We start from the raw sequence: 118197 nt of genomic DNA on the forward strand, positions 1-118197 counted from the left end.
CCCCAAACCTATAAAAGTAGGACACTAAAGGATTTCTCCCCTCCCCGAGCCTCCCAGGATAGGGATTCCTAGCAGTACCCCCCACCCCCAGCAGCCAGGCCAGCCCTACCTCCCCCCCCCCACCTCCCAAACTGCCCCTTCTCCCTGTTGGGGTCTGCTTCATGTGCTGATGTCCCCCACCCCTCATCGGAGCCTGGTGGTGGAAGGTAACAGCAGCAGTGGCCGCTGGAGCTGAGCCATGCCATTCTGGCAGCCTGAAGCCAAAGCAGAAGAGGGGACAGGGCTTCTGTCAGCAGCCCAGCCTGTGCTGACCTTGGCTTCGTGCCCACTAATGGGCAGGGATGGAGGCCAAAAGGGTCAGAAGAGAAACGTAGCTACTCACAGGGAAGGAGACCCAAGTGGCAGGAAGCCCATGCTCGGCCTAGGAAGTGGTTGTAGGGTGAGGCTGGAGGAGTGGATGCCTCCCCCCTACCCCACCCCCAGTTTCTAGGAGTAAAGATCTATTGGCTCTGGGATGGGGGGTGGGGGGAGAATTGTCTTTATTTGGGGTCTTGATGGGAGGGAGAAAAGGGAACACTGATTAGAAAGGAGGATGAGTGGTCTTGAGAGCCCATTCCTGCCTGCCCAGCAGCTGGAGGAACTCTACTCTCAGAGCCTCCCCCCGTGTGGGTGGCTGTCTCCTTTGCCCCAGGAGGCTCTGACTGAGTGGGCTACAGACTGGAGACACAGGCTGGCTAAAGGCACTTGGTGTTCCTCCTGTGCCAGCCCACTGATCTCCCCCGGTTCCCTGCCCCCTTTGTTAAAGCGCCTCAGTGAGCCAGCAAAGAGGCCAGGGACTGCACACCCTGCCTGTCCCCCATGGAAGCTTTTGGCCTCTCCTCTCCTCCTTTACCCCACTTGCTAGGACCGCTTTGCCTGGGCCTCTTTCCTTCCCAGTCCAGAGTCCTTCCACACCTGGAAAGGCCTCCACCTCTTCCTCTTCTAACCCTTCAGCTCCTCTAACCTTTGCTGAGTGAGTGCTCCCACCCCACTCCACCAAGGCAGTGGTGCCAGTGCCTGGGCCCCATCACCTTTCTTCACCCCAGCACACCCAGGTATCCCCCAATTGAAAAGGACTTGCCACTTGGCCTGGGGACAGGAATGGATCCATCAGGTCTCCTGGACCACCCCTCCATGCCTCCACGCAGGGGACTCTCTCTACCCAGACGCCTCCAAGACCCATCTGGAAGGGTTAACTGCCTCAGAGCAGGAGAGCAGAGAGAGGGAGATGCAGAGAGGAAAACATCCAGGGCTGAGAGAAAACACGCTGCATACCCCTCCCCCACTGTGCACGACCAGACTGACAGCCGGGACAGACTGGCTGCTCCGTCATCTCCAGTCCAGCCGCCGGGCACCTCCCCCACTGCCCGCCGCAGTCCCTGCAGACTGCCTGTCCTCGGCTCCAGCTACCTGGCATCGGGCAGGGCACCCCAGCAGGGCAGTGCAGTCCTTGCAGTGATGGCAGTACCCACATTCCCCTTCTTCTGTTCCACGCTCTAGTCCCATCTCTCCTGGGAGTGGGGCAGCTGCTCCCCTCCTCCATAAAGTGCCTAAACTCTAGGTCCCAGGAACACTTACTGAGCCACCTGGCCCCTCATCCCCAACGGACTAGGTGGAGGGCACGGCTTCTGGGGGCAGGGACACCGGGGCACCAATTAAATTTGGCTGCAGCACTTGCCCCCTCCCCCATCATAGGAACCCCCCGGGGGTCAGGGAATAAAGAAAGCTGGACTTTTATAGTCCTTTTATCTGACCCACTCCCTCTTAAAGGGATCGGAACCCTCTCCTTAAAGGGATCTCCTGAAATTATTTGCCCCCAAGCAAATCCAAGTGCAGGCGTCTGTTTGGTCTTTACCTGCTGGGGCCCCTTTCCCTAGAGATGGGGAGGCAGAAGTGCTCTCCCTGTGACTCTGAACTGGAGGGTCAAGGCCCCCTCCTGCCGACGAGGAGCCAGCTGTTGAGTGCCCAGCAGAGAACAGGACCTCTCTCTCCTCTAATGGCACTCACTGCCACAGCCTGGGGTGGGGTTGGGGGTGGGGGGTTCAAGGTGAGGTGGGGGCCTGCCTGTGTGCGCACAGTCTCTGGTAAGATGGAACAAGGGGGGCTACATGCACTCAAACTTTGGGGAACACATGTCCATGGTGCTGTGTCCAAAACCCCCATCTGTCCAGTGCAAGCCTCCAAATTGCTGGCAGGGGAAGTCTTTGCAGGCTTCCTGTCCCCGAAAAGGCTGCATTCTCCTTTCCTCTCTCCCAATTCCTGACTCCTGCCCTCTTTGGGGCCCCTGGTCTCACCCTTGGGGTGCCCTCTCTGCCCCTTATCCAAGTTGCCTCTACCACAGCCCCAACAACTGCAGACTACACACCATTTCAGGTTGTTTCCTGCCCTAACGCTTGCCCCTGGGGTCCGTCTCACCCCCTTGAGCCCTCCCCCCACCAACCAAGGGGTGGGGGATGGGCACACCTCGGCTGCGGGGAGCCCAGCCGAGCTGCAGCCTCTCCCTCCTGCTTACTCGGCACCTTGTCTCACCCAGCCCTTGGGACTGCAGGGTTCGAGGAAGGGTGGGTGTGAATGGGGGAAGGAGGGTCCGAGGGCACTCCCGACCGACCGAGGGACAGAGTCGGAAGCAGGCACTCATTGAGGCCACCTCTTCTGCCCCTCCTCCCTTCGCCCGTGGAGGGTCGAGGCTGCCAAGGGAGGGCTTCCCCGGGCGCTTGGGAACTCGCCAAGGACCCCGCGCCTGCCACTCCCTTGAGGAGAGGCTCCCCCGCTCCGGGGCTGGGGCTCGGAGGCCTCCCCCCACTCCACCCCCCCCCCTCCGGCAGCTGCTGCAGCCTCCGGCTGAGGTCAGGCTCCACCTCCTTTCTCCGGAGGGAGAGCGCGAGGGTTGTTTGTTGTTGGGGTGTGAGAGGGAGAAGGTTCGAGATCACCTGGCTGGGTGGGCACGGGCTCCGAGGGCGGGATCGGGCCGGGTGGGCTGGCTTCGGCAGGAGCCTACTGAGGTGGGTGAAATGCTAACCTCACCCTACCCCCACCCCTACCCCTGCGGGTTCTAAAAAAGCAGCCCCGGTCCACTGCTTTAGTTCTATCCAGCCGCCCACTGGCCCGAGCCCCCCCGCCCGACTATCCACCCTTACGGAGGGGCCAGAATGCCCCTGACAAAAAGACAAGCCCTTGGGTTACCGAGGGGAATAAGACTGTTCCTGCTCTCAAGAAGCTTCCCGTCGGAGGCTGGAATGTGTCGTGGGTCGAAAGACAAGCAGACAGAACAGCGTGATTAACACAACTTCATGACAGCAACACGTAATGGCTGCTGAGGAAGCAAAGGGAAGGGTGCCATGGTCTGCACCTGGTGTGGGGCTGGGGTGAAGTGCGAGAACGTTCGAGAAAGAGCTAAACTGTGCGCTGTCTTTTTGAAGGAGCAGGCATACTTCACCCCCACCTGCCATTGGTAGGGTGAAAGTTGAGGAAGCCCCAGGGGGGGTACCGGCTTTAGCAAAGGCACAGAGCTGTGAAATAGGGGCTGGGGCTTGTGAAATAGGGGGCCACCCGGGCTTGGTAAACCTTGTCAGGGAGCTTCATTCCAAAGGCACTGGGGGGCACTGGGGAATTTTAAGGGAAGGAAGGTCCTGGTCAGATTTGTGTGTGACCAGGATCTGGGGAGGCCGGTTGGGGGAGCAGCGGAATGTGGCTCTTGAGGGGAGAATGTTGAGCCTCGGTTTCCACTCAGTACCTGCTTCCCAGAAGGACGTCTGTGCCCTCCCTCTCAGGCGCGGGTTGGGCGGTAAAGGGTCCATCTTCGGAGAAGTGTCCTCTCCAAGCACTGCTCCTCTGACCATGTAGGGGCTGTACTTGCTCCCCGCTGGGAAGGGATGTGGGGGATACCTCCTTCTCCTCCCTCACTCCTTCTAGGGAGTTCTGCCCTCCCAAAATCAATGCTGTTTCCTGGAGCAGCGACAGGAAAGAAGACGACAAACATGGGGACCAACTTTCCCCTCCAGGTGCTCTTTCTGCACCTCACTTGGGACTAGAATTCTCAGGTAGTGGACATTGGTGATAAAAACCACACAGAGGGGCACCTGGGTGACTCAGTCGGTTAGGCATCCAACTTCAGCTCAGGTCATGATCTCACAGTCCGTGAGTTTGAGCCCCGCGTCAGGCTCTGTGCTGTCAGTTCAGAGCCTGGAACCTGCTTCAGATTCTGTGTCTCCCTCTCTCTCTGCCCCTCCACCACTCGTGCTCTGTCTCTATCAAAAAATGAATAAACGTTAAAAAAAATTTTTTTTAAGTTATTAAAACCACATAGAGACCCTGGCAGACGTCCTCAGTGGTGCCCTGAGGCTGGCATAAGGCTGAGCATTTGACTTTCAAGAGCTGGTCCTGTCCTCACCCGGATCCCAAAACGCAGGCATGATTACTGTTGCCATTTCACAGATTTGGAAACCGAGGCTTAGAGCAGTTAGTGTCTCTGTCCCAGGTCACACAGGCAGACTCAAACCCCAGCCTGCCTGACTCAGGTCAGGGTCAGACTCCCTGGCCCCACTGCATAGCACTGCCTTCTGTGAGCCTGGAGACCATTGCCCTGCTTGCTTTCCTGTTTCCCTTCAACCACAGTTGGGGATTGCCAGTGAATAGGACGGGGTGTGGGCGTGTCAGCAAAATCTCATACTATAGCCCTGCCCTTTCCAGAGAGCCTTTTTCTACGACATCTGGAAACAAACTCTCTGGGGCTTTTCTTTGGAGTTTCTAGCATAGGTCAGACCCATTCATATTTGTTCCTGGAGCTGTCTGGACTCTGCCTCTGACTCTCAAGCCTGACTTTCTGTAAAGGTCTCCTGAAGCTCTGGTCCACCTTGCTCCCCGAATTTCCAGGGGGTCCACGCTGAATTCCTGGGGTGGGGGGAGCGTTCTATACTGTCTTCCAAACGATCTGCTGCTTTGCCTGGGTCTCTGTGATGAGACTGTAGACCCCTGGAGGGTACGACTATCACTTCATCTTTCTCTTTATGGCTTCCTATGTGTCTAGCACATCTCTGGGCCCAAGGAAGGATAGCATTTTAGGTCCCTTAGAACCTACCTAGCCTCAGGATACACAACCCTCTACTTCTCTCCTTCCACAGACCCACTCAGGAATCCCACACTGGCAATCTTTGAACAGAACTCAGCAGGAAGACATATTCTGCTTGACAGTTCTTTTTAAAAATTTATTCATTTATTTAAGTAATCTCTACACTCAACGTGTGGCTCGAACTCACGACCCCAAGATCAAGAGTTGCATGCTCTCCCGGCTAATCCAGCCAGGTGCCCCAGTTTGACAAATTCTTATCCCACAGGGCTTTCAAAGAGATTAAAATGAGGAGCCAATGCTGAAGTTTTTAGAGATTTACAGTAAAAAAATTTAATTTAAAAAATTTAAAAATTTAAATAAAAAATTCCAGTTTCTCTCGAAAAATCAGAAAATCTGGCTACCTTTGGCCCACATTTCCACTTGCAACAATAGGCTGGTGCCAAATAGCAAATGCCATCTTTCTGGGACAAGCATGCTTAAGTTTGCCACGGCCCCGCATGGTCCTATTCAGGCACTTGTAAGACTTGCCTGACCCCTGAAGGTTTTCATTGTGCCCACAGCAACACAGATGGGTGTTATGGTCTCGGCCTTTAGGGGTGTCTACTTCTCTTAGACCTACTTGGAGAGCCTTGCTACATTCTCACAGGCCATCTCTAATAGCACCTTTATTATTTTCCCAGGCGCAGAAGCCATAGACTCAGGCTGGAGATGAAAAGGTTAAATTCAACATGGCTCAGAATTTTGGGGCTTCTCTAAATGACTACTCACAAGAGTGTGGTACAATGTCTTGCAAGTAGTAGGTGCTTAATGTTTGACGAACTGAATAGGAAACGATTAGTAAATAGTAACTGACTAAATACATTAAGGGAGAAGGGAAAGCCGTGCCAAGAAGCATGAATGTCTGAGACGGTCTGGGTGTAGGTTGCTTGGGACCTCATCTTCCCCAGGGTCACTGCTGTCACGGCACTTGTCTGCTCAGATATCAAATGGGAATATTTTAAGGGAGACCCCTCCCTTGAGGAACCCCACGGGCTGTGGACTAGGAGTGGAGGGGTACACCCACTGGTTCCTTGAACCCAGACCTGCAGACTCCTGGGATGAGGAGGAAACCCAGATCTGGAACGGGCAGTGACTTGAGAGCCTGCAAAGCCAGGGGTCTTACAGAAGGCATGGGCAGGCACTTAACACCCGTTTCTCTCTTTAATCCTCAACAACCCTATCGGGTAAATATTATTCTCACATTTACAGTGAACGAGAAAACTGAGACCTGGAGAATCTAAGCAACTCCTCAAGATCACAACGGTTTGGAGTGGCTCCGAACCTTTGCTTCTTTAAGTACAGCAGTTAGCATAAAGGTTAAACAAAGGTCTAACCCTTTGTGGGTCTAAAACCTTTACTCTTTCTACATTTCACATAGTGTAGTGGTTAAGAATAAAAACTCTTTAGCCAGACTTCCTGAGTGGAAGTCCTGGCTCTGCAGCCTCCTAAAACATGCAAAGCTCTCAGAACAGTGCCCGACCCATAGCAAATGCCCCCAAAGCACTAGCAGTTATGAACCTACTTCATCACGCCTCTATCGGGCCATTCCTGCAGTCTGCCCTGTTACTCTATTGGAATCTGGTCCTGCACCTCCTGTTTGCACCCTGTGTCCCATGTGGAGTCCCTACTATGTCGCTCCCATGGCTGTGCTCTGTCCACCCAGCCGCAGTATGTCAGACTGTGGCTTCAGCCAGGCTGGATGCCTCCCTTTGCTGGGTCTGAAGGAGGGACCAGCCTCCCTTCCTAGGACTTTTCCATGACACCCTCCCAACACCAGGGCTGTCTCTGTGACCCCAGCCATCTTCCTCAGCATTTGGAAAGATTTCCCTTGGTATCCCTAATCACAGTCCCCAAGGTGAAGTGGCCCCATCTCCTCTAGGCTTTCAGCCAGAGCCACCAACCTCTCTAGTCTTCCGAGGCCAAGAGCAGAGGGTGAATCACCTATGGCTGTTTTGCTATCTTCTCTCAACCTCAGTGAGCCCATAAGAGCCAGGACCAGCCTGCCCAGCAGAGACACTCCCTGGAGAGGTCTCTGAACTACAGTCTGAGCCACAAGTACTGTGCTAACCAACTATGGCCCTTGAGTACAAGCTCAGCAGGGTTCAGGCACCAGTGGGACCTGGGAGGTGATGCCAGTAACATTGCTTCTGACCTGGGAAATCTTCTCCTCCACCCAGCAGTGGACCCTCTGGAACTAAAGAACTTGACAAAGAGTCTATGACTCAAGCAAGACTGAGTCAGACGACAAATAGCTGGGCAGGTGACACCAAGACTCAGGCATGAGATCTGACAAATATTTCTCCCTGATTCGTGAATATGGCTCTATTTTTAAAAATCTTACAAGGGGGTTTGTGAAATTCACAGTTATATGGGCAACTCTTCCTTCTTAAGAAGTATACGGGGGAAGTCAGCAATTACCCTTTTTGCTTGTGTCTCTCTGCTGGAGCGTGTTCTGTGATGATATGTAACACTCCTAGAGAGATTTCATGAGCCAGGCATTGTGTTAAGTTCTTTCTTTGCGCTCATTTAAACCCCAACCAGTCTTAGGAAATAGGTTCTGTTATTATTCCATTTTACTGATGAGGAAACTGAGGCTTAGAAAAAGTTCCACAACTTGTCCAGAATCACAGTTAATAAGTAATGGAGACAGGGTTCAGATCCCAGCCTTGTCACTTTTAATTGTCCCTCTATCACTTGTTCCTAAATGAGCTTCCCCCAAACAATTCTCTATTCATCTGTTTTCCAAACGTCTGTCAGCAACTCATTTGGATTTTATACATGAAGTTGCTGTGAGTAATATTCATCTGTTAGACTGGGGGCAAAATGTTGTGAGCGTATTGTCATATTTCTTTATAAGAAGAATATTCCTTTTGCACAGCCTCATCAAAAGTACCCTTTCTCTGCCCTCTGCACTCATTTTGACACTGAAATAACAATGTGGTCTTTCGGGAACGTCAGAGACACTTCAACCAACTTCCAGTTACAGGCAAACCCAGTGCTCTCTTAGTGAGTTGATTTGGGGGTAAAGGCACCACCTCCCACCAAATTTCCAAAGCCTGGAATATTCTAGTCTTCTTTGGCGCCTCCCTTTCCCTTGCCAGCCACCACCCATAGCTAATCCATCACCACAGCCTGACTGTCATTTACCACCACTTCCACTACCTCCTTGTCCACACTCCAGGAACTGCCACCCTGTCATGGACGTCACCTCCCCACCCCCCCCCCCACCCCCCCGCCCCGGAACCATGTCTGTTCTCCATGCAGCAGCCAGAAGATCTTTCCAAAACAGGCCGTCTCATATCATTCTGCCGCTTCAGCCCTTCTGAGGCTCCTGCTGGCTGTCCGGCTAAAGATCTGAATCTGGGACTCACACCTGAGGCTGCCCCAGTGGGGAGGCTCCATGATCCCAGCCCCAAATCACACTCCTGCACCTGAGATGCTCCCTCTCTCTCAAGCCAGGCTGAGCAAGTGAGTAGTTCCCGGGTGAGATCTGTCTCTTCGGCGAGGCTGGGGGGGGGGGGGGACCACGTCTGCATTGGGTCCCGCTGCTTCCCCACCGCCTGCTAGGGTGCCTGTACATGGTGGTTTCTCAGGAACAGTTACGGAATGGCGAATGATTGACTGTCAGAGAAATGAAGCCTTTGCCTGTGCCACAGTGGCTCTGACATTGGACTGCTTTGCCAGGTGGCCACAGGGGTAGAATTTTGTATCAGCTTAGAAATTAGTATTTTAGGGGCACCTGGGTGGCTCAGTTGGTTGGGCGGCCGACTTTGGCTCAGGTCATGATCTTGCGGTCCGTGAGTTCGAGCCCCACGTCGGGCTCTGTGCTGACAGCTCAGAGCCTGGAGCCTGTTTCAGATTCTGTGTCTCCCTCTCTCTGACCCTCCCCCGTTCATGCTCTGTCTCTCTCTGTCTCAAAAATAAATAAACGTTAAAAAAAAAATTAGTATTTTAGAATTTTGTATCAGCTTAGGAAATTACCTCCTGTAAGCACACTGTGTACCAGGCCCTGCCTGCTGCTCTTAAACTCACTCCTCCCAGCCCACTCCTCCCAGGCTGTTTTCAGGACTAATTATGATGTTACCTTGGCCTCTGAGTCTTCGCCGTTTGTGAGTTTTGTGATTTGTGTATATTTTTACTATAAAATTTGCTGACTTGATTAATTCAGTGACCGGATTACAATAGTTACATTTCCCACAGAGCAGACTCTGAAACCTAAACACATAAAAGTCACAGTTCTGGCTTTGGCAGTCCAGATGGCTTCTCCAAGAAGCTAGAGTCTGTGGCCCCAAAACCCTGCTCTTTCAGCTGCTACTAAAAAGATTGGAGAATTCAGTTCAAGGCAAAGCCTCGGGATTTCCTCTGCCCACTTCTGTCCCTCCGCACTGCAAATCGGCCCTTTATGTTTTAGTGAAATCTGATTTCATTCAGGGCACCTGGCTGGTTCAGTCGGTTAAGTGTCCGACTTTTGATTTGAGCTCAGGTCATGATCTCACGGTTTGTGAGTCTGTGCTCTGCGCTGACAGCGTGGAACCTGCTTGGGATTCTCTCTCCTTCTCTCTCTGCCCCTCCCCTGCTTACTCTCGCTCAAAAATAAAAAAGTCTGATTTTAAAAAGTCTGATTCATTTAGATAAGCTCAGTGGAGGTCTATAGGAAAGAGGTGCTCCCTTCCAGCAGCCCCCAGGGCTGGCATTCATTATGTAAGTATTTATTGGGTGGGCACCTCTATTTAGCCAGGCTTAATGCTGGGAATACAGCACCAAGCCAGAGACAGGTAATGTTTGGGTGAGCAATGCTCAGCGCTGGGTCTTAAAGTATGGAAAACATTGAAATTGATTGGGGCGATAGAAATGATCTGTTTTATGTCTACCTCCTCAACTAGATTGTAAGCTCCTCTGGCCCCACAATTGTTACTCTGCTGGCACACGGTGGCCCCTCAGTAAATGACAGTTATTCTTAACTGAGCTGGGCATTGGTGTGGTTGGAGAGGGCAGGAGGCTGCATGGGGGCAGGAGGTCCATCCATTGATTGAGGGCTGGGTGGTGGGCCCAGGTAACCCTCAGACTCTGAACTTCAGAGAGATGAAGTTTCTAGGAGGCAGCATGGAAATGAGTTGCATGATTGTTTCTGGTGAGAGGAGCAGGCTGGGGGTGGGGCGGGTGGAGGAAAGGGGCTTATCAGAGGACCTTGTGGGGAAGCATAAGATGGTTGAGTCCATAGGAGTGGCCACTTGGGGCTTCCAGCCTTGGAGCAGAAGGGACATAGAAGTTTATGGAATGCAGAATATGGGAAAGGGTAGGGTAGCCATTAGTAAGGGAGATGCCCCAGAGCTAACACTGAGAAGCCAGTGTTTCTCTGTCTGCCCCTTCTTGAGGAGGGCTAACAGCCTCACTTACAGATCGTCTTGTTAACTACTGGCAACAAGCTCCACACTCCAGGGGCTCTTGCCCCCCTGTTCCACGGCTTACTCCAGGGCTCAGGAGTCCAGGACAAGAGGCTCCAGCCCCCTGGGAGGTATGGGTGATCAGGTAGAGAGAGCAGAAAAACCGTAGCACGAAGCTCTCCGATAGGCCCCTAAGGGTCGGGGAATGGGGCATGGGGCAGGGTGAGGTGGGGGTGTGTGCCAGGGTTCCAAGCCCCTGGGAAGCCAGCACAGAAGACTGAGGAAGGCCCCACTTGCTTTCCAGTGAGACTTCACCTTACTTCACTCTGGAGCCAGGCAGCGTCCCAGGGAGGGGTTGGCACCCTGAGAGATGGAGATACCAAAGGCCAACCTGCTTCCCATCCCCTCCTTCTCAGCCTTGCAGAGCCATGGGGTATAGTCTGCCCAGGGGTGCCTGGGAGGTGGGAGCAGGGAGAGAGGTGGTGAAAGTGGCTGGCCCTTGCTGGGTCTGAACTGTTGCCAGCTCTGGGTGTTGGAAGTGGTGTCAGCCCAGGAGCAGATCCCTGCTCTCTGAAGCAACTGCAGTCACACGAAATTCACAGGCCTTCAGCCTTAATTAGCAATCCTGCGGTGGCCCCGACCCCACCCTTCCACTTTGGGCCAACAGCAGGAGTCTGGAAAGCAAGAAGGACCGGGCAGGCTGTAGGCCAATGATGAAAGACAGCAAGTTTCACCTCCATACAGCCTGTTCTTTCAGATTCCTCCTTCCCGTTTTATTTATTTTTCTTTAAGATTTTATTTTTAAGTAATCCCTACACCCAACGTGGTGCTCAAACTCACAACCCCAAGATCAAGAGTCACATGCTCTACTGACTAAGCCAGCCAGGTGCCCCCCTTCTCCTATTAAAAAAAATTTTTTTAATGTCTTATTTATTTTTGAGAGAGAGAGCGCATGAGCAGGGAAGGGACAGAGAGAGAGGGAGGGAGGGAGACACAGAATCTGAAGCAGGATCCAGGCTCTGGGCTGTCATCACAGAGCCTGATGTGGGGCTCGAACCCACGAACTGTGAGATCGTGAACTGAGCCGAAGTTGGACGCTTAACCAACTGAGCCACTCAGGCGCCCCTCCCCTTCCCCTATTTTAAATCTTAATTCACCTCACAATAAGTTTAATTAAACAATTTTACTTCAACAAATAAAGGGACCTACCACCAACCCTACCCAGCCTGGCAGCGTCAGACAGGACTCCAATATGGACTAAGAGACTTTGCTACCCCATTCCCATCAATAGGACAAGTATTTGGGGTGGGGCCCCCCGGGGTGTCCTGAAAACACTCAGCTTTGCAGAACCTGCGTGTCGGGAGCCCCGGCGGATGCATCATCGGATGCACCGTGGGGACTCTCAAGGCAGGCCCGGCAGGCGGCCCCCATGCTCTGCTTATCTCCCGAGGGCAGCTGCAAGCTCATGCTCCTTGCCTCTGCTCCTATGGTGTGTCTAACAGCCTGTCTCTTGGTGTGTATGGCCGCATGCATGTGTGTGTGTGTGTGTGTGTGTGTGTGTGTGCACATCCATGTTTGGCCCTGGATGGGCACAAGGGCACAGATGTGTCTGGATGGAGAGGCGTCCATCTCTGTGGCTCCAGGCACAGCCCTGATCTTTCCTTCTTCGAACCTCCTTCTGCTGCGGGCAAGGGCAGCCCCCTGTACTTCCTCCACTGATCCACTGCCCTCCCCTGGCAGGAGGGGAGGAGGGAAGATACTGCCTGTGCTATAAGGGCCCGAGACATACCCAGGCCCGCAATATAGTTCCTCTCTTCAAGAAAACTCCCACCTGCCTGTCTGGCCCTTACTCTGCCATGTCTTCCAGGGAAAAGCCGTGTCAGATGGCTTGGTAGAGTAAGCAGAAACATAAGTGTCTCTGAGGCTGGCCTGCGCTACCTCAGTGGTCCCTCCCAGGCCCTAGCTGCTGCATGGCTCTTAGTTTGTTTATAAAGGTTTGTGGACCATGTGGTTTATGGGCCTGGGCGGGGAAGCAGGGATCTACACACTCTTTTGCCGACTTCTTTCCCTTGCGGAAAATAAGCTCATGGAGGGTTGGCCCTGGCTGGCATGCCACCTCTGCCCTGGGTCACCTCTGGCGGCATCCATCTAAAAAACATAGGCATACAACAACGTTGGAAGACGGTGTGGAATTACCTCACGAAGCTGATCACACGTATACCCTACAACAGAGAAATTCCATTCCTGGGAATGTACCCAGAGAGACTCGCGCACATGAACCAGAAGACACATACAGAATGTTTTAGACTAGCCTCAAACTGGAAACAACCCAAATGTCCCTCACCACTAGAATGGATAATTAACTTGTAGTATTTTCACACAATGGAACGCTATACAAGAAAAAACCTTGACCAAATTACATCTCCACTCATTAACATGAATGAATCTTTAAAAACTATGCAGTGAGGGGCACCTGGGTGGCTCAGTCAGTTAAGCCTCCGACTTCGGCTCAGGTCACGATCTCGTGGTTTGTGAGTTCGAGCCCCGCGTCGGGCTCTGTGCTGACAGCTCAGAGCCTGGAGCCTGCTTTGGATTCTACGTCTCTCCATCTCTCGGCCCCTCCCCTGCTCATGCTCTGTGTCATTCTGTCTCTCAATAATAAATAAACGTTAAAAAAAATTAAAAAAAAAATAAAAATAAAAACTATACAGTGATAAGCCAAGGAAGCACGACACAGAATATGTTTAGGATGAGTCCGGTTATAGAAAGTTAAGAACAAAAACAAAAACAGGCAATCTAAACAATAGGATTTAGGGATATGCAGAGAGGTAGGAAACCATAAAACAAAACGAAACAGAACAAAATGGGAGGAGAGGATTGTCACTAAGCTTAGGATGGGGGCTCCTTTGGGGAGAATGTGTCAGGGAGGGGCACACGGGCTTCTAAGCTACTTGGAATATTTGTTGACCTGGCTGCTGGGTGCACAGGAATTTATTTTTCTTCTTTACACTGCAGTTATGCATGTTGCATACTCTTCTGTATATATCATACATTGTACACAAAAAGAAAAAAAAGGATCGCATGTGTTCAACTCTGCCCCTTTTCCCCATCCATCCCCATTCTTGTCCTCAGCTGCCAGAGGAGGGGCCAGGGTCCCTCATCACAGTTCTTTTCTGTTTCCCAGGGGGTCAGAGGAATATGGGGGGTGAGGGCCTCCCCTCTCCAGCTGGGCCCTGGCTACTCCGGGGTGAGAAGGCCTGGGGAAAGCAGGGCCAGGCGAGGCCGGCTGGCTCTGCTCTTTCTGCCAACTCTGGGGATTAGGCCAGGGCTCTGGCCCACCTGTTACTTCACTCATTCGGCATGAACATAGCCACTGAGCGCTTACTGTGAGCACTGGGTGCTGTTGGGAAGGTTCAGATAAGTGAGAAATGGTCTTTGACCTCAAAGACCTTACAGTATATACTCAGAGGTCATCATGGATACAAATAACATGGTACCAGAAAAATGTGAGCTAAGTGTCACATGACTACTTATCTACTCTTTCAATAAACATTGGTTGAGCACCTATTATGTACCAGGAACAGTGCTGGACAGTGGACATATAAAAGGCAGTTAAATCATAATCCTGGCCCTTAAGTTCTTAGTCTAATGCACAGGAAACACACATACGAGGTAAATGCAACAGTGGGGCAAGGCCGCTGTTGCAGCTCTGCCCAGGGAGAAGCAGGAAGGACCCCCCTGCTTAGCATAGGTGAGACAGAGATGGAGGAGTGGGGAAGGTTGGAGTAGAGAGGTCTTCCTAAACATTCAGTCCCTGAACTGAGACTTTAGGGATGAGGAAAACAAGAGCAAGGCGAAGGGCTGCAAGGACATCTTTTGCAGAGGGACCAGCTAGGGCAAAGGCACAGGGGGAAGGAACAGCGCCTGAGGACTATTTGCAACCGAAACACAAGCACTCAGCAAGGATGGGGGAGAAGCAGCTGGTGGGGACAGCCGAGGGGGATCAGAGTCATGTTTGCTTTGCGAAACCTTAAATTTTATAGGTGCTGAGAGCCATCGAAGGATTACAGGGGAGCTGGAGAATTCACTCCAGCTCAATATAGAGGAAGGGTGGAGGGGCATGGATTGGAAGAAGACAGGCAAGTTGTCAGGTTGTTTTGGATCCAAGAAATATCTAGGTAGGCTAGCTCTGTCTGAGAATAGGTGGGTGGTGGATGTAGGAGACACCAGCTCCCTGCCAAGCAACCAGGTGGAGCAGAGGGAAAAGAAGGCTCCAACCCAGAACTAGCTCTGGGCCTGGGGTACTAAGGAGCACTAAGTGTGGGCAGAGGATGGCGAGGAATGTGAATGGGACTGTGCACCATTTGATCCCAGGGTTCCCAAATGCTGCCTTGTGGACAGGATTGGCCCAAGGAAGTGAGGAAAACAGGGCAGGTAATGAGCTTCTTAGAACTTTCCTTTTTTTTTTTTTTTTAAGTAAGCTTCAAACCCAGCATGGTGCCCAACATGGGACTTGAACTCTGAGATCAGAGACTCTCTCTCCTTTCCTTTCTAAGTCTCCAAGACATTCTATCTGTATCTAGTCTCTCTATATCTTCAATAAACTCTGCTCTCACTAAAACCAACCAAACACAAAACACCCAAGATCAAGACCTGAGCTGAAATCAAGAGTCAGACACTCAACCAACTGAGCCACCCAAGCACCCCTGTAATGAGCTTCTGATAAATTAAATGTATGCACTTTGAATAACTATCCTTAGAAGTGTTTGCAATTAAATCAGTAAAGAAGCATATCACTTAGAGGCATAAAGTGAATTACCAAGAGAAATCTCCTAAAAAATTCAAGAGTGATTTCATCCTGAGAAGAGGGGTAGGGAACAGAGGAGGATTTTTTTTTTAAGTTTATTTATTTATTTTGGGAGAGAGAGAGAGAAAGTGCAAATTGGGGAGGGGGAGGAAGAGAGAGAGAGAGAGAGAGAGAGAGAGAGAGAGAGAGAGAAAGAGAGAGAGAGAGAGAATCTCAAAGCAGGCTCTGTGCTGTCAGCACAGAGCCCAGGGAGGGGCTTGACTCACAAACTGGGAGATGGTGACCTGAGCAGAAATCAAGAGTCAGAGACTTAACCAGCTGAACTCCGACTGAGCCACTTAGGTGCTGCGAGATTAAAAAATATAATAAACCTGTTAAACTATCATGTTTTAAAACTCATTAACATAAAATATATACACAAATTTAAAAGGTAAAATAAAGCACTGGCTTTTGTTCTGAGTTTACATCCCTCTACTTTAGTTGCTAAAAGTGGGTTTTTTTGGCATGCAACTATACAAGGTAGATATCCAGCTTCTCCTCCGCTCCCCATCATGTCCTCATCTGCCAAAACAACAACAAAAAACACCCAAAAAACAAAAAACGTCGCTGAGTCCTTTGCATCCTGAAATCAGACTGGGAGCCGCTAGTCCGAAGCACCCGGCCCAAGGCCCGAGAACAGCGCGCCTGTAATCCCGCGGCTGTCCAGCAGAGGTCAGGCGAGTTCCACGCGGGCCCTGCAGAGCCGCGCCCCAGCCCGAGTCTGCGAGTCCCGGCAGCGCGCTCTCGCTCTCCGAAACGTTGTCCCTCCGCGAAGTGGGTACAGGGAGGACCCGAGACCTGCCCTAGCCTAGGGGTCGCGATCAACGGCCACCTGGGGTCTAGTTCCTGGCTCTGCCTGGCGGGGCGCAGACTGGGCGTCTGCTGCCAAATCAAAGAGGGTTCCCCTCCCCAAGTCTCACAAGGGGTTGACACCCGCTCTGGCGCCACTTCGCTCCTGGGCCTGGGCGTGGCTAGCTCACCGCCGTGTTGGGTGCCCATGGGCCACTCACCTTATCCGTCTTCCGGCAGGTGGCCCTGTGCGACATTGTCTTCTGCCCTGGGTTGTGGCGAAGACCAAGGAGCTGATATGTCAAAAGGGGACATAAGAGTGCTACATAGGCAAGCAAATGTTATTACTAGAGGATATTAGAATGAGGATTCAGGCCTCTGGGGAAGTGTCCTCTACGCCCCAGGTCAGTTATTCTAAAAGGTTGCCCAAGCCTCAGAATTGCTCCTGGAGATGTGCTTGAGTCTGGAGTTGATCAAGGAATCTGCATTTTACAGGTTGCCAAATTCTGATGAACAGTGTCTCCAGACAACACTTGGAAAACCATTCTCAGTTTCTGTTGCCATCCCACAGGACAAACAGTAGGAAAACAAAGAATGGGAGGGTAGGCAATAGGGGAGCTGGGCTGATAGTGTGACCTGCCTAAAACCGGAGTGGAATTAGCAGCAGCCCTAGGAAGGAATAGTGCTGGCAGCTGGCTTTATGGTTACAGAACGCACGTGAACCTCAAACTCCAACCAGAACCAAAGTGGAAATGCCCCCTGCTCTTCCATTCACGACTCAGGCTGCACCCTTTTGTTTATTTTTGCCTTTATTTTAAAACACTTCTTTTCTAATTCACATAGAGCATCAGAACAATCACATTCTCGCCACGCTGGTGGCAGGGCTCCTTAACCCACACAGACTGGAGGGAACATTCCATTTTGTCACATTCTGAAGGTCTCTAGACTGTTTGAGCTACACTTTAAACCCAGCAAGACCAGTGTTCTGGCCACATTCATCTCCAACACAAGGGGCAGGGTGGGGACGTAAGAGGACAGTGCCCCAAGTCCTGGGTGTCCTCCTGCTTAGGATGGAACTGGGCTGGGGTTGGTAAGGCGCTAACTCCACCTGTCTCAAGCATCAGGCTGGAACAGCACTTGGCTACAGGCCAGGACCAAAAGTCAGAAAGGCACCCCTGGGCTGAAAGCCAAGAAAACGAGTTCTTTTAAGGAATTTAGATAGCGTGGAACAACCCAAGCCCATTCCACTCTTGACTGCAGGGGCGGGGGCGGGGGGGGGAGGTAGGCTGGCATTCTCATTTCTGCTTATCTGGATTCTAGCTTCAGTTCTGACCTTGAGAAAATCAAATTGTCTTGATCTTCTTAAATACCATGGAGATGGTGTCCAGAAACTTATAAGCTTCCTTCTAGCTCCAAGACTCTTAACTTCTCTGGGCGATCTGGGAAAGGGAGGTTAAAACCTCTTCTGTCCTAAAGGCGGATGCCACCTCTTTGTCCCACATCACCAGTGAGCAGGCTGAAGGGCAGGAGGGTAGCACCCGGACTAGCCCTTCGCCAAGGGCATAGGGCTAGAGGCAGACAGGAGGCAGTAGCAAGTAGATTGCTTTTCCCCCCAGTTTAGAAGCAGATGGGTTTGCTTCTCAGTATGTTTAATACAAAATGGCAGCAGCCGCTGTTCTGTTGTAACAGAACTAGCCATAGGGTGTCCAGAGAAATGTACACGGGCAGCCTTGGCTGGAGTTGAGCCGCCAACCATGCCTGCTGTGGGCTGTCATCCGGCCAGGACTGGACAGAGCAGTGCTCAAGGGCTCAGAGGTGCTGCCACAGAGACCCGTGCTGAGCCGATCCCTCCCAAGCATACTGACCTCTGACCCATGGTGGAGTCCAGGTAGCACAGGTGTTCTGAGATGCCTATTCCCCAAGCTCCACCCCAACATGGCGTGATCTCAGCCCTAACAAATGGAGCCCCGGGGGAACAGAGGAGCTGCTGGGAGTGGATGCCTCTAAAAATCAGCAGAAACAGAGGCTAGGTTTTTTTCCCCCCAGAAAGAAGAGTCTACCAGATTCAAATACATGGAGAAGAGCAATGCTTCTTGTGTCCTGGGCTCCCTGCTAGAAGTGTAGCTGAAAAAAGGGGTGGCTGCCTGCCTGCCCCCAAGTGCCCACCCAGGGGAGTGTAGGGCCCGGAAGTTAGAGAGTCACCAAAGCCTTCCCGACAAGCCCTGGAAGAGCCAGAAGGCTTCCTGCTGAGTCCATTTTAAACCACTGAACACTTTTCAGTTAGGCCCTCCACTGGCCATGGCCTTCATTAATGTCCCACAGAATCTTCAGACCAGAAAGTGTGGCTACAAATGCCCCTTCCACCCCATGCCTGCCCACATCTTGCCATGTCTGGCCTGGCTGGCTGGCCCAGCTCTGAGGCCTGAGCAGTTGGCAGCTGAGCGGCAGGAGAGCCGCTGTATCTCTGCTTCCAAAGAAAGGCCTCGAGGTGCGGGGAAAAGGGGTGAAGGGTCGGGATTAGTGGAAGTCTGCGTTGAAGGCTCTGCCGATGATCAGTCGCCTCACCTCACTCGTCCCACCCCCAATCTCGTACAGTTTGGCATCTCGCAGAAAGCGGCCCATGGGAAAGTCATTGATGTAGCCATTGGCACCTGCAGCCAGGGTTTGGGCAGAGAAGAAAGGACAATAAAGGGTGATGGGCAGTGAGGAAAGCTAATAGAAAGCCAAGTTTATAGAAACACGCCAGAGGAGGACAGACCGATTGAAGAGAAGCAGCTAACATTGGTGAGAATGTGGGGAGTACCTGGCTGCGGGGTGGGGTGGGGGGGGAAGGGGGGGGTGGGTATGGATGCACAGGGCTGGAAGGGCATCCAGAGTGCTGAGGATACCAGGCAAAGGTTGGGAGAGCCACTGGCAGACCTGGGAAGGGGGGCAAAAAGTTACTGCGAGTACTTACTGGGTGCCAGGTCCAGCCAGGGAAGTTAAGTAATTTGCATGAGTCACAAAACCGGGCAGGGGTAGAGCAAGGGTTCAAACCTAAGTCTTCTGGCTCAGGTGTGTACTCTTAACTACTGTGCAGCAGTGAAACAAGGCCATCTAGCCCCGGAGGCTCATCTCCCTCCCCATTTCCCACGGTTCACAGGACCAGGCCAGAAGGAGGAGAAGGGGCAATGCTGAAGGTAGGAACAGCTTGTGACCTCTAGCACTTTTCCCCATTTGTTTTAAGATGTCCTCTTAGTACCTGGGGCGGGAGCCTAAGGGTACCAGCTTCACTGGAGTCAGCCAAAGCACAGAGTGAGTGAAGAGGAAGCCTCTTTCTGTGGTTGGGAGTAGGGAGTGGGGGCCACTCACCAAAACACTGAATGCCATCCAGAGCTACCTGTGTGGCGCACTCAGCCGAGTAAAGAATCACCCCTGCGCAGTCCTGTGGGAGGAGGCTCTGGGTCAGCGGGGCCCTGCCAGGGCCCCGCAGGAGGGAGTCCCAACGGCCGGCCCTTACCTTGGGCGTGCAGTGGCCCTGATCACAGGCCTTGGCAACATTGTAGACGTACTGCCGACACGCCATGAGGCGGGTGTACATGTCGGCCATCTTCCCCTGCATCAGCTGGGGACAAGGGAAGGTCACAAGTCAACATGCTGGAGCCACATTCCTCTCAGGCGCTCCCCCTAGTTGCCACAAGCAGGTCAGCAGTAGTGACCTGATAGCCAGGCACGGGGATACCAGGGCACAGAGAGAGACAGCACTTGCCTGGGACAACAGGGATGGCCAGAGAGCTGCCGTCGCTATGGACTCTGCACACTGAAATGGCCCTCCACCTACGGCAACCCACATTAACATCCCATGGTGGCTTCAGACCAGGAGGTGTGACTAGAAATGCTGCTCCCTCTCCCCCTGCCTGCCTACAATCTGCACGCTTCACCTTGCAGCCTTACAACGTCTAGCTCATTGATCTCAAATAGGAAGTGAGGTGACCTGTGATCACCTTCCTGGCAAGTTCCAAAGCCAGGGAGCATGCCGAGGTCTGCATTCTAAGCATTCAGACTCATGTTGGTGGCAAGAGACAGTAATAAATGAGACTCTTGCTCATTTATTAAAGAAAATTTGAGCCCAATGAAAAAAGTACATTTCAGCACAAGCATTTCCATTCACCTGGAAGTGGCCAATCTTCTGGCCAAAGGCTTCCCTCGTGTGCAGGTAGGGAATGGTGTGGTCGAGGACAGCCTGCATGAGCCTGCCAGAAAAGAGAAAGACACTGGGGAGATGCCTTGCTGTATCCCCATTGCCACCTGGTGTGGCAAAATGCCAACGTGGGAAGGCTTGGGGGGATATAGCTTGGTAAGACAAGGAACTGGAGTCCCAGGGAGGGGAAAAGGAGCATGAGGACTCTTATCATCCCTGCTCAGTCACTGCACTGACTGCCCAGGCCTTGGGCCCCTTTCCCTGACACCAGATAGAGTGGCAGGACCCCTGTGCAGGCAGGACCCCTGGGCAGGCAGGCCGTAGAGCCTGGCATCCTGTTCCAGCCTGATTAATTAAGCAGGATAGTCCCTTAGGCCCTTTGTCTCTCATATAATAATATTTACCTTCATTGTGAAGAAATTAAATATGGGAGGAGGACGTTTGTTCATTTCATCTCCAGGAAAGAAGGTGCATCTTCCAGGAGGCGGCTCCCATTGGCCCCCAAAGGGAAGTTAACGATGGTACCGCCTGCCAAGGGGGCCAAAAGCCCAGCTCTGCCAAGCCTCATACTCACCCAAGGGGCCCACCAGCCAGCACCAGCCGTTCCAGGTCCAGACCACTCATCAGCACGTAGACGCCCTTACCTAGATGGCCCAGGATGTTGGCAGCTGCCAGGAAAAATGCTGGTCAGAGGGAAGAAGGCTATTCACAGCCTCCTCATTTAAAAAAAATTTTTTTTTTAATGTTTATTTATTCTTGAGAGAGAGACAGAGCATGAGTGGGGTAGGGGCAGAGAGAGAGGGAGACACAGAATCTGAAGCAGGCTCCAGGCTCTGAGCTGTCAGCACAGAGCCCAATGTGGGGCTTGAACCCACGAACCGTGAGATCATGACCTGAGCCAAAGTCGGACGCTTAATGGAGTGAAGCCACCCAGGTGCTCCCAGACTCCTCGCTTTTATAAAAGCTGCTAGGTTTGGTACCTAGCTTTCACACAGGCACTAAAATGTCACCTGACCTCAAGTAGGGTTCTGAGTGAGAGAAAAGAATGAAGTTTACCACTTCCAGTCAGAAGTAGAGCTTGCTAGAGGGACTCTCCCCCCACACCGCCAACCCATCAGGCACATGCGCGTGCGCACGCACACACACACACACACACACACACACACACACACACACACCATCCACAAGACCAAATACAAAGTCCCCATCCTTAGATCTTCCCCTTCTCTTCCTCAATTGCCATGGAACCTCTCCCTAGTTCTTTTTATCCATGCCCATAAAGGCGAGAATTAGTGTCCCCCAGGTTGAGTCTGCTCTGCTCCAGTATCATCCCCTCTCACCCTGACAAAAGTGATCTATGGAAGAGTCTTTGTCCAAGAGATGGGTCATTCAGTGCTAGTTACAGAAAATGCTAGGGGCGCCTGGCTGGCTCAGTCAGTAGAGTGTGTGGCTCTTGATCTCAGGGTCATGAGTTCAAGCCCCATGTTGGGTGTGGAGTCTACTTATAATACAGTACAATACAATATAATACAATACAGAAATTGCTGAACGCCTCTCCACCCTGGAAGCCAGGACACTGGATGGCCTTGGGAGGTGTGAACAGGAAACAGAGAACAGCATGGACACCACTGACCTGCCTGATGATGGTGGTTGTTTCCTACTGACACAGAAGGATCTGTACTGATTACCCCCGCTCCCTAGAGCTCCTTGTAACCAAAGCATCCTTTTCTGGGGTCCTGGGTCACCGGGGAAAGGGATGGTCTATGGCTGAGGCACAGAGCACACCTAGCTGGCCATCGAATCTATGCCCTTGGGTCTCATTAGCACATGATGGGTATGCTGGCTCTCCCATGATGTGTCATGTTTTCAGTTACACTTCAGGGGTGAAAATACTCGAATTGCCAGGTTTTCACTGAGTCTGGCTTCCATCAGTTTATTTGAATGGTTGTTAGCATCGTTCATGCCTACCTCACAGGAACTGTTCAGGGACACACACAAACGAGGATGTCTGAAGGACATTAGAGAGTGAGGGCACACCTTACCTGTCTGTTCCAGACACTGGAATCCCACCCTGCACAGTGTGTTATCCATAGAGGAAGAAGCACCCTTCATTGCAGCCATGGTCAGGCACACAGCTCTGGCCAGAAGGATGGTTGCCCGGCAGCCCGAGTCCCACACGGACAGGCCAATGGGCAAGTGGGGCAGTGGGAGGCCCATTGCCTAGACGCATGTCATCGGTAAGCTGACAATGGTGAGCTTCTCTTACCCAGAGATGGGCTTTCTCGGTTTATGAAAGGGTCAGGACAGGGGTTTGTCCATTCGAGACTCACCGGGAACCTTGCAGTCTTCAAAGATTAGCTCGCAGGTGTTAGAGCCCCTCATCCCCAGCTTGTCCAGCTTCTTGGAGGTGCTGAAGCCAGGCATACCCTTTATAGGAACAAAAGGTGGCCTGATTACAGACCAGTCCCCAAGGAAGGCTAGTAAAAGGCAGACTCCTGGGAAACGCCTGCCTTCCCATCTAGTCCCTGAATCTGTACAACACACTGCATCCTACTCTCAGGGCCCCCACTCTGTATGACTGCTCTACTCCTTGACGCTCTGGCCCTAACACCCCCCCCACCCCTGCTGCTAGGTGCATTCTCCCCACTTCTCATGGGAGCAGTTCTTTCTCAGTGAAACACTCACTCCCTGGGTGCTCCCTGACCTTTGCTGCCTTTGTTTCCTTTCCTCAGGGGAAAGCACTTCCAAGACCCTCTCTGCAGCCCACTCAATTCCTTTGCCTCTGTACCCGAGTCCCACCCAGGATCAATTCAGCCATCTATGTGCTTTGGCCTGGCTAATCAGATTCCGAGGGCATTGCCCAAGTGACTAGCAGAGAGTGTCGGATGGGCAGGCTGACAGGAGTGGTGCCACAGGACCTTGAGATTTCCAACCTCAGCCAGCCCTTTGGACCCTCACTTTTCCTATTCTTCAAACTTGGTCAGCCCCTTCTCTGTGGAGGGTATTGCAAACCTTTATGATACTCATTCATGGGATTCTCTCCCCAATCCCCCACTCCTGTGGTTCCCAGCCCTCACACCTTGAGGTCATGAGGCAGATGGCTCCTCCACCATCACCTGTAACCCGGCCTTACCTCTTTCTCCTGGCTCACAGTTGGGCCTTGCTCACCTGCTCCCACACACTTCAATGTCTCCCTCTCCTCTTTTCCTTTCTCTCTACCAAATAATTTGCTCAGTTCTCTCCCAATCTTCAAAACAAACTCAAATGCCCACCTTTTCATTCCAACTCGAGCTCTAGCTCCCCCCTGCTTTGCTGCAGTCTTCGGTCACCCCCCCCCCACCTGCATTCTCATTCATGCTGTGGTCTCCAGAGCTGCTCTCCCCAAGGCCACCAATGACATCCTCGTTGTCAAAGCCAGTTGCCTTTCAGTCTTCATCTTCCTGGACTGCTTTGTGTGGCCTAGCGCTACGGAAGGCTCCACCATTCTTTGACTTGACCCATCCTGGGCTCCACTTTGGCCACCCTCCTTTCTGTCAGCTCTTCTGCCTCACCCCCGCCTCAGGGAGCCTTGGCAGAGCACACGCTGATTGTGTCTGCCACCAGCTGAAGGGAGCCATCTCTGGTGCTGCCGTCAGGAGACAAAAGCCTCCCGTCATGCACTGTCCTCCACTCACCTTCTCCACGATAAAGGCCGTGATACCTCGAGAGGCTGGCACAGCAGCCAGATCAGTCTTAGCATAGACAAGAAGGATGTCAGCGTCGGGGCCATTGGTGATCCAGAACTTGTTGCCATTCAGGACGTAGTGATCGCCTAAGGACAGGAAGTTGGCTACTTGCTCAAGCCATGGTGGCCTGTCTCACCACTCGGTGCACGGACCTGCTGCTGGGAAACAGTTCTGGAAACCCAGCAGGGGCCACCCCTGGTTACTGCTCCCTCACCCTGAGGAGGTCTGTCTCTCTGTCCATTTCAGCTCCCACTCCAGAAGCTCCCAAGAGGTGCCTCACCTTTCTTTTCTGCTTTTAGCTTCATGGAGACAACATCAGAGCCAGCGTTGGGCTCACTCATGGCCAGGGCTCCTATGTACTCGCCGCTGATCAGCTGCAAGGGAAACCGCAAGGGCTGGTTATGACTCAGAAGTGCCCTACAGGAGCTCACTTGTCCTGCTTTCACCTGTGCACATGACACCCCTTCAAACGCATCTCAGACCAGGTATTGGTAAAGTCCTAGAAGAGAAGCCCACCGTCTACAAAATTGAAAATATCTCTGCTTTCCCGTTCCCTTCACAAGGGAAGCAAGTCCTGGTCTTGCATTTCTTAGAATGCTCTGCAAATGTTGTCCAGGGACTGACTCAGGACTTCTGGTCCTAGTTTTAATTCTTCTTACCGAATTATTTTAAAGCGGATCCCTGACCCTTTCCTCACTGTACCCGGTTGAGGGCAGCACACTGTAGGGAGCAAGTCTGACCGGCCCTTGCCGACAGGGGAGGGTGCCTCAGTGTTGGCGGCGGCGCTGTGACACTGGCGTGTTTCTCCATTCCCATTTCCTCACCTTGGGGAGGTACTTTTCCTTCTGGGCCTCATTTCCATTGCGCACAATTTGGTTGACGCAGAGGTTGGAGTGAGCGCCGTAGCTGAGCCCCACTGCTCCAGAAGCTCGAGATATCTCCTCCATCACCAGAACTTGTTCCAGGTAGCCCAGGCCAGAGCCGCCATACTGAGCTGGGAGTGGAGGTGATGCAGTAGAGTGGAAAAGGTAGCCCAGATTAAATTGGGATGTTCACGGGAATGATTATTGGCAGCAAAGAACATACTCTGCAGCACCCATTCCCAGTTACCCCTAGCAAGGTTGACAGGCTGATGCCGTGGGCTCTGATTTACAAGCTCTCGGAACTGGTTTTGTCTGCTGCCTCTGGTCAGCTGAGGCGTGGTTCAGGAAATAGTCATTACAATGCCTGCATTATCCCAGACAGACCACTTGGTGAAGACAAGAGAGCCTGAGCACCCGCTACTTGGAAGGGCAGATGAATAAATGGAAGAGGACCTGGAGTTAACCAAGAAACACAGAGAGGGAGGGTCAGAGCACTAAGAATAGGTCCCAAGCAAAGAATACCATGTGCAAAAGGCCCGAGGAAGGTGAGATTTCATAGCACAGGTGTTTAGACTTAACAAAGCACGATTATCAAATCGATATATTGAACGCCTTAAGCTCACACAATGTTACAGGTCAATTATATCTCAAAAAAGTTAAAACAAAACAAAAAAGCAAAACTAGTATCCGGGAGCACGAGAGCCACAGCTAGTGAATTTCAGAACTCCTCACCAAAAAACGTGGCTTTTCCTTGGCAACTGATCCCAAACCGACAGGTTTGGACCATCTGGTGCTACCACCCTCCCACCCCCAGCCTTGCTCTTTGGGTAAATCTTGGTAAGACTCTTTGCACACAGGAGTGCCCGGCCGGCTCAGTCAGTGGAGCATACGGCTCTTGATCTTGGGGTTATGAGTTCGAGCCCCGCGACAGGTGTAGAGATGACTTTAAATAATAAAATAAGATCTTAAGAAAAAAATAAAAGACTCTTTGCACACGTTTACTCTGACCAAGGAGTCAGGCTCATCCTAGGCTCTCGGGAAAGATTAGCCCAACTCTCTTCAGTCTGGGAAGGAAAGACCACAGGTGGGTGACACTGGAAAGAGCCAGCAGGACAACCACGTGCAAACCAGAGCTCACCAGAACTGGCTTTCTTTGGGGGGGTGGGGGGCTCTTAAACCCCCAAGACACAGTGGAAGGAAGTCTTGTTTGGGAGTTTCCAGTGGCCTTCCCCTCTACCATTTTACTTTTTAAGTAGGCTTCACACCCAGCACAAAGTCTAATGCGGGGCTTGAACTCAACGGCCCTGAGATCAAGAGTCCTGCTCTTAACTGACAGAGCCACCCAGGTGCCCTACTCCTACCATTTTCCATTAGGATGGGTCTAAATTTTTAAGTCTTCCATTTTGTCATTACTCTTAAATCAGCTCAAATCCCAGGAATTGTCTCCAAGCAGCAAGAGGGGGATGTAAGAACTGTGTTCTGCCTCTGTTCCAATATGAGTACAAGCTGAAGCAGCGTGGGCTGCCCAGGCCTCGGCAGGTAAGACCACAGGCTTATTTCTTCACTGGGTACTGCAAGCCCCACTGGGCCTCTCCTTCAGAGGCCAACATCCAAACCGAAGCCTGCCAGCTCTGTGCCCTCTCCTCCTGGAAACAAGTAGTCAGACCCATAGGGGACAATGGGCAGGCCAGGGAGAGCCTATTAAAGACATCATCTGGCCACCTCACGGGGAGGCTCTCAAAATAAGCTCCAGGGTCAGCTGTGGGCACAAGACATAGGCAGTCCCCACAGGGACACCCCTGTCCTGGGTGGTCCTGCCTAGATGCTCCTGGTAGAGTAGAACTTAGGGAGTAGAAGAGACAGTAAGACATGCAAGACAGTTGCGTGATAATGGAGTTTTCTAAACTCCCCAAATCACCTGGGGGAGCTTAGTAAGCATGCAGAGTTCAAGAGTCTGATCCTCATCCATCACCGCACTGGCCTCATCTCTTTGCCTTCCAGATGTCACTGCCTAAAGGAATAGAGTGGACTCTTCTCTGGGCTGATAGTCTTCTGTGGGTGCTTTCTCAGGTCCAAGAGGAAGTTTCTGAGTTTCTTTCAGCATGATCTTTCCCCTCCTCTCCTGTTTCTTTTGGGAACAGTGCGAAAGGGCATGTGAGTTCTCATTAGGGAAGGAAACTATACTCACCAGGGGCAGTGATGCCCAAGACCCCCAGGTTTCCCAGCTGCTTCCAAAACTCCTGCCAACAGAAAGGAGTGCAGTGAGCTGTGAGAAGGCAGCCAGTCTCAGGTGTCTGGCACATCTGGAATGAGACCCAGACGCTTCACAGGAAGGGGCTGCATTCTCTGGGAGCACATTTACCACAAGGCTGTGTGAGCTCTTCCAGGTAGCAGTTCGATTCCCAGCCCAGACTAGCCCAGCCCCCAAGCTGCCCCCTTGTCGCTCTGCACACCGCCCCCTCCCCCCCCACCCTCTGGCGTGGGCATCATGACTCACTCGAAGGTGTTTGAACTCATTGCTCTGATCAATCTCCTGGGCCTGGGGGGCTAGGTGCTCCTGAAGAAACTTAGCCATGGTCTGACGAAGCTAGAGGGAAAAAGGTGGACAGATGCCACTGAAACACTACACTATTGCCACTAAGAACAGCATCTTCACTACCGAGGACACATTTAGGAAAACAGGCTACAAACAACCCACCAAACAGCATCAGATTGAAACTTAGAGGGCATACTAGTTTATACTTTCCCAGAGATGATCTTTATGTCTTTTAAGGTCCTCAGCTTAGACAGCTTGAATATTTTTTTAAACAGTTAAAAAATAATTTTTTTAATGTTTATGTATTTTTGAGAGAGAGAGAGAGAGAGAGAGAGCAAGCGGGGGAGAGGCAGAGAGAGAGGGAGACACAGAATCCAAGGCAGGCTGTGGGCTCTGAGCTGTCAACACACAGCCCGACATGGGCCTTGAACTCACCAACTGTGAGATCACAACCTGAGCAGAAGTCGGATGCTTAACCAACTGAGCCACCCAGGTGACCCCGACAGCTTGAGTATTTTTAAAATTGAGTATTTTTAAAATGTCACTCCCCTAAATAAGATCATTCCATGCCTTTTCATTATACCTAGAAGGCTCTTGACTCAGGCCTATTAAGGCCCTGCATGAGCTGACCCCTCCTGACTCTTCCAGCCTTCTCCAGTACCTTCCTCACCCCCACTCACTGTGCCCCAGCCCACCCTCTTTAGTTTCTGGCACATGCCGGGCTTTCTGCCCCTGAGCCTTTGACAAAAGGATACCCAAACAGATTAGAAACTATTGGCAGAAACGTTTGAGAGCCAGGATTGAACCCCTTCCTGCCTGAGGTGATTCAAAGCTCTGTCTACTGACTGCAAACCCAAACGGATGCTGGCGTTTCTGGAAGCTCAGGCACTTGCTTAACAGGAGAATCAGGTTCCTGGGGAATTCTGTGCCAGCATCCAAATAAAGTCACCTTCCTCCAGGAAGGCTCTAGTTCAGCTCCCTCTGTAAGGACCTTTCAAGTTACAGTTCGGCGTTGTGCTCTGACCCGGTAGGCTGAAGAATTACAGCAGATGACACTCTGCATTTCAAAGCCCCTAAGGTGTGTACTGGACAAAGATTCCCTGGTGATGACAATTAACGAGGCTTGAGAACCACAGTCTTAAGGCAGTGTTCAGATGTAAGTGGACTTTAGATTAAGGATCTTTCCGTCACACTCGAGCGGCTCTGCCAATCCTCCGCCAAAACACCATCAGTCTCCAAGCAGCCTTCCTGTCTCTGACTCCTTATCTAACTCGAAAGCTAGGCTTTGCTGCCTCCACAGAAGTGAGGTTGAGACCAGCGCCCGCTCTCGCACTCCCACTGCCGCAGCGGGGTGGGCGCCGGGCTGAGGAACGTCGAGGCGACCACGGAGCAGGGCGATGCGGCCGGGCCAGCAGGCCTTGGGGCCCGGAAGCGGATCGGGCTCCCTACCTGCTTCTGCTCCTCGCTTAGCCCGTTGATCGCATCGTCCACGGGCAAGAGGGAGTGGGCCCGCTGTGACACGACGCTGGCGAGCGGCGCCAGCGGAGTCCGCAGCCTCCAATTCGCGACGCGCCGACCCAGAAGCCAAGCTGCGGTCGCCATCTCGCCCTTGCACTGGAAGCTGAGGCAGAGCGCCAGAGGAAGGGGCGCGGAGCCCGCCCCGCAGGCTCCACCAATCCCGGGCTTCGCTGCCCCCGCCCAATCGGCGAGGGGTGGGTCTCCAGCAGCCTATCACCCTCTGCTGCCGGCTGGAACGCCAAGCTGGCCTTGGCCACCCCACGAGCCAATCAGCGGTGACCGCCCGCCTAACTACACCGTGGTGGGGTTGGTAGCGGGGGCGCCGGACCCGCTATGATGAAGTCATTCCTAGGTTGGGACTTTTAGAAGAGCAAGAAAGGCGTTTTCTGAGTGGAGTAGTACCTCACTACTCCGCGTTGCAGTAGCAGTCTGTAGTTCCTCTGCAGGAAAGGAAGTGTTAAAACAGCCTGGGATGCCCAATGCTTGGAAATAAATCGTTAAAGCCATGGGATGGCTAAGAAGTGTTGGCTCCAGTGTGCACACTGTTAGAAGTCAGTAAATGTTGTTTTATTACGTCACAGGGTTTTTCGATTTTGGAGTTTCGTGGGAAAGAGTTGCTGTCTTCTAAATTATTTAAGAACAGCAATTGGGGGCACCTGTGTGGCTTAGTCGGTTAAGCGTGGGACTCGATTTTGGCTCAGGTCATGATCTCATATGGTTTGTGAGTTGAGACCTGCTTTGAGCTTTGTGCTGGAAGTGCGGAGCCTGCTTGAGATTCTTTCTCTCTTTCCCTCTCTCTGTGCCCCTCCCGGGCTCACACACACACTCTCTTTCTCTCAAAAGAAAGGAAACAACAACAACAACAACAACAAAACCAAAAAACAAAAAACCCAGGAATCAGGACTTTTTAAAACCAGGGTTGGGGGTGAGGATACAGAAAAGGAAGAGTAGTGTATTACAAGTATTAAAAAGAAAAACCAAAGCCATAGTGGAGCCACTTAAGACTCTAAGTCACTAAACCATGACTGCCTAAACTAGGCAGTTTCACCTCCCCAAGAACGTAACCTTTAACCACCCAGTCATGGGAACTTCCTAGTGTTGAAAATCCTAGTGTTGAAATTTTCTAGATAATTTATTGATAGGCCCCTTGTTTTCCCCTTAGGATAGACCTTCCTGAAACAATCGTTCTTTGCTAATAATTTCCTTTTCCTATCCATTGCTACTTTAAAAAACCTTTCATTTTCTTTAATTATTTGATGTTTGTTTATTTTTGAAAGAGACAGAATGCAAGCAGGGGAGAAGCAGAGAGAGGGAGACACAGAATCCCACCAGGCTCTGAGCGGTCAGCACGGATCCCGATGTGGAGCTCAAACTTGTGAACTGTGAGATATGACCTGAGCAAAAGTCGGAGGCTTTAACTGAGCCACACAGGTACCCCAAATCTTTTCCTTTTCTACAACTCTATGGAGCTCCTTTCTATTTGCTAGATGGGATACTGCCCTTGCCATGAAACATTTAATAAAGCCAATTAGATCTTTAAAATGTACTCAGTTGAATTTTTGTTATTTAACAGGGGAAGAGGAGAGCTGATGGAATTAAGCCTCTATCCCCCACCCCTCCTTTGCTGCTTTCCTCCACCAACGTGGTGGACCAATGCCCTGAACAGTTCATCTTCAAGTAGTTTAGCACCCTGAGTTCTGGGATGAAGATGAAATGAAATGAAAACAATACCACCTTTCATGAAAATGAAAATACCACCAATACCACCACTGCAAGGCTGTTGGGAGTGTTGACAAGGAAGCCATAGGCCCTAGGTGGAGTCACTTGCCCCAGGACAGCAGATCAAGACTTAATCGCAGTTTCAATTTCTCCAGGAGTAGAATTCTTTCTTTTTTTCCTTTTTCTTTTTTTTTGAGAGAGAGAAATGGTGTGTACGCGCATGCACAAGATTCAGAGGGGCAGAAAGAGAATCCCTAGCAGGCTCCAGGCCGATGTTAAAAATTTTTAATCTTTAAAACAACAACAACAACAAAAATGGGGTGCTGGGTGACCCAGTCAGTTAAGCATCCAACTTTGGCTCAGGTCATGATCTTGTGGTTGGTGGGTTTGAGCCCCGCGTTGGGCTCTATACTGTGACAGGTGGAGTCTGGAGCCTGCTTTGGGTTCTGCATCTCCCTCTCTCTCTGCTCCTCCCCTGCTCACACTGTCTTTCTCATTCAAAAATAAACATTAAAAACCATTATTTTCTAGTAATCTCCACACCCAACATGGGGCTTGACCTCATAACCCAGAGACCAAGAGTCATGTGCTTTACCAACTGAGCCAGCCAGGTGTCCCAAATATAAAATCTTAAAAAAGAAAAGAAAAGAAATTTGCCTGTGAACAGAAGATGGACAGTAGCCAGAAGGGATGAAAGTTGGGAGTGTCTATTGGAGAGGAAGTTGAATATCTGAGGGTTACAAAGTGTGCACCAAGGATAGAGACTGAGAGCCAGCACTATAGTGGAAGTTGAGAGCAAGATTATTTAAAAAAAATTTTTGTTTTTCAACTTTTATTTATTGTTGGGACAGAGAGAGAGAGAGAGCATGAACGGGGGAGGGGCAGAGAGAGAGGGAGACACAGAATCGGAAATAGGCTCCAGGCTCTGAGCCATCAGCCCAGAGCCTGACGCAGGGCTTGAACTCACAGACCGCGAGATCGTGACCTGGCTGAAGTCGGACGCTTAACCGACTGCGCCACCCAGGCGCCCCAAGAGCAAGATTATTAAGGGAATCATTTGAAGATAAATTTTGAACTTTGATATAATCTTTGTTAGGTTAGGTGTGGGAAATACAATCCAGCAAGACACGTATTATCACTACTGATAAGAGATGAGACTAAGACAGTCAGAGAAAGACAGATACCATGTATTTTCACTCATATGTGGCTCTTGAAAAACTTAACAGACTATGGGGGAGGGGTAGGGGAAAAAAAAGTTACAGAGAAGGGAGGCAAATCATAAGAGACTCTTGGATACTGAAAACAAACTGAGGGTTGATGGGGGGTGGGGAAGAGGGGAAAGTGGGTGATGGGCACTGAGAAGGGCACTTGTTGAGATGAGCACTGGGTGTCGTATGGAAACTAAATGTGACAATAAATTATATTGAAAAAAAAAAAAGAAACCTGAAAAAAAATTAAAAAAAAATTAAACTTAAAAAAAAAAAAAAAAAAAGAAATGAGACTAAGAGAAGTAATTTGCAAAGACCACTTTTTAGTGCCTGGGCTGGGATTCCAACACATACCCATCTGGCTAGGGATGGGCTGTAAACTGAAGTTTTCACATCCTTATTTTAGAAAGAATTCTTACTGTCACCCCTGCTGAAAACCTCTTAAGTATGTAGATTTCTTCCCCCCCCCCCCAATTTGTGCCATACATTACAGTTGGCCCCTGAAGAACATGGGTTCAAAATTGCATGGGTCCCCTTATATATTGATTTTCAACACAGTATGGTGCTGTAAATGTATTCTCCCCTATGACTTTCTTAATAACATTTTCTTTTCTCAAGCTTACCTTAAATATACAGTATTGATACATAAAACATACAAAATGGGTGTTGACCAACTATGTTATCGGTTTGGCCAAGAGGTTATTAATAAAGTTTTTGGGGAGTCAAAAGCTCTATGCAGATTTTCAAGGTGCCTGGCTAGCTCAGGTGGTAGGGCATGTGACTCTTGATCTCAAGCTTGTCAATTTGAGCCCCATGTTGGGCGTAGAGATTACTTAAAATAAATACAGCTCACCTAATAAAAATTCTAGCATTTTTTTTTAAGTGATACAGATTTTCAACTGCACCCATGGGAGAGGGGTCAGTGTCCTTTACCTCTGCCTTGTTCAAGGGTCATCTGTAATTCGTGTAGCTTTCTTGTGTTTCAAATCTTCCCTTACACCTTTGCTGTCATGGCCCTAACACATTCATTTCTGTTTTCCTGATGTCCTTGACACTCCTGTCTCGATCCCGCCATCCATCTTTAACACCAATGCTGGATTCATTTTTCTAAAATAGTACGACTGCCTGCTGAAAATTTCTCAGGGATTCATTATTGCGTAGATTTGTGGTTTCCAGAATGTGAGCCAAGGTACCCATGGGCAGCAGACTCAGAGGGATACCATGGATATTTTAAGCTTTGGGGTGAATCACAGTGATACTTGACATCTATTAGAAAATATAGTTACTACTAGCTTGAAGTAGTTCAGTTTCAACATTAGGTCATTTAGGTTCCTTTCAACGTCAAACAGGGAATGAAGGTGGTAGTGTCCAACTTGATTCCACGGTTTGAGAAGTTAAACAGTGCCTAACGTTCTGGTGAGAGAAAAAGCTTTTCTAAAAGCCTGAAACATAAGGAAACACATTTTAGATTTATAAATCAGCATGTACATAAAGTTCGTATAAACCTTCATATAAGCCTGATTTATGGCCAACCAAGCATATATTGTACATCTGAAGCCCTAAAGGAAAAATATCTTGTTCTTAAGATATCAATCAATACTCCTACTCTCTGTGCTCCTTGACAGTAAGCTCATTAAACTCATAAAATTCATGATTCATACCTGTATGTTAAGCTATTATCTTTTGAGCTTTTACAAAATGTAAAAAAAAATTAACAACGCAGAAACTGTTCAATGTAAAAACTGTTCATTCTCTGGAGCACCTTCCCTGTGAAAAGCATGATGTCTGGGCAGCTGTTCTTACTTGGGCTCTAATAAAACTCCTTGCTTTTAGAGATTCTTAAAAGTTTGTTTATTTTGCACGGATGATTGCATTAGTGAGTAATTATAGTTAGTTAAAAATGAGACATAGGGCGCCTAGCTGGCTCAGTGGGAAGAGCAGGTGACTCTTGCTCCTGGGGTCACGAATTCAAGCCCCACATTGGGTGTAGAGATTGCTTAAGTAAATAAATAAACTAAAAAAAGCAATGAAATTTTTCTCTTACATTTATGTACATTATTTTTTCAAATACCTACTAAGTTGATGGATCTCACTACTTAAAATAGAACCATTAGGTATTTCTTCAGGTGTCGTAAATATTACTAAGACACTAGGGAAAGTTTGGAAACTTCTAGCCTAGATGACAAAAATCCGCCTCTTAGCCTGGCATTTAAGGATCTTCATGACTTCTACTAACACCATGTACGTCCCTGCCCCCACTATTCCCTGGCTCAAATCTTTCTCCAGTATTTGCTTGTTGTTTGACCTTGGGCAAACCAACCTAACTTCTCGGTGCCTATTTCCCTGGCTGTAAAAGGAGGTAATAGTGTTTACCTTGTGATGGTAATGAAGACTACCTAAGAAGTACGATAAGGAGGAACATGTAAAAACACCATGGATGGCATATTACAAGTGCTCACTTAAGTGTCAGACATAATCCCTTCTCATCTTGAACCCTCTGAACAAGCCTAGTTTCCCATACTCATTTCTCCAAGATTCATCTGGACATTTCATGACTCTTTCCCCCTGAAGTTCCAATGATACCCCCTCCCCAGGTTTAATTTGCTAGAGTAGCTCACAGACTCAGAGAAACATTTTATTTACTAGATGATTGGGTTACCACACAAGGCTGGAACTCGGGAACAGCCAGGCAGAAGAGATGCATAGGGCATAGGGCAAAGAGTGGGGAAAGGAAGTGAGGCTCCCATGGCCTAAGCTTGCTACTCTCCCCAGACCTCCACGTGTTCACCAACCTGGAAGGTCCTTAACTTTCTAGCTAGCCTCTCCAAATGTTACTCTTCCTTCAATCTTTGTTCTACCTCCTCCATCAAGCCTTCTTCCACCAAATTAGCCCAGGGTTAACTATTAGAGTACACAACTCTATCACACAACCCTGTTAGTAAAGTATTGCTGCTTGTTATTTAACTTACATGTCACCAGCACGTTGTCTTACCAAATAGATTACAAGCATCTTTGAGGTCAAGAATGCCATGCTGTGTTAAAGTTTCCTATAGCATCCAGTAAAGTGGAGGGTACAGATCACTATTTGCTGAGTTAATATAATATATATGAATTCATCCGGGCTCCAGATCAGATTAAACACCCAGAACACCTCCACATGTACAAGAGGCAGATGGAGCAGAAGTTGGAGGGAACGGGCAAAGGCAAGAGTGCAGAAACGCCATTTGGGAGTGCAAAGAACAGTGAGGTGAAGGCCCCTTGGGAGCCCAAGCTACGAGTAAATGGGGTTTCTGTGCTGGGAAAGATGAGTAACAGCCACTGAGTTACATTCCTAGGTGTTAACTAGGGAGGCCCGACAAGGAGGTAAGGATCCCACAGCTGAGTTTCCCCTCCTCTCCTTCCAAGAAGTAGAACTTTTTTACTTTTGGCCAGAAATGCCAAATTCAAATTATTTGGATAAACAATCTTTTAAACTGTCAACATTTTGAAAATGGGTAGAATATTCAGTCCTTATCACTGGTGAGAATTATGTAACTGGGTTTCCCCTTCATAATTTTTGGGACATAACCAACTGTGTGAATGTTTTTGTATGAAGGCAAAGAAATTTAGCCATCCCTGAAAGTTAGGGTGGAGGTGTTACTTGCTCTGATTGGGTGGCAGACTCAATGCTCAAGAGTAGATGGGAGTTTGGTGAAGAAATTGGGAGATGCAGGAAACAAAATGGAAGACAGCCGGGAGGCGTGGGCGGCTCAGTTGGTTAAGTGTTCGGCTTCACTCAGGTCACGATCTCATGGTTCATGGGTTCGAGCCCCGCGTAGGACTCTGTGCTAACAGCTCAGAGCCTGGAGCCTGCTTCAATTCTTGCTCTCCCTCTCTCTGTCTGTCCCTCCCCTACTCACGCTCTATCTCAAAAATGAAATTAACATTAAAAAAAAGTAAATACACATTAAAAAAAAAAAAAAAAAAAGGAAGACAGCCAAAGCCAAAGTCTGCCTCAATCAACTAAGAAATGAAAATAGCTGTGCCTTTAGTGAGCCAGCAGGGAAGCCTGCCACGGACGTCAGCTGACTAAGGATCCACGGGGCCAGGTCCAGGACTGGCTGTGCAAACAGCAGTCCGTGACCGTGCTTAAGAATATAGGGAAGACACAGGCAGCTAGTGACACATGCCTGGTGAATGGAGTCTGGCACCCACTGCTCTAAAAGGGCACACCCTCAGAAGGCTACTGCTCCTGGAAGACGGCAGGGCTAGCCACAGGGCACTTAAGTAGAAGAAAAATATTCTGGGTTAAATCAGTGTCTTGACTGTGTTAACTAGATTAGCTCAAGAGTGTTCAGTGGACACACTTAAGTTAAAAGGCTATTTCCATTTCTCAGTGTGTAGTCCGGACAGTTATAGAATTATTTATTTTAAAAGTAGCACTTCGTAAAAATCACCAAAACCAAACCCAAAAAACGGAAGTGATTTAGATTAAAAGCTCCAAGGTGTACGGTTTCAGGTAGGTGTTATTGCTATCTATACCTTCACCCCCATTTATTAAGCCATCTTAAGTAACTTCAAGTTCATTGATTTACAATGAGGTATAGAGCCCAACCGGGATGAGACAGAATGTGTTCCAAGTTAGAAAGTCTAGCATGGCTTCTCAGTGATGTCTCCTGTGGAGCATCTGTGCTCCGCTGTACAATTAAGGCTTTCTTCCTACACATCTGAATGTTACCTTTGGGATCCTCTATGACTGATTTGGTCTGATTCTAATGGCTTGCCGCTTTGTTGCGTAGAAGGTTGATCCAAGCTTCCAGGCACCCCCTCTTCGTAGGCCTCAGTTATATACATGTGAGGTTCAGGAGAGCCGACCAATCTGAAAGGCTGGGAACACTTGTTTAAGGAGGAACCGCCATTCCGGCATCAACTGTCCTTAATCCTACTGCAGAAACTGTTTTCATTCTGGGGATGGTGAGTCCTAGAAGGTCATGGCCAAGAAGCAGATGTCCTAAGTGGCTTCCTCTGAGAGTTTAACCCCAAGAGGGAGCCGGCTGGTCACTTGCTTTTTATCACATTTCCAATAGCTGCTCCATTTCCTCAAGGGCTGTTGTAAAATCATGCACTTGACTGTTACATAATGTCTGCTGCTCTAGGAACCGGGCCCGCTCTTCTTCTTTCATCTTCAACTTTACTTTTAAGGCCTGCGTGGAAAGACATTCAAAAAGAAACAAACAAAACAAACACCCACAAAACTGTGATTCACATGGGAGACAATACCATCTCAGGACATGATAGTTCTCTTCCATTGAGGAAGACCATTAGAATACTGACAGACATTGTATTTTCTACCTTAAATTTGTACATCTGTGCTCATTTTAGGGATGGTCTCTCTCCTATATCTAAAGTGGAGCCACGAAATCCTCTAGGTTCCAGTGTACTATCCCATGATTCTTCCAACCAATCCAAAGAAGTCCAGACCCAAGAATCTGGGTTTCCTATTCCAGGTTTCCTTGAGATAACCAAGTTCCCAGAGCACAGTTTGCACAGGCCCACCTCTTACTTTGAGCCATCTAGTGTTTGCACATCGCCTCAAGCCCTGTAGCTGTGAACATTTCTGCGTCTTTAGAAGAGAAAATTGGTTGAAAAAAAGTGGTGAAAACAAATGAAGTCTCAGAATTTAGTTAAGAGTAACACATCAGTGTTGGTTTTTTAATGTTGATAAATCTACTATGATAATATATGGTGTTAACATTAAGGGAATGGAATTCTCTGTATTATCTTTGCAACTCTTCGGTAAATCCATTATCATTAAAAAGCGGTTTGTTAAAGATAAATAGATAGGTAAATAAGAAAGAGTCCTCCACAGATCCACCTACTGTGGTAGGAAATGGTAATCCTGACTCAGGGTGACATCTGTCTCTCACCTGTAACTCCTCCATCTGTTTTTTGGCTGTTTCATTAAAAAGCTTCAGCTCATCTTGCAAAGTTTCCAGTAGCAACTAAAAGGAAAGTACAGTGTGATCACAAATCTTTATTGATAGGTGAAAACTCGCTTTATATAAACTATTCTCTTTATATAAAATGAAAGTTGGCTAGATGATTGCTAACAAGCCTTCCCTTAGCTCAGTCATCTATTGAGTGCCCCACTTGTGGCAGGCTCTCTAGTGGGCACCCCGGAGGAACTCAATCCACAGGATGGACAGATCACCCCCCTTCCGGGTGCTCTATGTTACACAGCCAAGGTGGTCAAAACACAGTAGCCACCGGAGAGGTGACTACTAGCCTGTGGGACTGGAGGAAGGCTTCCATCTCGAGTATTCTATTATTCTAATATGACCATTGATCTTCCTGGTGAAGAAGTCAGAGAAGCTCAAAAGACTTAACCCCGAACAACTACCTTCCTACTTTGGGAGAGAACCAAAGAGAAGCCGAATTTAATTCAGGCTGCACCTTTCCATCATACAGTTCTCAGTAAATGGGTAAGGGGAGAAATTTGGCAAAGTGGAGAACAGAGAAACCAGAAAGTTCTCTCTACAGGTTCATCCTATTATGTGTCTCCAAGTAGCATGTTTTCAACTCAGACTCACTCATATCCGTAAGCACAAGATTGCCTTCCAAGTAAAATATGCTTTTCGAGTACATATCCACGGCTCTCTTCCACTATCGTGGAAAACAAAGGCTGCTTCCTGGGGTTTGCTGGGCACATGGCAGAGACTTTCTTAGCTGTGCAGAGACCCGTGGTCCCTTGGCCCCCACACACTCACACCCATGCCCTCACCATAGAGTCCGTGTGATCTGTGGTGGCTTCTTGCCGTGACGCCAGGGTCTCACTGCCTAAAACTGATACAAACAACAGAGTCAGCTTGCTTAGGGAACTGCACCTGAAACAGAAATTAAAACCCCTCCACGGACAAGTATAGGAATACTCATGAGGGAAACTTCTCTGAGTGTCTGGTCGCTGACTGTCTACTGAGTTTTCACCTTGGCAGGGTCACCTACACCCACCCTCTGAGCTTTATTTTACCTCCCTCTGTTCTAGTTTTGGATATGGTCAAAAGTTCAATCTGCTTTCTCTTCAGCTCAGCAGAAAATCTGTCTAGAGAAAATGCAAAGGTTGGATTTTTCTGTTTCATTGACAATACAAAAAACTATTTTTAAAAGCTTTTCAGGCTTTCTGCCTGTAGATGCTGCCTTTAAGCATCCTTAAAGTCTCCCCTCCCACCGCTGTCATGTCTAAGTCAGAGTATCCCAAAGAGCCTAAAAAGCCACAGGAGGTTTTCATCAGAGGTTTGAGCTTTGAGACAATGGATGAGTCTGAGGAGCCATTCTGAGCAATGGAGAATGCTCACGGACTGTGTGGCAACGACAGACCCAAACACCAAGCGCTCCAGAGGCTTTGGGTTTGTCACGTAGGCCACTGTGGAAGAGACAGAGGCAGCCATGACTGCAAGGCCACACAAGGTGGATGGAAGAGTAGTAGAACCAAAGAGGGCTATCTCGAGAGAAGCTTCTCAAACACCTGGTCCCCACTTAACTGTGAAAAAGATTTTTGTCGGTGGCATTAAAGAAGACACTGAAGAACATCATCTAAGATTATTTTGAACAGTACGGGAAAACTGAAGTGATTGAAATCATGACTGGCTGAGGCAGTGGCAAAAAGAGAGGCTTTGCTTTTGTAACGTTTGATGACCATGACCCTGTAGACAAGATCGTCATTCAAAAAATACCATACTGTGAATGGCCACAGCCGTAAAGTAAGGAAAGTTTCATCTAAGTAAGAGATGGCTAGTGCTTCCTCCAGCCAAAGAGGTCGAAGTGGTTCTGGAAACTTCGGTGGTGGTCGTGGAGGTGTTTTTGGTGGGAATGACAACTTTGGCCGTGGAGGAAACTTCAGTGGGTGAGGTGGCTTTGGTGGCAGTCGAGGTGATGGTGGATGGTGGCAGTGGGGATGGCTATAACGGATTTGGTATCGATGGAAGCAACTTTGGAGGTGGCGGAAGCTATAATGATTTTGGCAATTACAACAGTCAGTCTTCAAATTCTGGAGGCAGAAGCTCTGGCCCCTATGGTGGTGGAGGCCAATACTTTGCCAAACCACAAAACCAAAGTGGCTATGATGGTTCCAGCAACAGCAGTAGCTATGGCAGTGGCAGAAGGTTTTAATTACTGCCAGGAAGCAAAGCTTAGCAGGAGGGGAGAGCCACAGAAGTGACAGGGAAGCTACAGGTTACAACAGATTTGTGAACTCAGCCAAGCACAGTGGTGGCAGGGCCTAGCCGCTACAAAGAAGACATTTATTAGACAATACTCGTGTGTATGGACAAAAACTCGAGGATTGTATTTGTGACTAATTGTTTAACATAGGTGATTTTAGTTTTTGTTCCTGTGGAAAGTGTAAAGCATTCCAACAAAGGGTTTTAATGTAGTTTTTTTTTTTTTTGCACCCATGCTGTTGATTGCTAAATGTAATAGTCTGATCACGACGCTGAATAAATGTGTCTTTTTTAAAAAAAAAAATCTTTTCAGGCTTAATAAATTATTATTTTCGGTAAAAGTAGTGCATATATATCGCAAATTAAAATTATACAAAAACATATACGGTGACTATAAAGAATATATACTAAAATGCACAGGTTAATCAGCAGCATTCAAAGCCAGTGTCCCTGAATTCAAAGAAGCCTGGGCCCCTTTACCTGGTATTCTCAGGCTCCTCAACTCAGTCTGAGTACAGTCTTTCGGCAATTCCTTTTTCTATGCCCCTCTTTGCTACAGACTCTGCTTTCTAGGGAGAGGGTCAGAATAGAAATCACATTTAAGGGGCACCTGGGTGGTTCAGTGGGTTAAGTGTCCAACTTCAGCTCGGGTCATGATCTCACAGTTCTTGAGTTCGAGCCCCACGTCAGGCTCTGTGCTGACTGCTCAGAGCCTGGCTCTTGCTTGGGGTTCTGTGTCTCCCTCTCTCTCTGCCCCTCCCCCACTCATGTGCTGTCTGCCTGTCTTTCTCTCTCTTTCGAAAATAAACAAATATTAAAAAAAAAAAAAGTCACATTTAACTATTGTGATTCTGCTGATCAGCCAGGTTTAGGAACTCTTGAAATAGTGTCACCTCTATCTTTTCCCATCTGGGAAATTTACCCTGTTTGCTATCTGCCTTGAAAGAAATGTGGGGCACCTGGGTGGCTCAGCTGGTTAGCATCCGACTTCAGCTCAGGTCATGATCTCTCATGTTCGTGAGTTCAAGCCCAAGTCGGGCTCTGTGCTGGCAGCTCAGAACCTAGAGCCTAATTTGGATTCTGGGTCTCCCCCTCTTTCTGCCCCTCACCTGCTTGCGCTGTGTGTGTGTTTCTCTCTCAAAAATAAAGGTAAAAAAAAAGTTTTTAAATTAAAAAAAAGAAAGAAATGAAATATTTCTGATCTATTTGCAAGGTCATACTTGTTAGCATCAAATGAATGGCACAAAGTGTTCAGATAAGAGATAATCCTCTCTCTACAACTATCTGAAATTCTGTTGGTTTAAGTCAACATCACAAGGGAACAAAGGAAAACTCCTCCAGGGGTGCCTGGCTGGCTCAGTCGGTAGAGGATATGACTCTTGATGTCTGGGTTATAAGCTCAAGCCACACATTGGGTGTAGAGATGACTTAAAAACAAAAGGAAAAAAATCTTTAAAAAAAGAAAGAAAAACGCCTCCAAATCTTCAGGGTTTTGCTAAGCAACCCCTGCACTAAATGGACCAGCTGATGCCATGCCGAACTCCTGACAGCCAGTCCACAATCAGCCCAGGAGGCGGCAGGTGCACTGACTCCTCTGAAGGCAACTGTGTACCGTCTCTTACCTGGGTTGAGGCCCTTGCTCTCCAAAATTGCCAAACAGTTATCCTGAAACTTCTCCAGCAGCTCCACCTTTTGGGTCAGGTCCTTCAGTTCTCCCTATCAGGGTGCCATGCAGACAGATGAGGCCTGTTCCACTCTGCGGGGGTGGTTTTGCCGCCCTTACTCTTGGACAGCCACAGCCCAAGCCCGGTGTCTTCCCCTTCTGCCCTTGGGCACCGGGGCATTGCAAGCTTGCTCCCACCCAAGGGGCCGTCCCTCGGGATTCCATGCATTCCCCAGGGCAGTGATGACAGAGGTCTGGTGGGTCTCTCACCTGAGTTTCAGTCAACTTCTGGTGCAGCTGCTTGTTGACGGCCTCTAAGAGCTGGTTCTTATCCTTGAGCTCTTCCTCTGATTTCTGCTTGCTCAGTGGCTTGTAGCTGTAATGATAATTGTGCTTGTATGAAGCAGTGGAGGGGTTAAAATGGGTTACAGGGTCACACAAACAGGAGTTCGAATCTTGGCTGCATTATCTAATAGTTTATGACCTTCAGTAAGCTACATAACCTCTCTGAGGCTTGGTTTCCTCACTTCTAGAATTAGGGTAATACCCACATCTCATAACATTATTGTGAAAAATGAGAGAGAATACATGTAATAATTCTTAGCACAGCTATAGATACACAGTAAATACCTAATAAATATTAGCCATTATGATCAATATTAACCTCTCTTTCCGATGCCCTCAGAGTCCTTCTTGAATAGTATTTTATCTTCATAATTTTCTTAAGGTTTTATTATTTACTTTTTTTTTTTGGTTATTTATTTTGAGAGAGACAGAGAGAGAGCATGGGGGAGGGGCAGAGAGAAGGAGACAGAGAATCCCAAGCAGGCTCCATGCCATCAGCACGGAGCCCAACATTGGGCTTGATCTCAGAACCATGAGATCATGACCTAAGCCAAAATCAAGAGTCACGCCCAACCGATTGAGCCACCCAGGCTTCCCTGTACTTTTTAGAGAGAGAGAGCACAAGTGGGGGAGAAGGGCAGAGGATGAGACAGAGAGAATCCTGAGCAGGCTCCACAGTCAGCACAGAGCCCAACGTGGGGCTTGATCCCATGACCCTGGGATCATGACTTCAGCCAAAATCAAGAGTCGGATGCTCAGCCGAATGAGCCACCCAGGTGCCCTAAAGATTTTATTTTTAAGTAATCTCTACACCCAACGTGGGGCTCGAACTCAAAACCCTGAGATCAAGAGTCGCATTGTTCTACTGACTAAGCTGGCCATGTGCTCCTATCTTCAGAACTTTTAAGACATGCCCAAATCTATTATAGATTTGGAATTAGAACCTATTTGGAATTAGATTTGGAATCAGAACCTATTTCTACAAACTTTCCAGCTTGCACTATTTCCGTCTTCAGGACTGCAAAACATCCAAGCTAGCCTCAAACAGAGAGATGGATCCTTCCCCAGGATTCTACCACCACCACCATCACCTCCATCTCAAAGTCACTAACCACATGCAGTGCCTCCTATCCTGAAGGCTCACGCTCCTATTGATGGGCTATCTAGCTGGGTTGGATTTCCAATTAGCAGTGGTCCTGGCATGGAGCCCAGAAAGCTCGTCTGGTTCTCAAGATGGTAGCATCACGGATCCTTGCTCTGACAGTGGTTCTCAAACTTGGCTGTGCTTCATCCCTGAAAATTCCACTCGACTTTCTGGGATGGCACCCAGACTATAACACATTACAAGAACCCATGAGCGATTCTGAGGTACGCGACTGAGATCCACCACCCCAAAATAGTGGCCAGCTTTCATTTACCCCGATGCTCACCTTTTTCTGATGTTCCTCCTAAAGGCAGTGTCTGCAGCTTTCACCTGCCTAGAGGAGCAAAAACAAAGAAACCGGGATGTTAACTACTCTCATTGTGGTGATCATTTTGCAACATACACAAATACCTAATCATTATATTCTACACCTGAAACTAATATAATGTGTGTTAATAACATACCTCAATTAAAAAAGGAAACAACAGAGAAATCAGAGACTTGTGGCATTGTTACGTGTGTGGTGAACAAGGCAGAACAAAGAGCTTGCTTTTCTGAGGAAAGAACCAGAGATTCCATAGAATGCAAACAGCTGCCGCTTGAGAAGCTCTGAGGGTCCTTGCACTTTTGTCTCAGCCCAGACTATTAATAGGGAATGGGCTCCTCTCCTGACCACCTCGACCGCCCGACAGAGCTGCTGCTGCTCAAAATGGTGTAATTATCTCATGTCAACCTTGCTTCTATGGGAACTGAGAAGAGGGAGGGGCACACACTTCCCTGGGCTGGACTGTGCTCAGACCAGCAACCTAGGCTAGCAAGCAGCCCCACCCACTCCGACCACCACTTAGGGCTGTTGTTTGGCCACAGTACTGCTGTCTGCACACTCAGAGCAAGTGGTGAGAGAGGAAAGAGTACCTCTTATCTTAACCCTTGCTGGGCCTCTTCAGAACTGATCGACTGCTTTGGGTCACTGACTCCCGCTGCCCTGTGCTCTCAAAGACCCTACTTTCTAAATCTTGATGCTGAGTAATTTCTAGCAAGAGATTCTCACTGGATACCAATGCTCTGACTCTCACCCGTTCTCTCGTCTTGGTTTGATGATTTTTGTAACATCGTTCTCTGCACCTCCTGAATGAAGCCTGGAAACATCCACTTCTTTGGACTTCACTGGTAAGAGGCTCTTAGAAGGGGCTCGAGTTTGTGTGTCTGCAAAGGAAAGCAAGCGGGTGAAGACTCAAGCACCATGACCCAATAGCTGCGACTCTATAACAAACAGTTCTGTTCCAGGTCGTCGGACACTTGGATTTTCATTCTGGCCAACCACAACTCGTGGAGATCAATTCAGAAGAGCAAGAGTTCGAGAATAATCGGGGATGGAAACTAAAACTCTTCGAATGTGACAGTGCAATGTGTTTGAGGACAGCCAAAAGCTTGATGGTGCAGCAAATTGAATGGCCAGAGGGCACAGATGTGAAAGTGGAAGCTGATACAAGCAAAGAGCCAAATGGGAGCCAGTGTGGCCGTCAGCAGGGCAAAACACAGCTGAATCCTTCATCCATCTCCAGTGGAATCGAACCACCTTGTTAAGCTCCTAAGCATTCAGTTTGCTCTCCCAAGGCTCTCCCTCAAGCTGCTATGAGGTTCTCTTTGAACTGCCACACACTGGTTTTGACCAGTCTCCCTAAATACTCTGGGATGTCTTTGTGTCCCTAGCGCCTAGAGAGTATCCAGCATATTAACAGGGGTTTGGTACCCGCTTGCGGAACATATAGAACACTTCAGAACTTCACACTGGACGATATTTCACACACCATTTCTGAATGATTTCCTCTCGTCTTCTCCCCCCCCCTTTTTTTTTTAACTTCTTAATGTTTATTTATTGTTGAGAGAGAGAGAGAGAGAGGGAGGGAGGGAGGGAGTGAGCATGTGCAAGAGGGGGGCAGGGGGCAGAGAGAGAGGGAGACACAAACCATCCTAAGCAGACTCCAGGCTCGGAGCTGTCAGCACACAGCACAGAGCCTGACATGGGGCTCGAACTCATGAATCGTGAGATCATGTCTCGAGCTGAAAGTTGGGCGCTTAACCCACTGAGCCACCCAGGTGCCCCTTCTTTCCCCTTTTCATGATGATTGCCTTTACTTCAGCCCTTTTGTTCATTCATTAAGTGAATTCATTAGTTGACATTCTGTTCTTATCTTGCTAGGGTACTGCCAGATAACCTGAGAAGTGGCCCTGCCATGACATGCTTCTGCCCTAGAGAGGAGCATTTCCCCCTAGTCCCTATGCCAGCCCTCCACCACACAGTCTTTTTACCATTTATAGACCACAGCAAGTTCAAGTAACATGTTCTGGAGTTACACGCTGCCTCACCACCTCTCCCCCACGGATTTTCTAATTTAAACCAACTTTCACTTTGCTCAGTATAATATGGCTCCTTCAGCTTGACCTAAATTAAGGGCTGTAACAAATCAAGTTGAAGAAACGAGGTACAAAGCACTGGATCACAGGCATTAGGAAACTGGTATCTGTATTTGACACAGATTTTGTTGTGATGACTTCAGCTGCACAATAGTTTGGAATAAATATGATTTCTCAGGCTGACAAATGATTTCATTTATAGGTACACTCACTGGGCACTTATACCCTATATTCCATTCTCGTGCCCACAAAGCAAAGATTAAAATGGTTCTTTTTGAGACTCTTAAAAACTGAGAACAAACTGAGGGCTGATGGGGGGTGGGAGGGAGGGGAGGGTGGATGATGGGTATTGAGGAGGGCACCTTTTGGGATGAGCACTGGGTGTTGTATGGAAACCAATTTGACGATAAACTTCATATGTTGAAAAAAAATGGTTCTTTTTGAAGTCTCTTAAGTACGCATGTTTTTATTTATTTATATTTATTTTTTAAAGTAGGCTCCATGCCCAATGTGGGGCTTGAACTCAGAACTGAGCTCAAGAGTCACATGCTTTACCAAGTAAGCCAGCCAGGTGTCCCAGGTCTTTGTCTGAAGTAAAAGGTAATCCTGGGGGAACATCCTATTTCAGGTATGAAGTTCTACACGGTAACAAATATATCCCATGAGAAAGGGTCTTAATAGTAAACTGATCAAAATTAACACTCTTCGTTGACTGGAAGCAGATCCAAATAATCCGTACTTGCTAGAACCTAAGGGCTGCATTGTAGGAAAAATTTAGCAGGATTTAACAAAGACTGTCTTCTTGAAACGAGAGGCGCTAAGGAGGAGAACTGGGTGGCTGGTGTCACGGAAGGGAGACTCGTTCTGCACCGCAGATTGTTTTCTAACTTTGGATTTTTAACATGTGTATGTTACCTAGTTGGAAAACTAAAACTTAGAAACGAGTCGATGCCCCAAATCAAAACAATCGCCTTAAAACGTTAAACTGTTTCAGTCATATATGATCATAAAGCTGGGACAGGGACAGAAAACTGAGATGAAAACTCCCAACTTGTCTAGGGAGAGCCCGTCATTTTCCACCCAAGGGTGGTCACTGTTCTCCAAGGGAAAGGCAGGGTAAAGGGGCCAGGCTCCAGCTCCCCCAGAGACTCCTAGTCCTGCTGAAGCCAGATTACCATTTAGGTGTTCTGAGGCCACATGAGACCAACAAAAACAACCTTTAAGCCTTTGGAGACAAGCCTGTTTACCTCACAGATCAATCCTGTTACTCTTCACCCACCAGTGGCAGTCTCCTGGAAAGGAGTCTTAATAAAGCTGTTTCCAAATCTCTCACAACAGGTTCTGATGTTTGAAGTCTATTATATGCTACGCTCTCCAGATTACGCAGCTGGACAACTGCAGATTGTAGGAGATGACTTCCAACCACAAGCCCAGTAACACAAAGCAGGATGTCAAAGGAATCAAAAATTGTTTTTAATCCTACCTCTTCTCCCGAGGTTGTGGAAAACTCCAGCTAGGCCTGGCCCCTCTCTCTCATTTCACCCAACAAACACTGAGAACATGCTACATAAGAGACACTGTGCAGTTACAAATGTGAACTAGACGTGGGTGAACCCCAGGGCCTCTCTGTAAGAATCAGACTCTCCTCTCTTCTCCCAGGTAATCGGGTACAGCCAGATAGCCCAACTCTGGAAACAAAACGAGCAATTGCTTAACAAGAGATTCCTAGCTTGAGGAAATAATATTGTGGAACAATCAGCAATTTAGCCAGGTTTCGGGGGAGTTAGCAGGTTGTCAGAGCCAATGGAATGCCCTTCCCCTTTCCAGGCCGCCGATCTAAGCCCTCATACTCCTAGGCTAGGCCTCCTCCGCGAGTCCGCAGGGCGGCGTTGATACCCACCTGCCGGCAGGCCGCCGCTCTGCACAGCGGGGGGCTGCAGGGTGTACACTGTCTTAACCACGCTGGTCATCGTAACGAGGCGGCAAGGCTGGGCCCTGGAAGGTGCGAATCGAATGTTAGCCTGCGGTGGGCCAGGGGGCCCAAGAAGGTGGAAGGCCCCGGGAGAGGGCGACCTGGCCTGTCCGGGCCCGGGGAAGAAGTCGGGAGAAAGAAAATTCTCCATTCCCAGTCCATCCATCCCGCCCGCCTCCGACATCCAGCCCCGTCTCTCGCCCCGGGACAACCGAACCCAGGCGCCTGTAGCTCCTACTCGCAGCCCTCGTCGCTCTGATTCAAAAGCTGCTCCGCAGTAACTGCCGCACCAGCAACCCGGTCTGCCGCCTGGCTTTCAAATGGAAACTTCCGGTGGCCGGGCGGGAGGGCGTGCGGTGTGCTCCCTGTAGGCGGCCATGTTGTACGTCTATTTGTGCCCTGGGCCACGCCTCTGGGGGCTGCCATGCTGTACGGCAGGTCAGAAGAATGGCCGGAGCCTGGGCTCCTAGGCTTTGGGTGTTGGAGCCCCCAGGTCTGGGCAGGGGAGGGAAGTGGTGCACTCTGCGGGCCTGGAAGGAGCAATGAGCTGTGGGCGTCATATTCCTGGCTTGAGACGCAAATGCGGTCACGTTTAGAGTCCATGTCACAATCCTTCTCTTTATTTGGTCCATGATTGTTAGGGAGATTGCATGCTGATTGGCGACAGCGCAGAGCATTTGGATAGGCAGAGAGTGGTGAGTGGTAGGTGACGTTTAAAGAGGATCTGTGGACAGAAATACCTCAGGCACTTGCCCTCAGTCCTAACTTTAATAACGCATGGAGATTCCGCCCCCCCCCCCCCCCCGTTTTTAAAAAAGGTAAGCTCTACCCCCAACCTGGGGCTTGAACTCATAACCCTGAGGTCAAGAGCCATATTCTCTACCAACTGGACCAGCCAGGTACCCCAACACTTACCCAGATTTTAAGAAGAGATTCAGAGCTACTCCTAGAGAATAGGGGAGGGTACTCAAGCTCTTAAAGCACTCATTCATTTCGCTCAATAAATATTTATTGAGCATTTGCTGTGCGCCAGACCGTTCTTCTAACAGGACAGATGGGGGTGGGGCAACAAATACCCAGACTGACTGGCTCTGCCCTCCTGGAGTTTACAATATAGAAAATGATAAATAATCACACAAACACTAGTTACACCTCAATTAAGTGGGGGGAAGAAAACCAAATAAATACATATTTACCAACTGTAGTAAAACTATGAAGGAAAAGCACAATACAATTGATGTGGGAAACAAAGGCAAATGAAAAGTTAAATTTCCTCACTGCCGATAGCCCATTGACAAGTTCTTGAAATAGGCAGAGTGACATTTCTCTAGGAACTCAGCTGCTTTGATGATACTTTGCTAAGGGCAAAAGACAATCTTAGCTTAACATTACCCAACCTCCAGGATCCTGTACTTCTACTCTAACATATAAAAATTCCTTTGCAAACTTCTTTTATCTCTACCCCCCCCCCAAATGTATGTTAGCAATCATCCTCCAAGAATATGACCCACTGATATACATCCGAAGGGTCTTATGGCTGAGATTTTACTAAACAGTAATAAATTAACTTTGCCTAGCCTCAGAATCCTGGAAACCTTCAAGGTTTTCAAAATACCTTGGAGGCTTGTGCTATTCCTAACCCCCTCCCAACTTGAAAGTGTATAATCGGCCACGCCTCACAATCTCAGTGCAGCTCTTTCTGCCCACAAGTCCTGTCCCTGTGCTGTAATAAAACCACCTTTTTGCACTGAAGATGTCTCAAGAATTCTTTCTTGGCCATTGGCTCCGAACCTCAACATTTTCTACACTGCTATGGCAGCAAAAGCCTGGGAAACCCAATTGAAATCGAATAGTGAGAACGCTTGTGTTTGATTAATGAAAGATGAGTGGGAGTTAATCTGATGAGTGGGGTAGGTAGAAGGGAGGACAAATGCAAAGTCCCAAAGCAGGATTGAGCAAGAAAGGCCGACACAGAGGAGGAAAGTGGTACAGATAAGGCCGGAGAGATAAGTAGTCAAATAGCAAGCTTTACAGGCCAAAGGTAAAGAGATTAGATTTGATCCTTAAGAGTGATGGGAAGTCATTGAAATATTAGAGCAGTAGAGTGTTATTCAATTTATATTTTAAAAAGCTCACTCGGGCTACTTCATGGAGAATGGATTGAAGGGGGGCAAGGGCAAAACTAGGGAGATGGCTGGGAGGCCACTGTAATCATTCAAATGAGAGATGATGGTGGCCTGGCCGCAAGGCTGGTGGTAGCAGTGAGGATTGTAGAGACCGCTTCTAGGCAAACAGCCTTGAGAGACACAATGTGGAAAGGGCCCAGAGCAACCACCTGACCGGCCCGACAGGCCACCCACCTCACAATATCCACAGGCCCTAACTACCCAATGGGCTGCTTACAACTAGGCACGGTTACCAAAGCAGGGAAAATTCCACAGTCCATACACCTCCTCACCTTCTGCCTTTAAAAACAGCCCCCACCCACTGCCTTGTTTCAGACAGCCCCTCTGCTGTCCTGCCCACTGCTCCTTTGCGGTGTATTCCATAACCTTCTATCGCCTTCGTTCTGCCTCAGGTGAATCCTTTTGATGAGGGAGCATGAGGTAGGTTGAGGGTAAAATACGGGCCAGCACACCTGCCCCCCAGGTGGAATATGTGTGATACTCCTTGGACAGTCCCAGCTACCCAAGAACAAAGGAAAGGGGTTTAAGTGCTTGCCATGGTAAGGTGGGAAACTAAGGCAAATGAAAAATTAAATTCCCTTACTGCCTACAGCCCAGTGACAAGTCCTTGAAATCGGCAGAGTGACCTCCCTCTAGGAGCTCAGCTGCCTCAAGGATGACACTTTGCTGGGAACAAAGAGAACCTTAGCTTAGCATTATCCCAAACTAGAGGACCCTGTAAGTCGACTTCCTTTATCTCAACGCCCCAAGATATACGCTGGCAATCATACTCCAAGCTCATGGCCCCCTGATATACATCAGAAGGGTCTCATGACTGAGGTTTTATTAAATGGTAATAAATGGCATTTCCCTAGCAACAGCTAGTCCTTCAAGGTGCTGGAAACCTTGCTTCCAAAATTCCTTAGATACTTACTCTAATCCTGACCTGAGGGTATATAGTGAATGACCCGTCAGGACCCCAGTGCAGCTCTTCCTGCCCACGGGTCCTGTCCTGTGCTTTAATAAAATCACCTTTTTGCACCAAAGACATCTTCCAGAACTCTTTCTTGGCCAATGGCTCCAGACCCCACGAACCCCCCCATCACCCTAAACTTCATCACTTTCACTGCCCATGCCACTGGCCCCACATTTGGGGGCCCCCATCCAATCAGACAGAGACCCCATTCAGACACCACAGTGATGGAAAAGAAGCAGACACATTTAAGACAGCTTTTGGAGGGTAGAATTTCAGGACTCCATGTTGGACTGGATAAGGGGGAAGGAGGGGCAGGGGAGAGGGAGATCTTAAGGATAACTCCCAGGCTTGAATAACTGTGGATAGAGTCACTATTTTGTGTTGCTGGGAGATTGAGAGCTTTTTTGAACAAGGTAAACTTGAAATGCCTCTCAGACACTCAAGTGGAGTTGTCAAGTAGGCAGTTTGAAATAGGCTTTCAGCCCAGAGGAGAGTCTGGCTTGGAGATAGACTCTTAGGAGTCATGGGTGTATGGATATATTTGGGGAGGGGGGGAAGGCAGGGGGGTGCCTGGGTGGCTCAGTTGGTTGAGCGTCTGACTTCAGTCAGGTCACTATCTGGAGGATCATGAGTTTGACCCCGAGTCAGGTTCTGTGCTGACAGCTTGGAGCCTGGAGCCTGCTTCAGATTCTGTGTCTCCCTCTCTCCCTGCCCCTCCCTCGCTCACGCTCTGTCTGTCTCTTAAAAATAAATAAACATTAAAAAAAAATAATAAGTAAAAGCTGAATGGGATCTCCAAGGGAAGAAGTATACAAAGAGCCTTAGGGCCAAGGATAGGCATAGCAGCCTTTAGAAGTTGCAATGATAAGGTGCCAACCAAGAAACCTGATAAAGAGGTGCCACAGAGGTGACAAGACAACATAAAGAGGGTGGTGTTTCAGAAGCCAGGAGGAGGAAGTCTTAAACTGCCAAAGGAGGGAGTGGTAAACTATTGAGAATAACTGGTAAAGAAGTCATTGGCAAGTATAGCAAAAGGAACTCTGGTGGAGAGGTAGGTCTGAGTGAGGCCACATTAAGGTGGGTTACGGGGTACCTGAGAGATGAGGAAGCAGGGGTGGCAGGTGTGGACATTAAAGAATCTGTGAATGGAGTAGAGCAATTGGGCAATAACTGGAGGTGGGCTGTGGGGGGTCAAGGAAGGGTTTTCTCAAAGATGCAGCTACTAGTGGATACATGTGCCCATGGGAACAAGCAGGCTGACAGGAAGAAAAGGATGCTTCAGAGGGAGAGGGGATGATCAAAGGAGAAAAGTCATACAGAAAAGGGGAAGGAAGATGGAATCTGGAGCAGCATTTTCAAAATCTTTCTTGTTGTTGTTCACCCACCTCCACAAATAATTAAAAAAAACCAAACCAATGTGCCCTCTCACCCATTTTTAGTTGACGCCTACATTTTTTCATAATTTTAGATATTTGTAAAGGACCAACTTTCTGGGGCGCCTGGGTGGCGCAGTCGGTTGAGCGTCCGACTTCAGCCAGGTCACGATCTCGCGGGCCGTGAGTTCGAGCCCCGCGTCGGGCTCTGGGCTGATGGCTCAGAGCCTGGAGCCTGTTTCCGATTCTGTGTCTCCCTCTCTCTCTGCCCCTCCCCTGTTCATGCTCTGTCTCTCTCTGTCCGAAAAATAAATAAACGTTGAAAAAAAAATTAAAAAAAAAAAAAGGACCAACTTTCTTCCTATTACATGCTTTGTAGCTCTTTATTAATTTCTTTTTTTCTTTTTTTTTAATAGTAGGCTTCACGCCCAGCACAGAGCCCAGTGCAGGGCTTGAACTCATGACCCTGGGATCAAGACCCGAGGTGAGATCAAGAGTTGGATGCTTCACTGACCGAGCCACCCAGGTGCCCCTGCTCTTTGTTCATTTCTACAAATCTTTCCTTTTGGTGTTTCATTTTGGACAATTACTATTGGCATGTCTTCAAGTTCACCAGTCTTCTTTCTGCAGTGTCTAAACTATTGTTAATTCCATCCAGTGATTTTTTTTCATCTCAGACAGCTGTGGAAGTTCAATTTGTATATTTTTAAAAACATATTCCAAGTCTCTACGTAGTTATATGAATAAAGGGAATACAACCATAACAATGTCTTTGCTGATTTTCACATAGATGTTAGTTCTAGGTCGGTGTCAATTGATTTTCCTCCTCACTATGGGTCATATTTTTCTGCTTCTTCGCGTGATTAGTAATTTTTTTTTATTAGGCCTCACACACTGTAAATTTTGGTTTTGGTGGCTGGTTATTTTTGTATTCATATGAATATTCTTGATGTTTGTTTTGGGATACAGTTACATTACTTAGAAACAGTTTCATCCCTTCAGGTCTTGCTTTAAAATTTATTAGATGGGAAACAATTATTAGATGGGGTGAGCAGTGTTTAAACCAGGGCTAATAAAAAAATAAATAAACTAGGGCTAATTGAGTCCCCACTATTGAGGCAAGACACTTCTGAGAACTCCAACCAATGCTCCATAAATTATGATGTTTTCAAGTCTGGCTGATGGGAACAGGCACTATTCCAGTCCTCTATGACTATTGGCTGCTGTTCCCTCTAATCATTTTGAATGGTTCTTTCCTTAGTCTCAAGTAGTTTCCTCACATTTACACAATGAGTAGTGCTATGCCGAATACTCGAGGGGGGTCCTTTGCAGATCTCCAGAATTCTCTGTCTCAGATGTTGGAGGAAGCAAGAGAAAGTGTTAAATGGTCATTACAAAGAATGGAAACCAGTAACTAGAACGGAAACAAGGTAGGCAGAGCTGAGGGTCCAGTGAAGTCTGGTGGTCACGAGTTCAAATCTACACCAATCTGCCCAGCTGCATGATTTTCTTTAGCAGTACTGAAGCTCTTATTAGATGTTTGTGAATCTGGTAAAATCCTGATCTTTTTCCTATGTTGAGGTATAATGTGAATAATCACACAGAGACCTGATAGTGATTACAACTTTAAGGTCCTTCCACGGCTTTTCAGCACAGAGTGGCTTTAGGACAACCAACCATTCACATAGCACATAGTGGCTTTCTTTTGTTTCTCATCTTTCCACTGAACTGAGTTACAATTTCTTCTCTTAAGCATAAACACCTACAGACCTTGAGGTATAGTCTTCCCTGGGAACAAGGGTGTGGGTAGAAAGGGTGAGGAACGCCTGTTTTTCTCTCCCCAAGTAAATGAAATCTTGATGGATGGCATGGGTGTCAGAGAGCTTCTTGTTGCCTGCGTGTATTATCAAGGGCTGAGATAAGGCCACCATGGAAGGAAAGATCAGAAACTCTCTGGACAAACGGGTGAAGGTTGTAAACCAAATGAATCTTCTTTCCCGAGACCCCTCCCAGCCCTTTCATGCACTGGGAGAAGAATGGAACGAGTTAGAGGGGGCTGAGGAAGTTTGGCTTATAAATCTCTTGTGAGATGTCTCTTTCAGAATCGGGCTCAAGCTGGGATATTGCCTAAATATCATGGTATCAGTTATGCCATGTGCCAGTAAAATCTAAGATTCTGCCGGTCAAATCAATCTCTAACATTGTCAACAAAGCACCAGAGCCATGGAAGGATGGGTTTTTCCATAGTAACAAAGTATACCAAGTTACGTTTTAAAAACATACAGCACGCATACTCATACTCTGAGTGTGAGTTCAAGGATCTGTAGCACAAATAGGAGAAATGACCTTAAATCCCAAATGGGTATCAACGTAGTTCTATTTTAGAGTGTCTCCGTGTTAAGAAACCGTTTCTTGAATTTTTCAGAGCAAACATAAATGCTTTAACTGGTTTTCCTCTGCTTCACAGCATGCTTCTAAGCCATATACTCATTGTAACCACTGATAATATTAATAAAGTGAGTAGGTCTGCTGAAACTCAAAGGAAATTGGAAATGCTTTACATCTTGCTTTCCACAGTTGGGGCTGGAGAGGCAAGCTGGGTTACTCACTAATGTGGATTGCCTGCTGTTGGTATGGGCCCCTCTAGGTGTAAGGTGATGTTTTAGGTCACCACTGGGTTCTTCCAGTCTTTTGGGCCCGGCGGTAGACAGAACAGATCCAGTTGGTACCTTAACTACTCTGGCTTGTCTGCCTTCCTGTAGGGTTTTGTGGCTGTGGCCTGCAAGAATGGGACCCAGAAATCCCCGAGTAGGGTCCTCAGGTGTGCCCAAATCCTCGATGCCTGCCCCACCCACCCCTCCGTATTCTAACGGAGCCAGAAAAAGCTTTGAAGCTCCAGTCCTAGACACCATGTCTCTTCTTGCAAGACACAAGAGAGGGCGTGGGGGAACAGGTTCTTTTGGTCTGGATCCCTGCTGCCCTCCCACAATACAGGGCAGAAGAGCCTTGGTGAGCTGCTCAGAAGCGTTGAGAAGCTCAGAGCCTTGGTGAGCTGCTAAGATGCTGGTCTCTCTTTTGAATCAAGGCCAGACTTCTGCTTATGCTCAGGAGGAAGGGCTCACCTCGTCCTCCCCCTGGCTGATTGTGCCAGATGAGACCAGGGCTCTCTCGGCCTGGATGTGTGGCAACAGGAGGACACGTCCATGGTGTAGAGAAGCCAGGACCCTGATGAACAGCCACAGGCCAGACAGGTGGAATTTCACTTGGACATGAAGACAGAGTGGTCCCAGCAGACCTCCCGGGGGGACGGGTCCAAGTTAGGTCCTAGTCACTGCCTCCTCCTCCTCCTCCTGATGTCAGGGGTCAAGTGGATTTGATTTTCTCATTTTGCAAAGGAGCCGACATATCCCTTGGTCATTCCTGCCCACGGTCTTCTCTCTCTTCCACAACTCCTGTTGTCATTTGGGTTCCTGCTCCCCTTCTGGGCTACTTGGGGTGGGAGGTAGGTCTCAACGATATAAGGAAAACACAACACCAAAAATGCCCCTTGATTTGCCTCCAGCGTGGTCACAGACTGTTTGGCCCTAGAAAAGTCCCTTCCGGTCTGTGATACTCATCTGTAAGATGGCCTGGATCAGTGGTTTTCATGCTACATTCTGTGGAGCTGCCAGGAACTTGAGGGGTTCCCCAGGGCCTGTCTGCGAGGCACAGTAAAAAGGGGAGCTCAGCTGGCTCTGTATACCCCACCCAGAACCCACTAGAGTCACTGCTTGTTATGTTTTATATGCTGTGTTTTCACACAAGGATTCTTTAAAGAAAGGGTCCTGAGGCTACAGAGCTTGAAAACTGTTGGAATTGGGGCGCCTGGGAGGCTCAGTCGGTTAAGCGACCGACTTCAGCTCAGGTCACAGTCTTGCAGTCCGTGGATTCGAGCCCTGCATGGGGCTCTGTGCGGACAGCTCAGAGCCTGGAGCCTGCTTCAGATTCTGTGTCTCCCTCTCTCTCTGTCCCTCCCCCCTTGTGTTCTCTCTCTTTCAAAAATAAATAAACTTAAAAAAAAAAAAAAAAGAAAAGAAAACTGCTGGAATAAATGATCATTAAGGTCCCTTCCAGTCTGAGATACTTGCACTTCTGAAGCCCAGCTTGAGTTGTTTCCCTCCTGGAAGCCTTCCTGGTTACCCAGTCCTGGGTACTTGACCTCCAGCGATACTAATGGTGACAGGCATTTGGCCCTCAGCATGCCCTGCATGGTGCTGTCAGTGACCCATTGCTCCTGTGTGTCTATGTGAGCTGTTTCCCCAGCTAGAGGGCGGGCTCCTTGAGGGCAGATGTTCCATTTTCCTTCCATGCCTCCGTCTCCCCAAAGTACCGTAGGAGAGTAGGTATTCAAGTAAATGTGCTCCAAGCGCCATCGCTCTCACGTGGGCTCAAAAACCTTGCGGAGAGACTCTGCTTTGGGAAGGAGGAGTCACCTTTTGGTCTGCTGAGAACCCCCAGAACGTCATGTCCTTAGGAAGCTGGGGACCCTGACGCGGGGAATAGCTTTAGACTCACACACTCCCAAAAGGGGCAGGCCTGGGGTCCTGCCTTAACTGAATTCCGTTCAACCTCTACTACCCTCAGTGCCTCTCCTGACAGGGGCTCTCCATACACTGTGGCCATGGAAGAAGCATGCCCCTGAACCCGGGAAGCAGATCAGCCAGGATGCCCCATAGCCGATAGGTTCTCAGTGGATCTGAAGGGAAGCACTGGGCGGATGCGGAGCAACTTGCAGCCAGCTCAGAGTATAGCTCTCTCTCGAGACGGAGGTCTAAAGAGAGGAAGGAAGGGAGTGTTGCACTCAGAGACACCTGTGAAGGCAGGTCGTAAGAGGGTGCCAGAGGTCAAGTTAGCTACAAGCCAATGTCCCTGGGGCAGGGAGCCAGGAGAGTGGAAGTTTCAGGGGGGAGTGAGCCAGGGAAGTTGCTTCCGCCTGTACTAGTTCCGTGACTGTGGGTCAATCGCTTAAGCTTACTTACTCTCAATGACTTTACCTATAAATCGGGGGCAGAAGGACCTGGCTAACCGCAGGCTTCCCCAGAGTGACACGGTGAGACTAAGGAGAAAGTGGGTGTGCAAGTGTTCCGTAAACTAAGAGATGCAGGATGTAAAGGATTCTTATTGTTCGTTCACAGGGGAGAGCACGCTTCGTGTACCAGAGCAGCTCCCCACGAGGGACCGTCCTGTAACTGACACTGTGAGGCTGACCAGCCCTCCTCCTCCTCCTGCTTCATTCCCAGCAGCCGTCTCTGCCAGGCCCTGGCAAATATCTGGTCAGCCCGGGGAGTGTGAGGGGGTAGGGCTGTTCAGGAAAGAGTCACTTAATTCCGGCCCAGAGAAGCTCTCCAAAGAGAAGGAAGTGTCCTGCTGCAGAGCCCCTGAAAGGTGTGAGGCCCTGGAGGCTGCTGAGGCTCCCTAGGGCTCTTCTGGTTGGTGAGGTGCCCTGGCAGGATTCCACGGACTGAGTCCCTTCGTCCCACTTGGCTTGGGGGCTGGGTCAGCCTCGCCCTGATACCTGGAGCTACACATCTGGCCCTCCCCCTTCCAGAGGTCCTGGTTGGCATATGGGGACAAGTGAGACCTCAGCAAGTTACAAGGAGAGCTTGACATTTCTCTCCAAAGACCCTCTCCACTGAATCCTCCAGATGTGGGGAGTAAGTAGCAGTCTGGACCAAGGCTGAAACATCTGGCAGGGTTTAAAATCCACAGCTGGAGGGTGAGACCTCTCCATGCTGATGCGGGCAGACACTATCAGGCTCCAGTCTGGGGCTGCCCCCCTCCTGTCACCTCTGACAGGCTCTGCGCCCCAGTCCTGCCTTCCTGGGCCTCCCTCAGCTACTGTAGCCTGAAGTGTGGGTGCTGGGCCTGCGTAGCCAAACATCTGGCAGATCTGGCTGGCTGTTGGGCAGCACCACAGGGCTGCCATCCCCTGGCGCCCCACGGCCCTTCCAGGAGGAGCTGCTCTGGTGGGAGGCAGGCAGCGACGGATCATACACGGTCTCCCTCAGTGCCAGCCATAGGGTGTCTCGCTTCTCATTCAGCTGGCCCCGCTCAGGTACCGTTTGCTCTGTTTCGTCCAGGTCCTCTGGGGAGGCACCCACAGAATCTGGCACTCGGGCACTGGGCTCAGAGGTGCTTAGGCAGGTCTCGTCAGAGACGCTGAGCCCCTCCAGGGTGCTAGCTGAGGAGCAGAGGCAATCCGGAGGCTCCACGGCCTTGGGCTTGGGAGGGTGGGCCGAGACTTCTGGTGAGGCCTGCACGGGCTCAGCCTTCTGCCCTTGGGAGTCCTGCCTGGCTTGGGTTTTGGGGCTGGGGCCAGCCTGCTTATAGGGGGAGGAGGTCTGCAGGGCCGGGCACTGGCTGAAGACTGCCTGGTGGTCCAGGAACAGCTCCCTTGGGGAGGCAGGGGCCGGTGGGGGCCGGGGGCAGCAGGGGCCATCATGCAGCTGTAGATCCTCAGAGAGCACCGAGGGCCGGTGGGACAGTTTGCTAGTGGCTGTGCTGGTGTCAAAGCTGGGACTCCGGCGCCGTGCCAGGGGCTGTAGCTCGTATTGTTCCGAGCAGGATCCGGGTGCCTTTCCCACTGGCCCTGATCTTGGGCGGCCTGCCTTTTCCCCACTAGGCTCCCCATTCCCAGCATCCCATGGCAGGTGGGCACAAGGCCAGAGGATCTGCCCACAGTTCTTCTCTGGTCCAAAGAAACAGCACAGAGATTGGAAGAAGAAGCTGGCAAAGCCACAGCTGACGCACTTGACCATCATGAGGACAATGCCCAGCTTGCGATAGAGCAGCACTGTGGCAGGCAGCATGAGCACACCGGCCGCAAACAGGGCCGCGGCCCCCACAGCCGTGGCACAGCTGGTCTGGCGCAGTGAGAAGGCCACGCGGCTCAGGCGGTCGGGGTGTGGGCACAGGTGATAGGAGATGCAGTAGTTGACAGTGAAGTCTACTGAGAGGCCCACGGAAGCAGAGAGAAAGAGGGCTTCGGCAGTGTTGAGCTGCCATTCGAGTAGAACCAGGAGCCCCACGGTGAGCAGTACGGTGCCTGCCACCGCTGCCACAGAGAACAGGCTAAGCGGAACGTTCCAGGTGCCCAGCAGCAGTGTGGCAAACGCCAGCGCCAGAGCCAGGCCCAGCACCACAGCAGGTTCTGTGCTCAGGCTGTGTTGCAGGCTGTACAGCTCCAGATGGCTGGTAAACCAACCCCGGTGGAGGCCGGGAGGTGCTCTGCCCAGCTCCCCTGCCAGCCAGTGGCTGACTTCAGCATAGAAGTGGTGTGCTTGGCTGTAATCTGTACTGTACTGGAAGTTAGTCTGGAACTGCAGAACCAGGGCAGCCAAGCCGCCCTGGCTATTGAAGCGGGGTCCTAGGTCACGGGTGCTGTTGGGGCCTTGCTCCAGAGCCATCATCTTGAGGCAGTGCAGGAAAAGCTGGGGTGCCCAAGGGAAGCCTGAGTGGCCACAGCAGAGGCCAGGCCCCAGGCGGGCACAAGCAGGACTCTCCACCCAGCGCTGGAGGGCCTCCATGAAGCACAGCGTGGGCCAGCCCTCGGGCTGGACACCAAAGAAGCTCTGATTCCGAGCTTCGTGGCAGAGTGCCAGCAGCCAGCGCTGGGCCTCGGGACCGCTGGCAGAGAAGGCAGGGTCACTCACCAGGGAGCTGTTGCTGCGAGGGTCCAGCGGGTCGCCAGTGTCCACGGGCAGGATGCCCCACACCAAAACCACAGGCATGTGGCCGCCCTCGCCCTGAGGCAGCCGCTCAAACAGGAACTGCTGGCGGTACTCCGCGTCGAAACGCTCGAAGGGGTGGCTAGGCCGGAAGACCTGGCCGCGGGGCGGCGGCAGAGTGGGCAGCCGCAGACGGGGGCTAACGCCGGCGATGTAGGCGCCCCCTGCCGCCAGCGCGGCGAACCAGCAGATCCAGATGTAGCGGAACTTGATGACCCCACAGGGCAGCAGGCGCTGGAAGAGCAGGCGCGAGGTGCTGGCCGCCGCCCTCCGAAGGCCGCGGAGCCGCCGGTGCAGCGCCAGCGCCAGCCGCCGGGGCGCACTGCCGCCCCACGGGCCCTGCGCCCGGGACGCACAGCCGCGGGCCAGGTAGCGCTCGTGGAGCACGGCGGCGGAGGGCAGCCAGGCCAGCGTGAGCGCCAGGTGCGCCAGCACGGACGTGCCCATGTAGAGGGCGAAGCAGCGTACGGCCGGCAGACGGCTCAGGTAGCTGGCATAAAAGGCCGCGGCCGTGGTGAGGCCCGAGACCAGCAGCAGGTAGCCGAAATGGTGCATGGTGCGGCCCACGCGCTGTGCCAGCCCCCCGGAGGGCAGCTGGCTCTTGCTGAGGCGCCACAGGTCGAAGAAGATGAGGGTGTGGTTGGCGCAGACGCTGCTGAGCAGGACGAAGGCTGCCAGATTGACGAAGGGAAAGTAGGCCATGCGGAAGGCCACACGGTAAAGAAAGAAGGCAACTAGGAGGGAGCCCAGCACCCCCAGCAGCACCATGAGTGTGAGGAAGAGGGAGCGCAAGTAGAGGGCGATGCTGAGGAAGATGGCAGCCAGGGCCAGCAAGGGGTACACCGTGTCCTGGACCAGGTAGTGCCTCAGCAGCTCCTGCTTGAGGCCCAGGTCCATGCCAGTGATGGATGTGTAGTTGTCAGAGAGCCCCCAGGGGGTGGCTAGGCGGTCCAGGTAGATGCCCATCATAGAGGCACCCTTGGGAGTGGGCAGGAAGAGCAGGCTGTACTTGAGGGAGGGCACCTGGTAGTCAGCAGTCTGGGGGCTCAGGAAGTCCCTGTCCAGCAGAAAGTGGAGGAGTTGGTAGACGGCACTGCTCCGAGAGCACTTGGTGGGAACCTGGGCGCAGTGCGGGGGCTTGTCCTGCCCGGGGCCCAGACAAGAGGGCACCAGGGCACCGCGGTGGTAGTAGATGGCACAGGCCCGCAGAAGGGCCAGTGTTCGGGCTGCATCCGCTTGGGTCGTGTCCAGGCAGGAGGAGCGGTTGGAGAGCACGGCCACATAGTTGCCCAGGGACCAGCTGGGACAGCACTTGTTGGCTTCCGTCCGCTGGCACAGAGCCCCAAAGCGGGTATGGGAGCGGATCTGTACAGCACACACAGCGGGAGAGAGCTCAGGAGCAACGCAGGGGCCCAGGTTTCCCCAGCCCTATCCAAGGCCCCCTCACCTCCTTTCAGGCTATGGGGCAGAGGCAGAGAGGTATCTCCCCAGCCCAGTAGAAGTGGCTTGTCTCAGAGCTGCACTTGGCTCCGGACTACATCTTGACTCCATCAAAGAGGAGCCTCAGGGATGCTGCCCGAGGCCTCAGCCTGAGAGGTCCTGCCCTGAGGACCCCTGCAGGTCACACACCCCAGCTCTTCACTGCCTGAGCCAGGAGTGCTAGTGGAGTGCCAGCCACAGAGGGGTCAAGGGTCCAGGGAACTGGAAGCAAATGATGGGAAAAGTGAGGCCAAAACATTCCAGGATCAGGGTCAGTGCCAAGCCTTAGCCCCCCACCTCTGTCCACAGGTCTGCTTAAACCCTCTTAGGGCCAGGGCTGTTTCTTTTACAGACCCCATGTCTCCTTTTCTCTCCCACCTGCTGTTGACACAACACATCACAACAGCTGGTGTAGTTTGGGAGGGCACTGGCCTGGGGAATCAGAGGCCCGGTTTTGTCACCAACTGGCTGTACTGTACGGCCTTGGGCCTGAGATCGTGGTGACAACAGTAACATTTATTAAGAGATTTCTGGGGCGCCTGCGTGGCTCAGTCGGTTGGGCGGCCGACTTTGGCTCAGGTCATGATCTCGCGGTCCGTGGGTTCGAGCCCCGCGTCGGGCTCTGTGCTGACAGCTCAGAGCCTGGAGCCTGTTTCAGATTCTGTGTCTCCCTCTCTCTCAGACCCTCTCCCATTCATGCTCTGTCTCTCCCTGTCTCAAAAATAAATAAAAGTTAAAGAAAAAAAAATAAAAAAAAAGAGATTTCTATTGCCAATCACTATGACAAATTCTATCTTGTTTAACTGTCACAACATCCCTATGAGACAAGTACCATTATTTTCTCCATTTTATATATGCAAAGCCTGAGGCACTGAGAGGTTAAGAAACATGCCTGCCGTCACACAGCTAGGGAGTATTAGAACTGGCCTTGAATTTAGGCATCTGACTCCAGGGCGCATGTTAAGGCGTCTTTTGGTACTTTGAATTCACTTGTATGGAGTGCCTTGGGCTACTCAGTGGTGTTCACACTGTTTTTAGCAGCAAATCTTTCTTCAGATGTTATGGTATATGGCTTTCCAGTTGGCATGGTTGGATTGGCACTGCTTGGGTTGATGGAGGCTGGGAGCCTTGGGCTGGGTCCTCCTCAACAGCTCTTGAAGCTTTTCTTCGGGACCTTTTGAAAATCCCCAGGCTCCACATAGTCTGTGTCTTGGCTCTTATAAAAAGTTGACTCTTCTTTCTCCACCCCAACCTGGAGCCTCTCAACAGGGTTGGAATAATTTTCTAAGCAGGGAATATTCTTCCCTAGTCCACCCTGGAAGTCCTGGCTCAGCTGTATTTCCTTGAGATCAGGTCCCTGATGTCCCTGCCCCACCCCCACACCCCCCAACCCCTGGCACCTCCCCAGTCTGCTCACCTGGTCCCGTTCCATGCGACACATGGAATGGATGGCGTGCAGGTTCCACAGGCTGCCCGCTGAGGTCGACATGAACACCAGCTGTGCATAGCTCTTCTCTGCAACACACCCCACCCCCCGCCCCTTCCAGAGCTCAGCTCTTTGGCATCAGGTCCTGGGCCCACCAGAGGGAAGACGCTTACCCAGGGCCATATGAGGTTCAGAGTCTCAGGAGTCTGAAACCTGTGCCAGGCTGCCTGATCCGGTGCTCCACCCCCACCCAGCTTGACTCTGTGTGGCTGGAGTACCCGAGACCTGCCTCAGCCTCCCAGCTGTAACCCAACTTCCTTGACTTGAACATGGCCAGCCAACCTCCTTCCTTTTCTGTCTGCCCACATTTGTTCTCCTGAGCCCTCCTGTTCTAGTAGGTAGGAAGGGGACCACCATGAAAGGCAAGAACTGGCTAGGCTGCAGCTTACCAGGGGGACCACAAAAGAAGTCCTCCTGCCCTCTGTCTTCCAGGGGTTCCACCATCCTTCGAGGCCGGACCAAGCCCTCCTGGGCACTGCTCCAGGGTGTGGGGCTCAGAGTGGTGTGGGGGTTTGAGCTGAGGTAGAGAGAAAATCTATGCCAGGCACCATCAAGGGGTAGGGGCTCAGAGGAGGCCAGATACCACTCCCCAGGGGATCCCAGCAAGTCCCTCTGACCTGCATTTGGGGAGGTCACCCAATGCCCCCTCTCTTTCCCCCATTCGCTTCAACAGCGGAAAGGTGGGAACCCACTACCTGTTCAGCTCAAAGTCTGGGGAAAGAGAAAGCAGCTTCCTGGGGCCTGTGAGGGCTTGCAGTGCTCTCCAGACCACTAGCTTGCGCCCAATGTCTGTGTCTCGAGGCTCAAAACCCTGCAGGAAGGAAGACAGAGAAGATCAGGCAGGAGGAGGGGTGCTCCGTCTGGCTCTTCTTGGCTCTGCCCCTTTGCATCCCTGGAGCAGAGAGGGCCAGTCCACCTGTCTGGATTGTTGGATGAGAGTATCGCCTCTGTACCATTTCCCCAACGTGCACTGCCACCCCACTCCAGCTGTGCCGTCCAACTTTCTGCCCCAGACAGAGCCGAGGTGGCCAGGCCTGGGGGCCCCTATCCCTTCCCCGTCCCGCCCTTTCTTACCAGCAAGGGCTTGGAGAAGTCGGGCAGTCGGTCCCCCAACAGTCCAGCCAGGGTGCAGAGGAGGATGACAGCCAGACACAGCAGCAGCATGGCCACCGGCCACTCGGCAATCAGCTGGGAATAGCTGGGAAAGAGGAAGAGAACCCACAGGAATTGGTGTTGGGTAAGGCAACAGGGTGTGGTGAGCTTAGGAGTCACCAAGAAGGGGTGGTGGGGCCAAACTTGGCACCAGCCTAGTCACCCTTAGGGGGCCAGAGAAGGCCCAGGCCTACCTCTTTGGCATCTGGAAGGCCCGTTCCTGCCTGTGGAAGAGAAGAAAAGATACTTGCTTGTCAGAGCCCTCTTGCAGGCTGGGAGGTAGAGGAAGATGGTACTAACCCTTACAGGCTGTTCTACTCCCAAGTTCCAACCCTTACTTCCTCCTCCATCCAGGCTGCCTCCTCCATCAGAGGCAGGAGACATCCTGGGCTGCCTCCTAATGAAGGAGTCCTGAGCCCCAGGGGCTCACTCCACTTTGAAGCCTTGCCCCACCTTCCAGTGGCAGCTTGCAGGCTGCTGAACCCCTCCTTACCTGACACTGACCACATGATGCTGCACGGATGGTGGCTTCCAGGCCCCATCTCGCTGTGAGGGGGCTGGAGAAGGGCTGAGGCTAGAGCCATGGGAGCATAGAGCTGCCCGGTCCCCAAGCCCTGGCAGGGAACTGTCCCCCCGGTATTCCTGTGGTGCCTTGGGATAGGTGAAGTGTGCAGGGGCCAAGGGGCTGGACGGGCCCCCAGGCTGGAGGGTGGAAGTCGCTGGTGGGGGTCCTGAAGAACTGGAAGGTTCCTCAAGGGGGCAGCTGTGGAGAGAGCAGCTCTTCTCTGGGCTTGCCTCAGGGGTCACAGCCTTGCTTTGGGACCTGTTGAGAGAGGAGACAAGGGTGATGGGGGCGGGGGTCATCCCATGCCCCATCATTGTTCAGGAGTCGGAGGCAAGGAGCTGGGGGCTTGGGGTTGTTCTATTACTAGTCCTGGGGGAGAGGGGAGGAGGATGCAGGCTACTCCCCAGCCTACCTCTTGGGCCCGCTATCTCATTCACTCATCTGTCCACACGCTCAAAAAACGTTATTGGCAGAGCCTGACACATGCTGAACACTGTGCTTTTACATATATGGTGTCCTCTATTCCTCACAAAAACCCTACAGGGGAGATACTTTTCTTGTTTTATAGATTTGAAAATAGGTTCAGTGAGCCATGAAGCGCTGGGCCTTAAACCCAGGTCTGACTTGCAGTCCTGTGCTCTTCCGGCTGCAGTCATCTGTACATTCTCTTGTCGGACATTTATTGAGCACCTGCTGCAATCTTGGTCCCACCTTAGAGCCTGTGAACTTTCTCCTCCTTCAGCTTGGGGTGCTCCTCCCCCAGATAACTGCATGGCTCATAGCCCCTCTTTAGTCTCTGTTCAACTATTACCCTCTTAGAGAAGCCTTCCCTGACCACCCTTTCTAAATAATCACCTGTCAGCTCTCTATCCCCTTACCCTGTTTTATATTTCTTCACAGCATTTGCCCCAACCAGACCTTATAGTGTTGTCGTGTTTACTGCCTGACTCGCAAATGGAATGTGAGCTCCAGGAGAGCAGGGTCTGGTGCATTTGTTCATCTCTGCAGCCCTCGTGCCTTGAAGAGTGACTTGCACTCAGAAGGTGCCCAGGGAATATTTGCTGAATGACTACTGAGCACTAGATAGGCTGCTAATAGTGGTCCTGGGATGAATAGGGCCTTTGGCCTTTAGGCACTCATGGTAGGCAGGAGATGTTGACAACAGTCCAACATGTTGGGTGCTGTGAGAGAGGAAGTCAGAGGGCTGAAGGAGCCCAGAGGAAGGCCCAGCTTTGATAGGGGTGTGAGGTTTAGGGTATGCCAAACCTCAGGGAAGGTTTGGCAGAGGCAAGTGCTGCCCTTCCACCAGCCTTGGGCCATGGGGCAGAAGGTTTGCTTTATAAGAGTGTGCACAGTTGGGAGAGGGAGTTGGGACCCCCAAGGAACTTGCTAAGGAAGAATTGACAATAGATTCTTCTTTCCAAATTACTCATGAGAGCAGCTCTCAGTGCATGGATGCAGCCCCACTCCTTGGGTGCAGGGGGAGGTGGAGTCCCACCCAGTGGCAGGATTGCCAGACCTGAGACGAGAGAAGATGTCCACAGAACAGAGTAGCTGAGGGCTATGGAGGGTTTCCAGAGGGGCTTCGGACTGGGAAGCCCTGGCAGAGTTCTGTCTTCTCTCCCCATTCACCTGACTCACCTGGCTGGCCAGAACTTGTGTAGTTGTGTCATTTACGCTGAGCCAACCCTGGCTTCCGGCCCTGCCTGCTGCACTGCTGAAAGGGTTATATGCCAGAGTCCCAGCCATGGTGGCAAGTAGACATTGCCCAGGGAGGCTGGGTTCTGCCCAGAGACCAAGTAGAGGAAGTGGATAGAATAGGTAAGCTCTTCCTCCTCCACCCAGAAGGACGACTGGCTGGCATAGCAGTCTGGGAAAGGATGAGCCCCATGCTGAGAGCAAAATGGGGGAGCACTGGAGGTGGGCTCCTGGCTCCATCATCCTTTAGCTCTGGGGCCTTGGGAAAGACACAATTCTTGGAGTGCTGGCATCCTTGCCTATCGAGTGAGAGTATGTTGATAATGCCCCCTCTCCGTTGGGTGTGGGAATTAACTGATACAACATACGTGAGGTGCCTGCCATGGAGCCTGGCATGTGGAAGATACATTTGCTTTCCTGCCCCTTCCCACACTCAGTTCTTCAGGAAGCATATAATTTAAGAAGTATGTTTATATTTACAATTTGACCTCTTCAGGCACCTCAGATAATGTATCTCCACTTTGGAACTTCTTGCACCTTGAGAGTCTCGTTACATATATAATTATAAACACTTTCCTTTTTGTTATCTAAAAGCTACGTCAGAATTTGATCTTATGGTTTAAATCACTGATACTTATTGGGGCACCTGGGTGGCTCAGTCCACTAAGTGTCCGACTCTTGACTTCGGCTTGGGTCATGATCTCGCAGTTCATGGGTTTGAGCCTGCATTAGGCTCTGCACTGACAGTGTGGAGCCTGCTTGGGATTCTCTCTCTCCCCCACCCTCTCTCTCTCTGCCCTCCCCCACTGACTCTCTCCTTCTCTCTCTCTCTCTCCCCCCCCCCAAAAAATAAATAAATAAACTTTAAAAAATCACTGATACTTATTTTTAAACTAACTCAACCTTTAGAAAAATAGGAATTTGACCAAAGATGTTCTAAAAGAAGACCTCAGATGACCCATAGAATTGATATAGCAGCCAGCGTCCTGGCAGATAAAAGACCTTATTGACCCCTCCCCATGGGCCAAAGGGAGGCTGGATAAAGCTGGATAAATGGCCAGGTTTATGTGCATAAGTGTGGACATGTACTTCTTTAAGGTGTTTTTTTTTTCCCTGCAGGTCTTTTTTTAGCACCTACCACATGCTGGGCACTGTTTTTGGTCTGGGTTAAATCCTGAAGGCATGAATATGACCCATTAGTCTTGGTCTCCCTCTTTATTTATTATTATTTTTTTAAGATTGTATTTTTTAAAGTAATCTCTATACTCAATGTGGGGCTCGAACTCACAATTCCAAGATGAGAGTTGCATGCTCCACTGACTGAGCCAGCTCCCTGGTCACCCTCTTTACATCAAAGCCTGCCTTCCAAGGGTCGGTGGTGGGGGGGCAGCCAGGGGGCCTTTCCAGCTGCCCATGGCCTTAGAGCACTCACTGAGCACTGGGCTTTTCCTAGGAGCCAGGCACTTCCACTTGGAGTGTCTGGTTTTGTTTTGTTTTGTTTTTTCTTCAAGAAGGGAAGCACTTTGGAGCTGCTGGAGGAGAAAGGAAACACTCTCCCTGAACCAGTCTGCCAAAGCTCGTAAGCCTGCATCGTTCTTTAGCTGGCTTTGTTCAAGGGGGGATTCCAGCCTCTACCATTGGTTTGCTTCTACGGGGGTCTCCCTGGCCCCAGCCCCTTCTTTTACACCCCCCTTATCCCTACCCAAGGACCTAAGATCAGCTGGTTCTAAATCTCATCTTTCTTGACAGTGCCCATCATTGTCAGTGTGGCAAAACTTGAAACCCTCCACATTCCAGACTCAACCCTCCCAAGAAGAAGAGCCAAACTCTTTTGAGAAAAAAAGATTTCTCCTGCCAGCTCCTGCTGCCCTCTGTTCCCAGGATACCTAGTGATAATACAAGTTAAACATCCCAGGCCTTGCCTCCCCAGGCAGCTTTTATTCTTACCCCCTCAGTTCCATCGCTCTGACGAGGGTGAGAAGCTTCCTAGGCTGGCCTGCAACCCAAGTGACTGGGGCAGGCAGGCAGGGGGATGGAAAGTGGTGACACAGGCTTCATCAAGAGGCCAAGGCTAAAGCAGCCATGGCCTGGCTGACAGGGCCCCAGACACAGAGCCCCCACACGGAAGACTCATAAGAGATAAATGTACATGAGCATCAACAGCACCCCCAGGCCCACAGACACAGCCATATGGACATCCATGTGATCCCGCAGACAGGCCTAGACAGATGAGGGAGCAATTCATGCCACTAGGAAAATAAAAAGGTAATTAAAAAAAGAAACAGAGAATGAACTATTTCAAATTGCTCTGTAGTTAATGCATTAGTAAAGGACTGTGTGTGCTTACACACGTGCAGTTTCATTCACTGTGTATCTAACCCTAGAGTAGTCCTTAGCTCAGCAGGAACATATTTGTGTTTCTTGAATTGAACTGTGTCCCTTCACCTGCTTGGTGCCCAGGGTCTCTGGGCAAGTACAGAGAGAGGCCAGAGGTCCCAGGGAGTTGCTGAAGGAGAGCAAGTGGTTCCTGTGCCCAAGAATGATCCTCATGTGCAGGGAAAGTGATTAGACTAGATAGGGTTTATCCTTGGTAAAAGAAATATCCAAGGCAGCAAATGACTCTCCAGCCCCTTCTAGGGATGCTCCTGGTCCCAGGCCCCTGCCCTGCTGTGTCCTGCTCCTGTCATGTCCGTCCCTAGCTCCTTGGTCAGGCCATAGTCCCAGGTACCCCCCTGGTCCAGGGAACACATCCATCCTATTTCACCTCCTTGAAGAAAGCTCTGTGCCTTTCGGAGTGAAAGGTGGCTAAATCTACCCAGGCTAATGTGTTGACAATAGAGGGAAGAGAACATTTTTCTCCACTTGTGGGGCCTCCTCTTTGCTCTGAGGTACAGAATGTACATTTTAACTGGTGCAGTGTAGACATATGTCCATCTCTGTTTTTTGCCCCCAAATAATACCTCTTATTTCAGTCCAGGCAAGAGAGAGACAGGCAGTAAGTATCATGTCAGGGGAGGAATTCTGAGGGTGGCAGACCAGGCAGGGCACAGAAATTGCGCCATATTGCTACCTGGCTGGGCTGTTCCCTCACACATATGGTGGAGGAAGGTGGAGGAGAGGCACCAAGATCTGGGTCCTCAGAGAGAAGGTGTTCCTCTTGTCCCACCGGCCTAGGGCTCCTTCAGGGATAGTACTGACCGCGGCCTGAGCCTTAGAGCCTGCCCACCCTAGCGCCTCCAGGGCCTGTCGGCGGCTGCCACACGCGGGCATTCAAGCCCACATGTGCGCAGCCGGCCATGCAGGGCAGACTGGAGACTGACGGTGATGTACAAAGACAGTCCTTGGCGTGGCGGCGAGTGTCTGCTCTCCCCAGGACACACACCTTGGGGATCCTCCTGTCTACCCTGCACGCGCACCTTCGAGTACAGTGACATGCTGGAACCCAGACTGCGGGCTGCGGGCTTGGAGCTTACTGAGAAGATGCGGGGGCAGGGCCTAGACGGAGGGGCTCAGAGGGCTGGAGGGGCGGAGGAACCCCCCGGCCTTAGAGGTAAGGTAGGAACAGTGGGTGGGGCAGGTATTGGGCAATGAGGGCGACGGGGACTGACAGTAGGAGGTATCAGGGAGAGAGAAAATTGACCCGGCAGAATGAGGGCGTGGCCAGGGGGCCGGTAGCTCGGGGCGGTGGAAGGGGTTCTGGGAGGGGCTGGGGAATGAATGAGGGAGACATATGGCGGCTACAGGGATACCTGGGGCGGGGGTGCTGGGAAGGTCTGCGAGCCGGGTCTGCGGAGCTGTCCGCCCTACCTGTCCGGGGAGCTGCCGTCTGGGGCCAAGGGTTCCTCCTTGGGCTGCTGCTCCTCTTCCGGACCCGGGCCGGGAGCCGGACCGCTGCTGCTGCTGCCGCTATCAGCGTCCATGCCCGTGGGCGGCGCCGCTGTCCGGGAGCTGGTGCTGAAGCGGCGGCGGTGGCGGGCTCCCGCGCATGCGTCAGCGCCAGGCGGACTGATCGGTGGGCGGGGCCGACAAGAGCCCAGCCAATGGGCGCGGCACCGGGGGTGGGGACAGAGGCTTCTCCCCGCGCGGCTGCCTGGCGCTGGAGGCTTTGCAGTCTTTTAAGACCCCGGGACTGGTAGTGGTGGCCCCCTCTACCCAGGCCAAGTCTGAGAGCTGCTGTTAGAGGGGCCCAGCTGTCTGGCTGTAGTCTGCACATTGGCCTTTCCCAGGGGGACATCGGTCTTCCCGTAAGGGACCAGGAAGCGCGACTTCAGGCACCGTGCAGAGAGCCTCACAACTTGACACGCACTCTTACAGCCGGAAAGAGGGAGAAGCTTCCACACCCGCACTTCACTGTGCAGGAAGCCGAAGGATTGAGAGGTCTGGCGGTTTAAGTTCCACATTTCTCTCGGCTTTGCTCAGCAACCACCCCCTCCTCCTCAATGGGATTAGCACTATTCAAGTTGGGTCTTTCTTCACGTTTCTCTGGACCTGGACCTGGGTTTGCACCCCTCAGGCGTGGAGCCCGGCTTCTGTTATTCAAGTGCTGAGTGTGGGGTGTGGGAAGAGGGAGAAGAGAGAGAATTCGCAGCCCTTTTTCTTATAATCACCCCCTTTCCGGCCTGGAAGGTACTCAATAGCCACTCACTTTAGGACACTTGCTGCCTCTACCATCAGGGAATGACTGTCAGGGAGGGGAGGCATGATGGGCCTGGGACAGGCCTGGGTAGAGGGCTAGTAATAGATATGGGTGGTGTGAGAGGTCTGGGAGTTGGGGATTGGAGGGAGTCCCAGATGTGGGATTTGGATGGACAGAAAGTGTTTCACAGCAAGCAGGCTGGCTGTATACGCAGGGAGGTGCCGTGGCTGAGGAATGGGCCTTGGGAGAGAGTCAGAACCTACCAGCATTTAGAATATAGACGTCCCTAAGTTATGTGCAAATGCCACTCTATGCAAGGCGTAGGTCACTAGCAGATGGAGTGGGAGAACCTAGAGGTATATGTAGAAGTGGTGGGCCTGCCTTGAATAGCTTACAGTTTGGCTGGAGATATAAAAAGCCAGATCATAAGTTGGTGCTAAGTGGGTAGGGTGTGGTCAGGCCCATGTGATGGTGTAAGCTGCACAGAAGGGGACAGTGTACAACGAGGACCTCTCTCTTCCTAATGGGCTTTAGGGAAGGCTTCATGTTGATGCTGGAGTTTCACCTGGCTGAGAGGGAAGGTATTCTTGAACTGGGAGTGGGAAGGGGTGGTGGTGATGAGATAGGTAAAGTTAAGGAGGCTGGAGAGTTCAGAGAATGGTGAGAAATACATCTGGACAGTAAGGATCTGTTGAGGGCTTTTGATCTGTACAGTGAGACATCTAGATGGAACCTTGGAAGGTCCGTCAGGTCCAGGTCAGTGTATATGATGGGGTTAAAGGATGAGGACACAGTTGAGACTGTTTGATGGGAGAGGGCCAGAGTGAAAAGGAAAGGAGGGGTGGACTTATACAAGCATATGCTATGGGCACCATGGGAGCCAAGCTTCTGAGAGTGCCTGGCTGGGTGCTCATTGGTATAACTAGAGGCCACCAGGCCACTTGGCTACCAAGTTGGATATGAAGGAAGACAGACTCTTTAAGAGTAAAACATGGCTTCTGGGAGGCTGTTTATTAGAAAGAGGAGATTCTGGTTCAGGCTCCATGCCAGGTCAGCAGGGCAACCCACTCACACTCCCCATTCTTGTATCCTCTTTCTTCTGCTTCCTTAGTGAGGTGGACCAGGTTGGGGCCCACAGGGCCCTGGGGGGTGGCTTCCCCCAGGAATGTGCCCTGGGTCATGGCCAGGGGGGTGCCCACAGGGCCCTGGGGGGTGGCTTCCCCCAGGACAGTGCCCTGGGCCATGGCCAGGGGGGTGCCCACAGGGCCCTGGGCAGTGGCTTCCCCCAGGACAGTGCCCAGGACCATGGCCAGGGGGGTGCCTTTCCCCACAACAGGGCCCAGGGCCATGGCCACCACCATGGCAGTGCCCCTGTGGAAAGCCAAATGAACAATGTTAGAATCAGAGGTCAGTGCCAGTCTTTCCCAAGATCAACTTCCCTCTTCCCCGCCCTTCCCTTCATCCTCTGTTGTAGAGAACTCTGGGTTCCTGGGCACTAGCAGGGGATCGTGGTGGAGGGCTGGAAGGCAGGGACCGCAAGGGATGACGCCAGAGCACTAAGCAGACAAAAGCGGAGGAACCTAGATTCAGTCGTTTCTATTCCTTGAGTCAAGATAGGACTCCCACTCCCTGGACCTTGGTTTCTTTCATCTGTATGTAAGAAGCAGAATTATCTCATCTTCTCCCTTCTCTCACCCAGGAACCCTTACGGAGTGATTAGAGATTTTGCCAGGCTAGGAACTGCAGGATGACTACTGACAAGTAAGGGTGGGGCTATAAAGGAGCTTACACTGAGGGCCAGGGACAAAGAGGCAACAAAAGGCAGGGTTAGGGGAGATGCAGGATTTGAGGAGGAAGACAAGGGTAGCTGTCTGGAGGGTGGGAGGGTGGGAGGAGACCAAAAGTGGGGGGTAGCAAAGTGAGGGTGTACTCGTTCTCTATGTAAGTACAGTGTGTGTGTGTCTATGTGTAGGTACAATGGTGTGTTCTCCGTTTACGTGCAAATAGTTATATCTGTGTACATGTGCATGGGTGGGTACATACACATGCCTGCTGTGCACACAGATACGTGCATATGGGTGCATGTGCATGGTTGTGTGTGCATGACAGTGGGTGCGTGTGTGAGCCCATGCCTTCCCTGAGTAGGTGCCAGACTCAAGAGACCAGGAAGAATAAAAATAGTAAAATCAAGGCTTTATTGCCTCAGCCAGAAGAGGCCGGAAAGAGTGTGACTTAACTTTCTGTCTTTGCTGGAACCACTCCTGAGGCTCCAGGGCCAGAGGAGTTTCTTTGCCTCTTGCCACAGGCCCAGGGAAGAGAAGAGAGACACCAACCACCTTGCTTCTGGTGCTGGAGCACTGGGGGGCCTGGAGCCCTGAGGGGGTAGGGGTGGGGCTCTGCCCCTATCCCTAATCTGCTTCTTTCTCCGAGGCCCAAATAAAGGCTTGGCACGGGCGAGGAAGATGCAGGCTCCAGGGCCAGGGGCCTTCCTGTGACCATGTTAGAGCAGCCCCTTCCTCCTCCAGGCTCAGCGATGCCTGGAAACAGCCACTTCCCACCCCGCCTGCCTTCCCTTCTATGGCTCTCCTTGCAGTGGGGCCAGTTCCAGGCCTAGGAGCCCGGTCCGCTGGTGGTAGCCAGTGGAGGGTGGGGGGTGGGCAGCCTCTCTTCTCTGGCAGAGGCAGGTCATTGGGGCCCTGCAGTGTGGTTGGGGTTTGGGAGCAAGCCAGCCACCCAGGGAGGCTGTGGGGGTAGTCAGGAAAGCAGAGAAACATGGAACAGGCGGGGAAGCAGCAGGAGAGAGGCTGAGATGGGGAGGGGATGTGAGGAAGCAGGAGAGACAGATGGGAAAACAGGAGAGGAGCCGAGGAGAAGGCTGCAGCCGGCAGGGGGTGGAGGAACACCGCAGTGCCCCTGCCTGCTTGCCAGCGGGGCTGATGGCCGAGCCTGCTCCCTACTCTTCATTTCAGGAAGGTCATGGTTGTCCCCTGAAGGTCTAGGAAGGGGGCTGGAGGTCTGGAGGACATAGCAGCGGGGAGGAGAAAGGGGAGACAGCTGGAGAGATTTCCTACCTTCGGACCTGTGGGAGAGGAAAGGAGAAAAAGCAGCGGCTTTGGTCATTTGGTTCTGCAGCGAGATACCTGTCCTTTCGCTGGTGCTGATTTTGTGGTCACCACCCCCCAGCCCCCAAAAGGCTCCTCAGACTTGGTCGCTTGCCTGACCATCCCTCCTTCTCTCAACAGATACAGATATATTGAAAATCAGAACAAAGCACAGTTGTGTGTCCCCATTTGCTCGAGAGCTGGCCGAGTCCTCCAGCGGATGGTGAAGTCAGGAAGTGTGTGTTCTTAGCCCCAGTCTGTCAGCTGTCTGCCCTCTCAACCCGGGCCAAATTCCACGACACTAAGGGAGGCACTCCACAGTGACAAATCCTGAATCTTCTGCTTCCACCTCCCGACAGGACCTACCTTGTCTCCCCATCCAGCCCCTCCCCCAAATCCTATTTTCCCCAACCGAGTCTCCACTCAGACCCTTGGTTGTCGGTGTATTCCTGCTTTGACCTTCTGGTCCCAGCTCTTAGCCTTTGCTCATGTCTCCTCCCACTTGGAAATCCTCCTTGCTTGATTTTCTGTGCCTTCCTGTGGGAAGTATGCTAATACTGGGCCATCCTGACCCTGCCCTGTATGCCCACTTTGGGTCCAGAGGGCTCATTCTGCAGTGACCAAACTGAGGGGTCCTGAGTGTTCTGAAGTGCTCCATTGGTGGGAATCATCTGCTCCATGAGATTTCTATTTCTTAGGGCCAGGATAGTCTTTTGTTCCTTTTGAGAAGAGCCAAGGGCACAGCTGCCATGAGCTGAGTTCTTGGCTCCAGACCCTCCATATCTCCACAAACTCAGCCTGAGCATGATCCCTAATTTCCCTGGGCCTTGTGTATACAACGGGAAAAGCACCCGTCTGTTTTACCCCCGAGGTTCAAGATCTAGTGAGATGAAGGATGTAGGAGCATATTTCTTAAACTGTGAAGCATTCTACAAAATATAAGAAATTGTTTTCATTTTGGAACCCTCCACCACTTTCATGCAAACACACATTCTTGGCATGCAGTAGATATGGTTGACTGATGGCCTCTGCCTTCACCACCCTCCTTCCTTCTTCACCCCACAGCCTCCCAGCCACTTACCTGACTCCATCCTTACACAGCAAGCACAGGGAGTGACAAAAGGAACACCTGTGATTCAACAAGTCAAGTTTAGTTTGCTGTAATCCAAATCTCAGTCACTCCTTCTTCCCTCCCAGGAATGTATACATACAACCCTTTCAAAGGATAAAACTGTTCCCGCTGACTTAGCTTCGTACCCACTATGGAGTTGGGCACTGAGTAGGTGCCAGGCATTGGTATTGAATGGACCCAACGGGTTCAGTCACATGGTGGATAGACAGAGACATCAAAGTATCATGCACTGGTCCCTAAACCCCACACCCTCACATGTGACCCCAGAACCACCCCCAGACTCACAATCCTGTATTAATTCGATTCTACTTGGTCGAGGTCAGTCATGTTATGTGTGTGTGACTTCCACGTGTCAGGCCATGGTACCCAGTCCCTATAGATTCTTGTCCCTGTATAGACACCTGGCATAAAGGTGGGAGAGGGAGGCTTGATGAGAGCAGTGTAGTCCCAGAGAAGAGCAGGATGGGGTTGTAGGGGCCTCTGGGGGATTCAGCACAAGGGAATGGAAAGCCTTCCAGGGCCCTAGCTGCTTGTTTCTACCTCCTCCCATCAGGGTTGGAAGTTCGTGGGAGGCTTGGGGTCTGAGCCAGTTAGCCATTCTCCAGCAAGTGCACTCTCATTGGGTGGAGCTGCTGATGTGCCCTGGTGCCTGGCTTCATCTTGCTTGGGCACACAGGTCACAATGGACAACCCCAGACTGGACCCTGTGCACACACAATACATTCATTTTTTTTTCTGACCCACAAGTCAGACTATAGTATATGACAAAAGGACCAAATACCTAACACCAGGGCTCTCTGGTACTCGTATAGTTGGTGAACATGCAAACACAAATGTTCACACACACACACACACACACACACATACATGCACCCCTAATTCAACAGCCCCAGCCCCTTGCACCTCTTGAGTCATCTGCTTTTGTTGGCTTCTACTTGTACCACCAATGTTCAGCAGATGTCAGCCTCTGAGCTATGCCCAAGGTTGTTCCTTACCCTTGATCCTCCCCTTGGTGAGTAATGAGTCTGGCAGCGATTCATGAGGTTGGGGTTAGGGAAGGGAGTGGTAAGGACAACCTTAGGGCCAGTTAGGTTGGAAGAAGGAGAAAAGACAGGCCTTGGAGGAAACAAAACCAATCCTGTTAAAAAATGGGCAGCAGATCTGAATAGACATTTTTCCAAAGAAGACATACAGATGGTCAACGCATACGTGAAAAGGTGCCCAACGTCACTAATCATCAGGGAAATGCAACTCAAAACCACAATGAGCTATCACCTCACACCTGTCAGAAGGGCTATTACCAAAAAGATAAGAAATAACAAGTGTTGGCAAGAATGTGGAGAGAAGGAAACTGTCAGGTACTATTGGTGGGAATGTGAATTGGTGCAGCCAATGTGGAAAATAGTATGGAGGTTCCTCAAAAAATTAAAAATAGAATTACCACAAGATCCAAAAATTGCACTTCTGGGTATTTATCCAAAGAAAATGAAGACACTAGCTGGGAAAGATATCTGCACCCCATGTTTGTAGCAGCATTATTTACAGTAGCCAGACACGGAAGCACCCTAAGTGTCCATAGGTGGATAAAGAAAATGTACATGTGTAGTATTATATTATTCTTCCATAAAAAAGAAAGAAATGCTGCCATTTGCAACAGGTTGGATGGACCTTAAGGGCGTTATGCTAAGTGAAATAAGTCCGAGAAAGACAAATACCATACGATCTCACTGATACGTGGAATCTAAAAAAAACAAAGGCCAAAACCAAAGCCAAAACCAAAAGTCCTCAAAAACCCCAGAGCTCATAGACACAGACAACTACCTGGTGGTTGGTGGCAGTCGGGTGGAGGGGGTGAGGGTGAGGGGAAGTGCAAAGTGGGTGCAGAGGGCCAAAAGGTACAAACTGTTGTACACCTGAAACTAATATAATGCTATGTCAATTAAACTTTGATTAGAGGGGCGCCTGGGTGGCTCAGTCGGTTAAGCGTCCGACTTCTGCTCAGGTCATGGTCTCGCGGTTTGTGAGTTGGAGCCCCGCGTCGGGCTCTGTGCTGACAGCTCAGAGCCTGGAGCCTACTTCAGATTCTGTGTCTCCCTCTCTCTGCCTCTCCCCAGCTCATGCTCTCTGTCTCTCAAAAATAAATAAATGTTAAAAAAGAAAAGAAAAGAAAAGAAACTTCGATTAAGAAAAACAAGACAAGACTTGGACTTTCTCTCCCCGATTCAGGCCACGATGCTTGAAGGACAGGAGTTTGGTGTGTAAGTTCCTCTGAAAGGGAACAAATGCAATCCCTTCAGCCCTCAGTGAAACCCCTCTGCCTGGCATGACGGAGGCACAGGAGCTGGGCCTGCGGTGGCCGCAGGGCAGGTGGGCAGGCACGTAGGCAGATACACCGACACACAGCACATAGACCCACATTGTGCTCATGAGAGACACAGACCTACACACACAGATGGACGACACCCACGCAGACAGAAACAGAGGCACAGATACCAACTGAGTACACATGCACACATCCTCAGAAAAAGCACGGCCACATAGACCCACAACACACTCTCACAGAGAGCCCCTCCTGTCCCCGGTCCACAGCCAGCAGATCCTTACCTGAGAGCATAGAGCCAGGAGCGGGAGTAAGTCTGAGGCTCCGTCTAACCTCAGGTGTATTTGTATAGGGTGGGGAGGCTGGACGGGCCAGAGACACTGGGAGGATCAGAGGCAGAGTGTGTGGAGGAATGAGGGAGGATGGGCTAATCTTAATCTGGGCAAAGAGCAGGTGGAAGCAGGATGTGTGAGTGTGGGTGTGCGTGTGTAGGTGGGGGGCAGGTGGGGAGGACGGAAACTTTACCCCATCAGTCTGGTAAGGAGATGCCATAGAACCAAGGAAAGTCCCAAACCTTGGCAGCCCTTGGGCTCACAATGCTGGCCCGAACTGACACATGCTAACACTCCCGCCCTGACGCATGCTAACACTCCTGCCCCAGCTAGATGAAAGGGCTCGGTCAAGGAGAACAAGAACCACGTGGAATCGGAAGTATGCAAGAGGAAGCAGGAGTTAAAACAGCCACTGTTGCCAGGCCTTCCTGTAAAGGGCCTGGATGAACGGGCTGCACCTGAACTGCATTAAAGTCATTTTTTCAAAAAGTTTATTTACTTTGGGGGCGGGGAGGGGCAGAGAGAGAGAATCCTAAGCACGTTCCACAATGTCAGCGCGGACCCACAAACGGTGCGATCGTGACCTGGGCCGAAATCAAGAGTCAGATGCCTAATCGACTGAGCCACCCAGGCGCCCCTAAATTCACCTTTTGAAAAAAATTTTATTTCTTTATTTTGAAGAGAGAGAGTGAGAACGGGGGAGGGGGGAGAGAGAGAGAGAGAGAGAGAGGGAGAGAGGAAGAATCCCAAGCAGGCTCTGTGCTACCAGCTCAGAGCCTCACACAGGGCTCCATCTCACGAACCGTGAGACCATGACCTGAGCTGAAATCGCTCAGCCGACTGAGCCATCTGGGCGCCCCATTAAAACTCATTTTTAAAAAGTAACATACCAAAGGGAAATGCAAACAGGTCCTCACGAAGGATTATACTTGAATGTTCACGGCAGCTTTGTAGTAGCTAAAAACTGGGGATTTCTCAAATGTCTGTCAATAGACTGAATGGCTGAACAGACCGTGGTGCCCGCAGTCAATGGAATACCACTCAGCAGTCAAAAGGGACGAACTGCTGATACACGCCAAAACACGCCTGCGTCTCAAAACCATTCCACTGAGTGCAGGACGTGGGACGTGAAGGATACACGGTGTGCAGTTCCGTCTAGAAAATTCTAAAATTTTGTAAAATTCTAGATAATGTGAACTGATGACAGCAGATCAGTGGTTGCCTGGGGACAGTGTGGTGGGAACTGGGGGGAGGTTAGGAGAAGCATTAGAAGGGACACTCGGATACTTGGTTTTGATGGATATGTTCATTATCTTGATTGTGGTGATGGTTTCATGGAGTGTACATGGGGCACATAACAAATCGCACAGTTTGTGCAGTTTATGGTACGTTGATTTGGTCTCTGTTAAAAGCTGTAAAAACAGAAGTAACATAACCACATCAGAAAATGATTTGAGACATGGAGAGAAGGAAAAAGTGATTCTCCTTTATTTCCATGGTGGAAAGGAAAGTATTTCTGTGTCAGGTTCTTTTACACTATCAGTGATCTCGTATCAGCTCTTGGAGAAAGGTGTTATTATTTCCCCCCCTCCCTCTTTTGTAGATTAAAAAAAAGCCGGGACTCAGAGAGGTTAAGAAACTTACCTGAGGTCACCCAGCCAGGGTGTAGTTAGTCCCAATCAGGACCACCCCATCTAGCGCCCGGGCCTCTTCTCTCTACATTGTCTTTCCTTTCAGGAATGCTCTTCTGAAAATATCCGGCCTGCTCTGGTAACATTATGGGCAAAGGGCTTTGGTTCATGGGAAGGTGGGGTTCATGCACACAACTGTGCGCCTTCAGGGCTCCAGGGCACAGAGGGCAGCCAGAGTCCTGGGAAGTTTACAGAGGTGTGGTGCCTGCAGCGTCCCACCCTCCAGCCCATACTTCACCCCTGCGCCTGGCCTCGGCCGGCCGCCCTGCAAGCCTTCCTCTTCTGGGAATCCTCCTTTTCCCTCTCGGGGACCCTGGTGGCATGACTTCCCCACCTCCACCCCCAGTCTTTGGCAGCAAACTGAAAGGAGAGGCCTGCATCCTCAGGGACCTCCAAAGGGGCAGTGGGGCTGCAGGGCTGAGGAGGGCAGTGGGGGCCCAATGCCCTGGGCTCCAGTTTCCGTTCTCACCATCTCCAGAGTCAGGGTCTGAGCTCGGGATCCAGGTCCTACCAGCAGGTGGTAGGAGGCAAGGAGGCCTTGCTCGGGCAGAGGAGGTAGGCCTGTTTTGAAGGGGTGGACACAGAAGCTAGGACAGGCTGAGTGGTCTGGGGGGACAGGAGGCCTGCCGTAGGGGAGGATGTGTGTAGCAGTGGCGGACAAGGCAGAGCGAATTTACAGCAGAGGATGCTGTTTGTGGATTCTCCCCTTCCCAACCCTAAGATGTAGGTGAGCAGAGCCTCAACTGTGGGTGTGTCCCCTCTGTCCTTGGGTACTGTGCCTTAGAGATAGTGACCGCCCACCAAGCGATTGGATGTACTGTCTGGCTGAGAGAGGTGGTCTTCCTTGCCAGAAAGTCACGAGTATAGAGGAAAGGACTCTGAGGAGCAAGAAGAGACCTTTCTGGGGGGAGCGTCTGGCCTTGAGGAGAGGAGAGGCCAAAGGGAGTCTCCCATAGTGGTAGAAGCTGTGGGTGGGGGGTCTTGGGGAGGGTGCTGACTGGCAATGAAGACAGGATGTCACTCTCTACGACCCTTCATGCCTGTCAGCAGAGCCAGCAAGGCACCCTGCTCCTGGGCTGCTCTGTAGGGTGGGGAGGGAGGCAGGAGAACCAGGCGTCTTTCTTTACACAGTTTGGGTGGACAGGTTTCTCCCGGCAACAGGGCAAAGGTGGCTGGTCTTGGGCATGGGCTGGAGAGAGTGTGCAGGGCTGGGCGTCGGCCTCAGTGATTCAGCACAGGTGCCGTGGGGAGACCCCACCCTACCACGGAGACTTCTGGGCAAGTCACTGACCCTGATCTCCAAAAAGAAGCTAATAGCACCTGCCCTGGCTAATTCACAGATTTCAAAGCTTGATGAGATCAAATGACATCACAGGTGTGAGGCCTTTGGCAGTGCTGTTTGTCAGTGCGTGGCGTTCTCATTATTGTCAGTATTAGCACTGATGAGCTATTGACTTCCAGGCCTCATCATTCCTGCCCTTGTGCACACTGAGATCTTTCTGCGGGACATATCACCACTTTTGGCTTCTGGCATCACTGAGTATTTTACTGAGAGCCTCCTGAGACATTTCCCCCCAGCCCCAGCTTCTTCCAATGCCCTTCTTCCCCCTAGGTGACCAAACTTCCAGGTTTGCCTAAGACTGAGGGGTGTTCTGGACTCAAGACTTCCGGTGCTAAAATGGAGTCAGTTCCGGGCAAGCTGGGACAACTGGTCACTGTACTTCTCTCTCCAGCCTGTGGCTGCTTCCTCTTCCCTGTGGTGACCACGGAACGTGCTTTCACCCAGGTTGTCCTCTGCTGCCTTGAAGCGTCCAGGTTGGGTGACGCCACCTGGAGAGGGGGCATGTAATCCCTGGCCATTCCAAAGGCACCTTCCCTCTTCTCAGTGGGACAGGTCACCTCTCAACAAGACAGAACCCTCTGCCTTCTGTCGGGCTTCTGTCCTTCTTTCTATCCTTCAAAACTGGGCCAGACCTCTTCCCTATGTCTAGAGGGTATGACCCCCACCCACACCTCACCCCCATGAGAGGCCCCTGTGATGAGCCTCAAGTGGGGGGAGAACCTGTCTGTCCCATGCTGGCATTCCAACCTATTTGCCTGCCCAGAGGAAAGAGCCCCCTGGGTGCATGCAGGCAAGCCTGGCCTGTTCCCCACATTCGTGAGGACCCCCAGGCCTGGGTCCGGGATGCTGTCTTGACTCCTCCCCTCTCTACTCCATGCCCCCTCCCCCATGCTGATGCTCTAAGGCCTCCTGAGGCTCCCTTGCTCACTCTTCCCTGGACTCCCACTGCTCTGTCTGGCCCAGACCCCTCCCTCCGGGATCTGAACACAGCCCCCCGCTTGTGCCACTGAGCTTGCCATCATGCGTTCACGGGATGCCCTCTCACAACTACCCCCTTGCTGAGTCTTCCTCATCCCCTTGAGGCTCAGTCGGAAAATTCCTCGGTTGGCCCGTGCCCTGTGCTGCCCTGGCTTCAGGCTAACATGGCCTGGTGTTGGCAAGTGCCAGTAAGGTGGAGTCTGGATCCTTGCCTCTCAGTTCCCTCATTGCCTCGGCCAGGTCAAGTACGCAGTGGATACCCCGTTAACGTTAACGTTGTGGGCCAGCTCTTGACAGGGTGGCACTCAGCCTCTGGTTGTGGGCAGCTCTGGGCTAGGGGTTGGGGGCAGGGGTGGGTCCTGGGTCCTGGGAGAACACTGTGAGTCACCTTTGCACCCGTCATGGAGAAGAGAGCCCCAAACAAGGGAGAACCCGGGGCTTCATCTCTCACTGCTGGGCCAGGAGCTGGAAGGCATGTGATGTCCCAGCCTTGGGTGTGCCCTGGAAAGCAGAATGGAGGAGTGGGTCCCCAGATCAACCTTTTGCCTCCTGATGCCTTAAAGGGCTTCAGCCCCACCCTGCTCTGGCATGCGTGTTCTGGGGAAAGGCGAGGCCCAGACTGCCCCCGTGGCTGCAGCCTGCCCAGAGCGTGTCCTGGCCCTACTTCATGTACTCTGAGTCCTCCCCACCCAGGGCTGGGCCTGGTCTGCCCTGAGAGGCTTGCATCGCCTTGCATAGATCTCAGGTCAGGAGGAGGCAGGAAAGCAGTTTCTTGGGCCAGGAATGGCCCTGATGGAGAGTGGGTTTGCAGGAAAGGAAACCCAGGAGGCTTTAAGCCACCCTCTTGACTCTCCCTATTTGGAGGGTCGCCTGCCTATTGTCTGGGTGCTCATGCAATCCAGCCTTGCCCGCCCTCCTCCTCAATACTCAACCACCCACCCAGAGTGGGGAAAGTGGCCCCAGTGATCTCTAAGGGTTTGGCCCCAGCCCGGAATGGTTCCCAGACACTGGGATGTGAGCCTGGAACTGGGCCTGGTGGGATCCAGAGGCAGGTGAAGCACGGGGACTGCTTCTGGCAGCATCGGCGCCAGCTGGCCAGAGATGGCAGCCAGAGCCTGGGACTTCAGAGGGGACGAGGCATGAGGGAGGGGAGCAGTCAAGGTGAACTCCCTGCAGGGGGTGGGGCAGGAGCCTGGCCTTACAGGATTTGCTGGGCAGGGGTCATCATGAAGGGAGGCTCAGAGAGGATGCTGAGGGGGTGCCTCAGGATCTCCCTATCGGGTCACAAGTGGGCCTCACACTTCAGAAGTCTTCAGTGTGTTCAGATCCCAGCAGGCTGGCAGGAGGCAGCCGTTGGGGCCCCTCAAAGGATGCTGTAGTGGTAGCATCCACGAGGTGGCTATCACGGTTCCCGGAGGCAAGAAGAAAACTATGTTGAGCTTGACTCTGGGAGGCGTGTTGTTCCAGATATAGATAAGACGTGTCATTTCCTTTCATCTGCCAATGACTTGGAGGAGTAGGTACACCTCATTTTACCGATGAGGACCAGAGCGATAAGGGACTGCCCTAAAGTCATACAGTCAATGAAAGTGAAATTAATTCGGACTCCCCCATCCCACTCTGCCCCATCTTACGTCAAGGTTGAGGAAGGGCAAGGACTGGAGTGCTTACGTTTTATTAATCAGCCCTGGGCAGGGGCAGCCATTCTGGAAACAGTGAATGAGGCCCAGGAGTGGGGTCTCTGTCAGATCTGGGCTCCCAGTCTGGGTGCGTGGTCCAGAGAGTCCCTTCCTCCCTTGCAGGCCTCTTTCCTCTTTCCTCCTCAGTGACAATCCCCAGATTTGCAGCCATCTTGTCCTCAGGATGGGCTCTGGGTATGTATACCACGGACCACGAATACCACCCAAATACAGCCCACTCCAGGTGTGTGGCCACGGGCCCAGCTGGCAGGCCACCCGAGAGGGAGCCAGGGAAGAGCTGTTGACCAGGACCCATGGCTGAGGTGCGAGGACAATGGGTCCGCCTCAGCGCAGGGAAGAGGAGGGCACAGAGCGAAGTATCTGCGGAAACAATGTTTTGGGGGGCCACCTGGGGGTGAGGGGCAGGAAAGTGCACAGCGGCGTGGCAGGCGCCTTGGCTCCTAGTCTCTCACCTGTGACACGAAAGGCAGTGTGGCCTGGGCAGGTGGTGCTATCTCTCTGGCCCTTCTCATCAATAAAATAAGGCTTCCACAACTGTGTAGCTTCTCTAAGATGGCAGAGTTGGGAGTTCTCTAGTCTGGGGATTACAGAGACTTGAGGGAGAGGAGCTGGGGAGCTGGAGGGAAGAAGGGGAAGAGAGCCCACACCTCATCAGGATTTGTGACTCTGCTGTCCCCTAGTGGTGGCATGGAGTAACAGAGACATGGTGTCTCCCACTTCCCCCAGACAGGGGTCCTTTCTTTACCCCTCATAGGGGACTTTACCACTACTCAGCGCTGCGTGTGTTTCTGGGTGGAGAGAAAGGCAGTCAAAGCACATACGTAGGACACCCACAGCCACGCACAGGATAGCACTGGTTATTCCCTCCTGTATCTGCTCTGCGAGCGCTTGGGGAGGGTCTGTAGTTCATAAGGGCACTATGCCGGGCCCTGGGGATCTGGAGGCACTCGGTATACCATTTCTGCCCTCAGAGAGCCTCTGTCCATTGGGGGAGCAGACAAGCAAACTTCAGACTCTGGAGAAAATAGGAGAATGTAGGGCCTGCTCTGAGGGACGACGTATTGTGTAACATTTGGCAAGCACACGGCCAGCAACTCTGGGGCCCTATCTGATCACTGGTTTGTCCTAGAAAATGTGGGCCTGCAGCCCGATGGGCCTGGGGACCTTCGCTAGGTTAGGCGGTCTCTCCCTGCAGGCCCTTCCAGAAGCGGGGGGGTGTCACCCTCCCTATGGGATGGCCGGATTGCTACCTGTGCTTCCTGTCTCCCTGCCGCTCTCCTGCCCTGACCCTGGCTGGGAACAGGGGTGAGGGGCACAGCCGACCTTGCCTCATCCCTGTAGCCTCCTGTATCTACACCCCACTGCCCCAGACCTGGTTTGAGAGCCAAAGATGATGGAGAACATTAGGTCTCAGCTGCTGCGTCGCTCCATCTCAGGCTGGTGCTGTGCAGGCCTCCCGGGTCCAACAACACGGTGTGGGGTAGGTGGTGGGAAGCTTGGGGGCCAGACCACCAGGGCCTTTGGGGGCTAGGATGAAACTCAGCATCCTGTGTGAGGTAGCACACAGAGAGGGTGGGAGAAGGAGAGGGAGAGGAGAGAGAGAGAAAAAGAGAGGGAGAGGACACTGGGTACGTCACCATTGCTGGGAGTCTGACTCAGTGGGAACATCCGGCAGGAAAGGAAGAGACTGTGGTGGCATTTCCAAGCAGGATGGGAACTCTGGGGCTGTGGAGATTGGCTGTGGGTTAGGGGTGCTGTGTGAAGGCAGCGAGGATTTCTGCTCTGGAGACAGATCATGGGATTAGCGAAACTGAGGGCTGTTCCATCAGGAATGTGGGGGATGCAGGGACCTCTCCCTCCCATCAGGTCTTGGAGGTCGGGTCCCCGTAGCTGTTGAAATAGACCATAGGTACCCTTGATACAGAGAGACACCCCTCCTCCCAGCACCCCAAGCCTCAGCTCCCAGGGGCTCTAAGAGTGGGACTGCCAGGCAAGCCGCTTCCCTCAGCCATACTGGGAAGATTTGGAGAGAGATTTTCCTGAGAAAGGCTGCCTCCTTTCTCAGGGTAGGAGAGGATGAAAGGCCAGTCCTGGAGAGCAAGGCCAGGAAGCGCCCAGAGTTGGGACCCTGAGTGGCCGGCTCTGGGCTGCGGTGGCACGGGCCCTGCGGGAAGGCCCATCTCCCCATACCGAGGGGAGACTTGGACAGCTGAGCCTCTCTGGAGTGGCTGTACTTTAAAACACAGGGAAGACACTGTTCAACCTAAAGGAATGACTAATGGTGTTATGTCAGGTATGTAGTAGTATTTGGTGGCCGAGGGGAGGTGAGCTTCTTGTTCCCCTCAAATTCCTGAAACCAGAGGTGATGAGGACAAATAGGGAGAGGCTCATTTGAGGTGGGGGCCCTCCGACTAGGATGCCCGATGGGCTCAGCTGCATCCTATAGGTTCTTTACTCCTGGGAGGAATGGAGGCTTCTGTTGGCTGCCCATCCCTCTGCAGGTGCGTCCAGGCTGGGGCTCCGCTGGGCATAGAGCCTCAGAGAAGGCAGGGCCTGGGGCAGCCAGGACCCCTGCGTGGGCCAACCTGACAGAGAAAGGTTCTTGCCCTGTCTCTGGGGACGCTGGGGCGGGGCAGGGAGAGAGGTGCTGGGCAGGGCCAGTGCCCTGGTCCTTGCCCTCTGAGAGTGGATGGGTGGGGGCGGCGGCGACAGCATTCCTGGCTGTGAGCCCAGAGGAGTCTTTTGTAATCACAACATGATCTCGTGTGCTGAGCAGTGAAGCCGGCAGGGAGAGGCCAGCAGAGGCCCGGCTCCGGTGGTGGCTCGGCGGCTCCGGCTTCCCTCCGGCTCTGGCTCCCCTGGGGCTGCTCTGGAATTCTCTCAGTGCCCGCTGTTGCCATGCACTCGGCTGTGAGTGGCACCTCACCTTTGGCGGGGGGCTTCTGGGGGCTGGGAGGAGGCCGGGACGCCAGGCAGCCACACTCTGGGGGCAGCTGGGGACAGCTGGGCCTGGGAGGAACAGGGCTGTGCCTAGGCCTGCAGGGGGCTGGGCAGGGGGCGTTTGGCTACAAGGGAGACCCTGCAGCCACACAGGGAGAGACCTGGGGATTTCGGGGCAGAGGCATGGTTTGCTTAGGGTGGCTCCTCTGCTGGGCCTGCCCATGGAGCTGGCTCTCTCCTGCCCCGACTGCCGGAAAGAAGCTCAGGCCTGGAAAGGCTGGGCTCGCGACGGTGGCTCTTTCCCACAGGCTGGACTGCAAGCCTGGGGAGTGGGGCCCGGGGCCTGGGAGCCCAGGACAGAGCAGGGGCTTCTCTTTTTTACCGTGGTTCTGGGCCTGGGAGCCAAACAGCTCCCCTCCTCGACCTCCTGAATCCCCTGGCAACTTCCCAGTCACGGCAGGTTCCGCTGCCAGAGCCATTTATAACTCTCATTCCTGCTCGGCAGGCTCTCTCGGCAGTGGAGCTCCCTGGAGAGCCCGGGGGAGGGGCAGCCCACTGCTGAGAGCGGAGGGCCCCGTATGAGGCCCTGATCTGAACCCCTGAGGAGGCGGAGAGCTGGGCAGACAAGACTAGTAGGGTGGGGACTTGGGACCTTCCATGTGCCATCCCCCCTTGTGAGCCTAGCTCCGGAGAGCCGGGGTCCATTCGTGGTAAGAATATGGTTCTCAGGTGAATGTGAAAGTTAGGGGCCTGATAAGGGATGGGCCCGGCAGTCAGGAGCTTGGGCCCCCTGCCCTCTGCAGGGGCCTCACGGAGCTGAGTCACCCCTGAGCAGGCAGGAAGAGAAGGATGCAGAGCTGGATCGGAGGATAGTGGCCCTTCGAAAGAAGAACCAGGCCTTACTCCGCAGGTACCAGGTGAGCGGGCTGTGATGGGCCGGGAAGGGCAGCTGGGTGGGCACTCCCTGTCTGTCTCGCAGACCCCTGCATGGCGGTCTCTCCCTGCAGGCTCTAGGCCTGGGGCCAGGGTTAGGGCCATGTGGTTCATCTCAGAAACTCTGAGAGGACCTTGGGGACTCTGTGATGCCGTGCCTCTGCCCCCTGGTGTCCCACTGGTGTCTCTCTGTGTAGGCCTGTCTGTGTGCGTCTGGGGGGCCATGGCCTGTGCTGACCCCGGGCCCTCCCGTAGGAGATCCAGGAAGACCGTCGGCAGGCGGAGCAGGGGGGCATGGCTGTGACCGCGCAGGAATTCCTCCGACCTGATGGCCTCACTGTCACTATCAGCCAGGTTCCCGGCGTAAGCCCCACCCCGGGGTGACAGCGTGGGTTGTTCACTCCTGTAGCTGCTCTGCGAGTGCTGACGGAGGGTCTGTAGTTTACAGGGCACCATGCCAGGCCCTGGGGACCCGGCCCTGCGAGGAGGTGGAGGCCCAGCCTGCGTCAGGGGAAGACAACCGCTCCTGCTCCTCTGTTTCCTCCACTCACAGTTCTGGGGCTCACCCGTCAGTTCCCAGCCTTCTGCAGCCCAGCCCACCCAGTTCCCCTGCACCCAAAGGGCCACAGCTGAAAGGCCACCGAATAGAAGCCTCCCCATACCCTTTCCCAGTCCCATAGCCCTGCACCTGCGCTGTAAACCACAGGCTACTCCTAAAACCCAAACCCTACAGGGACAGAGAAGTGGGGCCGAAAGCCAGGAGCAGTATCGGAGGGACAAAGCCCCATTGTCCGAGTGCTTTGGATTTCCCAGCTCAGAGATGACAGGCTGCTATGGCATCTTGGGCCCCAGGGTGGCCCCAGGGCCTGGATAACCTAATGCCACTGGCATGTGAATGCCCCATAGAATCAGCTCCTCTATGGGCATTCCAGGGAGGTCCAGGGCTGGAAGCCAGCCTTGGGGAACCTCCCAGAGGACTCAGTGCCCAGCTCTGCTCAGCCCTGCCCATGTGGCCTGAGGGCATGGCATCCCATTCCGCAGGAGAAGCGGGTGGTCAGCCGGAACTGGGTGAGATCCCTCGGACCTGAAGCAGCAGGTGCGATGCTTGAGGACGAGGAGGTGGAGTATCACACCGGTACTTTCTGCCTGGGGGACCGGGTGGAGCTGGCTGTGACCATGGAGAACAAAGCTGAGGTAAGCAGGGTGGGCGGGGGAAGCCCAGGCACCAGGCCGAAGGCCTCTTCTTACCTGGCTGTGCCACACCACCCATCCTCACCTCCTCCAGGCCAAGCGGATCGTAAGTGAGAAGCCCACCAGAGCAAAGAACCGGGGGGCAGGAGGGTCACCTGGAGGGGGCTTGGGCCGGACCCCCTCCATGCAGATGGCCGTCAGCTCGGATTCGGCACGGAAGGTACATCTTCAAGAGAGGATGGGGACATGAAAGTGGCAGTGCTCATTTGGGGGAGGCGGAGAAGCTGAGTCACCTATGTCCCTCATCTATGGGGACATGCCCAGGTAGCATCAGCAAAAATTCCCACCCCTTCTTCCTTTCTCTGGCCAGTCTCCACGTTGGGCGGGCCTTGCAGTGAGAGACAGGAGAAGTCAGAGGTCAGCCCCTTACCCTAACTGGATCTCTGACGGGCCTTGGGGTGGGCCAGGAGGCTGCAGGGGACTGGCCATGTGCCAGGTGTGACCTCTAGGTGGCAGCAGCCCCTAGTACTGGCTCTTGATGACTGCTGCCAGATGCCTCTCCACTCTGGGCCTGTCCATACCCTCCCTCCCCTATAACCCCTGGAGAGGTGCTATTATTATCCCCATTTTACAGATGAGAAAATGATACACAGAGAGGTTAAGTAACTTGCCCAAAAGACACAGCTAACAAGTGGATGGAAACCGTATCTATGGCAAACAACACGTTAGAGACGGAATGGATTTAATTTTTAGACGGGGACGTGGAAACCTGGAGAGGAAGGGGTCAGTAGTATCCAGATTTCCACTCCAAGCCCAGGCCTTCCTGCTTCTACCCCATGGTGCTGAGTGTCTTCTCCCTGCAGGGTGCTCGGGAGCCCCAGAGTCCAGGCCTGGTCCCAGGCCCGGTTCCCCACCGACCAGTGGGGGGACCCCAGGAAGTGGGCTGGGACTACGCCCAATGGAAGCAGGAGCGGGAACAGATCGACCTGGCCCGTGTGGCCAGGCACAGAGACGCACAGGGTGACTGGCGCCGCCCGTGGGACCTGGACAAGGCCAAGCCCACGTGGGTGGCAGGGCTGGGCAGCTTGTTGGACTGACATGTTTGTGGGGCTTAGGGCAGGATTAACTGTGGGTGCTTCTTGGAGGGCTGGTGAGACCGTCTCCAGGGTGGTTAAGAGTCTTCCTGGGCCCTCTGGTTGGGCCCTGGGCTCAGGGCGGGCACCGGGTCCCCCACCTTTCCCCCGTCTGTTCTGGGGTTGGAGCTGGGGGAGGCAGTGGTTGTGTGAGGCTTGCCCTAGCTTGTGTCCATCCCACAGCAGCCTGACTCTCTGGCTCCACAGGCTACAGGACTCCAGCAAGCCTCGAGAAGAGGGCCCGGCCAGGGCGGGCGGCACCAGGGGTGAGCCAATACCCACCTCACCTCCCTCCCCTCCTTGGCTTTTATCACAGCCTCCCCCCACCCCCTGCTTCCCCTCCTTTCTCTGTCTCTTGGTGTGCCACTTATTTCTGGAGCTAGGAGGAGGCACGGAAGAACATCTTCCTTCCTCTCCCTTGCTATTAGAGCAGGGCACCTTCCCTCCCTCCAAACCCACAGCTCCTACCCTGGGTTCTGACCCCAGCAGTTCCGGGGAGGAGGCTCACAGGAAGTCTGCACTGGGATCCTTTTGAAGTTGGTCCCTCACGGGTGAAAGCTCCAGTCTCCCTGTCCCTGGCCTGTTGTAGGGACAGAGCTCTTAGAACTGCTGGTCCCCTGACTTCACATAGGAGGAAGCTGGGGCTGGAGAGGCTCAGCCAGCTACCTAGCCAGGAATGGCAAAGTGAGCACAGGCACCCAGCTCTCTCGATCCCCAGACCGGGGCTCTTTTGGGGAGTCAGAACACCCACAACTGGACTAGGAGAAAGACAGACAGCTTCCTGATCGTGGAAAAATGGTGTTGCTTCCTTGGATCCTTTATCACCCCACTCTTTCCCCATTTCCTTTGCCCCACTTAGGTCCCAGGAGCCACCGAAAGCTACAGCCCCCACCCTTGTCCCCTGATGGTAAAGGTGAGTTGGGAATAAAGGAGGAGCAGGGTTGCATGAGCTGGTGAAGGAGCTGGGCTGCCATGCCCTCTTCTCTGCTTGATTCGTGGGTCATCTCTTGCAGGTGGTACTACTCGGGGTGGGCAACCCAGCAGATCCTCAGTGGTGTCTGCCACACGAAGCAAAGCCCGGGGGACAGAGAGGCTGACTGGCAGGGCCCGCAGGTAACAGGGGGCAGGGGGCAAAATCAGGGGAATCATCTGGGCTTCCTGATTTCCTGGATCTCCCTTGCCCCTGGGAGGTCAGGACCAGCACTGGTCCAGCTTCATGCTCCGGGCCTCGGGGCCGCTGCCTCCTGCCTGACGGCTGCCTGGCGGCAGGTTAATGAGGTTCCAGGAGAGGCCAGCAGCAAAGGCAGCAGCAGCGAGAGCCTGGTGCCCAGGGAGGCCGCAGTAATTACAGCAGTTGCCTTCCCCCAGGAAGTCAGGCATGCCTTTCCAGGCGGTGCAGGCAGGGACACGTCCAGAGTCTCCATGGAACTCAGGGTGGCCCAGGCCTGGCCATAAACTTCAGCTGGGCACCTGGGATGGAGCTCAAGTGGCTGGCGTTCAGAGGAAATGGCAGGATTTGGGGAACAAGGTCGGGTTGGAAGGGAAGTATCCTGGAGCCTTGTTCTGGCTCTGACACTCCTCTGAGACCCTTGGGGTCTAGTTGCTCCCTGGGAACATGGGCCCCTGGCTACAGAGCAACTGATGTGAAGGGCATGGGTAGGAGTAGACCCTGCCATGTGTCGTGTTTCTACAGGTGGGAGACGAAGGAAGGCAAGGAGGAGCTGGAGAGCCAGGAGGTGGGTGTTTGGGAACAGGATGGGACGGGCTGGGGATCTGCGCTCTGGATTCGCCAGCCAGCAGGGCCAATCTCTTGTTTCAGGGAAGCCAAAGTACCAGAAAGAGTCGGAGCGAGGAGGAACACTCACAGAAGCAGAGCGAGGTGGAGCTGAGCAGACCCACAAGTGCCCCAGCAACCAGCCCAGCCCCAGTATCCCCAGAGGGGCCAAAAAGGGAGTCAGGAGTCTCGAGAGCCGGTCCAGAACCTGCCTCTCCACAAAACACTGACTTGGTTCCCCTTGACCTTTCTCTAGGAGGAGCCAGTAGCCCTGGGCCCGGGGCGAGTGTGTGTGTGCTCCCTCCAAGGCCTGGAGCCCAGGAGAACCCTGTGTCCCAGCCAGATGGTTCTGAGCAGCTCCCGGGGTGGAATGACCCCCAGGCTGAGCCGGAAGTACAGACTTGCTCCAAGCCCCAAGGAGGAGCAGGGCCCTTAGAGCCCAGAGAAGACAGGTCTGGCAAGGCTGGGGCCCAGCAGGGCTTGGCACAACGAAGCAGGCCCACCAGGGGAATGGGCCAAAGGGCAAGGGGCGCAGGAGGTGTGAGAAGCAGGACAGGAGGTCCGGGCCCCGCGGGAAGATGCTGAGCAAAGCCCCTGGGAGCAAAGGGGCCGGGCTGGGCAGAGGAGGAGGGAAGAATGCAGTCAGGACTCTTGTGCGTGGTGGGTGTCTGGTTGCTGGTGGCTTGTGGCAGTCCAGCTGAGCCGTTGGGCAAACTTTCCAGTGGGGTGACATCGTGAGGGCAAGGAGCTGGCCTTCCTTGTATCTCAGGTGCACATCCCTGTGTACGGGTGTGTTTTCACCTGCAGGTAAAGCTCTTGGTGTATTCCTATGTCACACCTGGTCTCTGAGGCTGGCAAGAAAGCGAGGCTTGGAAACACTCAGCACCTGGCTCACCTGGCCTCTATCACCCCCAGGGCCTGGCTTCTCTTTCCAGCTGTGGCTTTGGAGGTGGAGGCAGCCTCAGTAGCTGGCAGGACCAGCCCAGGCCTGGGCCCTTTCCCATGCCTCTGCCTTGCACCCAGGTGACTCACAGCCCCAGACTCACAGGATGGCAAACGAGTGGAACGTCAGCCATCAGCTGGCAGCCTCCTGCCTTCCTGGAAGAGGAGGCTGAGGCCCAGAAAGGGAGGGCACAGCAGGTGGGGGCTGAGCTGGGGACAGGAGAGTAGAGCTCAGGTCTCCTCTGCAAAAGAGAGGGTTCCTGGAAAGGCCTCCTCTCTGAAATGGGGTGGAGTTGGGTGGTGAGAGAATAGCCTCTCCCCCCCCCCCCCCCGCCCCTCCACAGTAGGGTGGGAAAGCTCACCAGCAGGGACACCCTCCCCCCTACCCAGGTCAGACTTCAAGTGTACCCCAAGGGGAGGGAAGAGGGCAGCCCTGCAGCCCAGGGCCATTTCCTGCCATCTCCTACTTCCTCTTCCCCACCACCTCCCTGCACCAAGGTCATGCAATAGCAAGGACTCAGACGAGGGACAGAGAAACAGCGACTCTGGCGAAGTACAACTTCAGGACTTGTCTTTCCTACTTAGTCTCTGTTCCTGCCCCTCCCCTGAGGCCCACGGCTGGTGAATTATTCAGACTCCGCACAAGCTGTGGCTTCCTCTCAATTCAACAAACATTTCCTGAGCACCCACTACCAGCAGTGCAGCCGGTGGGCGATGGTGACTTTGCCAGCAAGAGGGAGGGAGAAACTCAGGCACCCAGCAGCCCCAGGCTGCACAGCAGGAGCCATTCTTGGCTGCAAGAGCCTGACAGGAGCTGGGGATGGTGGGAGGAGCCCAAAGGGAACCATCTCACTTCTGCTCGAAAAGGCAGGTGCCCCTTCCTTTCTCACCACGTGTGTCTTTTGCCCCCCAAGCTCCTGCCTGGATCTCCCCATGTGGCCCCCTCTGTTCCCCTCCTCTTTGGCCCTGTGGTGGTGGCTGCTCCTCTCTGCTGAGGGTCCTAGGCCTCACTCACCAGCCTCTCTGGGTTCTCTAGGGAGTGTCCAGATCATGCTCAGGGTTTCTCCACTGTGGAAGGGAGGGAGGGCTGCAGGAAGCATGAGGAGGGGGTGTCTTTTCAGCAGATCAGATTGTTTAGAGCAGTGCTTCTCACATGTTAAGGTGCAGAGTATTGCAGGTCCTAATTCGGTAGGTCTGTGGGGGGCCTGGCAATGTGCATTTCTAATCGGCTCCAGGTGACAGCTGTGCTGCTGTTTCCTGGACCGCGGGTTGAGTAGGAAGGGTTTAGGCTGGGAGATATGGTGAGCTAGGGCCAAAGACAGACTCTAGACTCTAAGGACTTGTTGCTGGCTATGTCGGGGACCCGGCGAGGGCTGCCCCGGCCGGGTGCAAGCTTCCTGGCTTCAGAGTTGGGTGGGCAGCTGAGGCACCTGGGAAGGTGCCAGAGAGGCCAGTGAGTGGGTGGTGCCAACTTCCTGTAGCGGGGAGTGAGGAGACTGGTTAGCTGGTTGGGAATGGGATAAGGTGAAGGGGGTGGAAGAGGTTGGTGTGGAATTTTGAAAAGGCTTGGGAATATTCTTATGCGTGTGGGAAGACCCCTCTGAGACATGAATAGGTAAGGGCGAATGATTCCAACTGAAGTTTTCCTCTTGCTCTCCAGTCATACATATACGTATTTGGAGCAGGGGCCTGGGCCTGACCCATGACTCCCAAAGGATAGAGGTGGGGAAGAGCAGATTCAAGCAGAGCCCTTGAATTCAGATGTCTCAAAATAATAATAACAGCAATCATCATTATCATCACCATCATCTTCAAGAATCTGAATTCTAAGATTCACAAACTGCTCCCAACGGCCACCCCCCGCCCCGCCTCCATGGTACCAACCGTATAGACAGGCCTTCGTTAGAGGGTATATGCCAAGGTATGTCTGACTATGGGAAGGGGATGTAGAATTCAGGCAGAACTCTGGCTCGGCCCTTACAAACAGGACCTAAGCAGTAGAGAAAGCTGGGCAAGGGGTGCCTGGGTGGCTCGGGTGGGCGTCCGACTCTTGATTTTAGCTCAAGTCATGATCTCGCGGTTCGTGGGATCAAGCCCCAAGTTGGAGCACAGCCTGTTTGGTATTCTCTCTCTTTCTCTCTCTTTCTCTCCCTGTGCCCCTACCCTGCTCACGTGCCCTCTCTCGAAATAAATGAACTTAAAAAAAAAAAAGAAAGAAAAGAAAAGAAAGCTGGACAGAAGGGTTACGGAAAAATAGGGTTTCTGAGGGTAACATCTAGAAGGACATTAGGAGAAAGGATGTCATGGGAGTCACTAGGGGTTAGAGAGTGCAGAGACCAGCACAGGCGGTCTTCACCCTTGGAAGACTGTAGTGCCAGAAAAGTATCACAGCTTTTCTCAACAAAGGGGGAGCCTTCTTCAGGGCAGCAGCTAAGGGGGCGAGCACCCTCCTCCCCTGGGATGGAACCAGCCGTGGAGAAGGAGGGAAGCATAGACACCCCTCCATAAACCTCAGGGTCATGGGAGCCTGGCTGCAACAATTCCTGGCTCCTTTGTCTACAGGCCGGGCTGGGAGACTTCCTCTTAGATGCCTCTTTCCTCTCCAACCAGCTGACAAGACTTTCCTCAAAGGTGGGAAGCTCTTCATGAGACAGCACTATTGGGAACCCAGGCACAGAGCTGGAGGAAATGAGAAGGAAGGTGCCTGCAGAATAGTAGGGCAATGACAGCTTTACTTAGGGCCTCATAACACGGAGGGCAGAAGGGGCAGAATATCTCTCCATCCTGAGCCCCTATCACCTGGGCAGAGGGGAGCAGCAGACCATATTGCAAGGGAGGTATGTTTTTTGAGGAGAGGCAGCAGGGTAGGAACAGACATGGGCTAGGTCTGTCATCAGCTAGCTGGGTAACCTTGGTCAAGTTAAACCTCTAAGGCCTTGGTTTTCTTATCTGAAAAATGGGGCCAGTAACACCTCCCTTGAAGGGGTGTCAAGAAAATGAAAGAGAATGCAAAATATCCCGGCCCGCAGCAGGCACTCTATCAGCAGTAGCCTGGCACTCAGTCATTGTGTGTTAAATAAATGGATAGCTATTTGGTTTGATCTCTGTCTACTTTGTTTCCTATCCTCTCCTTTACCTTCTCTTCCAGTCTCATCTTCACTAGGATCAGAGCACTTCAGGGAAACAAGGGATGGTTTGTAAAGTTTCCCCAGCCTTCCAGGACAGTGAGCTTCCTTTACTGTCCTGGAGGAGTTGACTGGAGTTCAGAGCCTCACGAGCTGGGTCACCGAGATTCCTAAGCATTGCCCCTACCTCTGCACACCGACTTCCAAAGGTCAGCGCATTCCCTCTTCTGTTTCCATCAGTGGCACTCTCACGAACTCCCACCACAGTCTTTGCTTAATATTTTCCTCAGAAACAAACTCCCTTGTGGGGTTTGCTCAGATCTCCTGGAGTTAAGGGTTTTTTTTCCCCCCCAAAGGAGCAGCACGACTGTATTTTCTTACAGTCAAGGAAGAGCCAGCTATCTAACAAGGCACAAGTTTGGAGAGTTTGACCACCAGTCAATTTCAGTCCCAACCCTGGCTTCAGGGACAGGAATAACAGGAAAAGATGGCACAACCCCTCCTATCCCCCCCCCCCAAAAAAAAAACCCCAAAGGAAATGGCAAAACCCCCCACATGGCCATATCTTCTTATTTTGGGGACTAAGTTGGGAAGGGGGGTGTGGTCAAAGGCATAGGAGAAACTAAAGATACCACTTCACTCTGCCTCTCCAGCCACTTATCAGTGTCCACAGACCCAGCAAGCAGCTCTGAGTGAGGACTGCCGGTGCTTTTGCGGAAGGGCTGACGCAGGGGGGGCCACGGCCTCACTGAGGGGAGGACTCAGAAGGGCTGACGCAGGGGGGGCCACGGTCTCACTGAGGGGAGGACTCGAGGCTGGGTAGGCAGGGAGAAGAGCGGCAAGAAGCACAGACTGAGGCTGCTTTCTCTCAAGTCGGCCTGCCGACGTCACGGCCCCTCATTAAGCATCCACTTGACGCCGACGAAGTGAAATAGCACAGACCTGGCACCAGAAAGAACAAGTGTGGCACCCACTGCTCCTTTTAAGGTCTGACTCAGGAGCAGCAGGCCCCAGGGCAGGAGGTGAGGCAAACACCATCAGTGGGAGGGGGAGGGAGGACTCTGTCAGGCCTGCCTCCTTTACCAGTTCTCCAGGGCAAGTTCTGGCACCTTCAAAAGATAACCAGTAATGCAGCAGGCTCTCCCCCTTTTTCTTACAAACTCTGGGGACACAGTGTTTGCTTTTCTCCCAGCAGGGCAGCTGGCTTCAACTGAGAAAAAAGGCCAAAAGTCACCTTGTGGCCATCTGTCAAAACAGAAACACCTAAACCCTAAGTTACAGAATCGGAGGCAAAGTCTGGGCCGGTGGTTTTGATTTTAGAGTCAGAATCACCTGGAAGGCTAGTTAAAACACAAAGGCGGGCTCTAGCCTCTGAATCTCTCACCCAGTTGGCCTGGGATGGGGCCTAAGACATGGCATTTCTAACAAGTTCCCGGGTGATGCTGACGCTGATGGTCTGGGCCCTGCTATGATGTTTATCACCTGCCCCTTTGTATTTCTTTCCAGGCATCACTTATGCCCAAAGGGACAGACACTCCCTAGAAAATATATTACCTCCTATGTCTACGCTGCACTTTTATTCCCAACATCTCCAAGCCCTCTCACATCTGTTACCTCCAGTTGCTCTCATGAATTCCCATTCGGTTAGGAGGAAAAAGCAGGGTCAAGGCCCTAACCAGTGCTATTACGGAGTCCGCAAGGTTCCTATTTTCCAGTTCAGGGTCCCTTCCAAGAACACACTGCCTCCCCTCACCAGGTCCTCATGATGCTGTGAGCTGCCCATGCACAGAGGCCGACTGCCATGACACAATACTGCCCCAACTACCAGTAGAGAGCCGGGGGGGGGGGGGGGGGGGGGGGGGGGGGGGCAGGTGGCCTCTAGGTCATAAGCTGGGCAGAGACCTCAACTCATGACTCTAAACACTGAGGTTAGCAGAGAGAGGTTTGTTTGCTTGTTTATTTATTTTTGAGAGAGGTATATTTAAAAGGAATTTCTTGGTAATCAACATAATTGCCTCTCTGGACACGTTGGCTTGGGGACTTTTGAGGCTCGCTTGGCACACTGCAGGCACTAAATAAATAGTTCTTGAATTAATGGTAGTGATTTGTGGAAAATATTCTATGGGGAGTTAAAATCATACTGCTGGCTAACTGATAAACTATTTTAAAAGCAGATTATTGAAGTTAAGAAAACAGGGCAGTGACAAGAGTAGATTCTTATTGGCATGTCTGTAAATTTCTTGAGGACAAGAATTCGGTGGGAATTTTCTGGTCCCTCAGTAGTATCTTGGCCAATGTTTATAGAATGTTTATATGGAACTGGTTTGGCCCAGGTGCTCCCCACTGACCAGGTGGCTCATGTACACAGTGCATGACTTTGGGAGCCATGGCTGTTTGTACACTTAGGATGGAGAGCCTGGGAGAGCCTGGGCAGGTGGTGAAAAAAAAGAAGTCCTTGTTTTTTTATTTTTTAAACTAGCTACTGGAGGGAACAAAGAGTATAACACAGCTTTTCTGGCAGCAGAAACCCACAAGCTATGTCAGCAATTAAAACAGATGTGACCCAAAACTGTCAATAAAGCAGGTATTTTTATAGCTCAACATTAGGCCGTAGGGTCGGGACAGAGGGGGCAACGAACGGGCCACATAGTCTATGTTGTGTCTGTTGACTACTACATGGACTATAGCTGTGTATGTCTTGTGCCTGGAAAGAACAGGCAGGCTGAGCCCATGTCCTTTAACTTGGACATAAAGAAACTGTAGCCAGAATGGCTGGTACAGCTGTGATTTGCAGGGCTTCTCTTTAGCCTTCTACTCCCTCGAACCAGATTATGGGCTGTGGATGTGGGTATCCAAGTGGATTACGACAGTGACACCACACTGATACCAGGGCCAATTCTATCTAATGCAGTGATCAACCAGATGATCAACCAACTCTAGGCACTTCCTACTATGTGCCAGGCACCGGGCTTAGTGCTGGTCCGGTGAAATGAGCAAAGCTATTGTGGTCCTGCCCTCCATTGAGAGACAAAAAAAAAAAAAAGGGAAAAAGTATACAGCTGTGGCCCTTTTGTTATTGCATTGCAATTCCAGAAATACCTCCATTCTCTGCAGACAGGAAGGGGAGGACAATTATTACCCCTTTTAAATAGTTGTGGTAGCCCTAAAGCTCAGGACCTGACCTTTTGGTTCCCCTTAAAGAAACATGTAGAAACAAGTAGATGCTCTCCACCCAGCCTTTCAAAACAGGATATAAATACTCAACTGAAGAACACAGTATCTTAGAATTCCCTAGTGAAAACTGGAAAACAAGGTAGACAGAAGAGCTTCCAAAGCTGCGCTCTCATACTGTGCAGAAATCTAGAGCTGTTAGGCAGAAAAGTCTTTCTTAGGATTAAAACTTCAGAGACACATTTCTCTGCACCTCAGCATCATGGGGGAAAGAAACGATTCCAACACAAACTCAGTCTGAACAGCTTAGCAAACTCCTGATCCTTCGCCCTCCAAAACTTCACTTTCAAAAGAGGATTATCTCCTCCTTCAAACTCAGGCTGCCAGGGCATAAATGTGCACAGTAACTTCTAATAGAAGTAAACACCTAGAAATGACCCTAATGGTGGAAGCAGTTAAAGGAGAGTAACCCCACTTTGCACAGACCTCTCCTTCCTGACGGGCACTTCTGCAGCTGATTTCTAACCTATGAAAATAAAGCTGTTCGGCCACTGCTCCCCGCCAACCCAGCCCTGTTCTGGCCGAACAGTGCCCTTCTTATCAGCCAGCAGGCTCTTGCCGCACACACCGCTGTATGTGCCCAATGCGTGAAGCTGTGTGCAACTGCAAAAGCCACATGTCACCGTCTACACAAAGGTGGGGGGGGGGCAACTAGAAGAACCTTGGAAACTCTTTCACTTCCCTTCTGCTCTGCCTTACCAAGCCCTCTCACAAAAAGCCATTGTGTAGGCTGAAGAGGGAAATAAAAGAAGGGCGGACTTTTTCCATGCTCCCCTGCAGACTACAAGGTGATGTAAAAGCACAGAAGCTACCCCCAACAGCTCTGGAGAAGTGCAGGCCTCAGGGGGCCCCACCAACACGGCTTCTCACTCCACTTTGTACTGGGCAGCATTGTCTAATAATGAGCTGAGTTCAACTGTGTGCCGTGTATTTTGCAGCATTGCTAATCCCTTTTATTTTGCTTTTCACCCACCTGTCTTTTATTGTTTGCTTTAGGGCATGAAAAAGCCTCACCTTTGAAGCAACCTACACCTTCTCTGAGCCATTTGGCTCTCTCACCTGCTCCACTGTGGACAAAGCTCTGGCCAACCACTGCAGGTGTGTCAGCACCTCTTTCTCAGTGTTGGCACTTTTCGAACTATCTAGGGGCCAGTGGTTTAAAGGTGAGAACAGTGGTGCTGTCGGGTGGCCTATCCTCACCGCAGCTCTCAGCCAGCTCAGTGTTTGTCATAATTCTTAATATGTTGGCTTACTGGTCCTTGAGCATCCTCAGCTAGGTATCTGCTCAGAACCTCTTAAAAGCAGAACTGTTTTGAACCTTTTTAAGGTTGGTAAAAGGTGGCTGAGCTAGGTATCACTGTTCACCTGACCCCATGACTGCTTCCCGACTAAGATGCATCCCTGCCACGCTTAACCAATCAATTCAGTGAAGCCATCAGGCACAAAAGTACAGTAGGGCAACTGCTTTTTCCTCTGACACCTATTCATCAACGTCTGTCCACCACATCTCAGACCATGTCTTCTTCCAAACTCTACTCCTTCCCCAAGGAGTACGAAAGAGAAATGGTCAACTTACACAGGCTTATGCAGAGTTCTTAGAATGTATTTTTGTTCACCTGAAAAATAAAACTTTTAAAAAATATACAGGACTTTTTGAGTACAGGTATATCTTAAATGGCTGAATTATAAATAATGTCTCTGGTCATGTTCACAGCTAGAGCTGGAGCTAATGTCCCAATTCCAGTGAAGGCTTTAGAGTCTGGAGGCCAGCAGCTGGACCTATGAGTGGTCTCTCTAGACTCTTTGATCCATCCCAAAGTGGATTAAACAGTCCAGAATGCAGGGATGGGGACAGGGGACTGGATTCCCAGATGTTCTCCGGCAAGTTCAAAGGATTCTTGGAATAAGAGATCAATTTACAAATTATTAAAATATAGGACTAAAAATTCACACAATAAATATAAATTACAGGCTATTATTGAAGTTATAAAGTGGCATTTTATGTTTCTTCCCCACCCCCAGACCCCCCACCGAAAATTTAAAAAGGCCTCAAAGGCTTCCTAATGACCAAAGTCACATCAGCTGCTCAGAAATCTCCTCCAGCCAAGACACCTTGGGGGTGCGACCAGCCTGCTCCCAGGCTATGACAGCTCAGCTGCTGTTATCTTGCCCACAACAGAACATGGCTTAAAGCAAGGCTTGTTGTCCTGTAAACTTGGATCAGAGCTAACTAGAGTGGAGGCCAAAAAACTGGAGAGACCAACTGTTTCAGGACTCAGGTGGATAAGTTTTTGTTTTTGTTTTTTAAAAAGTGCCTCATTTCCCAAAAAGGAAACACTAAGGGGTTTGATATCTTGTCACTACCCACACTCAATTGCCTAAAAGCAAGTGGCAGAAGGAAATGGAATCCAAATTGAGTATGTAGAATTCTTGCTGTCCCAGAACTATACAGGTGTCATTTCTCTTGGTGTTTTTCATCTCAAAGTATAGGCTGCAAATAAGTAGGTTTATCAGGAGACGTAAAGACAAGCCAATGGAACCTTCCCACGGCTGGTCTATTAACCGGCTATCAAAGCACAATCCTGAGTTTGAAGCTCACTTTTTAGCCTTTCTGGTTCTATAATACAAGTCAAAACCAGACAACGTGCTCAACGCTCTGGTTTCACAACAAACTTGGCCCTAATTGCAGGGCTACATTGTCACAGGCTCAGCAAAGAGGGAAGAAGGCAAGGGTGATTACTGGAACAAGACAAGATCTTGAGGAGCAGAAAATAAAATAAAAACACTTGTGAGCCACTCTACTTACAAAAGCTTGCTCTTCCTAAAAGAACTCTGTGAGGAGAAGGCCAAGGATTGAAGCACAGAGGCATTGCTCTTTCCCTTCCTTCTTCCCTGGCCCATATCCAGATACTTAGGGCCGCAACAGGAAGCCTCTTCCGTGGGGGCACTAGGGTGGGAAGAGGAGGGGATTAGTTCGTTCTCCATCCTCCCTAAACTGCTTCTACTTCTTCTAAGGTTTCCCACTGTCCTCTCAAGTCTAAGAATGATTATACTCTTTTGGGCCATAAACCTATCTTTCTGAAATAGGAGGGGGTAAAGGGGAGAGAGTGGATGATGAAAAAAAACAGTGTTTGTGCCCTTCTGGTTAGCTGCACTTTGGGGGCCAGCAAATAGCCCTTGCGTGACCCCATCGGTGGGAAGCTAACCAGGGTTGTGGGAGGATACATATAGTTCTGTGTAATTATAGCTTCTAGTGCATATGTCAACAACTATATACAGGGATCTATAAATTAAATGCATCTGTGGCCACTGCAACTAGGTTGACGTACCTGAGCTCCACTACTTTTGGTGCCCTCCTCCTTGTGAGAGCTTCAGCTTATTAAAGAAGAGCCCCTACAGCTCCCTCCTTCCCCTGAGTCTTGGGGGAAAGCCCGAGTCACTCCTGCAGTAGGATACACAAGAGCTAGCGGCGAAAAAGGGTTCGGAGCTGGGATCTCCCCACCCCTCCCCCCATTCCCTTTATGGCTCAGAGCCCTGGCGCAGCACGGTCCTGGGAAGACCAAACCCCGAGCCCCCGGCGAATCGTGGTCCCTTGGCTTGAAGATCGGGATGCAGGCCCCTGGCTCCCCGGGCGAGGTGGCGATCGTTGCGGGGAGAGAGGGCGTTCACTCCCGTGGGGGTCACTCCCGCGGGCTCCCCGCCCCGTCCTGCTGCAAAGTCCTGCCTCCGGGCGTGGGGAGGGGAGAATGGTTCCCGGCCGCCCCTGGCGCGGAGGGGCTCAACGACTCCCGGGCGCCGCCGCCGCTTCCTCCTCGTCCTCCTCCGGTCCCCGCGGCCGCTCCAGCGGCCCGGCCGGGGGACTGTCTGCAGAGGGCTCCGGAGGCATGGGCCGCGCCGCCTGCAGCGGGGGCGCGTCGCGCGGTGCCTCGCGGCGGGACGACCCTGTGGCATTGGGCCCGGCCGCCGCCCCCGAAGTCCCGGACGGGCCGGTGGCGTTGGAGCCGCCGGGGGGCGGGCCGGCGGCTCCCCCCGAGGTCCCGGCGCCCACCGGCTGCCAGATGAGGCTGTAGTAGACGGCGAGCACGATGGCGGCCAGCGACACGGAGAGCACGTAGGCAAACACGGTGGCGAGCCGGACCCACTTCTTGTTGGTCTTGGCCGCCATCTTCGCCTTCTTGTCCCCGGTGTAGGTGGCCGGCTTGCCCCGCTCGGCCGGGGCCGCGTCGCGCTCCTTCATGGGGGGGCCCCGGCCTTTGCCCCGGTGCTCCACGGCCCCGGCTGGAGGGGGCCTGGCGGCCTGCGAGGACTGGACAAGGGGCGGCCCGGCGCCCCCGGCTCTCGGCAGCTCCGCGCTCCTCCGCCGCTCCTCACGCCGCTCGCCCGCAGCCCTCCACCGCGTCGCTGCAGCCGCCGCCGGGGCCTGGACCAGTCACTGCCGCCAGCGCCGCCGCCGCCGCCGGCCCGTCAGCTGCTTCCCTGCCGCCGCCACAGCCACAGCCGCCACAGCCGCCCGGCTCCGCGTCCCCATCCGCCGCCGCCGCCTGCTCGGCCGCCGGCCGCCCGGTCTCCAGTGGCCGCGCGGACGGCGCGCTCCGCTCCAGCCCGGCTCCCCCACCTCGCGCGCCGGCAACAGGGGGCGGGGGGAGCGCTGCTGGGGGCTGCCTCTTAAAAGGGCGACGCCGGGGTCCGGAAGTGCCGCGAGGGGAGGCGGGCTTGTGTTGGGCGCAGCAAGCCCCTCCGGGACGCCCCGTTAGGAGAGAGTTAAAGGAGGCTGGTTCTTAAAAGGGCAACGTCGCTGCAGCCCCGCGCGAACTGGCGCGGAGAAGATGGGAGCCCCGGGCGCTTCTTTAAAAGGGGAACGGCGCCGTTTGGGGCGGGGAGCGGAACTGGAAAGGGGGCGGGGAGGGGTGGTCAGAGCACGGAGCTGTCAACTCTGGCGCCTCTGCCCTTCGCTCCCCACTGTCCGAAGTGACAGGTGGAACAGCAATAACGGCTGCGGCCCCCAGGCCTCAGTATACCCCCCAAAGTCGGGGTGATACCACTCTGATGCTCATGCTCTCGGCCGGCGTCCCGCTCCACGTGCCCTCCGGGCGGGTTTCCTGAACCCTTTCAATCCTAGCGAACCTGGCCCACGTCCAGCACAGGCAGCTAAGCGTCCCCGAACACTCACTGTGGTCGCAGCTGGTCGCGCCCCTTCCTCCCCACCCCCGGCCGGGGCTGGGCTTTGGAGCGGTGCTGAAATCTTCCCGATTTCCTCTTATTCTCTTAGAGCCCGGAGTCAGGCTGCGAGACCTTTCGAAGTTTCTGGGAACCACGTGCTGAGCGGGGCTCTCCAGACTCGCCTTAGTCCTGAAGTTTGCAACAGGTTTCAGATCCCGCTTTTTGGGGTGCCCGATTCCCAGCTTTGGGCTTGATTTGGATTCAAGAGGCTGCACTGAACCCGTGGAGTGTGGCTCTCAGAGTTTTACTCCTCTCTGATCCCCTCTGGGCCTGAGTCTGGGCTGTTGTCCCCTTCTCGCCCCCCCCCCCCCCCCCGCAACGTGCCCGTTCTCTTGTGAGGTTTGTCCTCCCTACGGTCTGGCCGGTGCCAATGTCCCCTAGCCAAGCTTCGACTCTCAGTAGCCACTTTCCCCTGTGCCTTCCCCGTCCTTCTGTCTTCCTCTCTTGCCTTCTGTTTCCCCCACTCTGGGTAAGGATTTCCAGAATTTCTGGTTCCCTCCTCCTTGAATTCTACTTCCTGTGTTCCCAGAGCTGGGTGAGCGGACTGCTTGGGTGTCTTAATGGGGATGTGAGACTGTGCCTGTGTGCTGGTGAGTGGGCAGAGGACTGTGGTGGTGGCAGGGGTCCTGTGGGTGACCTCCCCCTCCCCAGCCTGTGTGAACCTGACTCCTGGCTTCTGACTCTGTGGGGCAGGACCCTCTTTGCCCTACCCATTTTCCCTCCTCCCCAACAGCACCTACCTTTGCCTTCCCAACACCTGCCTCTTTATAAGGAAGCTCCTCCCTAGCACCGGTGCCCTGCTACCTCAGCTGTACAGAAGTCAAGTGGCTACCAGAACTAAGTGTGTTGGTCAGCTGCTTAAACCACAGGCCTATAACCCAGCCTCTCTCTCTCTCATTCCTGAGATCCAGGTGTGAGTCTGTCACTAGCAGTGGTCAACTGGATGCTATCTCCAGGAATAGCCTGCCTTTGTACTTTATGAGAAAATTTAAGGACATCAACTATTTGGAATGGTTATTGTCTTTTGTGGGCTGATGGGGAAAAGACAACTGCTCCTTCCCTATACTGCTTCCAGGTTGGCCAGAGGCACCCCCCCCCCCCCCCCCCGCCTCTGCAGGGTAACCTGTTAAGTTGAAAATCTCTGAATTGTCTCTGGATGTTGTCCTCTCTTCCCTGCTTTCTGGTCTTTGTGGCAGAACTGATCAGATGAACTGTACTAAGGTGAATTATTTGGAAAGATTCAGGTAAGGCCAACCCAAAGCCTCCTTCCACCCTCTTTCTTGGATGCACTCTGCATTTCTTGTGTTGCAAAGTAAACTTTCTTCTTGCTTCGTTCCCAGTGGGCTAGGAAAATAGCCTGTCACTCTTTTCTATGCTAAGGAATACATATACTCAAAGCCCTCATTCAGTTCCTCTCACCCTATTCTTCTCCAAACGAAACAGTGCCAGATTCTTTAAACTGTCATCAATAAGTCCTATTTATTATCCGGATTTACATAGTGTCTTTTACCCTAGGAACTCAAAATGCTTTCAGATATAATTGAGCCTGATCTCCCTGGTGCCTGAGTCATTAAGAAACCATTAGTGTATTCCTGTTGCAGGCAACCAAATGGCCCCCTAGTGGCCTGAAAGTGAATATGCTTCTCTAAGTGCCTCTCCCCGACCAAGGGTAAGCAGTCAGAGAAATCAGAGAATCAAGGCAGCTTGGAGACAGAATGGGCCCCAAGGTCATCTTTTGTGAATACTCCCATGGACCCTAGAGAATCCTCCACAACATCTCTATGGAGCCCTCTCCAGCGACAGCTAAAAGACTCTCCATGATGGTGTACCTATTGTCTGTTCCATAAGGCAGCCTTTTCAGCTTTGGAAAGGTCTGATCGGTTATAACAGTAGCAACATCCATGGCTTTAGTATGTGCTGGCACCATATTAAGCACTTAGGTTCCTCATCTCATTTGTCTCATACCAATCTATCAGGTAGTTACTATTTATCTCCGCGTTGGAGATGAAGAAACAGCCTCAAAAAAGTTAAGTAACTTGCCCAAGGTCACATAGCTAGATGGAATTCAAACCTGAGCCTTTCTGACCCTAAGGTCTTAGGTTCTCATCCCTGCACTACTCTGCCTCATAGGCAGAGCTTAAATTTGTCTCTGTAGTGAGGGTAACCTCAGATGGGGGCCGAGGCACTCATTCTTCCAGCTGCCAGGAGTGTTGGCTACTGATGGCTCACAGCTTCCACTGTCTCTGGGAATTGCTCTCAGGTGCCAAAGGAAACTGCCTCTCTCTCTTGGCCTCCAAGACCAACACATAAGGGCAAAGCTGCAACAAAACCCAGCCAGGGATGTTCAGGAGCCTGATAGGAAAGGAAGAGGGCTACACCTGCAAAGGAGCTACAAAAGTAGCCAACTTGTACTGGCATGAGCCAGGAGAGGATGTACAGGCTGGATCTGTGGGGAGCCAAGTCTGAATGCTAAGTTTAAAAAAAAAAAAAAGACAGTTTATTGATATGGGAGCACTCTCGGGTAAAATAGGATTTAAGACCCTGACATGGGTCCTGGGAGATAGGAAAAAGACAATGGCTGGCTAAGGGAAAAGAAAATGCCAGAACTGCCATAGCAGAAGATGGAGGAGGCGTTCAAAAAGCTCAAAGAAGTGAGCCTGCTGTAGTCGGTATTCTATGGAAGGCCAGAAACCTGCTTCAGTTCCACAGGAAGGCCCAGGGGATACTCTGGCTATCAAAGCAAAGAGGAATGCACTGGGAGAAGCTGTGTGGCTGTCCTCTGTAGGCCAGGGCTGACAGCAAGAGGCCGTTACAGAATTGGCTCTTTGATAGCGATGGGAACGATAGGACCACGCAATAGAAGCCAGAGGTTGGCACAACTACTGTGGTGAGCAGCAAAGAGGAGTGGCAGTGGAGGGTCCCGACAGTAGAGCTAGGCAGCTGATGAATAGAACATAGCATCCCTGGGCCAAGCTAGGTGGGCAGCCCGTAATGGTACCTGTACCAGTGGTTCTCAAGTGTTTTGGACAAAATATCACTTTACAGTCTTGAAAACTGGCATCTCCAAAGAGCTTTTGTTTATGCGGGCTGCATCTATTGACATTTGCCATATTAGAAATAAGACTGAGAAATTCGTCAAGTATTTATCAACTCATTAAAAAGAGAATTAGCCCAGGGGTGCCTGGGTGGCTCCGTGGGTTAAGCTAAGCATACGACGTAAAATTTTGCATAGGATCATGGGCTGTAGCAAATGGGCTCGGTTAGTTGGTTAGAGGCCTAGAAAGAGCAACACTGGGAGATTGGAAACAATGTCTTGGGGAGAGGCATGTTGGTGTATCTATGAAAGTGAGCACAAAGTGTGAAGATCTATATATTGCATGTTAATGCCCATCTGAGAGCATCTGCCACAGAGGAGATGCTGAATAACCAAATGGATAGAATGACTTGGCTAGTTAATGTTTGCTAGCCTCTGTCATCAACCACTCAGGTTGGCGCAATGAGCACATGGATGAAGTGGCCATGTTGGCATAGATGGCATATTGTCTATGGTTGTAGTGGTGGACCCAACAAAATTGGCTCCCACTCACCAAGGCTGATCTAGTAATTGTTGCTGCCAAATGTTCAACCTGCCAGCAACTGATGGCCAACCAACAGCTCGGTAACAAGTTGACTATCCTTCTCTGGAAAGGTGGGTGATTAACCTGTACTTGAATCAGCATATTCTGAACATGGATTTCTCTTTCCTGTTAGAGGCCTCAACCAGCACCACTCCCTGAGGGCTTAAAGAGTATTTGATTTACTGCCGTGGAATCTCACATAACATTGTATCAGACCAAGAGTCCCACTTTGTGGCAAAAGAGTGGACATAGGATCGTGGAATCTTCTGAACCTACCACATACTTTGCCACCCACTGGCGAGTAGAGCTGATAGAGTAAAAGAGCAGCCTTTCGAAGGTGTAGCTGAAGGCCCATTTTAAAGATGGTGGGACACCATCCTCCAGAAGGAAGCATGCACCCTATTCAGTAACTATAATATGGTGCTATTTCCCAATGGCTATGATACAGAGGTCTAGAAAACAAGGGGTGAAAGTAGGAATAACCCACTTATCATCACTCCCAGTGACCCTTTTGGGGGAAATTTGTGGTTCTTATTCCTACAGTTCCAGGCTCTCCAGGTTTAGAGAATCTGGTGTTCCCAGAGGTAGAACACTTCTACCAAGGGACAAATCAAGAATCCCATAAGCTTTAAGTGTGACTGCTTTCTGTCCTTCAAACAACTTGTGCCAAGAGACCAGTAGGTAAAAAAAGGAGCCACATCCTCACAGAGGGACCTGACCCTGGTCCTTTGGAGGAGATAGATTTGCTGCTACAGCAGGTCAGGGAAGAATATGTTTGGCACCGAGGTCATCCACTATGGTATCTCTTGGTACACACTTGCCCAATTTTGATAATAAGTGGACAAATTTACCAGCATGGTTTGAGAAGGACATGGTGACTAGGGGCTCATATTGCTTAGGAATGAGGATCTGAGTCATTTTACCAGGTAAGCCAACTGGACACATACAGGTACAAGCTGAAGGTAAAGAGAATCTAGAATGGGTAATGGTTGGGGAGTGGGGGACACTGAATATCACTTATGTCTAGACAAGCTGCAGTAGTAGGGGCTATAGGTCATTCCACTTACCTTCTTGTAAGTTTCCCAGGGAAAGCAATCACCAGAATCCCGGAGGAGTTATTCCAGGTAGAGTGAACTTAGCATGTGGAGCAAATAGGTCTGAGCTGTGCAAAGTAGGTATTGCCATGGTTGCTATGATGCACTACCCAGATCCCACCTTTGGGACAGAGAAGCTTATCCCCAAGTTGCCAGAAGGGTTGGCTGGTAATGGCTGACAAATGAGTCTCTTCCTGGGCATTTCCTTAAGCTACCAAAAGAAGCTGCCTTGCCTGACTTCATGAGCCCTCCCTAGGGAAAATGTAGATGGCCAATGTAGGGGTTCAAAGGACGAGCTCTCTTGCCTCAGTTGGGGCCATCTCAACTTGCCTCTGAAGGGTTATCTCAACCCTAAAGCTCCCTGTTGGAGTGTCCCTTGTTGTGATTGCATCATTGATCAATTTCTCTCTCCCCGCCCCCATCAATCCCTAGTCCTTCATTTCTGCAGGTGTGTGGTGTTGCTTCTCGGAGCACCTCCCAATAAACTTCCTACAAGCAAATCTCTGTCTCATGGTGTTTCATGAGAAGCCTGACCTAAGACTATCACCTAAGATCTAACGTTTAGGACCTCAGAGAACAAGTCTGACCATTTGAAGGTGGACCTCATGGACCGCCTGTGTCTTCTGTGCTTCGGTTTTCTCTAACAGTCCTCACCGTGTGTTGTGTGCTTCCTACATCCTGGTTGCCCCTCACCAGTGTTCTCCAGCTTGTGTGTTTCCCCCACGATAAAGCAGCCTAAACTGGGTCCCTGAGTACATCAGCTGCGGTCTGACATGCATGCCAAGAAGGAGAATGGACTGAGTCTCTTTTGGTCCTCAAGCCGTGGTTGCACACTGGAACCAAGGGCAAAACTCTTCAGAAATCCAAACTCCTCACCTTCCTTCCCTCCCTCATCCACCCACACCAGGTCCTGAATCAAAGGGTCTGGATGCAGCAAGTTTCACAGTGTTCCTAGAGCTTCCCAGGCAATTCTGATTAATATCAAGATGGAGAATCACTGGGCTCAATACTTGACTTCAATTTAGCAGCCCAAGCGTCTGTCCGCTTAGTTAGCAGCTTTTCATTTGACTCCTATGGACTTGGCTGTGAGCGAAAACCCTCAGTTTTATTCACACATGCTTCCGCTAAGCCGCCACTTCCCCACCCTGTCCTTGTACAGTTGGTGCTTTGGAGCCAAGCCCGGATCTCTCAGTTAAGCCCTGTTCTTTTTACCTTGTGAGGCTGAGGCTGTTGCTTGAGCAGGCTAGGATGTTTTGGGATCCTGAGTGTAGCTCCCAACAGATTCCCTGTTTTCACTGGCTTTCTGCTATTCACAAAGGCCACGGTCTTGTTCACTGTGGCTTTACCCAGGCCCTGATAAAAAAGCGGACCAGCAAAGGGACAAGGATGAGCCACCCATCAGCTCTGAGGGCATTCCTTGTGTGCAGCGAACCATATGCCCACCCAGAGAAGGACATCATCTAGCTTACTTCCATCACACTTATAAAAACTGGTCCACTTCACAGATAGATAAACAGAGGCAGAGAATATAAATACTGTGCCCAAGAACATCCTGCTGGGGTAGGAGCCAATCTTTTCCTGCTGTCTACCGTGCTAGCCTCTAGGTTTGTCACCTCTCAGAGGAAAGGCAGGAGATAAAAGTGACGAGGTTGCCCTTTCTGGTTGTAAAAAGAAGATTTTTTAGAGTTGGAAGGAATCTTAGAAATAATCAAAAGTTTAACAGATCAGGGAGCTCCGGTAACTTGCCAAGATCTCACAGCAAACCTTTGCTCTGGTTGAGACTAAAATCTGGGTTTTTGAGGCTGGGCCCAGTGTTCACTCAGCTATACCTTCAGGTAACTTTGATCCAAAATGGTACTTCAAAGGGAAACACCCATGAGACTTATTATAAGTCCCAGATGGTTCTTTCTATGCTTCCAGAAGGGCTTGGCCTGGGAAGACAGGCAATGTCTTCCTCCTGGGCTTCTGCGGAGAACTCTTAACAAGCTCTCCTCTCCTCCCCAAGGGATCAGAACCTCAGCACCTGCCTCCCAGCCTTATCTGGGCCTCCACCCACATCTAGCTCTCAGCGTGCAGAGGGTGGAGCCATAGCCGGACATTCAGCTGGACTGATGGACAGCTCCTCACTCTCACACCTGCCTCATCGGCTGTGGAGGCTGTGGTGGTTAAAGGTGGCAGGAGGTTGGCATTTGCCCACGATTTGAGTCCTCATGCCCATGACTTCATGAGTTCAGGCTGCCTGCTTGAATAGCAGACAGCCCGCTTCAAGTCTATAACCAGGCGCACCCTTAACTCTGCCTGCCCTTTGAAGATGGGTCAGCCCCTGACCCACACAAACTGCTGAGAAAAAGAAAAAAGAGCAATCCAAAAAGCAAGTCAGTGAAGATACTTGTTTTGGAAAGAACAGCATATATACTGCAAAGGAAGTGACGAGAAACTGTATTTCCCCTGCCAGTGTCTGCCAATAAATAATAATGATAAATAATGGTAACAATACTATCGAGCTCATGTGCAGGCACTATATTAAATATTGGATATACATATTATTGAATCCTTACAACCACCTTTGGAGGTATTATGATCCTTGTTTTATAGGTGAGGAAATGGAGGCACAGGAAGGTTAAGTATCACAAGATAAACCAGCTGGTAAGTGGCTGGATTTATGGAGACTGAGTGTGGCTCCCTATAACAGACTGGGAAATAGGCCCCAGAGAATGCAACGACCAAGGCATCTTCATTCCCAAAGTAGCTAACCACTGGCCTAAAATGCACCATAGATCTCCAGGCTCTTGAACTTTGTTGCTTTATCCGGTAAGTCATGGCATCAGGTAAGAAACCAATCTCATCTGACTCTCTTCTTTGGCTATGACCTGAAGATCGGAGTTTAACTTCCACTACTAATCTTTGCTGATGAACAGGTTGGAGAACCACAGCACAAGGTCCCCACCCAAAAGTGCCAAGTGAGCGAGAGAATTCGACACCTGCCTGCCTCCTGGGTTCTAGGTACCAGCATCTCCTTGGGAGGCATTCTGTTGAGTGTAATTTCTCACCGCCAAAGCTCACACATGCCAAACTCCCCAGCGAACGTGTCTCCGTGAATCACCATGACACAGACCCTCCAGTAACTTCCCTGAGAGTCGGCTTTCCCGGGGTCCACAGCCTTTCCCTAGGAGGCACGTGCTTTCCAGTGCGCCCAGCAGGGGGCATCCTTGCCCTTCTACCTTCTGCCCTGGGGGTGAGATTGGCAGGCAGCGTGGGGTGCCTACTACTCAGCTCAGCCCAGGAGCCACATTTCCCAAACTGGTTATTCGTGTGACCTCCCTGGTTTTCTCCATATCCCCTCTACCGTTACTTACACGGTATTTTTGTCAATTCACATTGCAGGAAACCTAAATGTATTTTTAAAGGAAAAAAAGTCCTCTTTGATGAAGGTTTTCCTGGCTCTCCTTGCTGCGTGGTCTTCTTGCATTCTGAGGGCCGCTAGGTAGGATGAGGGCAGGAGAGTACAGGCCCCACTGAAGCTACAATTGGGGGTCTCAAGAACTGGGTCCAGGCACTGCCATCACCGGGAGAAGATGGGTGAGGCTTTCTTCTGTGGATTAGAGCCTCTGTGGATTCAGAGCCCAAGATTGAAAGGATCAGAGTAAGGAGTACTGAAATCCCCGCCTTCCTGTGGCACCTCCAATCTCATGAAATGAGAGGAGCCTGTCTCTTGTCTCTCCCCAGGCTGAGGGAGAAGGTGGGGATTGTCTTTCCAGGCAGACAAGAGGGAGGGACTTGGGTGCAGGACGAGAGGTGGCTGCAGGTGACAGGTGTAGGGTCTTTGGGAAAGGGCAAGGATTTCCCTTGCAAAATGCATTCAAACAGACCAAGAGAGAACCTGATCCCAGGGCGGGAATGGGAACTGCAGGGGCCCTACAGGGGGCCCACTGCTGGCTGGAGGGAGGGGTGATGACAGACAGAAGGCTTGGAGGGAGGGGACAGAGGATGAATCCTGAAGGCAGTGGGGCATGGAAGCACAGGGCAGTTCCAGAAAGGCTTCCACAGGCTGTCGGGCCTTGTTACAGGATCCACTCCAGTAGCCTTAGAATCACTTTTCCGGGGATTATTTTTGTGCTGGGAATCCCCTTAGCTCCAGCCCTCAGTGGCCCCCATCCTCCTGCGCTGGCCCAGACTGGCCAGCAGAGGCAGTTCTAGGGCCTGGGTGAGGGCCCCACAGTTGTTAAGGGGCGGAACAAAGGCTCACATGGGACCTGGGGCAGAAAGCCAGGCCCTCAGAGGGGAAGGAAGTCCTGGGCAGAGCTCCCTGCTCCCCCAGCTAAGCTAAGAAGGGTGATAAGGAGGAGTAGGTTAGGCAAGAGGAAGTGGGCTGGCTGAGGGAGGTTGGGACTGAGCTCCCTGGGCCCAGTCAGTGTTAGGTCCATGCACCCTCAGCAGGCAGCCAGAACTGAGGCTTCACCAAGCGGCCTCCTGCCCCCTGGTGTTCTCACCCCAGGCCCTGGGCACAGAGCAGAGGAGAGAGCTGGGCAAGAGAGCGCAGTGGAGGTGGTGACAAGGGTTGCTGTGTGTGTGTAGGGTAATGTTGGGTTTGTGGGGGTTCTAGACCTCTGCCAGGCCCTGAGGGCCAAGAGGAGGTATGTGCGGCGGGCGAGGGGCCTGATTGCCTCACTTGTACCTCATTTTCATGGGAGGAAGCATTGAGAAAGAAGAGCTGGGTGTGCAGCAAACTTTGCTTATTCAAACCACCAAATCCCAGCTGCGCCCAACCCCACCCTCAACACCCACCTCCAGGGTGGTCCCAGCCTCCTCAGCTGTGGGAAGAGACTCCTATACTTTAGAGCCCACCTCTGTGGAGGTCCCTTCCCCTGGGGAGCCACTTACACCCTCCCCTCAGGCCCAGCTTGGGCAACAGCATCCCCGGGGGGTCCCCATATTGTTCCTTCTCCAGCTCCTCACCTGCATCTGACCAGAGATTACTCCTGGGACTGAGGCCCCCAGCTCCAAGGTGACCAGTTCTCAAGACCCGCCCCTCCGTCCTGAACAGCACATAGAAGGAAGCCCTGAGCAGGAAGTGCTGAGGCACAGGGTGAGGGCGGGGGCTTTGTGGAGGGGAGCCTAACCTCCCTGGGCAGGAGCAGTGACCACAGCCCCCCATTGAAAGCAGGGGGGAGGAGACTGATTTAAAAGACAGATGGGCCTCTGGCCAAAGCATTCAGCTCTGCCCCCAGCCACTGCCACCCGTGGGCTAAAAGAGTATCCAGACTTCCGGACCCGCTCGATCGGGGCGGGTGCCATGTGAGCCCAGCCTGGCTGGCTCTCCCCCTTCAGGCCTTTCTTCCTTCCCTCCTCCTACTCACGGGTGCCTGTCCAGCCTCTCCAAAGAGGGACGCTTAGCAGCATGTCTCTGCTCAACCCTGTCCTGCTGCCCCCCAAGGTGAAGGCTTATCTGAGCCAAGGGGAGCGCTTCATCAAATGGGACGATGTGAGTGGGGCAGGGGCCGTGGGCTGCTGGGGCACTGGGGTGCTGGGAGCCCTGTTGTCAGGGGCCTTGTTGGGGTGGGTGGGTTGGTTTATGTCTTCTGGGACCAGGCGCCTGTGTGGCTTGGCCAGGCAGCTGACACAATGGCCTGGATAAACAAACCTGGGGGTGAGGGTGTGTGGCCCTGAGTGTGTGTCCCTGGACTGCAGGGGCTAGGGCTCTGTGTCTGGATGTAAGAAGAGGATGGGCTGCCTGGGTGGTCACAGGAGGGAGTTTGTTTGGGTTTGCATCTGTCCTTCCCCAAAGCCCCCAAGACAAGCAGGATTTGTTGTTCCTGGTCTCAGTACTAGTGGGAAGAAAGTGCCCCAGAGCTGAGGCAGGGGCAGAAGCAGAGGTGAGCCAGGCCCCTATTCTTGGCACAGAGGGTGCACTCTTGCTCCTCCCCATCTGGCCCTGCCCTGGCCCAGGGGAGCCCCACTCTTCCCATAGCTGCCGCGGGGCAGCTACACAAGGCCGGGGGACCCTAAATGAGAACTGGAGGCTTCTGCTGGGAAGGAACTGATTGACTTCTGCTTCTGCTGGCTGTTTTCAGCCGGGCTCCCTGCCACCCCCCTATCTGCAAGGAAAGGGGGAAACCACTGCTTTGCCTTGTATCTTTGTTTCCGCTGTCTGTTCCTTCCCAGACTGGGACCTGCTTCCCAGACTCTGGTCCTCCTGGCCCCTGAAAATGTGTGGCGACAGGCCAGGGACTCTCTTGGGCAGTGAGAATAATTTGGGGTCCTTTGTGAGGCTGCTAGGTGGGTCCAGTATTGGAGCCACTGTGGGCTGATTCCAGGAAGGGAACTGGAAGGCTCAGGGGTGTGTGTGGGCGGGGGGCCTTAGGGCTGGTTCATTCTTACAGGTGGGATGAAGGGGTTCTGGGTCTGTGAGTTAAGCAGCCTGGGGCTCTACATTAGGCTGAATAATCTGGTTGCCATGACTATGGGTAGGAGGCCCTGGCTAGATGCTTTCTGCTTCCCTAGAAGTGGTGTGGGGGATGTGGCATGGTGGTGACATGTCCCAGGAGACTGTGGAATGGGGGAAGTGGCTCAGAATGAAAAGTGAAGTGGCCTCTCTCGGTTCCTCTGGGAAGTGTGTGTAACTTGACTGGGCAGAGGGCCATTGGTGGGCGGGGGGGGGGGACATGCTAGCTGGCCTTCTCTGCAAGCCAGTATCTATGTAGCAGGTTGCCCCCCTCCCTTCCCTGGGGCAGGGCACAGCATGACCCCAGGAGCCTGACCTCCATGAGCAGGAATCTCCGAAGCCTAGTACCTGTGAGACAGGGCTCTGCTCAGACTGCCTTTGGCCCAGCTGGCCTATGACTTGAGTATGTCGTGTCATGTTGAATAAGCACAATGCAAAAGATGTAATCAACTCCCAACTTAATTTTGTCTCCCACGGTCCCTTCACAGTGTATTTGGTGGGAGAGGCTCTTCTCCTGCCCATGGAAGGAAACTCAGCCAGTCACAAGAGATTCCATTTACTCTTGGGGAACAGACAATCCTATGGTCACTTCTCATAACACCAATCTTATTTCGGAAACTTGTTATAACTCAAAACTCAAATCTTACTTTGGATGACATCTTCTGCCCTCCTCCTTCTAGGAATGGTTTTAGGTGGACTGCATGTGCTCTGCGAAGGCAGGATTCCCTGATCTTCCACCAAGCCCTCCGGACCATGGGTGCAGGGAGAGATGAGGGAGAGGGGACCAAAGTCCTTCATGAACAGATGCCATCATCAGTTGGCTCATGCTTTCTGAGCCTGGCAGAATGTTAGGCTTATTCTTTCTCTAGTGGACACTTTTGAGGATTCTCCTCAAAGTGAGGAGACCCTCCTTCCCTGAGCTGGTGGTCCCTTATGTAAGGGTCCCTCTGCCATCGCTATTTCAGAAGGTCGCTCAAAATTATTTCTTCAGCCCCTTGGAATCCAGTTACCACTTTCAGTTTCCTGTGGTTTTGGACTCTGTCCCTCTTTCCCACAGGCCTCCTCTAAACCTCAGCACATACTCTTGTGTTCACTGCCCCAACAGACTCTGAAGTTTGAGTTTATCTAGCACAACCAGCGTCCCAATGCCTCTGACACTCGGTTTCCTGGGCAGGAGTCAGACCCCAGTCGGCTTTGCCCCACAACTGCAGGGGTGACCAAAGCTTTCTAAATACAGTTGAAACCCCTCACTAGGTTTAAAGTGAGGGGTCAGCCCCCACCAACCCTCCCTTTGGGAGGGAAGGGAATGGAGTTCACAACACAGCTTTCTCTAAAATTATCCCCCTCCCAAATTGTTTTTTTCCCCCATACTCTAACCACCCCTGACCTGAGAACCTTGTTTTGACCATTGCCTTTGAAAATTCTGCACTTGGTGTGATTTGGTGTGCAGCAACTACCATGCCTTATTGGAAACTTCAATTTTACCATCTTGTTTTATATGCATACGAAGACCATTAAAATGAAAGATAGCCTGTGTGCTCTGTGAGTGGAACAAGAATTTAGAGCCATTCACTGGCTCTTCAGCAGACACGAAGCACTAAGCTCATGGTCTAGCGCATAAACTTATGGCCTAGCTTATGCTACAGCACAGGCTTGTTTCCCCGGAGTCCATAAGCCCTTGGGGATTTTCTGGATGGGCTTCTAGGTGTGTGAACACACACACTGTTATAGCATGTTTCTGGGAAGGTTTTTCAGAAGAGGAGAGACTTGGGGTGCTCTTTGAAGGTATTTCAGGCAGGGTTGGGTTCTTAGGCTTGAAGGTGGGAATGCACTTGGTGTCTATGGGACAGTTGGATGGATTGGTGGGGAGTGGTTTGTGGAGGGGAGATGGTGAGCTCTGAAACCCCTGGCTTGGGCCAGGGAAGCTTGGCCTGAGGTCTCAGAGCAGACAGCTAACCCCTTCTGTCTTTTATTTTTCCGTTTTTCCTTCCTTCCTTCCTTCCTTCCTTCCTTCCTTCCTTCCTTCCTTCCTTCCTTCCTTCCTTCCTTCCTCCCTCCCTCCCTCCCTCCCTTCCTTCCTTCCCTCCCCACTTCTGTCTATAGGAAACCACAATAGCCTCCCCGGTTATCCTCCGCGTGGATCCCAAGGGCTACTACTTATATTGGACATATCAGAGTAAGGTGAAGCAGCCCCTACCTACCATGGCCCTGAACTCCTGCTGATCTGTTGAGTCAAAGCAACCTTTTGATAATGTAGGGGTGGAGGTGTGAATGCTCAGGGAATACAAAAAGACCTGGAAGGGTGGCTCTGGGGGATCTCCTGTGGGCAGAGGCTATTTGCTTTGGGAGGGAGGATGCAGTCACTCCAACCATGGCTGCCTTGGGCCAAGATGTTCCAGACTTAGCATCCCTTGGAGAGAAAGAGAGAGAAAGGAAAAGGAACTGCCACTGAAGGCGCGTTCTCTACCTGTTGTTCTGGGTAAACTGGGGGCTCAGAAAGATTAAATAGGGTCTCAGTACCTGGATGGAGGGAAGGGAGTGGAACCTGGGGAGAATCCAGGATAGCATGGGCAAGACCACAGACTATACGTCCTGAGTAACTTGAATGGCCAGGGAAGGAATGGACAGAGGAAGGGAGGAGGCTCCTATGAGTGGGGAGAACCTGACTGGTGAGAAGGGAAGGGTAGGGTCCAGGCCACCACAGATAGTCTTGGCATCTACAGAAGGCAATTGGTCAAGATGTGAAGGGGTGATGGAAGTTCCCTCCTCTCTGCTCTTCATTCTTGACTGACCTTTTTGTTCTCATCCCTTCTTTGCTCCTACCGGGACACCCTCCAGGAGATAGAGTTTCTGGATATCACCAGCATCAGGGATACTCGCTTTGGGAAGTTTGCCAAGATACCCAAGGTAGGTGGGCCCAGTGGCATCCCAGGCTCAACGTGGCCACAAGCTCTGTGGGGTCAACGCAGGAGTCCCTGTGGGTGTGGGAAGCCTAATCTCTGGAGCAAGGGG

At 51.8% G+C, this 118197-nt stretch overlaps 7 protein-coding genes, 1 long non-coding RNA gene and 1 pseudogene across 19 annotated transcripts in view; 3 read left to right on the forward strand and 6 right to left on the reverse strand.

Annotated features, from left to right (window-relative positions):
• Positions 1 to 16956: 16956 nt before the first annotated feature.
• IVD (isovaleryl-CoA dehydrogenase) lies at positions 16957 to 29106 on the reverse strand. The gene is made up of 12 exons (XM_003987277.5): positions 28919 to 29106; positions 27431 to 27520; positions 27122 to 27173; positions 24895 to 25064; positions 24351 to 24444; positions 24020 to 24156; positions 22676 to 22772; positions 20920 to 21013; positions 20316 to 20397; positions 19665 to 19769; positions 19517 to 19589; positions 16957 to 18816 (listed from the first exon to the last, which is right to left on the reverse strand). Exons 1-12 carry the CDS (start codon positions 29069 to 29071, stop codon positions 18683 to 18685), a joined length of 1281 nt encoding a protein of 426 aa, XP_003987326.3. The 5' UTR covers positions 29072 to 29106; the 3' UTR covers positions 16957 to 18682.
• Positions 29107 to 36292: 7186 nt separating this feature from the next.
• On the reverse strand, positions 36293 to 48404 carry KNSTRN (kinetochore localized astrin (SPAG5) binding protein). Of its 3 annotated transcripts, none has more exons than XM_045059533.1 (9): positions 47890 to 48404; positions 47580 to 47674; positions 44338 to 44467; positions 43548 to 43595; positions 42043 to 42148; positions 41732 to 41825; positions 38675 to 38736; positions 37821 to 37895; positions 36293 to 37097 (listed from the first exon to the last, which is right to left on the reverse strand). In XM_045059533.1, the coding sequence occupies exons 1-9, from the start codon at positions 48252 to 48254 to the stop codon at positions 36966 to 36968; spliced, it is 1107 nt and encodes a 368-aa protein (XP_044915468.1). In that variant the 5' UTR covers positions 48255 to 48404; the 3' UTR covers positions 36293 to 36965. The 3 variants fall into 3 exon arrangements, with proteins under 3 accessions (XP_044915468.1, XP_044915471.1, XP_044915469.1); XM_045059536.1 differs by having other exon boundaries at positions 47864 to 48397; XM_045059534.1 differs by having other exon boundaries at positions 47869 to 48396.
• LOC109500710 lies at positions 37094 to 40207 on the forward strand (annotated as a pseudogene).
• A 9025-nt stretch (positions 48405 to 57429) lies between the features above and the next one.
• On the reverse strand, positions 57430 to 70278 carry DISP2 (dispatched RND transporter family member 2). Its single transcript, XM_003987278.6, has 8 exons — positions 70119 to 70278; positions 64542 to 64871; positions 64243 to 64272; positions 63971 to 64094; positions 63592 to 63707; positions 63286 to 63413; positions 62828 to 62925; positions 57430 to 61296 (listed from the first exon to the last, which is right to left on the reverse strand). The coding sequence occupies exons 1-8, from the start codon at positions 70229 to 70231 to the stop codon at positions 58036 to 58038; spliced, it is 4200 nt and encodes a 1399-aa protein (XP_003987327.4). The 5' UTR covers positions 70232 to 70278; the 3' UTR covers positions 57430 to 58035.
• A 1646-nt stretch (positions 70279 to 71924) lies between these two features.
• Positions 71925 to 78328, reverse strand: PHGR1 (proline, histidine and glycine rich 1). Its single transcript, XM_045059537.1, has 4 exons — positions 77785 to 78328; positions 75130 to 75177; positions 74019 to 74026; positions 71925 to 72318 (listed from the first exon to the last, which is right to left on the reverse strand). The coding sequence occupies exons 1-4, from the start codon at positions 78050 to 78052 to the stop codon at positions 72055 to 72057; spliced, it is 588 nt and encodes a 195-aa protein (XP_044915472.1). The 5' UTR covers positions 78053 to 78328; the 3' UTR covers positions 71925 to 72054.
• Positions 78329 to 86296: 7968 nt separating this feature from the next.
• Positions 86297 to 95557, forward strand: CCDC9B (coiled-coil domain containing 9B). Of its 3 annotated transcripts, none has more exons than XM_045059540.1 (11): positions 86297 to 86453; positions 87287 to 87400; positions 87672 to 87779; positions 88458 to 88610; positions 88702 to 88827; positions 89471 to 89670; positions 89948 to 90006; positions 90600 to 90653; positions 90754 to 90853; positions 91434 to 91476; positions 91560 to 95557. In XM_045059540.1, the coding sequence occupies exons 1-11, from the start codon at positions 86442 to 86444 to the stop codon at positions 92097 to 92099; spliced, it is 1509 nt and encodes a 502-aa protein (XP_044915475.1). In that variant the 5' UTR covers positions 86297 to 86441; the 3' UTR covers positions 92100 to 95557. The 3 variants fall into 3 exon arrangements, with proteins under 3 accessions (XP_044915475.1, XP_044915476.1, XP_044915477.1); XM_045059541.1 differs by lacking the exon at positions 86297 to 86453 and adding an exon at positions 86473 to 87193 and having other exon boundaries at positions 87614 to 87779; XM_045059542.1 differs by lacking the exon at positions 86297 to 86453 and adding an exon at positions 86473 to 87193 and having other exon boundaries at positions 87287 to 87393; positions 87614 to 87779.
• Positions 95558 to 100394: 4837 nt separating this feature from the next.
• Positions 100395 to 104285, reverse strand: INAFM2 (InaF motif containing 2). Of its 3 annotated transcripts, none has more exons than XM_023255494.2 (2): positions 102142 to 104285; positions 100395 to 100709 (listed from the first exon to the last, which is right to left on the reverse strand). In XM_023255494.2, exon 1 carries the CDS (start codon positions 103047 to 103049, stop codon positions 102591 to 102593), a length of 459 nt encoding a protein of 152 aa, XP_023111262.1. In that variant the 5' UTR covers positions 103050 to 104285; the 3' UTR covers positions 100395 to 100709; positions 102142 to 102590. The 3 variants fall into 3 exon arrangements, with proteins under 3 accessions (XP_023111262.1, XP_044915478.1, XP_023111261.1); XM_045059543.1 differs by having other exon boundaries at positions 100395 to 101759; XM_023255493.2 differs by having other exon boundaries at positions 101619 to 104285.
• A 6829-nt stretch (positions 104286 to 111114) lies between these two features.
• Positions 111115 to 113755, reverse strand: LOC123385980. The gene is made up of 2 exons (XR_006599317.1): positions 113700 to 113755; positions 111115 to 112351 (listed from the first exon to the last, which is right to left on the reverse strand). It is a non-coding gene; the product is annotated as an uncharacterized LOC123385980 (long non-coding RNA).
• Positions 113756 to 113928: 173 nt separating this feature from the next.
• Positions 113929 to 118197, forward strand: part of PLCB2 (phospholipase C beta 2) — a 22014-nt gene continuing 17745 nt past the window's right edge. For 2 of the 6 annotated variants that reach the window (XM_023255495.2, XM_023255497.2), the window contains exons 1-3: positions 113939 to 114225; positions 117289 to 117366; positions 118024 to 118092. In XM_023255495.2, the coding sequence (XP_023111263.1) occupies positions 114142 to 114225; positions 117289 to 117366; positions 118024 to 118092 (231 nt within the window). In that variant the 5' untranslated portion in view covers positions 113939 to 114141. Of the gene's footprint in view, positions 114226 to 117288; positions 117367 to 118023; positions 118093 to 118197 lie in introns of those variants that run through there. The other 4 variants (XR_006599315.1, XR_006599316.1, XM_023255496.2 and 1 more) reach the window with 4 other exon arrangements.

This window comes from Felis catus, chromosome B3 (assembly GCF_018350175.1).
Source record: "Felis catus isolate Fca126 chromosome B3, F.catus_Fca126_mat1.0, whole genome shotgun sequence".
Classification (NCBI taxonomy): Eukaryota; Metazoa; Chordata; class Mammalia; order Carnivora; family Felidae; genus Felis; species Felis catus.

Bases quoted from the DNA above. Each gene is read 5' to 3' on its own strand.
- DISP2 (XM_003987278.6), bottom strand. From the start codon at position 70,231: ATGGACGCTGATAGCGGCAGCAGCAGCAGCGGTCCGGCTCCCGGCCCG. The intron at 64,273-64,541 runs GTAAGGAGGGGT...TCTCTTCCACAG, and splicing joins CATCATGTGGTCAGTGTCAG to GCAGGAACGGGCCTTCCAGA. The intron at 63,708-63,970 runs GTAAGAAAGGGC...TCCTTCCTGCAG, and splicing joins ACTTCTCCAAGCCCTTGCTG to GGTTTTGAGCCTCGAGACAC.
- INAFM2 (XM_023255494.2), bottom strand. From the start codon at position 103,049: ATGAAGGAGCGCGACGCGGCCCCGGCCGAGCGGGGCAAGCCGGCCACC.
- IVD (XM_003987277.5), bottom strand. From the start codon at position 29,071: ATGGCGACCGCAGCTTGGCTTCTGGGTCGGCGCGTCGCGAATTGGAGG. The intron at 27,521-28,918 runs GTAGGGAGCCCG...TTTTCCCTCTAG, and splicing joins TAAGCGAGGAGCAGAAGCAG to CTTCGTCAGACCATGGCTAA. The intron at 22,773-24,019 runs GTGAGTGGAGGA...GTTCCTATAAAG, and splicing joins CGGCCTTTATCGTGGAGAAG to GGTATGCCTGGCTTCAGCAC.
- CCDC9B (XM_045059540.1), top strand. The intron at 88,828-89,470 runs GTACATCTTCAA...TTCTCCCTGCAG, and splicing joins GCTCGGATTCGGCACGGAAG to GGTGCTCGGGAGCCCCAGAG. The intron at 90,654-90,753 runs GTGAGTTGGGAA...CATCTCTTGCAG, and splicing joins CTTGTCCCCTGATGGTAAAG to GTGGTACTACTCGGGGTGGG.
- PHGR1 (XM_045059537.1), bottom strand. From the start codon at position 78,052: ATGGCATCTCCTTACCAGACTGATGGGGTAAAGTTTCCGTCCTCCCCA. The intron at 75,178-77,784 runs GTAAGGATCTGC...GTTGAATCACAG, and splicing joins TCCTGGCTCTATGCTCTCAG to GTGTTCCTTTTGTCACTCCC.
- KNSTRN (XM_045059533.1), bottom strand. From the start codon at position 48,254: ATGGACTCTAAACGTGACCGCATTTGCGTCTCAAGCCAGGAATATGAC. The intron at 38,737-41,731 runs GTAAGAGACGGT...TGTTTGTATCAG, and splicing joins GAGCAAGGGCCTCAACCCAG to TTTTAGGCAGTGAGACCCTG. The intron at 37,098-37,820 runs GTGAGAGACAGA...CTTTCCACGCAG, and splicing joins AACAGATGGAGGAGTTACAG to GCCTTAAAAGTAAAGTTGAA.